This window comes from Pongo pygmaeus, chromosome 7, assembly GCF_028885625.2.
Source record: "Pongo pygmaeus isolate AG05252 chromosome 7, NHGRI_mPonPyg2-v2.0_pri, whole genome shotgun sequence".
In the NCBI taxonomy this organism is placed as follows: domain Eukaryota; kingdom Metazoa; phylum Chordata; class Mammalia; order Primates; family Hominidae; genus Pongo; species Pongo pygmaeus.
Window position 1 is genome coordinate 137,079,156 of NC_072380.2, and position 144,179 is coordinate 137,223,334.

At 39.4% G+C, this 144,179-nt stretch overlaps 1 protein-coding gene and 1 pseudogene across 1 annotated transcript; one reads left to right on the forward strand and one right to left on the reverse strand.

Annotated features, from left to right (window-relative positions):
- Nucleotides 1-34,178: 34,178 nt before the first annotated feature.
- On the forward strand, nt 34,179-34,669 carry LOC129042135 (transcription factor SOX-2-like; annotated as a pseudogene).
- Nucleotides 34,670-38,257: 3,588 nt separating this feature from the next.
- On the reverse strand, nt 38,258-110,758 carry TMEM65 (transmembrane protein 65). Its single transcript, XM_054498988.2, has 7 exons — nt 109,915-110,758; nt 64,040-64,084; nt 60,641-60,708; nt 56,592-56,646; nt 55,371-55,413; nt 53,326-53,431; nt 38,258-47,316 (listed from the first exon to the last, which is right to left on the reverse strand). Exons 1-7 carry the CDS (start codon nt 110,222-110,224, stop codon nt 47,215-47,217), a joined length of 729 nt encoding a protein of 242 aa, XP_054354963.1. The 5' UTR covers nt 110,225-110,758; the 3' UTR covers nt 38,258-47,214.
- Nucleotides 110,759-144,179: the final 33,421 nt, after the last annotated feature.

Genomic DNA, 144,179 nt, shown 5'->3' on the forward strand with positions numbered 1-144,179 from the left:
CCACAGCCCAGTGGTTACAGGCACAGGCCACGGAATAAGCCAGGCTAGATTCAATTCCTGGAGCCGACACCTACTTTCAGTTTGCCTTTGGGTCCTGGATTTCAATTAAGACCCACCTGAAAGGGTTGTACACATTGAGGAAGGCAATGTGTGCTGTATAAACTTCTAGCATAGTTCTAGCACTTAATAAATCAATGTAATAAACATTCATTACTATTGTTGTTTTTACACATATGAGAAGAACCAGATAGAAACAGGAAGATTACAACAAACTCAGTTTAAACATTCATCCCTGGCTAAACATGTCACCTCAATTTAACTCTCTACACCGCTAAAGATGGTGCATGTTGTATTCATATATTACCATGTGTGTGGACTCTGGAACTGGTGCTGCCTTAGAACCACAGCCCTCTGGGACCAGCAGCCTTGCAATTTCAATATGGACCCTGTGTCGTTCCTCCTCCCTTAGAGCACAAGCTTCTTTTCCCCTACTATACTTCTGGTGGTCTATGTTATAGGCTGAATTATATCTCCCCCAAATTCATATGCTCAAGCCCTAAACCCCAGTACCTCAAAATGTGATCATATTTGGAGATCGGGTCCTGAAAGAGGCTATTCAGTTAAAATGAGGCCATTATAGTGGGCCCTAATTCCATTTCACTGGTGTCCTTATAAGAAAAGAAAATCTGGACACAGAGAGATACCAGGGATGCATGTGCCCAGAGACCACGAGAGGATACAGGGAGACGCCGAGGAGAGACGCCTCAGTAGATAGCAAACCTGCCAACACTTTGACTTTGGTTTTCTAGTCTCCAGAACTATAAGAAAATTAAGTTCTGTTGTTTAAGCCACCCAGTCTGTGATATTCCATCATGGCACCCCCGATGACTAAGACAGTCTATTTATTTCTCCCAACATCCAGACTCATCTATGACATCAACTCACGAGTTGAGATCTAACATGCTGACTCATTTTCTGGTGGCTTTAGAGATTCCATTACCGGCCAGCTACACTTAAGGGACCATTCAACAGTGGTAGGGAGGGAAGAGCCACAGCTCTGGAGAGCACTCTTTTCTTCTGGTCCGTTATTTTCCCTGAAGAGACCCCTGACGCCTAAAGGTAAGGCAGGAACACTTTCTGCTTATTCCCATCCCAGCTTCTTCCCATGGCCAGGAGCCTTCCGCACCGCACCTTCATTTCCAGTCACTTCCCAGGAACTTGCCTCTCATGAATAGGCACCAAGCCTCCCACAAAAGGAATTCACAGTTTCCAGTCCCAGTTCCCACACTGAGCAAAGTGTTTCACATCAGAGGCACTGCGGGGGGCTCCACAATGTAGCTGTAACCTTCACATACAAACTCCTCATCATCACCCTCCTGGATGTGCACAAGTCTCCCATATACCAAACATTGCACTGAGCAACCCTGGGGGAAGGGGACAAGTGCACGGAGCACAATGTGAAGAGCACATGCTAGGGCTGTGCAGTGCACAATCTGCACAGCTGTACAAATTGGCCCTGGCAGAAACTATGTCTTGTACGATTCATTACCCTCCCGGCCTCATGCTGAGCAACTAAAATGCCCTTTATAAATATTATTGATTCACTGGCATTTCTAAGTGAAGTGTTTTCCTTCAAAGAGAAAAACAGTAAAAGTTAACAAGGAAAGAAAAAAACTCTGGTGAATATTAGATAAATACTGCAGCTCCTTGGATCAGATCATGTCCACTCTGGATGTTGGTAATTGCACAGTAGGGATAAAACGACCTAATTTATGCAGTCGTCTCTGGGAATGGAAGGGATTAGGTGCTACTTGAGATTTTGATGTTCCTCCTTTCTGTCCATGTACGAGCATCGCCTTATAATACTTATAATAACTTTGCCCCTTTCATTTTTTCCACTTAATGACATTGTTCTCCCCAGATTGCTGCTTTTCATTAGGAACCAATAAGTACCTACAGATTTATTGAGTTAGTAACAATGATTGTCTTGTTCCTTAGACCTTCCATAGATGAGCCAGTGCAAGATCATATTGCCAAGGTCGAGATCAGGAGGGTGTCAGAGGAAAGAACTTTCCTCGGTGCCTACAGGGCACGCACCACTTCCTAGGACTGATCTATAGGTCACGAGGCCTGTTTGTTAGAGGAGAGGAGTAGAACTGTCAACCAGCTGCACTCCAGCCTGGGTGACAGGGCAAGACTCTACCTCAAAATAAATAAATAAATAACAACACTAAACATCCATAGGGGTAAAAATGAGGTAAAATGGGGTAAAAAATGTCAACCAACCGTCTTTCCCTGTACACCAAATACCTAGACATCAAAATTACAACCAGAGCTTGCTTGATGACTGGGGATGCCAAGTTGGAGTGCTTGCAGGTGGATACATAACAGGATATACCAACCCAAGAATAGGGACAGTGGCAGCAGACATGCTGCAGGATGGAATTTGAAAGGCTCAGCCTGCTCCTGGCACTTCCAGGTTTTTTTTCTTCTGTTCCTCAGCCTGTCTCTCACTTTCGATTCATATACTCCTTCACTACACTGTAAAGTACAAGTGAATAGATTCCAAAGATTCTGCTTTGTCCCCTTGGGATTACTCCCAGTCGTGCCTGAGTACAAGTTCTTGTGGCCCCAAGCCCTCTAGAGCCTCATCCACAGATGATTGCTTGGTTTGCTCCTAACCTCCAGGTGTGGGTTTTCCCAACTTGATTCCCAAAGGGAAACTTTTCATCTGGGTTCCAGGGAAACATTAGGCTTGCCGCCCCAGTTCAGTGTCTCTTTCCTGCTTTTTTTTTGTTTTGGTTTGGTTTGGTTTTTGAGACCGAGTCTTGCTCTGTCGCCCAGGCTGGAGCACAGTGGCATGATCTCAGCTCATGGCAACCTCCGCCTTCCAGGTTCAAGTGATTCTCCTGCCTCAGCCTCCCGAGTAGCTGGGATTACAGGTGCCTGCCACCAGGCCTGGCTAATTTTTGTATTTTTAGTAAAGACAGGGTTTCACCATGTTGGCCAGGCTAGTCTTGAACTACTGACCTCAAGTAATCCACCCACTTTGGCCTCCCAAAGTGCTGAGATTACAGGCATGAGCCATTGCCTCTAGCCTTTTTCCTGCTTTTAAAGAGCTGGTGTGAAAGAGTGTGAGACAATGCCTGCTTGGCACAATTAGATGGTCTATAACGTTGGTTTCCTTTTCCAGGAGTAATAAAGCATGTTTAGTACCTCTGTGCTATGATCTAAACATCTGTGTCCCCGCTCAGAATTCAAACATTGAAACTTAGTCCCCAAGATGGTGCTATTAAGAGGTGAGGCCTTTGGGAGGTAATTAGGTCCTAAGAGCTCCACCCTTGTGAGTGGGATTAGTGCTCTTATTAAAGAGGCCTGGGGGAGCCTGCTCATCCCTTCCGCCATGTGAGGACACAGAAGGTGCCATCTGGGAGGAGTGAGCCCTTGCCAGACTCCGAATCTACTGGTGCCTTGATCTTGGACTTTCCAGCTGCCAAAAGTATGAGCAATCAAGTTCTGTTGTTTGTAAATTACCCAGTCTAAGGTATTTGTTACAGCAGCCTGAATGCATATCATATATATAGCATTATCAAAGGGAAAAGGGGACAGGTGCAGATGTCCCCAGGAGAGCTTTTGTTGAGTAATTGGAGGAATGCAAACCCCAACCCAATCTCAAATTCTAACTAAGAATCAAAGTGTGGCAACTGTGTGTGAGGGAGACCTGGAGCGGCAGCTGTGCCTTGGATGTGGATTCTCAGAGACAGCAGTGTTGACGCCTTGCTGGACTAATCCGTGACCACCCACTATGGCAGTGACAGTGATTTACTTTCCCAGCTAATGTGAACGCTCTGGTAAGATTGCATTCCAACAAAACCTCTAACTCAGAGCTGCAGAGATGCTCAAGAATCCAACAGAAAGTCCGCTTTGATATAAAGCATGTTCCAAGGCAGTTGGCTATCTTTGCCTCCTGTCCTGGAGAGCAATAACCAGGCCTTATGTTCACTATCCTGAGATGGAGGAGAGAATGTAAAACAAAATAGAATTGTTGGCTTTTACTTTTCTTTGTTTTCTTTTTCTGTGAGACAGAGTTTCACTCTGTTGCCCGGGCTGGAGTGCAATGGTGCGCAATCTTGGCTCACTGCAACCTCCACCTCCCAGGTTCAAGCGACTCTCCCGCCTCAGCCTCCTGAGTAGCTGGGATTACAAGTGTGCACCACCATGCCTGGCTAATTTTTTGTATTTTTAGTAGAGACAGGGTTTCACCATGTTGGCCAGGCTGGTTTTGAACTCCTGACCTCAGGTGATCCACCTGCCTCGACCTCCCAAAGTGCTGGGATTACAAGCGTGGGCCACCCTGCCTGGCCAGCTTTTACTTTTCAGTGAGAAACGAAATGTACAAGGCATTCCAAGGGAACATTTTACCCATATGCATCCAGGACCCAATGCAGAGGCCACCAGCCCCTCCTGTAGCCTCAGAACTGTGAGTCCATCTCTGTAAACAGGTAAGGCAGCTGGAGATGCACTGGTGCCACCCATTCCATCTGCAGCCCCCAAGCTTGAAAGTGGTTGGCATGGAAAAGGAATAACCCTTACCTTTAGGAACAAAGAGAGGTGGAGTCCAAGGACCTTTCCAATACTATCTGAGCTGTAAACACAAAGCTGTAAACAAAGCTATTTATGGAGCACCTCTTACGTGTTGACACTAGGCTGGCCACTGGGTATGTGTAATCTCATTTGATCTTCAGATAACACAGAGGGGTCAGTGGTATTATTATCCCCATTTTCCAGAGGGAAGACTGAGGCTAGCAGGGGTAAGCTGTTGATTCACCCAAGATCACTCAGCTAGGAAGTGGCTCGAGCAGGATTTGGACTCGGATCCATCTTACACTTCCCATTCGGGCTCTGCTGTCAGTGCCTGCAAGAAAGGGTCTGTGGCAGCACGGATTACATAAGGCTTCCAAAACTTCATAACCTCCCTGTGCTTGTTATTTTTGTCTCTCAGCTGTCTGTGTCCCCACTGTGACAAGTTGAGAATAAAAAATCTTCAAACAAGAGGAGTCCATCTGCTTGTCTTTAGAGGCAGCAAGAAAATAAATCTCTTGATCAGCAAGGCCACAGTGGGGAAAGGTAGCCTCTAAGGGGCGAGGGTCTAGAGCCTTTGGAAAGACAGCAAGAGAGAGCCCTGGAGTCAGGCCAGGAGGAACTGTACCCCTCAATGGTAGGGACTCAATGGTAGAAAGACGTGTACTAAAAGACATAAAGAAATATTCATGTAGAGCAAAGAGGATCAAAGGTACACTGAGAATTGAGGGGCCCTGGTCATTTCGTGGAAATTAGTATAACACATATGCAAAACATTGTTTATTTTCTTCTGTGTTTTTTAAGAGACAGGGTATCGCTCTGTTGCCCAAGCTGTAGTGCAGTGGCACAATCACAGCTGACGACAGACTTGACCCCCCAGGCTCAAGCGATCCTCCCACCTCAGCCTCCAGAGTAGCTTAGACTACAGGCATGTGCTACCAGACCTGGCTAATTTTTAAATTTTTTTGTAGAGATGGGGGTCTCACTATATTCCCCAGGATGGTCTCCAACTCCTGGACTCAAGCAATCTTCCCACCTCAGCTTCCAAAAGTGCTGGGACTACAGGCATGAGCCACCATGCCCGGCCATATTGTTCATTTTGAAGTAAGTTACATTCTTTGGATTTGACAATATTTGGGGTTTTTTTTTGTTTTTTTTTGTTTTTGAGATGGAGTCTCCCTTTATCACTCAGGCTGGAGTGCAGTGGTGCAATATCAGCTCACTGCAACCTCTGCCTCCCAGGTTCAAGCAATTCTCCTGCCTCAGCCTCCCAAGTAGCTGGATTACAGATGCACACCACCACGCCTGGCAATTTTTGTATTTTTGGTAGAGACAGGGTTTCACCTGGTTGGCCAGGCTGATCTCGAACTCCTGACCTCAGGTGATCCGCCCCCCTCCGCCTCCCAAAGTGCTGGGATGACAGGCGTGAGCCACCGCGCCCGACCTCTGTTTGTTGTTGTTGTTGTTGTTGTTGTTTGTTTGTTTTTTTAAGTCCCCATGGTTGTTTTGATCCTGGTCACACCTGGTCTGAGCCTGGGCCAAGGGAAACAACACTCAGGCTACTCCTGGTTCTTTGAGTGCTCATCTCCCTCCCCATCTGGTCTCACTTTAATTGATATGATGCCATTAAAAGTAACGGCAAAGACCGCAATGACTTTCGCACCTGCCTAATAATAATACATCTATCCCTTGGGATATTTAGTTCCCAGCCAAGCCCCCAGGTAAATCCTGGCATGTTGAGGACCTGATGCTATCAATGGATTTCCACTGATGCTTTAACGGTCCCCCTCCATGCTGCCCCTCAACTGGGCCTATTAGTCAGGGACAGTCAGCACCTGGACTCCAGCACGGTGCATCTGTCAAGAGGCTTGGGGTGGTGGGGGCTTTCTTACACAGGCCTAGCCCAGGCTTCAGCCCCATTCACCAAATCCTGGCCAAGACTGTGAAATTTCTCTGGGTCCTTTTCTTCTGAGCAGCCCTGTCTCAGTGTGGCCTGCTCCCAGAACTCTTTCTCCTGACTTCTGATTTCACCAAGAGGACATGGACTCAGAAGAACGAAGAGAGAAATGCAAAGACACAGGAACAGCAACCAAGCCCTTCTTCTCCAGGCAATCATCTCACTTCAACTGGCATAGACCCCTTAGGAGTGTGGACACTGTCTGAAAGTATCTGGAGAGACCAAGTTTCAGCAGCCACTAAGCTGTCAAGGCTCTTTAAAAATCTGATTCCTGGCCAGGCACGGGGACGCACGCCTGTCATCCCAGTACTTTGGGAGGCTGTGGTGGGCAGATCACTCGAGGCCAGGAGCTCTAGATCAGCCTGGCCAACATGACGAAACCCTGTCTCTACTAAAAATACGAAAATTAGCTGGACGTGGTAGTGTGCATCTGTAATCCCAGCTACTCGGGAGGCTGAAGCAGGAGAATCGCTTGAACCCAGAAGGCGGAGGTTGCAGTAAGCCGATATTGCACCATTGCACTCCAGCCCGGGCAACAGAGTGAGATTCTGTGTCAAAAAAAAAAAAAAAAAAAATCTGATTCCACTGTTCTGAGTGTGAGGCTGTCCAAGGCTCCACTGTTTTTCCTCTGTGCTCTGAGCCCAGACTGAAATCTGTAGGGAGAGGCAACGTGTGGGATGGAAAGAAAATGAGCTTTGAGGTCTAATAGGAATGGGGCTGAATCCCACTCCTGTGACTTAGGAGCTATGACTTTCCCTGCAGGGCTCTGCCATGATTAAAGGAAATAATCTGTATACATGTGCCAGTGCACACAGTAGCTGCTCAATATAGGAAAGTGGTTTGTTTCGATTCATGTGATTGTGAATCTTGAACATACCTGTGCTTGCACCTTGTCACAGTTGCTTCGTCACTGGGTGACATCCAATCCATCCTTTCAGTCCTAGGTTTACTGATACCTCCTCCAGGAAGCAGCGCCTGATTTCCAAGCCAAATAAGCCATCACACATGGAAATATAACCACGTCATTGCCCCATGCAGAATTACTTGGTGATTCTCCATTGCCTAGAGAACAAAACTGATGTCTCCTAAACAAGAACAACAAGGCTCTTTCTGATTTAACAATTGCCCCCAGTTCTTCCCCAAACCCCGCCCTCATTTAATATTCCAGCCATATGCATCTATGGTGGCTGCCTGAATACAGCCATCTCCTGCATACTTCCCTAATGCTAAGGGCCGTGCCATCAAACTTAGGAGGTTGGATCAACTTGCACTTGAATTTCTGGAACACGAGCATGCAAAATGCAGAAACTGGCTATACCCTGGTGACAGGGCAAAAGGCATCCCTCCCATGGGTGGATCAGAAATCAAGGGCTCTGCCGCTGCTCTTTGAGGGTAGTGGGTAATTACGAGTGTGGTCCTTGGACAGAATCAAACCTAGCCAGTAAGACAAACTCTTACTTGTCACTTACCAGCAATGTAATCTTGGCTGGGTCTCTGAACTCCCATTTCTCTATCTGGGGGAGGGAAATGGTAAGAACACCCCTAAATTGTTAGAGGAAGGAATGTCTGGCATATAGCAGGTGCTCAATAAATGTCCACTCTTATTAGAATTTCTGGAAGAAGCAGGCAATGGTTCCCTGAAATACCACTGGACTGTCACAAGCATTTCAGTTGGGTTTCATGCACTGTCTGAAGAGATTGATCCAAGCACCTTGGATACATCTGTAGCTCAACATTAAAAGGCCAAGGTTATGTCTTCCACTCCCATCCTTCCCCTCCGGAGCCCCCTCAGTGGAAATGACAGAGTCAGGTAAGACACCTTCCTAGAGCAAAGCATTTCTGCACTCGGGGAACATGTTCAAGAATTCAGCCTCTGCCTCTTCAGGCCTTATATGATGTATGGATTACAGTATAAAAAGATCAAATATCTGGAGGCACAGGACTTGGATTCTAATCTTGGATCCTAATTCTGGCCCTGTTGGCTACCAGCCGTGGGATCTTGCCTAAGTCACCTACCCTCTGTAAGCCTCAAATTCCTCATCTGTAATATGGGGGACCTACCTCACAAATCAGATGATGAGAGGGAGAATGTTTGGGGGTATAGCCATACTATACAGTATGGCTCAGGCCTAAGGTTCTTGAATTTTCTTCTTTTTCCTCTTGGCCTATTTTACTACAGGTTAAGAATCTCTTATCTGGCCAGGTGCAGTGGCTCACACCTGTAATCCTAGCACCTTGGGAAGTCAAGGTGGGTGGATCACTTGAGATCTCAAGTTTGAGATCAGCCTGGGCAACATGGTGGAAACCTGTTCTACAAAAAATACAAAAATTAGCCGGGTGTGGTGGCGCACACCTGTAGTCCCAGCTGCTTGGGAGGCTGAGGTGGGAGGATCACTTAAGCCCAGGAGGCGGAGGTTGCTGTGAGCCGAGATGGCGCCACTGTAATCCAGCCTGGGTGATAGAGCCAGACCTTGTCTCAAAAACCAAAACAACAACAACAACAAAAACCCTCTTATCTACAATTCCAAAAGGCAAAAGCATCTGAGAAACAATATTTTTTGTAATTCATCTGGCTGCAAAACTTGTACTGAATTGATGAGTCCATTTATAGACTTTATCCCACTTGTGATGAATATTCATAAGTTTTACTGCAGAAATAATAACGTGTTTGACTTGAGAGTGTTGTCTCAGTTACCTCTGGGGGTGTCAAATACTGCATGAGATATTCTGAATTATGAAACTCATCTGGCCCCATGAGTTTTGCTTAACAAGTTATGGACTTATATTCTAGGAGTATATCCTAATCTATATTCAATCATGTATCACCTGCATGATTTTGTCATATCCTTCTAACACCCGTATTAATACTTGCTTCATACATTTTAGTTAAGCCCATTTTTATTTACTTTTCCAAATGAACCTTGTTTAAATGCAGTGAAAATACCTAATTATTAATAAAAATGTTTGTCTACATGACATTTCAAAGCATCCTGCTTATCACAGTGAAATCCACCCCACACTTTAAGCAACAGTCATCTCAAACTAGCACAACGGGTTAGCTCTTAAATAGTTGGAATGCAAGCAATAAGGGTGACATCTGTGAGGTGGACTCTTCTTTGAGGTTTTCAGTTATAAATATTCAGCAGTACAATTCCACCAAATGCTGGTTGCATTCCTGCTGTGAACACAACACTGCTTAACCACATAAGCTATGATGTTTTGTTGGAAAACCACAAAGAGCCAGTAAAGATGGCAGATGGAGCTCTACTCAGAACAGCTTACCTATGATAAGTTCTTTCACAGACTTTCATGTCCATTTCCCTTGTTCACCAACAGGAGAGGTAGTATTAGAAGAATTTAAAACAAAAAACCAGGCCCACACGAATTGAGAGCTTGACCCAAGATCTCACAAGTTCCAGGCAGAGCTGAGAGTCCTGGAATTCAGGTCCCTGCTGATGACCTGGACATGCCTCTGCTACATAAAGCCACAGTCTTCCCTGCTCAGGGCACTGCTGACGCCACTTTCTGCCCTGGTTTATACGTTAATATTCACAAAAGCTGCTGGGAGCCTGGACTTTCATAAAACCAGCCTGCTCTCAGACTAAAATACCCCCCTGTGGCCTAGTTACGATCCTTTCCTGTTCTCCATTAAAAAGCTCCGCAGTGGCTGAAGAGTTCTCACAAGGCTTTTAGAGGTTTAGCAAATCTTCAAAATGGACCAAGAAGAATTGGTAACTGTCTTAGCATTTTCCACAAAGTTAGAGAAATAGCAGTTAGTGGAAACAGGGCAAGGCCCAGATAATCTGTTCCAAGGCCACATATGACATCATAATTTAGCCTTTTGGTCATCAAAAATTTCCCAATGATCCGAACAAGTAAAGGAAAATCACAGGCCTCTCCCCCAACCCGCCTGTATTAGTCCATTCTCACGATCGAGACTGGGTAACTTACAAAGGAAAGATGTTCAATTGATTCACAGTTCCGCATGTCTGGGGAAGCCTCAGGAAACTTACAGTCATGGCGGAAGAGGAAGTAAATATGTCCTTCTTCACATGACAGCAGGAAAATAACGCAGAGCGAAGGTGGTGGGGCAGGGGCACTGGGCAGGGAATGCCCCTTATACAAACCATCAGCTCTTGTGAGAACTCGCTCACTATCACGAGAACAGGATGGCAAAATGGGGGAAACTGCCCCATGATTCAGTTATCTCCACCTGGTCCCTCCTAGGACATGTGGGGATTATGGAAACTACAATTCAAGATGAGATTTGGGAGGGGACACAGACAAACCAAATCACCACCCTCCCTTTTTACCAGAATTAATTATTAATGTTTTCAGCTTTCCTTTTGCCCCATGTGTGAGGTCATAAAAAAAATTATGCTGGGGGCCAGGAATTGTGGGTCTTAAGTTCTGCCCTGATCCCACCTAGCGGTGGGCCCAGGCAGGCTCTAAGGAGCTGGCCCACGGTGTGGGACGGAATTCCGGTGCTGAGGGAAACAGACATATCTTTTTATCCTACCTCATCTTGCCCTTTGGACAATTTGTTTTAAATTTATCTGAGCCCCACCTTTCTTACTAAAACCTATCTCAAAGGCGTTGATAAGGATTAAAGAACAAAATGATGTAAAACACCGATCCCAGCCACAGCACAAAGCAAGAGGTAAATAAATAGTAGCTGGTGTTGCTACTGCCAATTCAGATAGTTTGGGCCTTCGGACCAGGTTATATGAATATATGTAAAGAACAGCTCTTGACTTCAGTGATTATGGATTTATCACCCAGAACAGAATGACTGGGGAAACACCATGCAGCTGACAGACAAGCTCATCACAATTTAATTTCCAAATACATAAATTTTTCTAGCTTTGAAGGGTTATTCAAAGGGTGCGTTGAGAAAATATCAACCAGCATAATTTTAAATATGGCTGGTTCTTGACTAGTGGTGGAAAAGGAAGTCAGGAAAAATGGGATAAGGAAGTCAGGAAAAATAATTGATGAATAATTATTATTTTAGCCTGCACCTTCAACTTCCAGGTCAGAACTTTAAAAGTATGTTTACCTGATTTGAGTTTCACCCAGTTATCTTCCCTGGTTTTTCCTTTACTGTAGGGAAATAGCTCAGGTTAGGCAGCCAGAGAGAGGCAAGAGAAGACAGGAGGTCCTGAGGCCCATATTTTGTAAGATAGAGTTGCCTGACCAATTATTGTATTACAGTGATCTAGGTGCCTGTTAAAAATGCAGATCTCCCAGCCCCAAATGAATGAGGCTATCTGGGGCTGGGGGTTGAAAACATGCTGCTTTTTTTTTTTTTTTTTTTTTTTTTTTTGAGACAGAGCCTTGCTCTGTCGCCCAGGCTGGACTGCAATGGCACAATCTCAGCTCACTGCAACCTCCACCTCCCAGGTTCAAGCCATTCTCCTGCCTCAGCCTCCCAAGTAGCTGGGGTTACAGGTGCCCACCACCATGCCTGGCTAATTTTTGTATTTTTGGTAGAGACAGAATTTCACCTGGTTGGCCAGGCTGATCTCGAACTCCTGACCTCAGGTGATCCGCCCCCCTCCGCCTCCCAAAGTGCTGGGATGACAGGCGTGAGTCCCCACACCCGGCTAAAAATATGCATTTTTAATAGGCACCCTTGATACAACCAAAACTTTGAAAACCACTGATGTTAGGCCACATTATAAGCATGTAAAAAATGCCACGTATACATATCATCTCAGCAGGATTTCTTCCTGTCTCTAGTAGAAACTTATGGTCAAGGAGGAGTAAAGGACAAGCAAACAAACCATCCTAATAATTGTACAGCCAAAGAATACAGGTGAAAACAAAGTACAGTGGTGTCCCAAGGCGGGGGTGATTAGCCTGCTTGAGGGCACAGAGGGACAGTTGTCAGAAGGATTTTCCCCAAGTGGAAGCTTCACCTCATTTTCCAAGTGGGTCAAGCGGGTGAAGTTTAGTAGTTAATGGATGGACGGGGAAACGGAACACAAGCAGGAAGAATAACATGAACAAAGCAGAGAGGCTCATTTGAGGAGCTGCATTGGTTCTTTATGTGGCTGGAAGGCAGGGAGTGAGGTTTGGAGGAATAGCGGAAACATTTCTTCTCAGCTGTGCAAAATTACAAATCATACTTTTCTTCCTCAAAGAAGGAAAGCAATCTCAGGTTTCTGGCATGAAAAAGCATAAACAAATCTCTAGGCTCTACTCTGACTTGATGGTTTTTTCCTTTTCCTGATTTTAAAACTCACTTGCATCCCACACCAAACCCAAGTAGATGCTAAATATAGTCGGCTCTTTGAGCCTGTTCCATTTACTCTGCCGAGTCAGTCTTTTCAATCGTGATTTATGCTCAAATTGTGGTTGAGTTAATTTAGTCAATTAACTTCAGTGAAACCAAAGGTTTATTTTCCATAAAGATTTTTCTTCTTATGCTTTTGAGATATTGTTATAATGATTTTTGTTATATGCTTATGGATCAACTATTTTAATTGGGTCCATTTCACTTATCTATTGCTATGTAACAAACCATCCCAACATTTAATGGCTTAAAACAACAACCTTTGTATTTGCTCACAACTGGGCTTAGTTGGATAAGGTTTCTGCTGATCTTGGTGATGATCACTAATTGGCTAAATTCAGTGTGAGTTGGCTGGGGGCTGGGCTCCGCCGAGATGCTGAGATGGCAGGGTTTTTCTAAGGCCTTTTTATATAGCCCCTCTAGCAAGGTAATTAGACTTTTTATATGGCAGATCACAGTATCCACAAGCACCAAAGCAGAAGCTGCCAGTACTTCTTAAGGCTCAGAACTGGCACAGTGTCACTTCTGCTGCATTTAATGAGTTAAAGCAAGTCATAATCCCAGACCAGATTCATGGGAAGGGGATTACACAAGGGTATGAATACTAAGAGGCATAGCTCATTGGGGCCACCAATAAAACAAACTGCAACAGTTTGCTCTCTGGTTTCCAAAGGCTCACAGCCCTCCCACGTGCAAAATACTCTCAACTCTCTCCCAAGACCCCTAAGAGTCTTACCCTATTATAGCAGCAATCTCAGGCTCAAGGTTCAAGATCTTGTCATCTAAACCAAGTCCAGGTGTAGATGAGACTCCTCGGGTATATTTCTTCTAGATCTGAAGACAAATTGTTTTGCCCTATATACCGCTGAGACCAGCATAAAATAATTACAACAGACTCTCATCTAAATAAAGGAAAATGGAAGGAATGCAGGACTTGCCAGTCCACAGCAATTCTGAAGTCCAGACAGGCATATGTCACCAATTCCCCCTGCTCCAGGGACAGTTATGTTCCTAGGGAGTGGTTCTTCATGGTTCCTTACTCTGCTTTCTGACTATCTCTTCTTTTCCCATAAGGGATGGCCAGTGTCTGTGGGTGAATAGCTTTCTCATCCTGTTTCCTGCTTTTAGAAAGAGTCCAGAGGCCTCTATTCAAGTTGAGCTGTTTCCTTTCTTTCCTTTTCTTTAAAATTTATTTTACTTTGAGTTCTGGGATACATGTGCAGAACGTGCAGATTTGTTACACAGGTATACATGTTCCATGGTGGTTTGCTGCAACTATCAACCTGTCATCTAGGTTTTAAGCCCTGCATGCATTAGCTATTTGTCCTAATGCTCTCCTTCCCCTTGCCCCTCACCCCCGATAGGCCCCGGTGTGTGATGTTCCCCCCCCGTGTCCATGTGTTCTCATCGTTCAACTCCCACTTATGAGTGAGAACATGCGGTGTTTGGTTTTCTGTTCCTGTGTTAGTTTGCTGAGAATGATGGCTTCCATTCCTGCAATGGACATGAATTCATTCTTTTTTATGGCTACAGAGCTGTTTCTTTTAGTACAACTCTGTTTCTGCTAATATAGTTATCTTCAAAACTATGTAGGATTCCTATAAGTCTTATTAGGTTTCATTCCATTAGATAAGAGCTATACTCACAAATCTCTTTGTGACAGTCCTCTTTATACTTTGGGTCAGAGTACTAGGAGAAGATCTCCTTTAGATTCTTAGAAACACTTTTATCTAGCACTGAGGTTCTAGGAGGTTCTACTGCTGATCTTTCTGGGATCTTAACAAAGGGTCTTATAGCCACACTTGTGACTTGATCTTTTTTCTTTTTTTTTTTTTTGAGATGGAGTCTCGCTCTGTCACCTAGGCTGGAATGCAGTGGCATGATATCGGCTCACTGCAACCTCTGCCTCCCAGGTTCAAGCAATTCTCTGCCTCAGCCTCCTGAGTAGCTGTGACTACAGGCACCCGCCACCAAGCCCAGCTAATTTTTTTGTATTTTTAGTAGAGATGGGGTTTCACCATCTTGGTCAGGTTGGTCTTGAACTCCTTACCTCATGATCCACCCATCTCGGTCTCCCAAAATGCTGGGATTACCAGCATTTTGGTGTGAGCCACCACGCCCGGCCTGTGACTTGATCTTGACCCACATGTTCCATTTTACTGGTAGCACTTTAGATTTGATCTTTTCCCCAAAGCCATTTGGGAACCTTTTGCAGACTGGAAAAGCTGCAATGGGAGAGAGTTTTATTTTCCAACTCAGTAAGTCCTGGGTTGGAAAGTTTTCCTGTGTTGACACTTTTATTTTTTATCCTTCTCTCTCTATTTGTGCCTTATCAGGCACAGCTAAAAGAAGACAGCACTTTCAACGTTCTGTCTGGAAATAGTCTCTTAGTCAGATCCCCAAGTTCTTTAGACACATTTGCTATCTTTTATAGTCAACATGTTGCCAAACTTTCAACCACTACATGACACAGATTGTCTTTTCTCCAGACTCTAATACCAACTGCTCACTGCCCTTCCAGCCTTCACTAAGTCTCCTGGAGCCTCCTCCAGCTTCTACTCACCACCCAGGCCAAAAGCCATGGCCACTAGCTTTGTGTTCTTGTTACAGAAGAAACCACATCCGAGTGCTAACTTCTATTTGGTTAGCTATTGCTGCATAACAAACCGCCCCCAAATTTAGTGGCTTAAAATGACAATCATTCCGTTTTCTCACAGTTCTGGAATCTGGTTTGGGGCTCAACTGAGCAGTTCTTCTGCTGGTCTTTACAGTGGTCACTCTTGTGGCTGCATTTAGCTACAGGAAAGCTGGGCCTGGGGTCAGCTATTGTTTTCAGCCAATTTGATCTCTCCCTCCTCCCTTACCCTCCTCTCTCTCCTCTCTCCTCTCTCATTCCATGTAATCTCAGGGCTTCTCCTCATGTGGATTTGCCAAGGGATCTCTTCAGTGGCAACCAAACTTCTTACATGGCAGCTTAAGCTTCCCAAGAGTACAAAAGAAGAGGCCATTAGGCTTTCGTAAGACTGAGCCCTGCAATGAGCACAGTACCACTTCTGCCACGATCTAAAGAAAATCATCCTCGGCACAGATTCAAAAAGAAGGAACTACACAAGGGAGCCCCCAAACTCAGAACTTGCCCTAGAAGGTCCTGCATGTGTGGTTATTAAAATACTAAAATGAGCCAGGTGCGGTGACTCACACCTGTAATCCCAGCACTTTGGGAGGCCAAGTCGGGCAGACCACCTGAGGTCAGGAGTTCGAGACCAACCTGGGCAACGTGATGAAACCCAGTCTCTACTAAAAATACAAAAATTAGCCTGGCATGGTGGTGGGTGCCTGAAATCCCAGCTACTCTGGAGGCTGAGGCAGAAGAATCGCCTGAACCTGAGAGGCAGAGGCTGCAGTGAGCCGAGATCATGCCACTGCACTCCAGCCTGGGTGACCAAGCAAGACTCCATCTCAAAATAATAATAATAATAATAAAATACAAAATCAAATAAAACTATAATGTTTAAGGCTCCACATTTACATTTTGTATCCCGTACCTATGTCTGCATCCCAACAAAACTATTTTAAATCATTCATAAATTATTTTTGAAAGGGGTGAATATCTTTACTCCTGGACCTAGATGTCACTGTTTTCTACCCTTATCTGTAGAAGGGGGCAGTTTCCACTCAGCTACTTCAGCGGGTGGATTGTGAAACTAAAACGAGATCCTTTGCATGAAGATGCTTTGTGAACTAAGATACATGTTGAGCATCATCAAGATCACAGTCCCTCCTGGTCTGCGGAGGTCCCAGGAGTACTGAAAGTGGCCTGACTGCTCTACACACTCAGAACTTCCCATGGGATTGAGCAATGGAAATGACCATTCAAATTTCATTGCCAGCTTGTAACAGAGTAATTTACTAATGGACAGAGTCAAAATTTTATAAGTTCTCTCTCTGTGTGTGTGTGTGTGTGTGTGTGTGTGTGTGTGTGTGTGGTGTATACTTTTCTTTCTTATAACATCTCCTTCTTTCTGACTTTTCCATCTTTCCTTTTCTATTATCCAGTCTTTCCTTGGAGCTCCGACTGCAAGAGTCCCATTTTTCCAGATTCGTCTCAGCCTCGTATCTTTCACCTGCAGCACCACTTCTGCAGCATCTGGGTGCTATCAATTTTGATATACATTGTTTTTTCTTCAGCTTCAGTATAATTTTGAAAAATCTACTGAAAAAAAGAACTCTAGAGGGCAGAGAAAAATGGGCTATTCTTATTTACAGTGAAATCCATCACCGGAACTGCTGTCTGGGGTTAATAAAAAGACCTTTGGAAGACAAGGCATTTAACTATTCCCACAGCAACAAGGGAATCAGGCATTTCTGTGTGACCCAATAGATGTTTATGGAAGTACCAACTCCCAGGCAAAGAACATAAAATTTAGAGACCAAAGACCTCGGTGTTAAAGAACCATCTCTGTCATTCATTGTGATCTTGAAGTTCTCAGAATTCAAGCTCCCTGCCTAGGAAATGGGAGAGATACCTGTGTCTTCAAGGTTGTCGTGATGGTCAAATGGGATAATCTGTCAAATGGGATAATCTGTATGAAATTTCTTTGTCAATCAGAGACCTCTGGATGAATTATGATCACTGTTTCTGAACAGATGCTGAGGGTTAGGGGTGACAGTACCAGAGGTGAAGGGTCAAGCAGGGCACACACACAGCAGGCCCTTCTGGAACATCGACAGGAAGGGGAGAAATTCAGAGACAAGACCCATCGCAGGTATGTGAGCCCTGTTGCCCATTGCATTCAAACAGCATGGAAGAATCTAGCAGGGCAAAACGTCAAGTATTGGAAGAGAAACCTCAGTCTTTTGGCTGTAGGGCTTTAAAAAAAAAAAGTTGCACGATTAAGAGAGTACAAGCTGCTCCCATGGTGTGATCAAGGGCTGGGGTCCAAACCCATGGTCCCAGCAATATGTTGTGGCAGAACCTTGGCCTCCATTTTTGGGTCATCACCTCAGCACTTAGCAGTTGGCAAAATCAAAAGGCTGGGGTCAAGCTTTGGGGGCTGCAGCTGCATAACAACGTAGAACCTCCATATGCAGCCCAGGTCTATGGTCTACTAACTCAGTATTTTAGGTTGGGTGAGCATCAATCCAACCAAACCGCCACTTCAGAATTCTACCATAAGTTGGGTTGATTTTCTTAAACTCACAGCAGTAGCTGGTTTCTGTGGAGTGTTTCAGGGGCCAGCCTGTGAGGAACCAGACTTGGATAACTTAGCCCTTACTTTTCAGTGGGGTAATAAAGAATACTACTTTTTCCCATTTGAGTTCTGAACTTTTGAGAAAATAAATAAGCCAGAGTGTTGAAGATAAAAATAACAGCCTTACAGCTGATAAAGGTAGGGGTGGAAATATGGCTGAGGTATGCCGCAACGATGGGCTTCCTAATTTTGCACCCCAGAACTAGGCCAAGCTACCAAATGGCAGGAATCTTTTGTAAAGCATAGGTCTCCCTCTGCAAGAACAAAATATTTCCTAATACAATTATGAATGGCCAATTTCTCTGTAGGGAGGCTGATTACAAAGGAGACCTAGCCAGTGCCAAGTTTCCCACCTCACCCCACAACCCAACCATCATAAATAAAATGTGGTAGATATAGATGACCCAGGGTAAGGGAGGAGTCAGAGGGATGGGGAGGAGTCAGGCCAGGGGTTGAGAGAGGCTAACGCTACAGTCGACAGCCTATCAGAAAAAGGTGCCGGGATATCAAGTATCTCCTCTTAACCTATTCTGAGCAAGCCAGCGGACTTTAGTCAGTCCTGTTTCACATGAGAAAGAGCTGTGTCTGAAGTTTTCCATCAAATGAAAGCCCCCATTTTTTACCCTATGGATGTTTAGTGTTATTGTAATGTATGAATGTATGTATGTATTTATTTATTTATTTTGAGGTAGAGTCTCACTCTGTCACCTGGGCTGGAGTGCAGTGGCGCGATCTCAGCTCACTGCAACCTCCACCTCCTGGGTTCAAATGATTCTCCTGATTCAGCCTCCCAAGGGACCACAGGTGTGTGCCTGACTAGTTTTTTGTATTTTCAGTAGAGACTGGTTTTTGCCATGCTGGCCAGGCTGGTCTTGAACTACTGGACTTAAGTGATTCTCCTGCCTCAACCTCTCAAAGTGCTGGAATTACAGGTGTGAGCCATGCGCCCGGCCTGTTTAGTGTTATTGTAATTTAAGATAACAGCTGTCCCAATGACAAAGCCACTTCCCATGCAAAGTTTCATTCAATCTTAAAGCGAATCTGAGATCATAATAATGTGTAGTACTCATTTTTCATATGAGCTAAATGACTTGCCTAGGATCTCACAAGACCTAAGACTTAGATTTAAATATTATTTCAATAATCCCATAGGAGTTTCATAACACTTTATCAGCTTCTCATAACACAAGAAATATTAAGAGGATCCAAATCATTGCATTTCAGTATATTCATTTTAGGAGTAGCAGTGGCACAAATAACTTCAAAATTTGTGTTTTAGCTGGGCGTGGTGGCTTACACCTGTAATCCCACCACTTTGGGAGGTTGAGGTGGGAGGATCGCTTGGGGCCAAGAGTTTGAGGCCAGCCTGGGCAACATAGTGAGACTTCATCACTACAAAAAAAAAAAAAAAAAAAAGCTACGCACAGTGGTACATCCCTGTAGTACCAACTACTGGAGAGGCTGAGGCAGGACGATAGCTTGAGCCCAGGAATTTGAGGTTGCAGTGAGCCCTGATCGCACTTAACTTTCATCAGAAATGTGTCTGACAGACTGAAAATTCAATACTTAAAATAATTAAGTGACACAATAAATGCCGAAAGAGAAAGTGGAATGTTTTCACTTTCCCACTATTTTTCAGGTCAAAACATGCTACAGGTTCCAATTTTTTTTTCGAATATTTTACAACCAATTGAAGGGAGGAGAAAGACTCTTAAAAACTGGTGTCTTTTTTTTTTTTTTTTTTTTTTTTCTGAGATGGAGTCTCACTCAGTGACCCAGGCTAGAGTGCAGTGGCATGATTTCAGCTCACTGCAACTTCTGCATCCTGGGTTCAAGTGATTCTCCTGCCTCAGCCTCCGGAGTAGCTGGCATTACAGGCACGCACCACCACACCCAGCTAATTTTTGTATTTTTAGTAGTGACGGTGTTTCACCATGTTGGCCAGGCTGGTCTTGAACCTCCTGACCTCAAGTGATCCACCTGCCTCGGACTCCCAAAGTGCTGGGATTACAGGTGTGAGCCACCGTGCCTGGCCCCAAAAAAACTTGTATTTTTACTACAATAATTTACTGAGCATCTTCTACATGTCAAGGATTTTACCAGGCACTAAACACATAGAATTTCAATCCTTATAACCCTATAACAGAGGTCACCATTTTATAAATTTTATTGTCCCCATTTTATAAACAGGGGCACTTGAAGAGTTCAGAGAAGTTAATTATCTTGTGTAAGTTCCACGCCCCCAGGAATTGATTAACCTGGACTTGTTTGATTCCAAATGACAAATACTATTAACATAGCTATGGAAAAGCAAAAGCCTTCAGCTGTGAAATTGCTGTATATTAATATCTTCCTATGTGACTGGTGGTTAGGCTTATCAGCAGCAACCATTCCCCTCAGAGACTCAAGGCACAAAAAGAACCCTGAAGATGGGTGAATAGTTTAAATCTATTCATTTATCTTTAATGAGTTTACAACTCTCTCATCAAGACTTCAGAAGTTCAAAATTGATAATGATCCTAATTTTTAAAACCACATAGAAAGAGGAATAATCTATAGTATGGTATTATGATAAATACCAAAGACACAACAAATGAATTAGAAATAGCCTTTGCAATGGAAAACAAAAAAAGGCAGGGGTTGCAATCCTAGTCTCTGATAAAACAGACTTTAAACCAACAAAGATCAACAGAGACAAAGAAGGCCATTACATAATGGTAAAGGGATTAATTCAACAAGAAGAGCTAACTATCCTAAATATATATGCACCCAATACAGGAGCACCCAGATTCATAAAGCAAGTCCTGAGTGACCTACAAAGAGACTTAGACTCCCACACATTAATAATGGGAGACTTTAACACCCCACTGTCAACATTAGACAGATCAACGAGACAGAAAGTCAACAAGGACACCCAGGAATTGAACTCAGCTCTGCACCAAGCGGACCTAATAGACATCTACAGAACTCTCCACCCCAAATCAACAGAATATACATTTTTTTCAGCACCACACCACACCTATTCCAAAATTGACCATATACTTGGAAGTAAAGCTCTCCTCAATAAATGTAAAAGAACAGAAATTATAACAAACTATCTCTCAGATCACAGTGCAATCAAGCTAGAACTCAGGATTAAGAATCTCACTCAAAACCGCTCAACTACATGGAAACTGAACAACCTGCTCCTGAATGACTACTGGGTACATAACGAAATGAAGGCAGAAATAAAGATGTTCTTTGAAACCAACGAGAACCAAGACACAACATACCAGAATCTCTGGGATGCATTCAAAGCAGTGTGTAGAGGGAAATTTATAGCACTAAATGCCCACAAGAGAAAGCAGGAAAGATCCAAAATTGACATCCTAACATCACAATTAAAAGAACTAGAAAAGCAAGAGCAAACACATTCAAAAGCTAGCAGAAGGCAAGAAATAACTAAAATCAGAGCAGAACTGAAGGAAATAGAGACACAAAAAACCCTTCAAAAAATAAATGAATCCAGGAGCTGGTTTTTTGAAAGGGTCAACAAAATTGATAGACCGCTAGCAAGATTAATAAAGAAAAAAAGAGAGAAGAATCAAATAGATGCAATAAAAAATGATAAAGGGGATATCACCACCGATCCCACAGAAATACAAACTACCATCAGAGAATATTACAAACACCTCTACGCAAATAAACTAGAAAATCTAGAAGAAATGAATAAATTCCTCAACACATACACCCTCCCAAGACTAAACCAGGAAGAAGTTGAATCTCTGAATAGACCAATAACAGGAGCTGAAATTGTGGCAATAATCAATAGCTTACCAACCAAAAAAAGTCCAGGACCAGATGGGTTCACAGCCGAATTCTACCAGAGGTACAAGGAGGAGCTGGTACCATTCCTTCTGAAACTATTCCAATCAATAGAAAAAGAGGGAATCCTCCCTAACTCATTTTATGAGGCCAGCATCATCCTGATACCAAAGCCGGGCAGAGACACAACCAAAAAAGAGAATTTTAGACCAATATCCTTGATGAACATTGATGCAAAAATCCTCAATAAAATACTGGCAAACCGAATCCAGCAGCACATCAAAAAGCTTATCCACCATGATCAAGTGGGCTTCATCCCTGGGATGCAAGGCTGGTTCAATATACGCAAATCAATAAATGTAATCCAGCATATAAACAGAACCAAAGACAAAAACCACATGATTATCTCAATAGATGCAGAAAAGGCCTTTGACAAAATTCAACAACACTTCATGCTAAAAACTCTCAATAAATTAGGTATTGATGGAACGTATCTCAAAATAATAAGAGCTATTTATGACAAACCCACAGCCAATAACATACTGAATGGGCAAAAACTGGAAGCATTCCCTTTGAAAACTGGCACAAGACAGGGATGCCCTCTCTCACCACTTCTATTCAACATAGTGTTGGAAGTTCTGGCCAGGGCAATTAGGCAGGAGAAGGAAATCAAGGGTATTCAATTAGGAAAAGAGGAAGTCAAATTGTCCCTGTTTGCAGATGACATGACAGTATATCTAGAAAACCCCATTGTCTCAGCCCAAAATCTCCTTAAGCTGATAAGCAACTTCAGCAAAGTCTCAGGATACAAAATCAATGTACAAAAATCACAGGCATTCTTATACATCAATAACAGACAAACAGAGAGCCAAATCATGAGTGAACTCCCATTCAGAATTGCTTCAAAGAGAATAAAATACCTAGGAATCCAACTTACAAGGGATGTGAAGGACCTCTTCAAGGAGAACTACAAACCACTGCTCAAGGAAATAAAAGAGGATACAAACAAATGGAAGAACATTCCATGCTCATGGGTAGGAAGAATCAATATCATGAAAATGACCATCCTTCCCAAGGTAATTTACAGATTCAATGCCATCCCCATCAAGCTACCAATGACTTTCTTCACAGAATTGGAACAAACTACTTTAAAGTTCATATGGAACCAAAAAAGAGCCCGCATCGCCAAGTCAATCCTAAGCCAAAAGAACAAAGCTGGAGGCATCACACTACCTGACTTCAAACTATACTACAAGGCTACAGTAACCAAAACAGCATGGTACTGGTACCAAAACAGAGATATAGATCAATGGAACAGAACAGAGCTGTCAGAAATAATACCACATATCTACAACTATCTGATCTTTGACAAACCTGACAAAAACAAGAAATGGGGAAATGATTCCCTATTTAATAAATGGTGCTGGGAAAACTGGCTAGCCATATGTAGAAAGCTGAAACTGGATGCCTTCCTTACACCTTATACAAAAATCAATTCAAGATGGATTAAAGACTTAAATGTTAGACCTAAAACCATAAAAACCCTAGAAGAAAACCTAGGCGTTACCATTCAGGACATAGGCATGGGCAAGGACTTCATGTCTAAAACACCAAAAGCAATGGCAACAAAAGCCAAAATTGACAAATGGGATCTCATTAAACTAAAGAGCTTCTGCACAGCAAAGGAAACTACCATCAGAGTGAACAGGCAACCTACAAAATGGGAGAAAATTTTTGCAACCTACTCATCTGACAAAGGGCTAATATCCAGAATCTACAATGAACACCAACAAATTTACAAGAAAAAAACAAACAACCCCATCAACAAGTGGGCGAAGGACATGAACAGACACTTCTCAAAAGAAGACATTTATGCAGCCAAAAAACACATGAAAAAATGCTCACCATCACTGGCCATCAGAGAAATGCAAATCAAAACCACAATGAGATACCATCTCACACCAGTTAGAATGGCAATCATTAAAAAGTCAGGAAACAACAGGTGCTGGAGAGGATGTGGAGAAATAGGAACACTTTTACACTGTTGGTGGGACTGTAAACTAGTTCAACCCTTGTGGAAGTCAGTGTGGCGATTCCTCAGGGATCTAGAACTAGAAATTCCATTCGACCCAGCCATCCCATTACTGGGTATATACCCAAAGGACTATAAATCATGCTGCTATAAAGACACATGCACACGTATGTTTATTGCAGCATTATTCACAATAGCAAAGACTTGGAACCAACCCAAATGTCCAACAATGATAGACTGGATTAAGAAAATGTGGCACATATACACCATGGAATACTATGCAGCCATAAAAAATGATGAGTTCATGTCCTTTGTAGGGACATGGATGAAACTGGAAATCATCATTCTCAGTAAACTATCGCAAGAACAAAAAACCAAACACCGCATATTCTCACTCATAGGTGGGAATTGAACAATGAGAACACATGGACACAGGAAGGGGAACATCACACTTCGGGGACTGTTGTGGGGTGGGGGGAGGGGGGAGGGATAGCATTGGGAGATATACCTAATGCTAGATGACGAGTTGGTGGGTGCAGCGCACCAGCATGGCACATGTATACATATGTAACTTACCTGCACATTGCTCACATGTAACATAAAACCTAAAGTATAATAATAATAATAATAATAATAAGTAAATAAATAAATAAATAAATAAAAGAAATAGCCTTTGCATTTTAGGAGCTCAATGTTGAGGCATGGCACCCCTGAGGTAACACAGAGTATTCATGGTATCCACAGGAAGCCATGAAATCATGGAGAATTTCATTCACTAATTTAAACCAAACTGATGTCTTGCCCTCTAAGATTGCTACGTTTCAACTTGTACTTTTCCTGAACTGGAATAATTCAATGTTTTTATTTTAAAAGGTTGCATTTACATTAAGTCTTACTGCAGAGTAAAGATTAACTAATATGAATACTAGCAAAGTGATTTATTGCCCAATATGTTGAATTATGTAAAAACAAAAAAGTATAACATAATGCATTACTAGAACTTGGCAGCAACACTGTGAACTATGTGGGTCACTCAGAATCCCAGAATCCTGGAGCTTGCAGAGTACCCAAAAGACGGCAAATGTGGCCAGGTGGTGGCTCACGCCTGTAATCCCAGCACTTTGGGAGGCTGAGGCAGACGGATCACTTGAGGTGAGGAGTTCGAGACCAGCCTGGCCAACATGGTGAAACCCTGTCTCTACTAAAAATACAAAAAATTAGCAGGCATGGTGGTGGGTGCCTGTAATCCCATCTACTGGGGAGGCTGAGGCAGGAGAATCGCTTGAACCCAGGAGGCGGAGGTTGCAGTGATCGCGCCACTGCACTCCAGCTTGGGTGACAAGAGCGAGACCCTGTTCCAAAAAATAAATAAATAAATAAAATAAAAAATAAATAGACTACAAATCTCTCTGATACCATAAGAGCCTCAAGAGAAGGAACTGGATCTCATGATTCTGTTGACTCACCTTCCTCATAATTTGGTTCATTGTTGGACACCAAATACATCACGGGAAAAGTACATGCAGAAAATACTTATTTTGAATTGCATTTTGAATTTCTAACTTTTGCAGAGAGAAAGACAAAGGCTGAATCTCAGTCAGTTAAACTATTTATTAGCTGTCTAAGTGGGAAGAATATTGCAGGAAGATATAATTACAAAACCTGATGTAGCCAGGATTCAGCTTAGAGCTTTCAGCCTGTTTATAAAATATGCCAAATATCAGATGGCAGGCAAAGGGTAATGTGTTAATAGCAGATAGGCAAAACACTGGCTGAAATTTCAGGAGAAAAGACTAAACAGAACAGCTTTACAACATAGTTTGTCTCTTGGAATCTAACTGCTTAGAAAGGCCTAGAAATAAATAAGGAGAGTTTATTTTAGGCATCTTCAGCATTGTCCTTCTAAAATATTTTATTTCATACACTGGGAAATATAAATACTAAAAGCATGGTACCAACCACCAGAATGTTTACTCTGTGAATTTAAAATGCCTAAATTATCCACCCCTCTCTTCAACTGCCTAACATAATACCACCCCAGAGTTGCAAAATTTGAAGGGGAAAAAAAAGCCTAAAATTTGGAATCAAAAGAGCTGTATTTAAATAAAGCTCTAGCTACTTAAGCAGCTACTCAATTCTTCCTATCTGTTGCCTTTACCTATTTGGCTATAAAAATGTTATTATTAAGATATTCTGGGCCGGGCATGGTGGCTCACGCCTGTAATCCCAGCACTTTGGGAGGCAGAGGTGGGCAAATCACTTGAGGTCAGGAGTTCAAGACCAGCCTGGCCAACATGTTGAAACCCCATCTCTACTAAAAATACAAAAGTAGCTGGGCATGCTGGTGTGTGCCTGTAATCCCAGCTACTTGGGAGGCTGAGGCAGGAGAATCTCTTGAACCCGGGAGGCGGAGGTTGCAGTGAGCCAAGATTGTGCCACTGCACTCCAGCCTGGGCAACAGAGTGAGACTCCATCTCAAAAAAATAAAAGATATTCTGATGGCTCATCAATATTTGCCCTTTGCTTTTGCCTGCTTTGGAGATCATGATTTTAAATTATTTGGAATATATCTTTTCTCTCCTACCTCTACAATGACGCATCTTCAACCCTGGTTTTTTTTTTTTTTTTTTGCCCTTACCTTTTACTTATCTTGTCATCCAGGAAAAATTCAACACTTATTACATAGTGTGCAACGTCTGTGATCTTTGCAAAGGGAAATACAAAGGTAAATGAGATCTAATTTCTGCCTTCAAGGAACTTATGATTTCATAGAAGGGATACAGGTACCAAAAATGCCCATAAGGCATAACCTGGAAGGGCAAATCATTATAATAATGATCTCTGTGTCCATGTCCCTTTGCAATATGGCATAGTCATTTCTCACATCAGAAAGGTGGCATCAATTTCTCCATCCCCTTGAATTTGGGCTATTTTTTAAAACTTGTTTTGATAAAGGGTCAAAGGTGGCAGGAGTGACAGTGCAATATCTAGGACCCAGGCAACCCACGAGACCTCATGGCTTCTGCATTTATTCATTAGGTACCCGATTGCCACATGAAGATTCAGTTAAGTACACAATACAGTGTCGTTAACTATATGCACGATGTTGTACAGTAGGTCTCTAGGATTTATTCACCTTGCATAAGTGAAACTGTGTACCCTTAGATCAACATCTCTCTGATTCTCCCTCCCCCAAACCTTGGTAATCACCATTCAAGTCTCTGCTTCTGCTTCCATGAGTTTGATTATTTTAGATTCCTAAGTGGAATAATTTAGTAGTTGTTCTTCCGTGTTTGACTTTTATTTTCCCCCCTTTGGAGACAGAGTCTCACTCTGTTGCCCAGGCTGGAGTGCAGTGGTGCAATCTCGGCTCACCGCAACCTCTGCTTCCCGGGTTCAAGCAATTCTCCTGCCTCAGCCTCTCAAGTAACTGGGATTTCAGGCACCCGCCACCACGCCCAGCTAATTTTTTGTATTTTTAGTAAAGGCGGGGCTTCACCATGTTGGCCAGGCTGGTCTCGAACTCCTGACCTCAAGTGATCCTGCCTTGGCCTCCCAAAGTGCTGGGATTATGGGCATGAGCCACCGCACTTGGCCTGGCTTATTTCATTTAGCATGTCTTCCACATTCATCCATGACGTAGCAAATGGCAGGATTCTCATCTGGCTTAAAGCTAAATAGCATTTCATTGTATGTACATTTTCTTTATCCATTCATCTGGACATTTAGGTTCTTTCCATGTCTTTGCTATTGTGAATAATGGGGCAATGAACACGGGAATCGGGAATACAGACATCTCTTTGAAATCCTGATTTCAATTTTTTGGGGCATATACCCAGAAGCAGGTTTGTTGGATGATTTGGTAATTCTATTTTTAATCTTTTGAGGAACGACCATACTGTTTTCCGTAGTGGCTATACCAATTTACAGTCCCACCAATAGTATACAAGGTGTGATGGTTAATACTGTCACCTTGATTGGGTTGAAGGATGCAAAGTATTGTTTCTGGGTGTATCTGGTTGTTGCTGGGTGTTGCCAGAACAGATTAACATTTGAGTCAGTGGACTGGGAAAGGAAGACCAACCCTCAGGAAGACCCACCCACAATGTGAGTGGGCACCATCCAATTGGCTGCCAGCGCAGCTAGAAAAAGCAGGCAGAAGAGGTGGAACAAGCTGGCCTACTGAGTTTTCCAGTCTTCATCTCTCTCCCATGCTGGATGCTTCCTGCCCCTAAACATCAGACTCCAAGTTCCTCAGCCTTTGGATTCTTCGACTTACAATAGTGGTTTGCCAGGGCCTCTTGGGCTTTCGGTCACAGACTGGAGCCTGCACTGTCAGCTTCCCTACTTTTGAGGTTTTGGGACCCAGACTGAGCCACTGCTGGCTTCCTTGGTCCTCAACTTGCAAAATGGCCTATCGTGGGACTTCACCTTGTGATCATGTGAGTCAATTCTCCTTAATAAACTTCCTTTCATATATACATATATCCTATAAGTTTTGCCCCTATAGAGGACCCTAATACATGAGTCCCCTAAGAGGTGATGGTTAATTTTAGGGCACTGCATATAGTGATGGTTTCACAGGTGTATACTTATCTTCCAATGCATCAAGATGTATACATTGAATATATATAGCTTTTTTTGTCTGACAGTCATATCTCACTAAAAAAGTAAATAAATGGATGTGGCTGTATTCCAATAAAACTTTATTTATGGACACTGAAAAAATATATTCAGTTAGACTACAAAATGATGAAAGACCATGTAGTAAGAGTCGCTGCCTTCAAGCCATTTATGCCAAAGCCATCTTAAACCCTCCAGCTTCCGCCAACTCACCAGCTGGCTGCAGCCACCTGAGTGAGCTCAGGCTAGACCAGCAGAGAAACTGCCCAGCCAACCCACAGAAATGTGAGAAATAGCAAATTACTGTTTTCAGCCACTAAGTTTTGGGATAATGGATAACTGAGACATCTGATAAGTACTATAATCAAAGTGAAAAGTGATTTGGGGATAAAGAAGAGTTAGAAATTATTTCCTACCCAGAAGATGTGTGGTGATGGTAGTAAAGAAAGTGTTATAGCAGTAATGATTTTTAATGTTTTTCCTCTTTTTTTTCTTTTTTAGGGGTATTTTAATATAGTTTAATTGCAAAAATTTAAACTGCTAAAATTTGGCAAGTTCTGGCATATGTAAACACCTGTGAACCCATTATCACAATCAAGATAATAAATGCGGGGAGGCCAGACACAGTGGCTCACGCCTGTAATCCTAGCACTTTGGGAGGCCAAGGCAGGTGGATTGGCTGAGCTCAGGAGTTCGAGATCAGCCTGGGCAACACAGTGAAACCTTGTCTCTACTAAAATACAAAAAATTAGCCAGGCATGGCGGCGCACGCCTGTAGTCCCAGCTACTCGGGAGGCTGAGGCAGGAGAATTGCTAGAACCCAGGAAGTGGAGGTTGCAGTGAGCCGAGATCAGACCACTGTACTCCAGCCTGGGCAACAGAGCAAGACTCCGTCTCAAAAAAAAAAAAAGATAATAAATGCATTCCTCACCCCCAAGACTTCCCTTATGGCCCCTTTATAATCCCTGCCTTTATGCCCTCCTTGCCCTTTCACCATCCTGAGACAACCGGATATGTTTTCTGTCACTATAGACTAGTTTGCATTTTCTAGAATTTTATATACATGGAACCATACAATGTCCACTCTTTCTTTTTGTCTGGCTTCTGTCAGCAGAATTAGTTTTAGATCCATCCAAGTCGTTGTGTGTATCAACAGTTTATTTCTATTGCTAACTTGTATTATGTTGTATAGATAGACCATGATTTGTTTATCCATATTCCTGTTGATGGACATTTAGGTTTTGTAGTCTATTAGGGGGAAATAAAGTTGCTATGAACTTTAGTGCACAAGTCTTCGTGTGGACATATACATTCATTTCATTTCAAGGTATTATGAAATATACCTTGCATAAATAACTTGAAGTGGAATGGCTCAGTCATAAGTGTATATTTAACTTTTTGTGAAACTGGTAACCTGTTTTCCAAAGTGGTTGTACCATTTTACATCCCCTACCAGCAGTATATGTTCCAGTTGTCCCAAATCTTTGTCAATTCTTGGTATCAGTTTTTTCAATTTTAGCTATTCAGTTTTAGCCATTCTAGTGGGTATGGTTTTAATTCATATTTTCATGACTATTTATGTTGAGCATATTTTCATATGCTAATTTGCCATTCATATATCTTCTTTTTTGAAGTGACTTTTCAAATCTTCTGTATACTTTTTATATTATTACATTTATTATTATAATTATTTGTTATTATTATTGGAGTTTAATATATTCTAGGTAGAAGTCCCTTCTTGGATATATGTTTTCCAACTATTTTTCCCATTTTGTAGTTTATATTTTCATTTTCGTAACAGTATCTTTGGAAAGGCAAACATTTTTTATTTTGATGATGTCCATTTTATTTTTCTTTAATAATTCTTGCTTTTTGTGTCCAGTTTAAGAAACATGTGCCAAGCCAAGGTCACTGAGATTTTCTCCTACGTTTTCTTCAAGAAATTTTATACTTTACCTCTTATATTTAGGACTATGATTTATCTTGAAGTACTTTTTGAATACTGGTGTGAAATAAGGATTGAAGTTCATTTGTTTTTTGTTGTTGTTCTTTGTTTTCATTATTTATTTGTTTATATGGATATCCATTTGCTCCAGCACCATTTATTGTTAAGATTATCATTTTCCCATTGAATTGCCCTGGCACCTTTGTTGAAAATCAATTCTGTAGGTCTATTTCTGGACAAATTTTGTTCCATTTGTCTCTGTTTACCCTTCTTTATACTGTGATTAATGTAGCTTTTTAACAGATCTTCAAATCAGATAGTGTAAATCCTCCATTTAGCTCTTTTTTCAGTATTGTTTTGGCTATTCTAGGTTCTTTGCATTTTCATATAAATTTGGTAATTTCTTTTAAAAGCCTGCTAGGATTTCAACTGAAATCATATTGAATATATATAGTTGAATTTGAGAATAAATTATATCTTAACAATGTTTAATCGTCTAATATATAAATACAATATATCTCTCTATTTAGATTTTATTTATCCCAGCAGTGTTTACTAGTTTTCAGCGAAAAGGTCTCACGTCTTTTGGCACGTTATCCTTAAATATTTATTATTTTTTACATTATTTTTAAATTGCAATTTCTGATTGCTCACTGCTTCTATATAAAAATACAATTGATTTTGGTAAATTGATCTTATATTCTGCCACCTTCAGAAACATGTATTGGCACTGGTAGCTTTTTGGTAGATTAATTAGGATTTTCTACATAGATAATTGTGTCATCTGCAAATTAAGACATCTCTTCCTTTCTAATCTGGATATTACTCATTTATTTATTTAGCCTTATTACACTGGCTAGAAGTGGTAAGAGCATACACCCTTGCCTTGTTTCTGATCTTAGACAGAAAGCATTTCAGTCTTTCACTTTAAGTATGATGCTTGCTGTAAGTTTTCACAGATGCACTTTATTAGGATGTGAACGTTTGTTTCTAGTTCTAGTTTGCTGGAAGTTTCTATCATGTATGGATGCTTGATTATTGTGTTACATTTTGTCAATTTTTTTTTGCATCTGTTGAGTTGATCATATGGAGGAATGGAGTCCTTAAACACCAATGGTCTTCCCTCCTTCCCCTGCCCTTAAGAGTTCTGTCCTTGGCCCTGCTCTCTTGTGCTTTACAAATGAGAAGACTTATATATTACAATAGCTTCAACTAACAGCTGTGTATAAATGACTTCCAAGCATACATGTTTCATCCCAGATTCTCAGCTGAAATTGAGACCAATAATCTCAGCTTCTAACTGTATTTTGTCCAGCAAGTTATCCTCCATATATCTCTAGAGAGATAAATAGGGGTGACATAATAATCAAACGGCTATTCTCTTCAATTAACTCACATTGAATTCAATGTTCATCAACTTGAATTTATACCGTTTGTGTGCCATTTAAGGTCTTTTAAATGTAAAATCAGAAAAATATCTGAAATCAGAGAGCTTTTTAAAAAAATACTAAAATCAAAACTTTATAATGCAGGATGTCTCAATATTGGTACTAATGACATTTGGGGAAAGATAATTCTTTGTTACAGAGGGCCATCCTGTTATAGACGTTAACTAGCATCCCTAGTCTTGACTCACTAGATGCCAGTAGTATCCTCACTGACCCCAATCTATGACAGTCAAAAATGTCTCCAGATATTGCCAAAGGTCCCGTGGGGAGGGGACACAATCATCTTGAGGTTGGAAACTACTGATGTAGTAAATCGCTCTAGATCAATGCTCCCACAAAAATCAACTAAAAGAGCCAAATTAAAAAACAAACAAACCAAAAACAAAATGGGCCCAGTGGCTCACAGCTGTCATCTCAGCACTTTGGGAGGCTGAGGCAGGAGGATCTTTTTCGCTCAGGAATTCAAGACCAGCCTAGGCAACACAGAGAGACCTCATCTCTACTAAAAATCAAAAGAATTAGCCGGGCATGGTGCTGGGATTACAGGCGTGAGCCACTGCACCCAGCCCCATTTCACCTTCATTTTTGCAGGGTATTTTTTGCTGGGTATGAATTTCTAGATCAGCAGTTACTTTCTGTAAGCACTTCAAAAGTATTATTCTAGTCTTTTTGGTTTCCATTGTTTCTGTGGGAGATGGCTGTCTTTAAGATGTTTTCTGTCTTTACTTTTTAGTTGGTTTACTTTGATGTGCCGAAGTGTGATTCTATTTTTCTTTGTCTTGCTTTAGTTTTCTGAGCTTGGTCAAAATGTTACTTTGGCCCCATTCTATTCCAAGACTCCAATTATCTTTCTAAAGGCTTTTCATTGTGTTTACATGCCTCCAATACATGCTTCAGTATGTATTTTTTTCTACTGACCTGTCTTGTAGTTCATTAATCTTTTGTTACACAAATCCACTATTACATCCACCTACTGTGTTCTCAACTCCAGACACGGTATTCAGTTCTAGAATATCCATTTGATTTTTATAGATTACTTTTCTGATCAAAGTCTTTGCCTATTATCTTATCCATAATTGTCTCAAACATATTAGTCATAGTTATCTTAGAGTTCTTGCCAGTGAACCCCAATATGTGAATCGTCTGTGGCTTGGTTTCTCGTGTCACTTTTTTTTCTCTTAGTTTTTGGTCATGTGATCCATGTGGTTTTGGCATTTCTTGTAATTTTCCACTGATTTCCAGATGTTTTAATGTTACTGGCTTTGGGTGATGTCCTTCTTCAGTGAGGTTCAAACTGTCTTCTGCTAGAACTTAATCCAACCAAGAATCATGATAAATCAAGGCAGAGTTACAAATCTTGGCATAAGGCTCATTCTACTTTTGATGTGCCCCTAGCCTCAGAGTTTTCTAATGGTCACCTAGGATATTCTCCAGATCCCCTCCTTCTGGCAAGTCCTGATTTTTAATCTTTGTTTTATGAAGCTTTCTGCCTACTTTTGTTTTCTCTCCTAAACAGCACCACAGCTTTGCAAATTTTCTGAGTGGAAATTGCCCATGTTTGAGGCTGTTCCATATCTCTACCAAAAGCTCTCTTGGTTGCTGTCCCCTGGAAGCAAGCTTTAAAAAAATACAAAATCAAAATTACCAGCCTCTGGTCTGCAACCAGAATGGACAAGTGCCCCCAAACTAAAAGCAGCCACAGGTCAGCTCACCTCAGAAATGTTCACTCCTCTTTAGAGGCCTGCTTGAGCAGATTTCTACTGCCTTCAAATAGATGAGTCCCGTATTTAATCCCGCTTTTCTGCTGGGGGATAGTGGTGGTGGATTTGATAACTGCTAGGAACTAGTGAGAGTTTTGTTGCCCATTCTTTCCCTTTCTGAATTGAAATGGTTACTACACTCTGGGTACGTAGGGGAAGATACTCTTTTCATTTATAGAGTATAGCAAGGAGCTAATTTAAGACCTTATAGAGAGTATGGCACATTTCGAAGTAAATGCAGTCACTTTGAGCCCACTCTCTTGTGGATGGGTATCTTCCACACTGGGAAAAAAAAATGAGGCATGAATACTTGGTATTCAAAGTGGTGGATTGTCATAGAGAGTCAGTTGTCCCCCAAGATGTCCTTCCCTTCTTCCAGTTTTTGGTATACAATTGGACATACAGAATGAAGACATTTAAAGTTTCTCTTTCAGCTCAGTATGATTATGTGATATAGGTCTGATGGACAAGATGTGTCATGTGGCAACTTATAAGTTGGCTCAACGGGGTCGGGGTGGGCGCCGGTCTGGGTGTGCGCGTGAACCAGCGCATGGACAGTTACAAGCACATGAACGGCTGGAGCAATGGCAGCTACAGCATGATGCGGGACCAGCTGGGCTACGCACAGCACCCGGGCCTCCACGCGAACGGTGCCGCGCAGATGTAGCCCATACACCGCTACGATGTGAGCGCCCTGCAGCACAACTCCGTGACCAGCTCGCAGACCTGCAAGAACTGCTCGCCCACCTACAGCACACCCTACTCCAGCCCTGCTGTGGTTACCTCTTCCTCCCACTCCAGGGCGCCCTGCCAGGCCAGGGACCTCCGGGACGTGATCAGCACGTACCTTACCGGCGCCGAGGTGCCGGAACACGCCGCCCCAGCCAACTTCACATGTCCCAGCCCTACAGGAGCAGCCCGGTGCCCGGCACGGCCATTAACGACACACTGCCCCTCTCGCACATGTGAGGGCCGGACAGCGAACTGGAGGGGGAAGAAATTTTCGAAGAAAAACGAAGGAAATAGGAGCGGTGCAAAAGAGGAGAGTAGGAAACAGCATGGAAAAAACCCAATACGCTCAAAATGGAAATATATATATATTTTAATATATAATATATATATTACATACTTATATATATTTAATATATAAATATATATTATTACATACTTATATATATTTAATATATAAATATATATTATTACATATTTATATATTTAATATATAAATATATATTATTACATATTTATATATCTAATATATAAATATATATTATTATATATTTATATATATTTAATATATAAATATATATTATTATATATTTATATATATTTAATATATAAATATATATTATAATTTATATATATTTAATATATAAATATATATTATAATTTATATATATTTAATATATAAATATATATTATATTTTATATATAAATATATATTTTATATATAAATATATAATATATATATTTTATATATAAATAATAATATATGTTATATTTTATATATAAAATATATTATTATTTTATATATAAATATATATTATTATTTTATATATATTTATATATAAATATATATTATTTTATATATTAATATATTATATATTATATATTTATATATAATATATTTTATATATTATATATAATATATAATTTTATATATATTTATATATAATTTTATATATATTTATATATAAATATATATAATTTTATATATATTTATATATAAATATATATAATTTTATATATATTTATATATAAATATATATAATTTTATATATATTTATATATATAATTTTAAATATATTTATATATAAATATATATATTTTTTATATATAATTATATATATAAATATATATTTTTATATATAAATATATATAATTTTATATATAAATATATATAATTTTATATATAAATATATATTATTTTATATATAAATATATATTTTATATATATATATATAAATATATATTTTATATATATTTATATATAAATATATATTTTATATATATTTATATATAAATATATATTTTATATATATTTATATATAATATATATTTTATATATTTATATAAAATATATATTATATATAATATATATTATATAATATATATTTTATATAATATATTTATATATAATATATTATATATAAATATATTATATATTATATATTTATAAATATATATATATATCTTTCTCTCTCTCCCCCATCACCCACAGCAAATGACAGCTGTCAAAGAGAACACCAATCCCATTCACACTCACGCAAAAACCGCGATGCCGACAAGAAAACTTCTATGAGAGAGATCCTGAACTTCCTTTTGGGGGACTATTTTTGTACAGAGAAAAACGGGGTGGGGAGGGCGGAGGAATCGATCTTGTGCAGATTTGGAGGAAAGAAAGCTACAAAAAACTTTTTAAAAGTTTTAGTGGTACGGTAGGAGCTTTGCAGGAAGTTTGCAAGTCTTTACCAATAATATTTAGAGCTAGTCTCCAGGCGATGAAAAAAGTTTTAATATTTGCAAGCAACTTTTGTACAGTATTTATCGAGATAAACATGGCAATCAAAATGTCTTCTGTTTACAAGCTGAGAATTTGCCAGTATTTTTCAAGGAGAAGCTTTTTGCTGCGTTTTGATGCTGCAGCTAAAATTTAGCACAATTGCAAACGTGGAAAGAAGAAAATTATTCAAATTTGGACAAAAAAATTGTACGAAAGGAAAAAACTAAAATAAGTACTGGCAAACCATCTCTGTGGTCTTGTTTAAAAGGGCAAAAGTGCAAAACTTACATCGTTGGTAATTTATAATAGCTTTTGTTCAATCCCAACTTTCCATTTTGTTCAGATTTAAAAAAATGAAGTTACTGTGTTCGAAATATATTCCTATGGTTTGTAATATTTCTGTAAATTTATTGTGGTATTTTAAGGTTTTCCCCCTTTGTTTTCCATAGTTGTATTTTAAAAGATTCGGCTCTGTAGTATTTGAATCAGTCTGCTGAGAATTCATGTATATATTTGAACTAATATCATCCTTATAACAGGTACATTTTCAACTTATGTCTTTACTCCATTATACACAGTTTGAGATAAATTTTTGAAATAGGAAAAACGTTGGCGCAAGGCCTTTTTATCTCTCTTTTTAGTTTCTTCCCCGCTGGGCAGAATGTAGATAAGATGGCTGGGACTGAAGCAGCCATTTTAGATCATGAAGTAATGTTGAGAATGAAAGCTGTACATGATGAAGCAGAAGGACAAAAAGCTGGACCTCTGACCACCACTTTCCAGAGCATAACCCTTATACCAGCCCTGAACAACATGCCACAGTAATTTTCCATAGGAGATTCATTTCTATCTTATTTCAGTGACTGTTATTTTGGGGTTTTGTTACTTGCAACTAAGCCTCATAAAATTAGGAAAGTTCAGGACAGCAGTTCTCAAAGTGTGTTGGTATGGTCTGCAGACTTCTGAAGTTTTTAGGGAGTTTGTGAAATCAAAACATTTTCAAAATATACTATGACATTATATGTCTTTTTAACTATGGTGACACATTCACCAATGGCGCAACAATGGTGGGTAAAAGCAGCAGCATCTTTGAAATGAAGCACTAGTAGTCATTGTATTCTTCATTGCCATGCACATGGAAGTCGGGGTTGGGGGAGGAGTGGTTTCCTTCAATGTCCTTAATAAAGCAGTAAAACTTACTTATTTTAAATCTTTACTCTTAAGTCTTTTAAATTTTCTGTATGAAAAAATGAGAACTGTACGTGAAGCACTTCTGAGGATACCAAAATATGATGGTTGTCTTGAGGAAAAGCACTTGGGAGGTTAAGTTGTGAGTCTCGAGGCAATTCAGATATGGGTATTTGACAGACATTTCCTCAAACATGAACAAAGTGAACTGTCACTTCAAGAAAAACTAACAGTATTTGTTGCTAATGATAAATTTTAAGCTTTCAAGTGAAAATTATTTTGGAAAATGTGTATCTGCCATCTGAACCTGATGGCCTCTCAGTATTTAAGAGGCTTTTTAAAATGAGATTGCTGGTCATATTAAACATGATTTTTAAACATTTTATATGGCAAAATATTAACATTTGGAAGATCTGCATAACTCAGTGAATCAATAGTTTCCATGTGCCAAATGCATGATTTCACAAAATTATTCATGGGAAAAAGTTTCACTCAAACTGCAAGGTAGACCACTGGAGTCTAATGAAATGCAATGCAAAATCTCATTTATATGGCTTCAGATTCTACGTTGCAAATAACCTTTTAGATACTACCCCTTGTTCAGTATTGGTACAGTGTCCAAGAATAAATCTACAGCCTAGGCTATTAAAATATTCCTCCCTTTTACAACTTAATACCTGCATGAGGATGAATTTCTTCATTTACCTCAAACAAAACAACATATCAAACAGACTGAATGGAGAAACAGGTCTGATAATCCAGCTGTCTTCTATTAAGCCAGACATTGAAAAGATCTGCAAAATGTGTATTAACAATGCTGCTCTTCTCACTAAATTATTTTTGAAAAATAATTATCATAAAATATGTTGTCAGCATGAAATTGGTTTATTTTTAAATAGATTAGTAAATATATTTTTAAAATTTGTCAGTTTTCATTTCTGATATAGTCAATATAAACCTTCACAAACAAAAGTTACTTGGGAAAAAAAACAGAACTACCATCTGATCCAGCAATCCCACCAATGGGTATATACCCAAAGGAAAAGAAATCATTATATCAAAAAGAGACCTAAACTTTTATGTCTATTGGAGCACTATTCACAATGGCAAAGACAGGGAATTGACATAAGTGACCATCAACTGAAGCTGGATAAAGAAAATGTAGTGTGTGTGTGTGTGTGTGTGTGTGTGTGTGTGTGTGTGTGTGTGTGTGTGTCATCATTTATATATATATAATACATATTTATATATATATATGACAGTATTCAGCCATAAAAGATAATAAAATCATACCTTTTGCAGCAATGTGAATGGAGCTGGAGGTCATTATCTTAAGTGAAACATCTCAGAAACAGAAAGTCAAATACCATATGTCCTCGCTTGTAAGTGGGAGCTAAATAAGGTGTGTAGATGGACATAGAGTGTGGAATGATGGACACTGGAGACTTGGAAGGGTGGGATGGTGGGAGGCAGGCATATAAGGGATGAGAAATTACTTAATGAGTACAATGTAGACTAATCAGGTAATGGTTACATTAAAAGCCCAGGCTTCACCACTATGCAATATACTCATGTAACAAACTGCACTTGTACCCCTTAAGTTTATACAAACTTTTTTAAAAGCAAGAAAAACAAAACGCCCTTTGGGGACATCAACATTTTTCTAGAGCATTAAGTTATTGAGTGTTAAGTTCTTAAATGTTAAGATCTTAAGGCCAAAACGTTTAAAATAATTGATTTATGATATCGAAAGAATTTGAAGTATAACCACAAAACTGTTCTGTTTATAAAATATGAGAATAGTAAAAGTTATATTAAGCCCAGCGTTAGGTAAGCAATGTCATGTTAAGAAGAGAGGGGGCAGACACATTCTAAAAACTGTACATCAATATACTTAATATTAATCCTCAGGGCAAAAGGTTAGAGAACAGATTCAGCAGAAAGTAAAATAACCATTAGCTCCATTAACCCAACACAAGTTTATTTACTAAGTCAAGTCAAACTGAGGAGTATTTGTTTCTTTGGTAGTTGGTAGACAGAGAATGTATATACATATTGTATTTCCCATTAAGCATTTCATCATGTTACAAAACAATGGCCTAGAGAACTATCATTGAAGATTTACCAAATCTGCCTGAAGCAAAGTGTGATAAACTGCAGAAATGGTGCAGAATGACACTGGAAGTCATAGAGTTGATTCTCAAACACGGGTTTGAACTGCATAGGTCCGCTTATATGCATTTTTTTGACAAATATATTGAAAAATTTTTTGGAAATTTGCAACAATTTAAAAAACTTGCAGATGCACCATGTAGCTTAGAAATATTGAAAAACTAAGAAAAAGGTGTGTCATCAATTCATATATGTAGACACTAGTCTATTTTATCATTTACTACCATAAATATATACAAATCTATTATAAAAAGTTGAAATTGGCCGGGCGCAGTGGCTCACGCCTGTAATCCCAACACTTCGGGAGGCCGAGGCAGGTGATCACCTGAGGTCAGGAGTTTGAGAGCAGCCTGGCCAACATGGTGAAACCCTGCTTCTCCTAAAAATACAAAAATTAGCTGGGCATGGGGATGCATGCCTGTAATCCCAACTACTTGGGAGGCTGAGGCAGTAGAATCACTTGAACCCAGAAGACAGAGGTTGCAGTGAGCCGGGATGGTGCCACTGCACTCCAGCCTGGGTGACAGAGCGAGACTCCATCTCGAAAAAAAAAAAAAAAAAGTTAAAATTTATCAAAACTTATGCATACACAGACTATACATTGGAGCCATTGGCAGTTGAGACAAACATAAAGATGCAGTACTAAATTACAACTGGATAAGATTAACTATAGTACATACTGCACTACTACCATAATTTCAGAGCTACCTCCTGTTGCTATTGCTGTGAGCTCAAGTGCTGTATTCACTTAAAATGCCACATGATGTTTATCATCTCCACATGGGCAGTTCATCTCTCCAGTAAATCTTGTATCATAGTAAAAAGTGATCTCTCGTGTTCTCAGTTATTTTTCATCATGTTTAGTACAACCATAAACCTTGCAATAATACCAGGGAACCCATACGAAGTCCCACTAGTGATGCTGGAAGTGCTCCCAAGGAGCAAAGTCATGACATTACAAGAAAAAGTTAAATTGCTTGATGTGTACTGGTCTGCAGCTGTAGTTGCCCATCCTTCAAGATAAATGAATCCAACATAAAGACCACTGTTAAAAAAAATTAAGAAAATTTATGAAGCCATTACTGCATCTATACCAGCAAACCTTACACTTTTTGTGATATACCTTTTTATCTCGTATTAAAAATGCAGCTTTTATGTGGGTGCAGTATTGCTACAAGAAAGACATACCTACAGGCTCTAATATGATTGGAGAAAAGGCGGTCATTATATGACAATTTAAAGCAAAAGGCAGGTGAAGGATCTAAATCTAGAGAATTTAATGCTAGCAAAGGATGGCTTGATAATATTAGAAAGAAGTTTGGCTTTAAAAATCTTAAGGTAACAGAAGAGGCCGCTCCTGATAACCAAGAGGCAGCAAATGAGTTCCCAGATGCCATTAAGAAAATCATTGAGGAGAAAGGATATCTACCAAAACAGGTTCTTAAGGCAGACAGAAGTGCCCTATTATGGAAAAATAATAATAATATGCCACAAAGAACATTTATTAGTAAAGAAGAGAAGTGAGCACCAGGATTTAAGGCAGAAAGGGACAGGCTAATGCTATAGGTTTTTGCAAATGCTGTTGGGTTTACGATCAAGACTGCACTTATCTATAAAGCTGTTAACTCCCAAGTCTTGAAGGGAAAAGATAAACACCAGCTGCCAGCCTTCTGGCAGTATAACAAGAAGGCCTGGACAACATGAACCCTTTTTCTGGATTGGCTCCATTGCTGTTTTGTCTTTGAAGTCAGGAAGTACCTTGCTAGTAAAGGACTGCCTTTTAAAGTTGTTTTGATACTGGACAATGCCCCTGGCCACCCACCCAGAACTCCATGAGTTCAATACTAAAGGCATCGAAGTGATCTATTTGCCCCCAAACACAATGTCTCTAATTTAGTTTCTAGATCAGGGAGTCAAAAGGACCTATAGGCTCATTACACACAGTACTCTATGCAAAGAACCATCAGTGCCATGCAAGAGAACTCTAACAAAGAGAACATCATCAAAGTCTGGAAGGATTCCACCACTGATGATGCCATTGATGCTACAGAAGTCATGAAAGCCATCAAGCCCAAAACAATAAATTCCTGCTGAGGGAAACAACCAGATGTTGTGTGTGGCTTCACAGAATTTACAACAGAGCCAGTCAAGAAAATCGTGAAAGAGGTTGTAGATATGTCAAATTAAATAAATAAATAAATAAATAAATAAATGATGGAGGGTAAAAAGTTTCAAGATCTGAATCCTGGAGTGAATCAAAAGCTTAGCTTCTGGAGATGAGTGCCTCTGAATCAGTGCCACAGAATGAGGAGGAAGACATTTGCCAGAAAACAAATCAACATTAGACAATCTGGTAGAAGTGTTCTGATTATTCAAGACTGATTTTACAACATGAACCCTTCTATCACAGAGGCACTGAAACTAAAGCAAATGGTGGAAGAAGGATTAATACCATATATAGAAATATTTTGAGAAATGAAAAAAAGCAAAACATCAGACCGAAGTTACAATGCATTTTCATAATTACACGTAGTGTGCCTGCCTTTCCTACTTCCCCTTGCACCTCTACTACCACTAAGAGCAAGATCAATCCTTCCTCTTCCTCCTCCACCTCAGCCTACTCAACGTGAAGACAAGGAGGATGAAGACTTTCATCATGATCCACTTCCACTTAATGAATAGTAAATGTATTTTCTCTTCCTGATGATTTTAATAACATTTTTCTTCTACCTTTATTTTAATACAACATATGATACATATACAAAATATGTGTTAATCTACTGTTTATGTTATCAGAAAGGCTTCCAGCCAATAGTAGGCTATAAGTAAAGTTTGGAGAGAGTAAACAGTTGTATTCAGATTTTCAACAGCACAGGGGGTTGGTGTCCCTAATCCCTGCATTGTTCAAGAGTCAACTGTAAATGATTTGCTGATGGGAGTATCTACAGACTTTTTTGAATTCTAGGGTTGCTTCCCCACGCTTCTGTGCCATTTTCACCTACTGCTGTCCGTAAACATGCAAGGAGTAAGTATTAATCTTAATATTTAACTGTTACTCTTTAGGTTTAATCCAGATATTAGTAATATGAAACAAAAAGAAAACACTTTACAATGAATTCCAAAGTGGAACATATTTCATGTATCTGAGATTTTCTTAACACCAACTTTCTAGCACCTAGCATGATACTTTCTCTTCACAGAATATCTGTACTGTTTGTGCCTTCGCTTCTTTCAGGTCTTCACTGACCATCTTCACTTATGACCACTGGTACTTTCTATCCTCTTTATCTTGTTTAATTTATCTCTATAGAACTTACCACCATCTGACATAAACAATATTTAAGTCTATATTTGCAGGTGGATGCAGGGGCTCACGCCTGTAATCCCAGCACTTTGGGAGACTGAGACAGGCGGATCACCTGAGGTCAGGAGTCTGAGGCCAGCCTGGCCAACATGATGAAATCCCGTTTCTACTAAAAATACAACCAGCATGGCACATGTATATATATGTAACTAACCTGCACATTGTGCACATGTACCCTAAAACTTAAAGTATAATAATAATAAAATAAAATAAAATAAAATAAAATAAAATAAAAATTAGGCTCGGTGGCACGTGCCTGTAATCCCAGCTACTCAGGAGGTCAGGAGTCTGAGGCCAGCCTGGCCAACATGGTGAAACCCCGTTTCTACTAAAAATACAAAAAAATTAGGCTCGGTGGCACGTGCCTGTAATCCCAGCTACTCAGGAGGCTGAGGCAGGAGAATCACTTGAACCCAGGAAGCAGAGGTTGCAATAAGCCAAGATCACGCCACTGCACTCCAGCCTGGGCGACATCAAGACTCCATCTCAAAAAAAAAAAAAGTACATTTGCTTTTCTGTGTTCTCTTCCCCTATTACTACTCACCCCAAAAGAATAAGCTTCATGAGGGTACAGATGTTCTGGTTGTTCACTCAGTGCCTTGAACATCCTAGCACATAGTATGTAATAAAGAACACAAGATTTCTTAAATGAATCTTGGATTGTAAGCACAATATTCTTAAATTATAGATAAGAAAATGACTCCATGAATCCGGGGGTAAAAAAGGAACCTAGGCAGAGAGCAGACATTGCAAAGCCCATGCAACTGATGTCCCTACTGCCTAGCAGTTAAGAAGACAGGCTTCATACTTGGACAAAATAGGATTCCAGTCCACTTATTCGTAGTGGCAAACTAACCTCTTCATGCCTCAATTTAGCTATGAGAAAATAGAGATGATAATGATAATAGCCCCAACTTAATGTTGTCATTAAGGTGATTAAATGCAATAATGTGTGTAAATTACTAGCACATAAAGGAACAAAGAAGTGTTTAATAAAAGGGGACTATTATTATTACTACTACTATCATCATCATCATCTCAGTCAGGATCCAAAGCCAATTTTTTAGTATTTCCCAAATAATTTATGGTAAGATAGGCTAACTAGTTTCTAAGTCCAGACAACTGAGAAAAAAAGCAGATTAGAGAGATAAAAGGTGCCAGAAGCAAGATCAGAAAAAGAAATGAAAACTATAAAATCTAGATTCTCAAGGTACTGCATTACCACACAATAATAATATACATAAAGATAATGCTTAGCCACTAAGAAAAAGGTTATATTATATTTGATATACTGTCTTAAGATGGCGAGAAAATATAATTCTAAAATTAGAAAGATTTACTTCAAAATGGCTCATACAAACTTTTGGTATAAAAGATAAACTTCCCTTACCTTCAAAATTTATGATCTAGAGAAAAAGAATAAAGTAAATGAGACTATTACATAAACAGCTTGGATATCTCTGCTGTAAATACCCATCAGTGTGACTTAGGTGAGTCTATCTAAAGCTTTTCTATGGGCTCACTCTTCACTCATACACTGATGTTGTATCTCAGGTACAGATTCCAGGGAGGTGGTAAATTTTTCCGTTCAGTATCTCAGTGACATTGCTGCCACCTTGTAACAAATCCATATTCATTAATCCTGTTTGCTTTAGTAACAGAATATACCAAGGCCCTCTGAGATTAGTAAGAAATCAAATTTCAAAATCAAAACCACATTCCAAATTTCTTAAAAGATACTTTTTTTGTTCAATTCCTTTGTAAAAACATTGGTCACCATTTAACATACATGGCAACAAAATGCACCCAATTTACATGCATCAACAAGTTAATAAATCATAATACATGGACAACACAAATTTCAAACAAACAGTACTAAAGTAGCTCATGTTGCATTTAACTATGGTTCTTGTGCTCCTAATAGAGAAGTAGCTAATATGAGAAATAAACGGTTCCTGTTTCAACCTGAATTAAAGTTATTTGTGGCAAGTAACATGAAACAATGATCATATGAAGTCATTATCTTAAAAAGAACCATTCTTCAGAAATCACTTTGTGCAAAGCACCATACTAGTGTAGACTATGATCTTAAACATATACCTCCAGTTAAAGACAAATGGTCTCCATTTTTTGAAAATTACCTGAATGATTCAAATTTTTATTATGCCCATAAATTAAAATTATCTTTCAAATGTGAAGGTTATATATTTTGACACCTTAAATAATTCTGGAGATGTTCAGTTAAACCAGTAATTCCCTGGGACTGGATTACTTTCAAGAGCAAGAAGAAAAAACAATAATCAAAAGCCCTTTCTAAAGTCACAGGCAAGGTTTCTGATACGGGATTTAATTAATAAGAAGTTAAGCACCACAATAAAATACATTTTTAGAAAACAGAATGGACTGCCATCAATACACAAGTTAGGGACAAAAGAAAGCACTTACACTTTACCCCACCCTTGCCCCCGAAAAAATTTAAGCATTCTAATCCTATCAATCAGAAATTTTACAAAGGATTTTTTGTGTGGTTATCTGTGTGTGGTTATTATATGGAAGATACAAACCGAAATTCTATTTAAGATCTCAAGTTCTGGAATCATGATTTGATTCAGTAAGAATGTCACATTATTTGTGCATGTTATATATTTATTTTTAGATTATATGCTATATTTTTATGCTTTCTCCCCTCAAAGTCTATGATTAAAGGATGGCACTTATTCATTCTGAAGTGCATGAGAGAATTTATGACAAATTGCCTTGTGAAAAAATATCTACTCTGAAGAGTTCAAAGTAATTATGTATAAATAAAACCTTAAAATAAATTGCTGTAAATCCTCTGCATCTATTTAGCAACACAAATAATTTCAACAGCCAAAATATTATTTTAATTTTAAGTTTCTCTCCTCCATGATGTATTTAATTACGCTGTTACAAGTAAGAGTAATTTTTTAGCATGTGTAACAGACCACATGCTAAAAAATTTAAGGGTTCAGAAAACTAAAATTTATAATTCTTATGTGGTTATACTTAAGTCAGATGTACAAGACTAGAAATAAGTAACTTCAACCTAAAATATGCTTTAAATACCACAAAAGAAGAAAAAAGAAAAACAAAGGGAAAAAGGATTTCTCATGTAATTTTTGAGTAGACTATGTAGCAAAAAAGCAAAATATTAAATATCTAGTTTTCACTTCAAAAGAAATTATTCATAAATAAAATTCACTAAATAAGATATAATGAGATTAGGAGTATGAATATGGGGTATTCAGACTTATTCCATTCAGATGAGAAGACATCTTTGGAGGGAAAAAAAAAAAAACCTTACCAAATAATATAAATTGTATCTCATTAACCTTTCAAACATCAGTTCAACTTCATCATTTATACCATAAACCTTCTTGACAGTTCCTATTTTCTACCTTTTTTTAAAAAAAGCTTTAGTCTCTTAATTTCCAAGCATCATGTTAAATCCCTTAGTTCAATCTAATTCCACAATCCCCATTTTAAAGACTCTAAAATAATCATTTGCTTCCCCTCAAAAGTCAGAATCCACCATGTAATTATTCAAAACTGGGAAACTAAAAGGTTAAAAAAAATCAACTAAAAATTGTACGCTTGTTAGTATACATGGCTTCATGTAGCAGGGAGACCACATAATTGCTCTTTCTGATTAACCCTCTGGCCCTTAAAATAGTAAAGTCAGAAAATTAAAATAATATATACTTAAAATACTTAAAATCTGTATCTATATCCATTTTCAATAGATGTGAGAGTTAAGAAAATGACTGAAATTATATGATTATAAATGTTTACTGCATAACAGTACAAAATTGATGTTCCCAAAAACAGGGTAAAAAAATCTTTAACTGACATTAAACATCTTAAGTAATTTGGAAAAATCCCAAGGTTGAAATGTAACTATCAGGGAACAACGAAAAATGCTTTCATGCATGTACACACGTTAAGTAACAAATAAGCAAACCCCAAGTCAATACAGTACATCAATGACACTTAAATAACATTATGAATATAAAAAGAAAGGATAAAATGTTGACTGCTATTGATGAAAAAGCATTTCAACAATTTACACAAAGTGATACTAAACAGCTTTTTTAAAAAGATGTCCTAACAAGATCAAGCCACAATAAGTTAGTGTTTTCCATAATACATGCTAAATTATTTGATCCCATATCTATACTGTTACTGTTTAATTCCTAAATGTTGTGACAGCATATTTAATTACTGAGGTACATTAGTTTACATCTTTTTATAGGTCTTCTAAGAGGATTAACTTTTCGTTTCCAGTTTTTCATCTTCTTCACCTCCTCCAAAGAAAATTAAAGGAAACATTCCTAGAATGCAGCCAATAGTCACCCCAACAGCTTTGCCCTAAGGAAACAAAAGAGAACATTTTTAAAGTTACTTTATCTCTGATAACAAGAAGGCAGGAAAAAAATCTCACCAGCTCTTCTCAATATATTTGGATTTGCTACCCTTCATATATATTCCTCTTCAATATTTATCCCTGTGTATACCTAATTATATGTAGATATAATCATTATGTAAACATAGCTTTGTTTTCTTCCTCAATCCGTACCCCTGCATAGCCACACATTTTCTCACAAACTCTTTTCCAAACTGCTACATAAACTTAAAGACTTCTAAGTTCAACTGAATTGACGGGTCTAGATTCTACTTAAATCTCTCTTTACCACAATAGCCACTGCTACTTCTTCAGCATTATAAGTGAAATAACAATAAGCATTTCCATACATAGTTCTCCCCCAATGATTTGTTTAAAAATCAAACAGTATTAATATTTGTGCATCTTCATGAAGCATTCATCCTTGACAAAGCTGCACATACTTACATACCAATTTCAGTAAACATAAATGTAGACATACATGCCAATTATCCTGCAACCTCACCTACATTATAAAAATTTTATTTCATTTTTATTTATTTGTTTTAGAGACAGGGTCTCCCTTTGTCACCTAGGCTGGAATGCAGTGGCATGATCACAGCCCACTGCAGCCTTGGCTCAAGCCATCTTCCTGGTCTCTTCCCGAACTCTTTGGCTCAAGCGAGCCTCCTGACTCAGCCTCCCCAGTAACTAGAACTACAGACACATGCCACTATGCCTAGATAATTTTGTTACTTTTATTATTATTTTTTTTTTGTAGAGCCAGGGTCTCCCTATGTTGCCCAGGCTGATCTTGAACTCCTGGCTTCAAGAAATCCTCCCACCTTGGCCTCCCAAATGAGATTACAGGCTGGGAGCCACCACACCCAGATCATTATAAAAATTTAAAATTGTTATTTTTGTAAATGGTTTTCAAAATTTGCATTCCTATGATGACTATCAAGTTTATATACTTTTCAATTAAGTTTCATTTCTTCATACAAATATTTGATGAGAAGCTACTATGTGTCAAACTCTGTACTGGCTGTACCATGGAGATGTACTAATCTCATGCAGTCTGTCTCTCTCCTCCAGGAACTTCTAGTTAGGTACACGGGGAAAGACAAAATAAGTTCTATCAAACATTACAGATACTATGATAGCTACATAATCTTTAGTCTTGAATGAAAGGTTTTCTCTTATACATTGTCTATTTAGCTATCACATCCTACAGTTTTTCTTTTTTCTTTGTTCTTTTTTTTTTTTTTGAGACGGAATCTTGCTCTGTGGTCCAGGCTGGAGTGCAGTGGCGCGATCTCGGCTCACTGCAGGCTCCGCCCCCTGGGTTCATGCCATTCTCCTGCCTCAGCCTCCTGAGTAGCTGAGACCACAGGTGCCCGCCACCACGCCCGGCTAATTTTTTGTATTTTTAGTAGAGACGGGGTTTCACTGTAGCAGCCAGGATGGTCTCGATCTTCTGACCTCGTGATCCACCCACCTCGGCCTCCCAATGGAATTACAGACGTGAGCCACCATGCCCAGCCCACATCCTACAGTTTTTCTAACAAATTTAATAGTAGACATTAATATTTTGACAATAGCTTGCATAAAAATTTTTCAACTCTGTTATTTTGAGGGTTTTGGTGGTGGTAGTGGTATTAGCAGTATGACCAATGCTTGATATTAATAGTCAAAACTGTTATTTTTGTTATGCCAAAACTTTAAAAGGTATCACTCATGCAGAGTTTTAACAAGCAGAAATTTTCTTCATTCCACATGCTGATAAAGTTAATCCTAGCTTCTTGTTTTTTGACTTTAACATATTTACTCATTTGAATATATGCATAGAGAAATCATTATATTCTATTTCAGACTCCTGACTTTCCCATATACGGAAAATAACCATTGCCAATAGGCCCCACTTTCACTTCCCACCCATTCTGTTAAATTCCTCTTACAACCAAGGCTTTCCTCGCCCCTCACTTTAGGAATACCAGTCAGTGATTTCTGACCCAATTATCTCAAGAGATATAATGTCAATAGGGTGGAGAGGAGGAAAGAAAGTGATATACTTTTCTTACTCCCTCATCCAGGACCTAAAACAAATTTTTCCATTGTGAAAACATTTATTTATACATTATTATTATGTCTTACAATACTCTAGGCCCCATAGTTAACTACACTGGGGCTAATCGTAGAACTTGAGTCCCATCTGTAATACTGTTTTATAAGAAAATATTTTTGGAACTTCAAACAACCAAATTACAAGTGAGGTTTTAAAATACACCTATGTCAACTGGAACCTGCATGTGTATCTGTATTTATTCTATCACGGGTAAATTTCAGAGTTAGCTTTTGTCATGAGTAGATGGCTGATCACTAACTTCAAATACTTCAGGCTGTATAGAATCAAAATGTTATGTTACAGAGTAGAAGATTTGATTCTAAAAACAAGCAGAGTCAACAACTAAGGAACAGAATCACTGTTGCCATAAACCAGTGAGGGGTTTATCACAACACACACGCAGACCCACACACACTCAATATATTAATACTAGTTTAGTAATTTGATGCTTTTGTCATAGAGAAGAGAAAATGAACCTGCTTTTAATACAGAAAGAAAACAATTATTATCCCCCAGGAAAATAAACTTCTGATCCCAACTTTAATGCTAAAATTTTTAAGACAAATTGCTAGAATGTTAGAATATCCTTATTCCCTCAAAACTCCAGCTGGTATCAGGGGCTAGTCTCACTTTACTTACAAATTGTTAAGATATGGACACATGTAAACTAAAAGGAAAAGCCCAAAATTAACATTCTACTTTCTTAAAAGACTTTTCAACCTTTATAAAGTAAAAATTACAACAAGCAAATAGGTCCTCATTTTGTTTCTCCACACTCTTGCTACATTTTGATTGAAAACCAAACACTTCCCTGGTATAGTTGTGATCCTTCTACTACTCATATTTTAAAGGGTAGTAATTATTGCAGATTTAAAGTGATTTAAAGTGATTAGTGATGAATTTAACTCTATATTACCTATGTGTATGTTTTTGTACTCTGTATGAATATTTTGCAGGTAAAAATTCTGTTTACTTCCAAAACATTTAGTATCTTCATTAAAATAAATTCCATCTAACTTAATATTAATTTTATATTTTATTCTTCTTCGCCTCCTGTTAAGTGTTTCAATTCATTGTCATTTGATTTTTCTTCTTCCATCAGTCCATAGAAATTGCTCAGAAATGATTATCAATGAGCAACTACATACCAAATCCAAAAACAAAAAACAAAAAAAAAATTTTCAGAAATTTCACTTGATTTCTTTATATCAAGAGGAATTGATTATCATTCATTACTTCTTAAAACTTCTTCCTTGAAAGCTCCCATAAGACTATGAGCTCTTAGGTATTTTCTAGGGTTCTTTAATTCTGCACATTTTCTCTGGAACAACAGTTCTCAAATTTTAATGTACAGCAGAATTAAAACACAAATTGCTGGGTTCTGTCTCCAGAATTTTTCATTTTGTGAATCTTGTAGCAGGCACATTTTAAGGTGGCCTCCATGATACCTTCCTTCTGGTATTTAAGTCTTTGCATAATCTCCTCCCCTTGAGCATAGGTAGGATGCTCTAACGTGCTCTGAGTAATAGGAAAGGTGATGGGGTGTTACTCCTGTGATTATATTACATTACATAAGGCTCCATCTTGCCATCCTGCCAGCAGACTCGTTCTCTTTCTCCCTTGCTGGCTCTGAAGATGCAGGCTGCCATGTTGTGGGAGGGTCTACTGAGAGGGCCACATGGCAAAGAACTGCAGGTGACCCGTAGATCGGGGTGTCCAATCTTTTGGCTTCCCTGGGCCACGTTGGAAGAAGAAGAATTTTCTTGGGCCACACAGAAAATACACTAACACTAACAATAGCTGATAAGCTTAAAAAAAAAAATCACAGAAAAAATCTCATAATGTTTTAAGAAAGTTTACCAATTTGTGGTAAACTTTTGGATTACCAAAAGCAGGTTGCACAAGCTTGCTCTAGATGGAGGGAGGCCTCCAGGACATGAGACTGCAACAGCAAGCCAGAGGTTAGATCCCTCACAGCCACAAAAAAATTAATTTTGCCAAAGACCTGGGTGAGCCTGGAAGTGGATTCATCACCAGTTGAGCTTCTAGACAGGAACCAAGTCCTAGCTGGACATGATTGCAGCCTTCCAGAGGACTCATTTAAGCTATTCCTGATCTGACCCACAGAAAATGAGAGATAACAAATATATGTTGTTTTAAGCTGCTGAATTTGCATGTTTTTTGTTTTTGAGATGGAGTCTCACTCTGTTGCCCAGGCTGGAGTACAATGGCTTGATCTCGACTCACTGCAACCTCTGCCTCCCAAGTTCAAGCAATTCTCCTGCCTCCGCCTCCTGAGTAAGCTGGGATTACAGGCGCCTCTCACCACGCCCAGCTAATTTTTCTATTTTCAATAGAGACAGGGTTTCACCATGTTGATCAGACTGGTCTCAAACTCCCGACCTCAGGTGATCCACCCGCCTCGGCCTCCCAAAGTGCTGGGATTACAAGCATGAGCCACCCCATCCAGCTGCAATAATTTACACAATAATAGATAGGTCTAAGATGAAGACTGAGTGTTTGCATTTCTAAGAAGTTACCAGGTAATGTTGATACTGCTGATGCTGGCACCACATTTTGAGAACCACTCTCCCATGAAATCTCATCTTCTCCCATGGTTTGAACAATCACCTACCTTTTCAGTGAGGCCTACAGTGATTCTCCTATTGAATATTGCAGTCTGCTTCCATCCTAGCACTCCTAGCCTCTTCCACCTCGCTCTGTTTTCCCTTTTTATTCTCATAACACATAAACTTCTAATATGCTAAATATTTTTATTTATCAGATTGTTTATTATCTGTCTCCCCACTGCTTGAATGTAAGATCTATCAGAAACAAGATCTTACTCTGTTAACCAATGTATTCAAAACTCCTGTATCTCTACTTGGCATATAATATGTAAACAATAAGTATTTGTTGAATGAATGAGTGACAATACCCATTATCACTAACTCTGACCTATCTAACTCTTTTTACCCCAAATGCCTACTAGATGTCACCACTCAAATGTCCTACTAGTATCTCAAATTCAATGCGTCCAAAATAGAACTCATTATCTTCCCTTACAAGCTTATTCCTCCTCCTTTTTTTCTTGATTTTATTGATGGCATCATGATCCATCCAGTTTCCTTCTTATTTAAAACTCCCCTGGCTCTCCATCACTTAGGTAAGAGGCTCAAGCTCCTTAGCATTCACATACAATACCTTTCCTGTCTGATCCCTGCTTACTTCTTCAATGTTGTCTTCTGCTGCTGCTTATACCTACAGCTACTATATATTATATTCCTAAAATCGGTTCCTGTATTTATCCAAATATACCCTTTTTTTATCATCCTCTTCTAATTGCTAGTCAGTATGCTTGGAATTCCTCTTATTCATCTAGTAAATGTCTCATCAATAATTCAAAAATCGGCTTAGATCTAATAATCACCAAGAAATCTCCCCACCAAAAGAAGTTACTCCCCACAGTGTTAATTCCCTTACCTGTATCATAGTTATATCTTGTACATAATTCATTACTGCATATGTCATACTAAATTATAATTTGTTTATATGTTTGGTTTTCCACCTAAACAAGTTCCTCAAGGATAACCACAGTTTATTATTCGTTTTATGTTCTTTAGACCCCAACCTATAAGAGAGACTCCCTAATACTAAGTGCATTGCAAAATATTTTTTAAAAATTAAGTATACCTACAAAAAATAAGGAGTTAACACAAATTACTGTTCTGAAAACTGCCAAGGTCTGGACAATTTTTGTTAAAAACTCCATTCAAACCAATTTTAGTTTCAAATTTCTCAAGGGCCTGAACTATACAGAATCTTGCTCTGGCTACCCAATTCATTATCATAAACCATGTAAATTACTTACCAAATGTGTACTAAGACGTGTTTGCCACATGTCAACTTGCTTTGGTGTGAGATCAGGAATTGACAGGCCTAACCTGGATGCCAATGCTTCAACGTAGCCTGCAAGTCTTTGAAGAAACAAGACAATATGATATATAGGTTATGTTTCAATAAAGCCTTTACAAAAGCAAACAAAACAAAACAAAACAAAGACATGAGGACAAAATATAGGTTTTTAAAAAGACATGCAAATGTCCTCATATAGTAAACTAATTACTACAAGGAGAAACAAGATAATTTTACATTTGCACTTGTACTCTAGAAATGACATAAACATTCTTTACAACTTTTAATTTTTATTGCATATAAATATATTGTTTTAAAATATTTTCTTATTAACATATTTAACACAAAGGAAAATTAATGACTTAGAGCAATTATTCTCTATTATTATTTTTAAAAACAATTCAAGGTATATAACAATTTGTACAGATAATTAGAATTTCTGCAATTATTCCAAACTCAAAGCAAAGCACTTTAACACATGATACAAATTAGTAACTTATCAGACGGCAAAAGTTTCCAAAATTCCTCAGATTGGTAAACTAACAAAAACACCCTAGAACTTTCAAAACACCCTAGAACTTTCAGGCCAATCTCAAGTATTTTATCAATTCTAAATTGCCATCATTTATTGGATACCCTTACTTTATGAACTGTAAGAAAGAAAAAAAATTGCTAATTAAACTGTGTATACTACCTACAGTAAGATGGATCCTGATATCAGATATGTTAAAATGCATCTGAGAATGCATAAAATGTGGTATTTGTTATTGAATGATACCCCCCAAAAAAGAGAAGAGAAATAGTTTTTAAATACAAAGACATCCAGAAAAATCTTCATCTCTAAACAAAAATAATTGTTTTATGATGCAATATATCGCTAAATGGCTTTAAAATCTCTTAGATCATTTGGTTCTATTAAATATATCAGAAAGCTATACAATGACTGTAATATTCTCATTATTTACTTTAATGTTGGAAACTGGGAATAGAATGTTTAAGAAATGATATCATGATACATTTATGCCAGCAATTCGAATACAAAATTCTTGCCATGGTCCTAAAACAAAGAAACTTTGTTTTTAACTGTGGCTTTGGCCCCAAACTCCAGTGCAGAAGTCTAATATAGAAGGTTAAGGTTAGATCACTTATAAAGCTGCTTTGCCTAGATTATAGGGCTAAGTAAACTTCTAAGAAAAAATTCAAATCTGAAATTGTAACACTCAAATGAGTCAAGGAAAGAAGAGACAAAATCAAAGACAGAGCAAGAGAGAGCATATTTATCATAATAATGTCCACTTAGTCTAATTTATACTCCCCCAGCCTTCCCCAAGCTCAGGAAGCAGCTCAGGCCATTTGCTACTTGGAACAAGAATGTAAAGAGAGAGAGAAAGCTGGCCTTTTCTAAATAGATGTCCTTAGTTTGTTTCATTATTCCTGCCACATAAAGTAAAGAGAGCAAAAAACAGCCAAACCCATATATGTTTTGGCCATTATTTCCTTTGAAAGTTCCCCCCTCTAGAAAACATGTCTAGTCAGTATCCTCAAATTTGAGCCATATCCCTTCTCTTTAGGTTTTGTGGGAGTAGGGTGAGGTGGAATAATGAGAGAGGTTCTTGCTTTTAATCCTGTTTTACCCTTGGAGATGTCTATAAAATACATATAAATACTTCAGTAAACACAAATTCCATTTTGCTTACATTATGGTAAATTTAGAATAAACTTTTGCATACATCAGAACCACTCATGAAAATTACTAAACACAACTGCCAGGGCTCCCTCTCCAGAGATACTAATAATGTATAACTGGGATATCACCCAGGCATCTATATTTGATGGATACCAAAGATTTAGTACTATTAGTTTATAAAAAGTAAATTCGAAATTTTAATTCTAGAAAACAAAGAAAAATAAAATATCCTTTTGTTAGGCTTCTCAAAGAAGAGTGGGGAACAGAAAGACAGCAAGTACAGAATATACAAATGAATAAGTGAATGAACCTACCCAAGTCCAGCTAGATCTGACACAAGATTTCCCAAAGCAGCAGCTAAAAATTTGAAAAATAAACAAATAATTGTTACATAAAAGAATAATACTTATAATATATCACTACGTAATCAATAAAGCACTGATCTTGGAAGAGTTCTCACATTTCTCAAACTACAGCAACTATATCCAAAGTAACTCATTGGACAGCTCTTACTCTCAAGGTTTTGAAATAGAACACAATTTTGAAATTATACTATTCTACCTCCATTAAGTAGTAGGTTTTTTTCTGTTATCAGCCAATTTCCATTTTGGTTTCAATATTAATTGTACAATATTTTGTAGTATCTTTCATATAATATTTAAAGGAATTGGTAAAGTTACATGTACAGCTATGAAATTCAAGAAAGTCAAGGAGGAAAAAAATGTTTCTTTCATTAACTCATTTACCTAATGCTTTCTAAAATAAATATAACATAGAACTCTCCCCAAATTTTACATCCATGAAGAATAGAGTGGTAAATGGGACAGAGAAGACAGATGTTTAATCCTGTATTTCCTTCTTTGATTTTTCTACCCAACTCAAGAAAAAAAAATTCTACCCAACTCAAAAATAAATAAATAAAAAACAAATAATAGGCTGGGTGTGGTGGCTCACACCTGTAATCCCAGCACTTTGGGAGGCCGAGGCACGTGGATCACGAGGTCAGGCATTCAAGACCATCCTGGCCAACATGGTGAAACCCTGTCTCTACTAAAAATACAAAAATTAGCCATACATGACGGCAGGTGCCTGTAGTCCCAGCTACTCATGAGGCTGAGACAGGAGAATCACTTGAACCTGGAGGTGGAGGCTGCAGTGAGCTGAGATCGCACCACTGTACTGCAGCCTGGGTGACAGAGTGAAACTCCGTCTCTAAATAAATAAATAAATAAATAAAAGAGACCAAGGGTATAAATGTTTAGGGGTAACACTGAATTGCCAGAAAATCTTGTCTTAATGAAATCAATATAGCAGAGTATTGTTATCCAATAACTAATAATATAAAGTACCTAAAATTTTCAGAAAAAGTGCTACATATACAAAACTAAGAATCAGAAGAATAGGATGAAGAAAATTAACAGATATCTCAATGAGTAAACTCATTCAAATAAATTACCCCCTTCTAAACCTAATCTACTGAAATGTTTTATAAATGTACAGACAATGAAATAATAACATTTACTATTGTTAAATACCTGCCATAGTTGAAATTCCCAAAATAATTCCAATAGACATTTCAATATGGGTTCCCTGAAATATGATAAAAAATTAAAAATTAAAGCTGAAGTGACTATAAAAGAATAGCAAAGCATTAATAAAAACAGATATAATAGTTAAATCAACATGTTAGTGCTGCAAAATTACATACATCATATATGCACATATAATGTAATTCATTAAATTATTAAATATATGCATTCATACAGAAATAACATCAATAACATTTTATGCATTCAAATTAGGCTTATAAAAATAAAATTAGCAACACATGTAGAAATACAGTTCATCATTAAAAATCTAGAATTTCTATTTTTCTACCACAGAGAAAAATGCTTTAAAGCTCTCTGAAAACAAGACCAACTCACACTGATTTTAAATTCTGAACTATACATCTATACTATTGTTATTTACTCTATCAAAAGATTAAAAGGAGACTAAACCAGTTTCTAGGGAAATTGGGATTTATAAAATTATCCTTACAACACTTAGCTCTTTAACCATTAAGTAGTGAAACTATACATTCAATTTATAAGCAGCAACGGCATTTAGTACAATAGATCCACACTCAAAACAAAGCCCCATCGTATTCACTGAATTTAATGACAGAGTTTAAGACTTTCTACATGTATATCATCATTCCTCTGAAGAAAAGAGGGGCTCACATTTTACTTTCATTTTAAAGAGGAGGAACTGAAGTGAAGACGATTAAACTATTCTAACAGAATAAAGAAGAAATCCTAGGATCTATTGTGCTAATTCAATTCTAATCCCTGAGCAATGCTGCCATTAGAAGACTTAATTTTCAAGAGTTCTCTTGAATAATGATGCTTGAACATTTCTAAAAAATGTTTCAAATCTCAATGATATTTGTGGAGGGAAAAAATGCCCTATATTTTTATGTAGAAATAATGCATTACTCATCAATTATTTACAAAACTGAAAAGGTTTTCCTCAAGTTTCTTTCCCCTAGAGCTTTTGACTGCATCATTTTAAGATATAATTATTGCTGAATATGGACCCAACAGCCTGATGCATTAAAGTTCAAAAGTCCTTTGTCCTGATGCACAAAGTTCAAATGACAAGGTTGTAAATATACCCCAAGAAACAGATTTCTGAAGAAGAAATAAGAAGGAAGAAAAGAAAAGGTAAAAACAGGCAGAGAAAAGGAATAAAGATATGTATCATCATATCTGAATGCAAAAAAACTGGAGCACCAATATAGAAGAGAGGCACCTGATAACAACAGTCTAACAAATATGGCATCTTTAACAGCAATGAATCGCTGCCAGTGGCCAAAGAAGAATCTCTTTGCAATACATACATTCAAAAAATAGTTAAGGGCTTAATCATTTGGTTGAATGTAACACAGCTGAAGGTCCTTCTAACAGCAGGAAAAGCCCCATATAAGGTCAAAGATGGTTTGGGGGCAATGGACTATCCACTTCTTTACTGTGTCCCATAGTTACATCAAATTTTGTGTTAATAGGTGAGGTAGAAATTATAAATAAACCGAATACTAATAGTTGTCTTAAAGTTATACCTGGTTCATTATCCTTAATACAATTAATCTACTCTAGAATTCTAATAAATTCTATCCAGTTAAATTGTAAGTAACCCAAAACTAACCCTAAAATATAAGTTATAAAAAGCAATCCAATATAAAAATATTTTTTAAACTATGAAACAAAAGGCTTAATATGAACACCAACCAATATAAGGGCCAAATCTATTACAAGAGGTTACACACCTCTTTGTTTTTGTTTGAATTTGTTTTTACGACTACAACTAGGGTGGGAAAGTACACCTAACAGGAAGGAGGAAAACATCAAATGTCTATGGTACAAAAAAAAAGAAGAATCAACTATCTCCTCAACTTACTATCTTAAAACAGTCATAGCTGTCCCACAATGAGAGGGGTTGATTAGTATTTTTTTAATTAAAAGATGAAAAACACTCTTAAGATAATAATCACTTATTTCCCCTTTCATAGATTCTACAGTTACATTATTTATATGTTTTAGTCTCAGCATTCTATATTACAAAGCCTCACTGCAAAATTTTATTGTCTCTGAATTAGTTTGCAACTATCACAGGATAATATTTTTGCCACACCTACTACTCTTAACCAGGTACTGAAGTCAGTGGCTTAAACATTTATTTCAGTATTATTTAAATAAAAACTGATTTTCTGTGTTCTGGATGTGCTGGGGAAAAAAATAAGAAAAAATAAACAAAATGGTTCATAAACCCCTGAAACTGGATTTCAATAGAAACAGAATAACAAGTATTACTAATTTGGAGTCAGCCATCTCAGGCCTGGAAAAATAGTGCACTCTTAGTTATACTAATAATGAGGCACAGACCTGGGGAACACCAAATAGTGAACTACAAATTACTACAATAATTTAACTGTAGAATGTGGGTGTTTGGTTTGGTAGTTGATCCCCATCAATCTGGACATAAGGCTAGACTATATAGCAAACAAAACCATTCTTGAATAAACCATGTTTACATAAATTTTATAATCTATACAATGTAAATTACTTTTAAAATTCCTACTTTGAAACCAAATCTTCTATTTATGTCCATTTGTAGTGCACATGATCTCCAAAACACCAAAAAGAAAACCTGCATCTCTCATATATATTTTCCTCACATTCAACAATCCTAAGGTAATTCCACTTTTTCAGTAGTCTCCTACACTTTAGCTATCATTTACAAAATGTTTTTAAAAGTTAGAGTCAGTGAAGCTGCCAACAAACTCTCTAAGTCCTAACTGAGAAAAGTTCCTAGTTGTGAAGCACTTTGATTTTCTCAAACGAGTTTAAATAAAGACCCCACCTGGGAACTCATAAACTGGTATTCAAAGTATATGATATTTTTTTCTCCTCCCACTAAATGTACTGAAGATCTATTACCTTCAGTCTAATGCTAACATCTGAAAAGAATGATTTCACATAAGGTATTCTAAAAATATGTATTGAAAGTTGATAATTGCCATAATAACTGGACTGTGATCAATCTATTTTACTTGGACAAAATAAGAGAAGTGAACAGTTTTTTGACTGATTATGGCATTTTCATAATATGTATATAAGAATAAAACTGGCCAATTTATATATCTGTGAATGTGAGAAACTTATTCAACTATTTAGAACCACACTGCCTTCTCAGAAACTACTAAAATCTGAGTTGGCTAGATTATTTAAACAATTAATGTAAAGCAAATCTAATTGTAATGAAAATCCCATTATGATAAATTCATAAGCTGTAGCTAACACTTGGTATGTTCTTGAAAACGGACAGAGCACTGGGCAGTTTTTGAACACTTGCATTTTAATCATGGATCTACTTCTGACTTTAGAATATGAACCTAATATTGGTATCCATTAACAGCCCTTATATAGTAGTAAGAAAGGTAAGTCAGCCATCTCTGAGCTTAAACAGGTTTAAGGAGCACCCTTACATTAAAATACCACAACAAAGGGGAATTTTTTTAATACTACAATGGAAGAAGGCAAAAGGGAGATACAGTCACTTAATTGAATTGAAACTTTAAACAATGGCTAGACTGAAGGCTAGACTATGTATCAAAACATGCTTTAAAACATTTTCACATTGGAAAATTGAACAAGGAACTAAATCAAATAATTACCTACATATGTGATAATTGCCAACACCATTAAAGAACATCAGAACATTTTACATATTATTTTTCTTTATTAAGAATGTTGAAATTAGAATAGGACAATATAGGCCTTTAATGTTCTGTCTAAATGCTCTACCAAAAGTCTACCAAAAGTCTATCTGTCTAAATGCTTCACCTAAAGTCTTAATGATTAATAAATATTAAATATAGCTTAATTAAAATTGAGCTATAGTCTAATTAATACGAGATATAGTAAAAAAAATCCTTGTTCATTATGATATTAAAATTTTATAATCACAATAGAAAAATTATTAGGAAAATGTAGCCACATTAATTTACGAACTCAAAATAGAAGCAGTGAGAGAAAGAACTTACAGCAACAATCATAATTGCATTATCCAAAAAGCCAAACCCTATGAAAGGTATCGCATTGTGGATGAATACTGAAAAACATCAAAAACAGAAAAATATATTTTAAGATTTCTATAACTTAGAATGACAAAAACAGATGATATGATCAAAGTATCCTAAACAGACTTGATAATCTCTAGAATTTCATTCTCATTTTCCAGAGCCAACAGATGCTGCTACTGCTGTAAGGAGGAACTATATTGGGAAAAAACAAAACAAACCAGAAAAAATATAAAACATGTAAAAATAACTGTGTTAGACTTTTGTGTTTTCTTACTGGTAACACACACACACACACACACACACACAAATATATACATACAATTAACAGAACAAATTAGTAAACATGTATGAGTACCACGTTTTACCTGATTGCTACTGACATCAATCTCTTTTTCTATTATGACTAAAGTCTGATACTATAAAATCGATTTCTGTATTAGAAATAATGAAAATGTCCTAAATCAAATGTCAGAAAAGCTATTTGGGTGCTTTTACTCACTAACTAATTTTTTTAAAGAAATGTTAGAAAAAGGTGATTATCTCATCTATATTACCTCATCTATGTGCAGTCTTTTCCCCCCCTTAAAATTCATCAATATTCCCAAATGCTATTGCAAACTATAAACAATCAATGTTTGATTTAAATCAAACTATCACTTCACCTCTTGCTACCAAAAACACACCTTACTTCATCTATTGGGTATATAAATTCAATGATCTGAGATATTAGAAGTGTAACTAGGTCACGCCTGTAATCCTACCACTTTGGGAGGCTGCGGTGGGTGGATCACGAGGTCAAGAGATCGAGACCATCCTGGCCAATATGGTGAAACCCTGTCACTACCAAAAATACAAAAATTAGCTGGGTGTGGTGGCACGTGCCTGTAGTCCCAGCTACTTGGGAGGCTGAGGCAGGAGAATCACTTGAACCCAGGCAGCAGAGGTTGCAGTGAGCCGAGATTGCACCACTGCACTCCAGCCTGGCAACAGAGCAAGACTTCATCTTTAAAAAAAAAAAAAAAAAAAAAATTGTTAACTAGGAAGAACTAATACCTACATATTTTTTATAAATTTATTCTCATTTCTTTCATATTTACATCTTCAGCAGAATATCGAGGGCATGGTAGATGCTCAAAAAATATTATTTCATTAAGTTGAAGACCACTAACCTGGAAAGGAAGAGAATTCCAGATTGAGAGAATTGAAGGCAGACTGTGAAACAGATTAAAAGCTGGGAATAGGTAAAAGACTTTATTCTAATTAATCTATAAAATTGGCAAGGTATAGTGAACATCCGTTCAACTGAGGACTTTTCTCAACAAACATTAAAATGCTGAGTTTTATACTACGTCCAAAAAAAATAATCCCTTAAACCAACTGGTTATATGTGTTTATTAATTTTTAGAGTCTTTTTTTCTTTTAATGCAGTTATCTCCACAGAAAGTATAACTGAAATATAATCCAGAAGTTATAAAAATTCGATATTACTGTATTGAGCTCTGCACCTAGCAGGGAAGGCTAATAAGCACTCAAAAAAAAGCACTTCTACCCACAACCACTATAAATGACTAAGACCACACGACAATACTATATACAGTATAAGAATACTATTATATTCAATATTATTATAGCTATACAATATTACATAAACCAGTACATAATAGGTATAAAATAGGTCATTTAAAATTTCTTCTTGTTTTTAAGTAAAAATGTCCAAGATCAAGGACAACATTTTTAATTACAAAGAATATTATTTATTAAACGTGGTAAAAATCAAGTAGAACATTAATAAAATGGGATTTTTTTTTTCAATTAAAGAGTCTAGCCTTAGTTTTTTAACTTATTGCCTAAATCTGGTTATTTACTGAACACTCAAAATTTTATAAAAAGCAGCTTCCAGAACCAATACATATTACAAATTTAACAGGTTAGAAGAGTATAATGAAATTCTAAAAATTCACTAAATATAACATTTACAGTGAAGAGAAAGCTACTTAAGTACAGAAAATAATGATGAAACTGGTTAGGATTAATTAGCATTTTGGGATTCATTTAATAGCATCTCTAAAATTGGCCAGTTACAAATATCTTAAAATTAGGTGATAAGGCCATTAAGTTAAGATTACACTAATTGCTATCTTAGTAAAAACTTGGTCAGTAAAACCAAGGCACTCTGTTATAACAATCACTTTGAACTATAAGAGGTATGTTTTTAGTGTTTATACCTATATAAATATGTCCTAAAAATTATAATTTATTTTAACTAAAAGGAAAAAATATAGTTTTTCAAAAAGTTAAATAAACATGTACAGAGCACTCCACTGGGCACCTGAGATACAAAGATAAATAAGACTTGGTTCCCAGCCCTAAAGAGGTTTAGGTATGATAACACAGCCATAACAGTAAATTTCAATATCACCTACAAAAAATGATAATAGTATACAGTATTACGAACTATAGATTGTATGAATCTAAGGTGGGAGAATCACAAACTACTTGGGAACAGAAGTCTTAAATAATTCTTAAATTGTTTTGGTATTTGAGGAAAGTTACTAATCTTTAATATAAATTACATTCTACCTGTCAGAGAAAAAATAACTGGCTTTTTAAAAAAATTACATAAATTTGCTCTCTAGTATGTAATGATCTACTAATTTGTGGCTTCTTCAATTTACTCTCAGAAACACTATTCTATAACTTGCCAGTTGTTAGCAAATCACATTTCATATTTAGCTTTAATTTGCAACCTACTCTAATTCACTATACTGTTAAATAATTCACTTCTTCCATCTTTATAATAACATCCCAACTTGTTTTACATTATTTTGGTATATTCTTGAATATTTATTTATTCTTGAATATTTATTCCTATCATAATAGAGAAAAGAAAGAACACTAGCAGCATTGTAATAAGGTCCTTCTTCACGTAGTTTTAAATAAACTTTATTTTTTTCATTCTTACAGTCAGCCAGAAGCATTTTCTCTACCAGAGAACAGTTGTATCTAGCCTTGGGCCTAGAAATTCTAGTTCTGCATTTACCCAACTTAAATTCAAACTAAAGTAAATACATCCTTTTTCCTGGAAATTAAGAAAACTTCTATAATAAAAATAATTCTATTTCTAAATGGCAACAATATTTTAATAATATTAGACATTTTTAACAATATTAGATATTTTACAATATTGTGTTACATCCTTAGCCAAGTTTATAAACTTTGTGCTTCATATAATGAGCAGGATAATCCACTCTATCTGGAGAGATTTAATTTGCTGACTCTTCTGTGCTATCAATAAATGATACAGTTATTTCAAGGTCAAAAGATAGATAAACATATATTCAACAATTATAGAACCATTACCATATCTCAGCTGTCCTGGGGTGGGTGGTGGAGCTTCCAATTTTTCTAAAGGGGAGAAAAAGGATGTGGGGCAAGAATTAGTTACTATAGCATGATATTTTTTATTACAATGAAGAAAATACCAGAGGATTTACAACGTGGGAGAATATCAGAGTTTATTCATAAATTATCTTTAGGTTAATGGACCAAACTTGTCCATACAGAAAATATTAATCAGTATGGATTAAATCAGAAGGCCAGCAAATGAAACTGAGCTTAGTTACAAGCCTAACATGGACTCTAGCCCTGGAAGTTCATTTGTTTTTTGTTTTCAGATTTCTTTAAAGTCCTTGCATCTAGATAATGAGTCTGTTTGCATTAATTACACTAGAAAAACACTTTAGAAATAAAGGTACTCTTCTTTAGGACGGCAACCCTAGATGACTTAAGAAATACACAAACAAGCATCATTGATAGTGGAAAACACGAATATTCAAATAGATCTACATATCTTTAAAATGAAGAAAATATTTTTAAAGCAATGTATGAAAACAATGACTTCACTGAATTGTATTTTGTTCCTTAATCTCTGTTGATATAACTGAATATTTTAACTTTTATAATATATTAATAGTATTATATAATATTGATATATATTTATTAATATATAATATATATTATATTAATATATAATATAACTGAATATTTTAACTTTTGGAACCTATACACTGGATAATAGGGTATTCTACACATTAAAACAACTTTTAAAAGTAGGGTGTTGTTCAGAATCACAAGTAACAAAGTTTTCCCAAGTATAAGCCAGAGAGTATCTTTACGTGTCAACATTATATCTAAAAATTAATAATTATTACAGGCAGCAGCCTACCTAGTCTTATAACAATAACCATCTCACCATTTGTCTAAGAGTAAACTAAGGTAAAAAGGTAGAAAATTCTACCTTCTTTATGATCAACCAACTGGACAGAATTAATTGTTATCATACAGAGAAGAACCCATACAGTGGATCACTCTAAAGATTTAGTACAACCAGATTATCCAAAGAAACACATTACAAACTAGATGTACATCTTCAAAAATATTTATTTATATTTTATGACAACAAAAGAACTAAGGAATTTAGTATAAAAAAGTAAAACTCAACGAAATCTCCATTGATAACCTACATAAAAGGAAATACGGTCCACATTAGTGACTGGTATTTTCCAAGTTCCATAATGGCTTTACAGTAAGAAATACACTAAAACCTCGAGTTTAATTAACTTTCATATTATTTAGAAAGTTCTAAGAAAGCAAACTTAAACTTTATTTTTCCTTTTTTAGAAGAATTAAGAAATGAAGATACATATACTAATCTTATAGAATTTCACATCTGATTAAAATATATTCTTCTTTTTTGATTAGCATGATTAACTCAAAATCTCCTTTGAAAGCATCCAAGTGGTTTGCCAAATTTCTAACTAAGAATACAGGATACTGCTATACTCCAAAGAATTTTCTGGTGAAGTAAACATGCAAAAGTGGTTATTTACATACCAGAACTATTTGTTAGTTGCATTAGTCTCATCATCACTACACTTCTGACACTGTGAGAAGTCCTTGTCAGTTGACTGGAACAAATACCTAAAAATTCAACAAGCAGGACCTCCCCAGTAGAATGAGAGTATATGGAGTCCTTGCTTTTACTTCTTCAAATTCCCAACTCATTGAGTAACACATTAAAAATATTCTACAACAGCGAAGAAGAAAAGATAAGGGCTAGGCAAGTAAAAAACGTGTAGTAATAAAGAAAAAAATCAAATAATGTAATCAATATTCCTAATCTTTCTTTCCTACTACACATAAAAAATTAAAAACTAGAGGTAATAAAAAATGTTAAGAGAAAGCAATATAAAATAAAGGAGATACAGCAGGGAGGAAAACTACTGGCACAGAGGTGAAAGTAAAATCAAAACACAGATTCTGCCTCCTGCTTCACAAAGAACCTGCAGAGTACAAGAGGAATCATGAAAAGAACATTTCCTAAAAGTGACAATCTTATTAGGAAGTATCCATTAAATTATTTTATTTTATTATTTTTTTTTGAGATGGAGTCTCGCTCTGTCTCTCCCAGGCTGAAGTGCAGTGGTGCGATCTCGGTTCACTGCAGCCTCCACCTCCCAGATTTAAGTAATTCTACTGTTTCAGCCTCCCTACAGGTATGTGCCACCACACCTGGCTAATTTTGTATTTTTAGTAGAGATGAGGTTTCACCATGTTGGCCAGGCTGGTCTCAAACTGACCTCAGGTGATCCACCCACCTCGGCCTCCCAAAGTGCTAGGATTACAGGCGTGAGCCACCATGCCCAGCCCAATTTTTTTTTAAATCAGAAATTATTCTTTCTTATGTTAACTGAATCAAAACAAAACATACATCAGAAGTAAAAAAAAAAAATTACCTATAAAATACACAACGGAACTTGTAAATCAGCCTAAGGTTTCAGTCATCTGTATAGGTTTTAAAATGTAATTACTGCCAGTATAACATCCCTGAAAATAGTCACAATACATCCCAGAAGGTTTATTTCCATATATATATTTTATGAATCAATTTCAGAATTTCCTTTTGACATACAATAAACTATCTACACTTACATTGGAAACGTATTCTGCTCCAATGTTTTATTAAGTGAACTATGGAGTTAAAACAGTTCTTTCCATCTGTGTGTGTGTGTGTGTGTCTGTGTCTGTGTGTATTATATACATCATACTCTTTTCCTTTTCTGGATATTTTAAAACAATAAAATAACTATTAAGCTTGTACTTCACCATACCACATTTGCCACATTACTTTCCATAATGGCTGAGTAACCTCTTATCAGAGGAATTCTCCTGCAAGGAACAACTACAAACTACAAACAAAAATACAACAAATTAACTACCTGAAAGCACTGGAAAATTATCGAAACCGGGTTGATCTAGAGGGGAATCAACACAGAAAAAGAAATGACACTAAGTGAGTTAGTTACCTGTTTGTTGCAGCTTTCAGCCTGTGGGCAGGCTCCAGTCACAACATGCAGAGCAACTAAAGCTCTGATGAAAATTCCTCAGTCTATCTGTCTGAAGAACCAGAGGATGAGGTGCCAGGTAACCAAACAACTAGAAAGTGAGGGAGGAATCCTGGAAAGGATAGAGTCAGAAAGGAAGAGTCCTAAATTCTGTGCATACATTCAGTTCAAGTCTACAGCTGACTTGTGGAAAGACACATGTGCAGGGAAAACTCCAAAAACACCGACTAAGGGCAAAATAAGTAAAGATTTGAGGGCAGCCCACAAGAGTTTGCAGTTTGAACCTAACCATTAAATGCCTGCTAAGACAAACAAAAATCAATGCTTTTCAGATGAACAAGACAGAATCCAGAGTCTCTACAATGTAGTAATTACAGGAATAACTAGAATACATACAAAATTACTTCACAAACAAGGAAAAAGGAAAATGTGACCCATTTTCAGAAGACAATAGAGACCAATCCCAAAGTCACTCACATGTTAGAATTAGCAGACAAAAACTTTAAATGAGCAATTAAAATTGTATCCAAAGATGTAAATAAAAATATGCTTAAATGAATAAGACAGGATATCTCATCAGAGAAACAGAAGAAAATATCGAAAAAAGAACCAATAAGAAGTTCTAGAACTGAAAGATACATTATCCGAAATTATAAAATTAACTAGGGCCGGGCACGGTGGCTCACACCTGTAATCCCAGCATTTTGGGAGGCCAAGGTGGGTGGATCACAAGGTCAGGAGTTTGAGACCAGCCTGACCAACATGGTGAAACCCCATCTGTACTAAAAATACAAAAATTAGCCAGGCATGGTGGGGGGTACCTGTCATCCCAGCTACTCAGGAGGCTAAGGCAGGAGAATTGCTTGAACCCAGGAGGTGGAGGTTGCAGTGAGTCACGATCACACCACTGCACTCCAGCCTGGGCGACAGAGCAAGACTCTGTCTCAAAAAAAAAAAAAAAGAAAATTAAAAATTAAAAAAAAAATTAACTGGATAGGCTTACAAGCAGAATGAAGGTGAGAGAAGAGTTAGTGAAAATGATGTCAGATCAATAAAAATTATTCAGTCTGAACAACAGAGACTAAAAGGATTGAAAAAATAATAAACCTGAGTCTCAGGGACTGATGGCTAAATAGTAAAAGGGCTAATATATGCTAATATATGTATGATTGTAATTAAAAGGCAAGTAGAAAAACTAGGAACAAAAACTCTTTGAATAAATAATGGCTACAAATTTCCCAAATTTAGTGCAAGACAAAAATTTCAAAAGATTCAAGAAGTTCAGTGAACTTCTAGTGGAATAAACATGAAGGAAAATTATCATAAAGGAAAAAATCTTGAAAGCAGTCAGAACTAAATACATATTAAACACAAAAAAAATGACTTAAGTATGCAGAAAGAAAATGGGCGTCAGTCCACTATTCTACATCCAAAAATGTATCCTTTAAGAATGAAGGCAAAATGTATTTCAGATAACTGAAGCTATAAGAATGTGTTAACAGTCAACCTGCAATACAGAAAGTGCAAGAGAAATTCTTTAGTCTGAAGGGAAATAGCAGTTGAAAAGTAAATTCTTGAGGAAGGAATAAAGAGCATCAGAAATGGTAAATGTCTGGGTAAATATAAAAGATTACTTTTTCCTAGTGATTTAATTTAAATAAATATGACTGTCTAATGCAAAAATTATAACACTGTCTTATAGTGTTTATAAAATATGTAGATGAATACATATGACATCATAACATTAAAGATGAACGGGGCAGTAAATGGACTGATTAGGTAATTTAGTTGCAACATTTCTATGATGAAAATAAAATGGTCCAATATTAGCTATAAGAGGCTGCAAAAAGTTAAGAATACATGCTGTAATCCCTAGAGTAACTACACATACAGACGAAATACAAAGAGAACATAGTTAAGAACCTAATAAATAACTTGAAGGAGAATTTGAAGGAATGTTCAATTAAGCAAAAAGAATGCAGGAAAGGAAAACAGAAACAAAAAACAGAGGGTCAAACAGAAAACAAATAGCAAAATAGTAAACTTATATCCAACCATATCAATAATTACATTCAATTTTAATGGACTAAACACTTCAATTAAAATGCAGAGACTATATAAACGAACAAAAAAAGTAAGACCCAACTATTTGATATCCCAAGGATTACAGTTTAATAGGTTGAAAGTAAATGGATGGCAAAAAATATGCTACACAAACAGTAGGCTTATAAAGGCTGGAGCGGCTATATTTATATCAGATGAGGTAGACTTAAAGACAAAGAATATTACCAAAAATAAACCAGGGACATTTCAAAATGACAAAAGGGTCAATGCATCAGGAGGCATAACAACTGCATGTTTATGCCTAATAACAGAATTTCATAATGCATGATGCTGAATCTAACAGAATTAACAAATACTTCCATAATCATACTTGGAGATATAAAAGCCTTTTTCTTAGTAATTGACAGAAAACTAGGCAAAAATATCAGTGAGATATAAACTTGAACACTACCAACTATGTTGATCTAATTGATATTTATACAAAATGACACCCAACAACTGTAGAATACATATTCTTTTCAAGTGCAGATGGCACATTCCTCAAAATAGAACATACGCTGATCCACAAACGTGTTAGTAACTTTGATTAAAATCATAAATATGTTCTCTGACTATAATGGAATCAATAAGATACATGAAAAAACAAATTTGGAAATTAAACATCTTCTAAATACACGGACCAAAGAGGAAATCAAAAAGGAAATTAGAAAATATTTCAAACTCAGTAACAATGAAAATGCAATATATCAAAATTTGTAGAATGTGGCTAAATGAATGCTTGGGGGGAAATTTACAGTTTGAAATACTTACATTAAAAAGCAGAAAGGTCTAAAATAAATAAACTACAGTTCTATCTTAAGAAGCTACAGAGCAAAGTAAACATAAACTAAGTAATAGAAAGAAGCAATGAAACAGAAAGCAAACAATAAAGAGTCAAAATTGGTTCTTTGAAAAGATCAATAAAATTGATTAAGCAAACAAAAATCTGACTAGCTCTAACAAAATTGATTTGTTACCAAAAAACTTTATACGTAAACACACACACACACACACACACACACACACACACCCCCCTTCCAAACCTAGATGGTTTCATTGATGAATTTTGTTAAAACATTTAAAGAAAAAAACATCAATCCTACAAACTCAAAAGCTCTTCCAAAAAACAGATGAGGAAATACTTTTCAACTCATTTAATGAGGACAGAACAACATTAAAAACAAAGCCTAACCAAGAAATTTACAAAGAAGAGAAAACCAGATGACTATTCCTCATGAACACAGAACAAAAAGCCTTAATGGCATAATAAATATTCTGCTTTCCTAAGTATAAGAGTTTATTCATAATGGCGGCAAAAATAACCAACATCCAAACTTCCTTACATGTCCTCTTTCTTAGACATTTTCCAATGAAGGAAACATTGCTCTTAATAGGATTCCATGTGTAGAAATACATAGGATAGAAAAATTATATACAAGAATCCATGAGATAATATTTACATATAAATTTCTTTCCTTTAGATTTCACATTTTAAAGTCTTTGCTAAAGGGTAAATAAGATAAGACAGTTACTATAAACTGCTGATTTATGTTGTAGTAAGTCAAATGAAAATTTTTGAAATAAGACTCTCCAGTCTGCTCATGAGGAAGTAGAGTTTTAAGAAGTCAATAAAGCTTTAGGAACACTTTTACACTGTTGGTGGGACTGTAAACTAGTTCAACCATTGTGGAAGTCAGTGTGGCGATTCCTCAGGGATCTAGAACTAGAAATACCATTTGACCCAGCCATCCCATTACTAGGTATATACCCAAAGGACTATAAATCATGCTGCTATAAAGACACATGCACACATATGTTTATTGTGGCACTATTCACAATAGCAAAGACTTGGAACCAACCCAAATGTCCAACAATGATAGACTGGATTAAGAAAGTGTGGCACATATACACCATGGAATACTATGCAGCCATAAAAAATGATGAGTTCATGTCCTTTGTAGGGACATGGATGAAATTGGAAATCATCGTTCTCAGTAAACTATCGCAAGGACAAAAAACCAAACACTGCATGTTCTCACTCATAGGTGGGAATTGAACAATGAGAACACATGGACACAGGAAGGGGAACATCACACTCTGGGGACTGTTGTGGGGTCGGGGGATGGGGGAGGGATAGCATTAGGAGATATACCTAATGCTAAATGACGAGTTAATGGGTGCAGCACACCAGCATGGCACATGTATACATATGTAACTAACCTGCACATTGTGCACATGTACCCTAAAACTTAAAGTATAATAATAATAAAATAAAATAAAAAGAAGTCAACAAAGCCTTTTCCTTTGACTCCGCTTTTTAGTCAAAACTGATTGTTATAATAGGGGTTTGACTGCAAATATTTTACATTAAACAAGCCATTTTTATATAAAAGTATTACATACTTATACTCATAGTTGCATATGTTAAAAGGATGAGGATATTGAGTTTGTTTTTTATTAAAAGGAATTTTGAGGTAAAAATTAGAAAATAACATCTAAAATACTAAATTTATTTGGTTTATTTTTCATTATAAAGGTTATATAATTATAGAAAGTTAATAAGATTCAGAAAAGCGAAAAGAAACTTAAAAGCATCCACAGTTTATCAGAAATAAATGTTTTGACGTATTGTCCTTCAATCTTTTTCCTATAAAGAAACATACACAAAACTGTATTCTGCCTTTTCCACAAAGCATTAAATAATGAATATTTCCCACATCTTTAAATTTTTTAAGAAAATAATTTTATTTGTGAGAATTTATTTCATAATATAGTCATTTCATTAATAGCCTATTATTAGATATGTTATTTTTCATACTTTCAAATAACATTAACTTGTACCTAAATTATTTTGCACTCCTCTGAAAATTCCTTAGAATAGATTCCTATAAGTGGCATTACTGAACCAAAGAGAGCGAGAAAGAGCAACAGCAAGAGAGAATATATGTAAGGGTGTTTTTTTTTTTATTTCTGCAAAATTCATCGCAGAAAAAGTATGTCAAGTTACCCCCATCTCACTGCATTTTTATTTTTTTAATGTTACACTCACATTTTCATGTTTTCAGAATGCAGGCAAAATGTCATTAAGACAAAATCCTTAAAAGAAAGTTCCAAGCAATGATTTCAAACTTATTTTAATTGACAACAAGATTCCAATACATAAAACAGAACAAGTCTGAATGTCCACTATAAGATTTAACCTGTATATCTCCTCTTTATTATACTTCCCTTTAAAAATAACTTCTTTATAAAAAACCTTCAGTCCAATATTAACAAAAGCATCTAAAATACTTTTTAGGATAAACTACGCCTGATATATTTCTTTTTTAAATAAGTTATGCTACTGTTAAATTAAATTTGGCCTAAAGCTGCCTGAGTACATAGTGAACTGTAAGCTGATAAAGTATGTAAACCAACTGCAACCCACCTTAAGAATATATTCTTGGCTAGGCCCGGTGGCTCACGCCTGTAATCCCAGCACTTTGGGAGGCCAAGGTGAGTGGATCACAAGGTCAGGAGTTCCAGATCAGCCTGGCCAATATGGCGAAACCCCATCTCTACTAAAAATACAAAAAATTAGCTGGGCGTGGTGGCAGGCGCCTGTAGTCCCAGCTACTCAGGAGGCTGCAGCAGGTGAATCACTTGAACCTCGGAGGCAGAGCTTGCATCAGTGAGCCAAGATCGCACCACTGTACTCCAGCCTGGGCGACAGAGCAAGACTCTGTCTCAAAAAAAAAAAAAAATATATAATATATATATATATATATATATATATTCTTGCAACAAGTAGCTGAATCTTGTCCAATCATAGCAGCTGAGGTTTCAGCCAATTACAGGCTGCAAACTGCTCACACATGTCCAAACAAGGCAGACACAAGCTATAAGCAAAAAAGCTATTTCTGTATATAATTTCATTTTTCTATCTATAAATACAGTCTGCCCACATTGCTGGATGAAGCTCTCTGAACCTTTTAAGGATCAGAGTGCTGCCCAATTCATGAGTTATTTCTTTGCCCAAATAAACTTTGTTATATTTAATCTGTCTAATGTTTTTCTTTTAGCAATTCGGCATCAAAAGTGAGATCTGAAGTATACCTCCAGGAGCACCAAGTGTCCAAGCAAAGGGCCAGAGCCCATTGTGCACATTGATCCCTCTGATTTGAGCAGCATGAATTTGAGTTTTGAGCTCGCTGACTTTATTTGGGCATTTTTTACTAGATGGGGTTCAGGATTGGATTAGATTGGATCCAGTTGGAGGACTCAGGTAGGTACCTTTTCAAAGTGGTTTCCCCTAAATCTGAAGAGTCTGGGACTCCACCTTCTGGGACACTGGCTAACTTTATAGAGAAAAATTACAGGCCCAGAACCTGTGTATTTTTGGAAAAAAAAAAGTCCTTAATCTTACTAAGGACAACTTAGAATTACAGTGGCCACCATAGGGAAGTTTTAACCTAGATTAAATTGCTCACTTGTGAGGTGTATCAGAAAAGAAAGGATCCCAATGCCACAAAAGCAATGGGATGCATTCTTTAACTGGCAAGCAGAGGCATTTAAAAGATAAATCAAAGACAGCCTCTTTAAAAGCTTCTTTACAGAAGGCAAGTAAAGACATCTTAAAGTCTTTTTCACAAATATCATTCAAAAGTTGTAGCTATCTGGGCAGGAAATATTATTCCACTGGCCAGAAAAACAATTTGGATCCAGGTATTCTTTAATAAATTCATGAGTGTTGTATTACTGTATGTGGAACATGGCTAAAAGTTTTAAATGAAAGGTGTAAGATCTGTTTCTGTTTATATGTTTATGTATGTCTGCATCTATGATGTATATCTATATATGTGTGATGTTTTCTATTTCCTTATGATATTGCCAAATTAAAGTGTATAAGAATGCTATCTAATTGACTTAAAGAAAAATAAGCACTTAGATAAATGAAGTATTTACTCAGAAAAAATAAGAAATGACCCAAATGATTTTTGAAGCTCACATGACTTGGGTAATCTTTGGCAAATAAGAATATTATTGGTTTGATTAAAACAAACATATCTTCACAGTTGTTAACATTAAAATTAACACAGATACACGACTTTTCCTACCTAGGTTTACCGGTGAAATAAACTTATGTTATCTCTACATTACAAAATTCATCAGCAAGAAAAGTAATTTAAGATGATGACTAGCTGTTTGATGTCCCATCTTGCTAAGCAATCCAAGCATAATTATTAAAAACGAGTGAGTTAAATAGAGGTAAAAGTCCCATGTGAATGATGTCTTCCCTATACCAGAAAGTTTTAACATTCTTATCATCAAGAATGGAAATTTAAGGCTGAGAAAAATGTGCACAAACAATAGGCCTAGCCAAAAATCCAAAGAAGATAGATAACATTTTGCTTCTTCTACAGTTTATTACAGAGACTAAAGATACTTGGGGCCATTAGTAAACATGTTCTGTGCCACACTGACAAACTGTGCTATAAGAAAGTACATGCTTCCAGATATTATGATTCATAGATTTGCAAATCTTCACATGGCTTGCGTGACAAATAGTTCACAATTACTTGCTTCCTAATGTCCTTTGGAAATTAAGGTCATTAAGAGTTCAGAATTCTAATTTATATATATACTAAAATTACTAGAAATAAGAGAAATAAATTCATATAAAGTATAAAAGAAAAGTAATACATGATTTTGGTAAGCAAAAGCTATAAAGTATGTGGCTGTTTTGTTTCATTAAGGGAAAATGTAATTTTTGTTTGAAAGCAGAATGACTGGTCATCCCAAGATGAGAACAGGAAAAGTATAAAACAAAATCTAAATGCAGAAGAAAGTTGTAGGTTTGCAAAGGACGAATCTTGTAAAAAGAATTTTATGTGTGACAAAGCCAGCTAAGATTAGAAGGGAATTATTTGTAAGTTTTTCTAAAAACTGAACATTAATATCAAAAGTATACTAATACAAAATTAGAATTTGGTTCCCTGTATTAAAACAGTAAGAATTTCTTGGACTACTGGTCTACTTTTAATAGGAAATTGTGAAAAGTTTTTCTTTACCTTTTAGGTAACTGATCTAGGAAACAGATTATATGTTTTACCAAAGTAATTTCTTGTGGTCCATGTTGCTTTTCTTGGGTGTTTGACCACTTAAGAAAACAAAATCTTCTCTATTAAAATTTAGAGCTAAGGTTTCTCTATAATTATGTAGCTTTCTGTATTTACCTTTGAAGTCCTGTAATTTTCACTTTTGTTAAAGGAATGACTACTGTTCACAGTGACCTGTAACCCTATTTTAATCACGCATTTTAAACATTTGATATTTTTGACACATTTCCCAAAATTAGATTCTTAATAAAGTGTTTTTCTTAACCTTAACTTTGATTTTCCAGTCAAGCCCTTGAAACATCTCATATATAAGCATTCAAAAGAATGCTTCTCCTTATATAAAAAGACAGATATTAAACTAACTGGGCTTATTTGACATATTAAATAATATAAGAAGTATTGCCAAATAAGTTGAGTTTCATTTGTGTGGATGTGTTTCAGAAACTGTATGAAATTCATAGCAATCTGATAGTTTTGGTATAATACAATCAGTCATCATTCTAGTTATTATATTCATATGTTGTATGCAACAGAAATAATCAAATTTCCCTGTCAACTGTATCATCACTGTAATGAACTCTCATCAAATATTTAATCATGGCCATTTTAAGTTTTGTCATTCATATTTGGTTAATTATTTACTCTTGTACTTTCCTGAGCAACTATAAGCCTAAAGGGTTATGTCTTCAAGGAGATTCATGTAAAGAATTCTGAGAAGTACAAGTTTCTGATAACTTTAAGATCATACCATTGGACTGAGTCCAAGAACTCTAAGGAAGAAACTCATTGGTTCATAAAACTGCTAACCCAACATAAAGCAGAATAAGAATTAATTAAATACTAAGGAAATGCCTTGGCAGATTTTCACAGTAGGTCAGCCAGTACTGAAATTGTTAAGATATGCAATTTGAACGAACTCTATGAGATTAATCCAAGTCAAATTATCTATGATAACCTATATAATAAACAAGTGCTATGCACCTGAATTAGAGAAATAAAATTGTTATATAAAAGGATATAAATCCAATGTTAAGCATGGGCTCATGGAAAGCCTGGACAGCTGCCTGGTCATTCCTGACTCCCAAAAACTTCCATTATTAAAAGCTCTGCACTCCATGACTCATCATAGAAGAGATAAAACAATCCAAATTACAGGGAAAAATTGTTTGAGTGACTGTTATAAGATTGCTAAAGTGGTTTATAACTAATGTTTGGTTTGGCAAACCCATAATTCTGGTAAGATATAATAAAAAACCTCAGGTAATACACTTCTAGCACCTAATGAATCATTTGACCACTTACAGATGAATTTCATTCAATTACCACATTTAACATAGGTTTTATGATTATATAGAAGCTTTCTGATTGTACAAAAGGCCGATGCTATAAGAGCAACTAAAAGGTTATTAGAAAATATGTTTCCTTTATAGGGTATTTCTGGAGAAATCTCCAGTGATAAAGGTACTCATTTCAATGGACAAATTGTAAAACAATTAAATAAGGTATTACAAACACAATGGCATTAAACAAAGCTAACTGAATTGACTTGATGGCCTCGGTCAAAGGTATTACCAATTGATGGCAATCAGATCCACTCCACTAGAAAACACAGATTGATCCCTTATATAACAGTTACTGGAAGGCCTATGTCCCTGATAATAGAACCTCATGTATCTACCACTCTTATAAACTCTGACATGATTCAGTATTGAGAGGTTTAAATGCAAGATGCCAAAGTATATTATCATCAGGTAAAAGAAGCCCTTCATGACCCACCAACTGATGACAATCAGACCTTTCACTATCTAGAACCAGGAGTTTAGGTCTTTTGAAAAAGACACCATAGAACGACTGCCCTTGAATTCTGTTGGAAGAAACAATACCAACATGTTCTCTGCAGTAAAATTTCAGGACCTCGAGTCTTTGATCCACATCTCTTAACTCAAGAGGGCCTCTCTAGACTCTTGAGACTGTATACCAATCAGAGACCTCAAGGTAAGGCTGACCAGGAAAGCTTTTTATTTTACCCAGAAGCAGATGGCATCCTGGATGTGAACAGCTTTCCCAAGATTACAGATCAAGACTTCTCTGTCACTACGAAACCTGTGCCTCTTTTCCTCTTTTGTTCCTGTGTTCCTTTTCTGTTAATATATGGCAAGATAATGTGATAATTAAGATTTCATAACCAACAGCTTCTGCAATTGAATGTTAGATATGTCATGTTACTAACAGTAGGCAAAATCTATAGTGAGGGTTTTGCAGTTAAATTACGCCAGAAATTGTATAAGAAAAGCAAAGGAAGACGATTTGACAGTTTATAGGCAAGTGTGTAACCCTAATTCCTTGTCAGTAGCCTCCAACCTTGCAATGATTCCAATAATGGAGCCTTAGACAAATATTGCTAGTGCTTCTCTAATAGTGGCCTCCAATGTACAAAGCATTTCATAAGGAACGGCCTGTTGTGCACCTCCAAGATACATTTTTATCTGTGGAGGATTTTATGATCAACCATATATGTGGGTAACTCTATGTATCAATAAGTGGAAAATAAGGAACCAATGTGGTTTAGGGATTCTAATGGTATCACTGTCACTCCATAACCAACTGGAAAATGAACATTGGTCTATACCTCTTAATTTGCACTATAAAATAAAGGGGAATTTGCCAGCAGGTGCAAATCCCTCTAAACAGGCATTTTTATTTTTATTTTTTCTGGTAAAATACTCCTTCCCTGGCTTGGCATAAATGTAAATGAGATTATGATTAGAAATTTGTCTCAAACATTAGCTACTACAACTGACTCTACTGCAAAGGCTATAGCTGCCCAGCAAACTTCTTCAAATTCTCTTGCAAAAATTGTTTCAGACAGCATCATTCCTTTGGACTCTGCTGTCTGAACAAAGAAGACTGCATGCAATAGCTAACACCTCCTGCTGCACTTGCATAAATACATCTGGTATGATAGCAACTCAGTTGCCAGAAATCAGTAAGTAAGCTACTTTGTTAAAACAAGTAGATTCTTCTTTTGGCTCATTTTTGATATATTTGATTTTGATTGGTTCAACTGACAGGAGCTCCTATTAAGAAGTATACTTCAGTCTCTTAGTATTATCCTCCTGATAGCCATGATAACAGTCTCCCTGGTGCACCACATCCTCTCAAGAGTATTAAGTGCTCATGTATAGCCATCCAGTATACATCAAATGGCTTCGGTATGGTTAGAATAATAAAAACATGAAGAGAACATAAATGTTCAGCTTACCTGACATTAACAATTGTGAATTCCATAGAGACCAAACAAGTCTGTTATGATGGTGAGTGACAAAGAATGGTGTCAATGCCCAAAATTTTGGTCAATCTGTCAAAACTGAGAGACTGATCAAAAGGGGGAAATTGTTAAATTAAATTTGGCCTAGAGCTGCCTCCATATGTAGCAAACTGCAATCTAATTTCGTATGTAAACAAACTGCAACCTACCTCAAGAGTATATTCTTGTAACAAGTAGCTGAGCTTTGGCCAATCATAGGAGCTGACCTTTCAGCCAATGACAGGCTGCAAACTGCTCAGACATGTCCAAATAAGGAAAACACCAACTTGTAAACAAAAGGCTGTTTCTGTATAGCACTTCCATCTGTCTATAAATACTGCCTGCCCATGTGTTGGTGGGAGGAACTCTCTAAACCTGTGCTGGTTTGTCACCAGTAACAGTTCAGAGAGCTGCCCAACACATGAGTTGTCTCTTTGTTCAAATGAACTCTGCTAACTTTAATTTTTCTAAAGATTATCTTTTAACACTACTAAGAGATACATCCTAAATTGAAAATCAATAGACTTTAGTAAAAGAAATGTACAACACCTATAGTTTCTACATTTTAGCCTCCATCATAAAATTACAAAACATGTTTATAACAATGGTGATGCTGGAACACAGAAACAGGGCTAACGGCATACAGAATGAGCTCTGTTATTTAATAGAAACTATAATTTGTCATTTTCATGTTGAATGTTCCATTAAATTTAACATTACTGTATTAATCCATTCTTACACTGCTATAAAGATACTACCTGCGACTGAGTAATTTATAAAGAAAGGAGGTTTATTTTTTATTTATTTATTTATTTATTTATTTTGAGATGGAGTCTTGCTCTCCCAGGCTGGAGTGCAATGGTGCAATGGTGCAATCTTGGCTCACTGCAACCTCTTGCAGTGAATTCTTCCGCCTCAGCCTCCTGAGTAGCTGGGATTACAGGTGCATGCCACCACACCTAGCTAATTTTTGTATATTTTTTAGCAGAGACAGGGTTTCACCATGTTGGTCAGGCTGGTCTGGAACTCCTGACCTGGTGATCCGCCCGCCTCCACCTCCCATAGTGCTGGGATTACAGGCATGAGCCACCATGCCCTGCCAAGAAAGGAGGTTTAATTGACTCGCAGTTCCAAATGGCCAGGAAGCCTTCAGGAAACTTACAATCATGGCAGAGGGTGAAGGGAAAGCAAGGCATATCTTACATGGCAGCAAGAGAGACAGAGCATGCAGGGAAAACTGCCACTTTTAAAACCATCAGATCTCGTGAGAACTTCCTCACTATCATGAGAACACCATGGGGGAAACCACCCCCATGATCCAATCACTTCCTACAAGGTCCCTCCCTCAACACGTGGGGATTACAATTTGAGATGAGATTTGGGTGGGGACACAGAGCGAAACTATAGCACACACTTTACAAGGTGTGTAAATCCATACTTGAAATAAAAGAAAATCTGAAAAACAAAGAGTCTTATTTCCTAGTCTATTTTTTTATTATGCTTTCATGGAAATAATGACTCAACGTGATATTTCAGCCTATTATCATGGATGTAAAACGCAATATAAAAATCACAAATGAAGGTAAAAAGCCAAATTATTTATAATAAACAATAAGAAAAGTACCAAAGCAGCTTCACCCTGAGATGACAGAAAAGGAACAGCTTAATGCATATACTATTCCTTTATTACAAATAACTCAGTATTCTTTAAGTGCCTAATTATGCAGTTTCTGACCTTTGACCACCTAATATTTATTCCAAACTCACCCTAATATCTTTCCCACAAAAGTGCAGGAAGTAGACATGACAACACAAATCACAGTCTGGCCTAATTAGAAGATTTATGAAAATAATAGATATTAAACTAGTGAGTTTCAGTAACAATTTGGGGACCAAGCGTTTCAGTTACCCATAATTCTCAACATTATGAATAACTGCTTAGTCCTTTAATAGAACCAAAAGTTCAAATGGGTAAGGTAAAATTTACAATAAATATACAACATATTAAAGAATACAAACTTAAAATGCAAACCATGTTGTAAGTAAAATAATTTAAGCAAATCAAATGCCAAAAAGTCTAACATGCACCAAAAGCAGTTTATAAAGCAACACAGCAGTGTTTTTTTTTAAAAGAAACAAATTAATATGGCCAAGTTATATACTTACAAAACCTGACATTCAAAATTGAAAAATGAATGTTAAGCTTTCTAAAGTTAAGCTCTTTAGAAATAGCAGAGTTTAACTTTTAATTTAGTAGATTTTAATTAACCTGTCTTTTTAAATAGAAATTTTAATTGTAAAAGGACTTTTTAATTAAAAAGGCATTTGAGTGTAATCTTGTAATTTTATTTAGCATTTAAAAGTAATTACTGCAACATATACATTATGTAGAAAATAAATTTCTACTTATATCTTATAAAAACTAACATTGTAATGGAAATTGGAGACTTAGAATGGAAGAGGCAAGAGAAAGGCAAGGGACAAAAAATTACCTATTGGGTACAATGTACACTATTCAGGTGATGGGTACACCAAAAGCCCAGACCTCACCGCTATACAATTCATCCAGGTAAACTACAAACTACTTGTACCCCTAAAACTATTGACTTTTTAATTAAATAAATAAGTAAATAAAAGAACTAAAACTGTCACGTTGTTAACCTTCCAGGGAACTTACCATGCGACCTGGGACTTCACTGCAATCTGTTACCTAGAAGCAACTAATGAATTCCAGACTGGTTGAGGCCAGTGGTATAACAGCTGAGGACAGGAGTTGGCCAGAAGCAATCACGAAGAAAACTATAGTATTCAATTAATCATCACCTTTATCAACCATATTAATGTACCATCCCTATTAACTATTTAACTCTGACTTAAGTAATAGTAAATACTAGAGGTACAATAATTTTTCTTTTTTTTTTTTTGAGGCGGAGTTTTGCTCTTGCTGCCCAGGCTGGAATGCAATGGTGTGATCTCGGCTCACAGCAACCTCTGCCTCCCAGGTTTAAGCAATTCTCCTGCCTCAGCCTCCCGAGTAGCTGGGATTACAGGCAGTAGCCGGGATTACAGGCGTGCGCCGCCGTACCTGGCTAATTTTGTATTTTTTGTAGAGATGGGGTTTCTCCATGTTGGTCAGGCTGGTCTCAAACTCCTGACCTTAGGTGATCCACCCACCTCAGCCTCCCAAAGTGCTGGGATTACAGGCGTTAGCCACCATGCCTGGCCAATAATTTATTTTTCTTATTGCATTTCATGGTAGTTTTTTTTTTTTAAGGATAATCAGATATACTACTGATCTGTAGTTTTACACATATAACTTGTGTACTTCAACAACTATATATACTTCTAAACACAGAAATTCTATTCCTTCCCTTCTTTTATGCCTATGGAAGATAAAGAAAATAATTACTATATACAATGATATTCCTTTCTTAAAGGCTAAGATATTAAAACAATAGTACAACTTAAAAAAATCTTGTTGCTTTTACTTATTAGATATAGGGATGGTACTATACAATTTTTAGTTTAAAAAATCATATAGCTATGGATAATACTGTAGAGAAAAAGCCTAAGGCAAGCTAGAATAAAATAATTTATCTTGGAACATCATAAATGGTAGATCTGTGAGTAGGACTACACAGATTCGCAAAAGATATTCATTTTAAAATAAAATTGTTTTGTATCTAGGAAGCAGCAGAGGTTTTTCGGTGTATGATATATTACCTTCTTCCCTTTCAATCATGCCCCAAATAAGAATTCTTTCACAGAATGTTGAAGCTGAAAGAATTCTTAGAGACTATTTGCCAGTAGTTCTCAATATGAAGTGGTCCCTCCCCACTAGAAGAGGTTTGGATATGCAGGGTCGTCTGGGATATGATAATGACTGGGAAATGCTACCACCAGCATTAAGGATTCTAAACTTCCTACAATGCACAACAGAGTACTTCATAACAAAGAATTATCCAGCCCAAATACCAGAAGCACACTCACTGTGAAATACTGACTTCATTCTCCACTTTGAAGATGTAGCCACTTAGGCCCACAGATGTTAAGTGACTTACTCAAAGACACACAGCTAGGTCCAGAACTCAGATTCTCATTTTCCCATTCTACTTCTCATTCAGTTAATAAATTCTCAATAGAAAAACATGGAAGAACCAAGAATCAATTGTATGTGCATATATAAAACATTGTCAAAACACTGGTTATTCATTAGTATTTGAAATTGAAATAAAACTGCAATTAGCTAAAATACTAATATCCTTTTCAAATTGCTTTTTTTCCCCTCTCATAAAATGTAATTCCCCTTCAGATACATTTTTTTTTTAATTGAAGTTAAAATAAAGAGGAGAGAATCAAATGATACATCATAGTTACCAAATAAAATGTTTTTTCAATGGAGGTATTAGGTGGTTTCTGCTGGATGGTTTCAGAACAACTGGAAACTATTACATGGTTCCAAAACAACTGGATACCCTATAGCCTAAGGCTAATCCACTGCTAACACTGAAGAAATGTATTAGAGTGAAAAACAGCACTGAAATAAAAACCCAAAAGACCTAACACAAATACCTACTCTGATATATAATTAGTCACTAAATCTTCAGCAGGTTACAAGCCCTCTGGGTCTTAGTTTTATGTTACAAAAAATGAGTTCAGGTCTTCATGATCCTTTCAAGAGACGTACCACCTAAACATTCATAAAGAAGCATGCTACTCTAAGTAGGGATATAACCAAACACTGAGTCTCAAAAGGCAAGAGCACTGACAGGCAAGTCCTACTATCAGTTATCGTTCAGCAGCTCCTGATCTCCTAGTGATATTGTGTGCCACTATCTATAAGAATAAGTATCTTATCCTTAATAGAATAAAATTTGAATTTTATTTGAATAAATTTGAATAAGTATCAAATAAGTATTTGAGGGCTAATTAAAATATCTTCAGAATATTTCAAAATTAACACTTTATTCTTCAAAATACATTTGCATTAAATGTTTAACTTCTACATGCAAACTAAGATTTAAAATTTTTAATATTGGAGCTGGCAAAGTAAGAGTATACTGGGGTATTTTTGCAGACAATGTACTAATACATCTGTGTGTGTGTGTGTGTGTGTGTGTGTGTGTAAACACACTATGCCCCTATATTTCTCTAAAGTTCTCACAGCTTAGTTTTTGCTGTTTTTTGCCTGACATTATACATACAGTCTGAGTTTTATTTAACTCTTATCCCTATAAAATTTCAACTGGTCCATAAAATATTTCAGACTCCCTTTCATACACTGTTATACTTCTTAGGTGAAGTATCTAAATCAAATAGTAATCAGAAATAAATGAAACAGGGACAGAGAGATATTTGTTTTAATCTTTCTCTCTCTCTCACCACTCCCTCTTTCATAACATACCCCTACACTCTCTCTCTCTTTCCCTCTTTCTCTCTCTCACACACACACACACACACACACACACTTCTACCATCACCGTAGCATGTAACCTGAGTTAGATATCAAGCTGAATGGTGGATGAATCTAAAAAGCTTTCATGAATGACCTTAGTATGAACTTACTTAAGGCTGTCGAACTATTCAAAAATATATTTTTAAAATACTGAACATTTCTTGAAGTTTAGTTATTGTACTTAAATATAGTCTCTCTTTGCAATATTCTGAAGGTTTCACTGTGTGTAGCCCTTTTTACCTACTCATTTGTCCTAAAGAAATTCATAGACTTTACTGCTTCTTATGTTTCACTTGCTATGGTTATTTCAACAATTTTTAAATATTCTATTTAAATATAATTAAATATGAATATTTTGCCTTTTCTTAAAGTTATAAAATTTAATCCTTCAGTTAGTTGAGCAGTTATTGTTCCATCATACAGACAGTCAAAAACGCTAACGCAAAAACAGAAAAATTAGGCATTCTATTTCAAACAAGCAAGAAGTTCCATCAAACAGATGCTTCACTACTTGCAATCAACACTGTAAGACTGTACTATACCAAAACTATCAGGGGTGTCTGCTGAGGATACTTCCTTTGCACGCTTCACAATGGCAATCTCAGGTTTGGGATATCTGCATGCTAGAAGATATTTTAAAATCAAAATATATTCACACAACAAAATAAATAATATATATATAAACTTTAAAATATATATAAAACTTGGAAGTGCCACATGCTAGTATACAGGCAGTCTTTGCTTTGCACAGTAATGTGGGGTCATAGAACCGATAATGTAAACTTCAACTGTGCAAAGCAGTCTTAGTAACCGATGGGAAAAGTTGTAATCATTCTGTGACCTTTCAAATTTTTTTGTCAAAACATGAAAAACTCTCTTATTGACAGGTATAAATGTAAAGGACAATTTTGAAAATAGTAAAACTAATGTTTATTTAGTATACTTTAAAACATTAGAAACGCTGATAAAGTGTGTTGTTTCTTTGGAAAAAACTTATCAGAAGTAGGTTTAACAGTGCTAGTCTTCTCATATAACTTCTCATCATATAACTTACAATATGCAGCGAGCATCTTTCCATACCTTGATAAATTGTCACACACTTTTCTAAATCTGCATTAGTTTATAACATTTTATCCTTTACATTTTCAACGTCATGAAATATCTCCAAGAGTTCCTTTAATGTGAACTTTTTGCCAGGGTCAGTTCCCCTGAAACGGCTTCATCTTTTCACCACAACCTCCTCACTTTTTTCATTTATATCCATAAGTTCACCCTCCCTAACCTCCTCTGGATGTATATCTGGAGTCTCTTAAATAGCAGCAGTTCAATAGCAGTGTCAATATTCCCACAGTCAGCTATTTCTTCTATACTCCATTTACACTTCCTGGAATTTCACTTCAGCATTTTCACTTTTTGTTTCTTGGCTGCACTTTTATTTTTTTTGATCCATTTCCTTTTGATTATCCATTTTTGTAAAACATCACGTTATCACTGGGAGACAAGGAGGAAACACACCTACATGCTTTGCTGTCTCTGTGTGAACTGAATGACAGATATATAACAACCAATCACCAACAGACTATTAAAAAAAGCAATGTGATTGGTTATGATCATGATGTACATATGTTTTTACAGAGTGATTTATGGACTGAGGAGCTAGCAGCAAAGTTTGTACTTTATACAATTACTGAAAGTTATTATACTGTTCTAAATGAAATTTGAACTGAGTTGTTGGGAACTGGTGTTAGTTAACTAAAACATGGTTACTGAGATTCATGCATATAGAAATTATATAAAGCAGGGATTACCTATAATAATGAAAAATGAATTATTAATGAAATTTGCATAAATCCAGAGAAATAATAGGGCATTAAAATTTAATACACATTTATTTATTTCTGCCTACACAAATTAGTGTAAAATCAAAGGAACAAGATTCTCTTTCTTAGAAGTCAAATGTTTTCCACTTAAATTCCTTGAATTTACTATCATTTAACTATCAAAGAGTAGCTAATCTATAATAAAGCAGAGTTCAATGATTAAATTTTGTATTTAAAAACAAAAAACCTTCATCATATTTCAACTAGTAGGGGTTTTTTTTTGTATCTTCCTTTGCATTTATCACTTTAAAAAAACTCCTTAAAAGTTATTAAAGGGAAAAAAAATTACAGAAAATAGCCCCTGATCGCAAAGTGTGACATGGAGTCAGTGGGATATACAAACAGACTTGAGATGATTAGAGAACAAAAAAATACAGTGTAAGTCAGCTGGGCGCAGTGGCTCACACCTGTAATCCCAGCACTTTGGGAGGCCGAGGTGGGCGGATGGCCTGAAGTCAGGAGTTTGACACCAGCCTGGCCAACATGGTGAAACCCAGCCTCTACTAAAAAAATACAAAACTTAGCCAGGCATGGTAGCAGGTGCCTGCAGTCCCAGCTACTCGGGAGGCTGAGGCAAGAGAATTGCTTGAACCTGGGAGGCAGAGGTTGCAGTGAGCCGAGACCTCGCCACTGCACTCCAGCCGGGGCAACAAGAGCAAGACTTCATCTCAAAAAAAAATAATTAAAATATAAAATAAAATAAAAATACAGTGTAAGTTTCCAGAAAGGAGAAATTATTTCCCTAAGAAGTGGGAGACAGACTCTAAGAAGAGGTAGGATTTAGCCTTAAAGTATTGCAGGATTTCAGTAAGTGAGGGGAGGTGGGATTTCTCTTCCCTTTCCCATAAAGTTCTGTCCAAAAGCCCTGAGGAAGAAATGAGTGAGGCAGGCATCTGTGTAGGAGGCAGGGGAAGCCACAGTAGCCTAGAACAGGGTTTTAGAGCTCAAGCAGTGTGAGGTGTATCCACACAGGGAGGTCGGTCTGGTGTAAGGTGTCAGAACCCAGTTGGGCCGGGTGCAGTGGCTCATGCCTATAATTCCAGCATTTTAAGAGGCCAAGGCGGGCAGATCACTTGAGGTCAGGAGTTTGAGACCGGCCTGGTCAACATGGCGAAACGCCGTCTCTACTAAAAATACAAAAATTAGCCAGGCATGGTAGTGCATGCCTGTAATCCCAGCTACTAGGGAGGATGAGGCAGGAAAGTTGCTTGAACCCAGGAGGCAGAGGTTGCAGTGAGCCGAGATCGCGCCACTGCACTCCAGCCTAGGCGACAGAGGGAGACTCTGTCTCAAAAAAAAAAACAAAAACAAAAAAAAGAGCCCAGTTGGTTGAGACAGGCTTCCACATGGTAAGGGGAAGGAATTGTGGCTCAGGGTGTCAGTGTCCAAGTTGGCATGAGGAGGGCATCTGTATAGGAATATGTGAGCAGTAGTGGTGATGAGATTTTGGTGACAGACAGGAGCAGTGGTGAAAAATAAATAAATATATTAAAAATAATAGAAGCTAGGAATTTCTCCATCAGAGAATGGAGTTAGAAATACAGAAAGTGAGAAAACTAGAACATGCCCTGTGGTATTAACTTAGTATTGAAGAAATTTTAATGAATCTTTATAATACATAGAGACATACAGAACTATGAATAATATAGCTTTTATATATAAATACATATATTAATTTATTTACTAGCTCTGTCCACTCTTAGGGCAACATCCTAATAGCTATGAGCACACCTAACGCCCAGATCTTGGTTTCTAAATACCATTCTACACTGAAAAAAAAAAAAGAGTTTCTTGTATAAATGGCTGATTCTTTTTTTTTTGATGGATCAAACTGATTTATTTAGTTCCTTTTTCCTTTTTTGAATTTATTTGTTCTATTTCTATCACTTAATTTTAATCCAAGTGTCATAATGGAGTAAGGGAAGAAGACTAGCATCTTCTGCCCATGAAAATATCTTTCTTTATTTCCCTATCTATAAAATGGGAATATAAGGAATACGTCATTTTTTTTTTTTTTTTTTTTTTTGAGACGGAGTCTTGCCCTGTTGCTCAGGCTGGAGTGCAGTGGCACAATCTCGGCTCACTGCAACCTCCACCTCCTGAGTTCAAGTGATTCTCCTGCCTCAGCCTCCCGAGTAACTGGGACCACAGGCATGCGCCACCACACCCAGCTAATTTTTGTATTTTTAGTAGAGATGGGGCTTCACCGTGTTGGTCAGGCTGGTCTCGAACTCCTGACCTCAGGTAATCTGCCTGCCTCGGCCTCCCAAAATGCTGGGATTACAGTTGTGAGGCATTGCGCCTGGCCGATGTCATGATTTTTTTTTTTTTTTTTTTTTTTTTTTTTTTTTAATTTATGAAGTATTTATTGATCGTTCTTGGGTGTTTCTCGGAGAGGGGGATATGGGAGGGTCATAGGATAATAGTGGAGAGAAGGTCAGGAGATAAACACATGAACAAAGGTCTCTGGTTTTCCTAGGCAGAGGTCCCTGCGGCCTTCTGCAGTGTTTGTGCCCCTGGGTACTTGAGATTAGGGAGTGGTGATGACTCTTAAAGGGCATGCTGCCTTCAAGCATCTGTTTAACAAAGCACATCTTGCACCGCCCTTAATCCATTTAACCCTAAGTTGACACAGCATATGTTTCAGAGAGCATGGGGCTGGGGGAAAGGCCATAGATCAACAGCACCCCAAGGCAGAAGAATTTCTCCTAGTCAGAACAAAATGGAGTCTCCTATGCCCACCCCATTCTACACAGACACAGCAACAATCTGATCTCTCCTTCCTTTCCCCACACTTCCTCCCCTTCTCTTCAACAAAACCGCCATCGTCCTCATGGCCCGCTCCCGATGGTCGCTGTCTCTTTGGAGCTGTTGGGTACACCTCCCAGACAGGGCAGCCGGGCAGAGGCGCTCCTCACGTCCCAGACAGGGCGGCCGGGCAGAGGCGCTCCTCGCTTCCCAGACGGGGCCGCCCGGGCAGAGGCGCTCCTCTCCTCCCAGACGGGGCGGCCGGGCAGAGGCTCTCCTCACATCCCAGACGATGGGCGGCCGGGTAGAGGCGCTCCTCACATCCCAGACGGGGCGGCCGGGCAGAGGCGCTCCTCACTTCCCCGACGGGGCCGCCCGGGCAGAGGCGCTCCTCGCTTCCCAGAAGGGGCCGCCCGGGCAGAGGCGCTCCTCGCTTCCCAGACGGGGCTGCCCAGGCAGAGGTGCTCCTCACTTCCCAGACGGGGCCGCCCGGGCAGAGGCGCTCCTCACTTCCTCCCAGACCGGGTGGCAGCCGGGCAGAGGTGCTCCTCACCTCCCAGACGGGGCGGCCGGGCAGAGGCGCTCCTCACCTCCCAGAAGGGGCGGCCGGGCAGAGGCGCTCCTCACTTCCCAGACGGTGTGGCGGCTGGGCAGAGGCGCTCCTCCCTTCCCAGATGGGGCAGCCAGGCAGAGGCGCTCCCCACTTCCTCCCAGACGGGGTGGCGGCCAGGCAGAGGCGCTCCTCACTTCCCAGAGGGGGCGGCCGGGCAGAGGTGCTCCTCACTTCCTCCCAGACGGGGTGGCAGCCAGGCAGAGGCACTCCTCACCTCCCAGACGGGGCAGCCGGGCAGAGGTGTTCCTCATCTCTCAGACGGGGCGGCCGGGCAGAGGTGCTTCTCATCTCCCAGACGGGGCGGCCGGGCAGAGGTGCTCCTCATCTCCCAGACGGGGCAGCCGGGCAGAGGTGCTCCACACTTCCTCCCAGACGGGGTGACGGCCGGGCAGAGGCACTCCTCACCTCCCAGACGGGGCGGCCGGGCAGAGGCGCTCCTCACCTCCCAGACGGAGTGGTCAGGCAGAGGCGCTCCTCACTTCCCATATGGGGTGGCGGCCGGGCAGAGGCGCTCCTCACTTCCCAGATGGGGCAGCCGGGCAGAGGTGCTCCTCACTTCCTCCCAGATGGGGTGGCGGCCAGGCAGAGGCACTCCTCACCTCCCAGACGGGGCGGCCGGGCAGAGGTGCTCCTCACTTCCTCCCAGACGGGGCAGCCGGGCAGAGGTGCTCCTCACTTCCTCCCAGACGGGGTGGCAGCCGGACAGAGGCACTCCTCACCTCCCAGACGGGGCGGCCGGGCAGAGGCGCTCCTCACTTCCCATACGGGGTGGCAGCCGGGCAGAGGCGCTCCTCACTTCCTCCCAGACGGGGTGGCAGCCAGGCAGAGGCGCTCCTCACTTCCCAGATGGGGTGGCCGGGCAGAGGCGCTCCTCACTACCCAGACGGGGTGGCCAGGCAGAGGCACTCCTCACCTCCCAGACGGGGCGGCCGGGCAGAGGCGCTCCTCGCTTCCCATACGGGGTGGCAGCCGGGCAGAGGCGCTCCTCACTTCCCAGATGGGGCAGCCGGGCAGAGGCGCTCCTCACTTCCCAGATGGGGCAGCCGGGCAGAGGCGCTCCTCACTTCCTCCCAGACGGGGTGGCGGCCAGGCAGAGGCGCTCCTCACTTCCCAGACGGGGCGGCCGGGCAGAGGTGCTCCTCACTTCCTCCCAGACGGGGTGGCGGCCGGGCAGAGGTGCTCCTCACCTCCCAGACGGGGCGGCCGGGCAGAGGCGCTCCTCCCTTCCCAGACGGAGTGGCCAGGCAGAGGCGCTCCTCACCTCCCAGAGTGGGCGGCCGGGCAGAGGCGCTCCTCACTTCCCAGAGTGGGCGGCCGGGCAGAGGCGCTCCTCACTTCCCAGAGTGGGCGGCCGGGCAGAGGCACTCATCACTTCCCATAGGGGGTGGCAGCCGGGCAGAGGCGCTCCTCACTTCCCAGATGGGGCAGCTGGGCAGAGGTGCTCCTCACTTCCTCCCAGACGGGGTGGTGGCCAGGCAGAGGCGCTCCTCACCTCCCAGGCGGGGCGGCCGGGCAGAGGCGCTCCTCACCTCCCAGGCGGGGCGGCCGGGCAGAGGCGCTCCTCACCTCCCAGAAGGGGTGGCTGGGCAGAGGCGCTCCTCACTTCCCACATGGGGTGGCAGCCGGGCAGAGGCGCTCCTCACTTCCCAGACGGGGTGGCGGCCAGGCAGAGGCGCTCCTCACTTCCCAGATGGGGCAACCGGGCAGAGGCGCTCCTCACTTCCTCCCAGACGGGGTGGAGGCCAGGCAGAGGCGCTCCTCACTTCCCAGACGGGGCGGCCGGGCAGAGGCGCTCCTCACTTCCTCCCAGACGGGGTGGCGGCCGGGCAGAGGCGCTCCTCACCTCCCAGACGGGGCGGCCGGGCAGAGGTGCTCCTCATCTCCCAGACGGGGCAGCCGGGCAGAGGCGCTCCTCACTTCCTCCCAGACGGGGTGGCGGCCGGGCAGAGGCGCTCCTCACCTCCCAGACGGGGCGGCCGGGCAGAGGTGCTCCTCATCTCCCAGACGGGGCAGCCGGGCAGAGGCGCTCCTCACTTCCTCCCAGACGGGGTGGCAGCCGGGCAGAGGCGCTCCTCACCTCCCAGACGATGGGCGGCCGGGCAGAGGCGCTCCTCACTTCCCAGATAGGGCGGCCGGGCAGAGGGGCTCCTCATATCCCAGACGATGGGCGGCCAGGCAGAGATGCTCCTCACTTCCTAGACGGGGTGGCGGCGGGGCAGAGGCTGTAATCTTAGCACTTTAAGAGGCCAAGGCAGGAGGCTGGTAGGTGGAGGTTGCAGCGAGCCGAGATCACACCACTGCACTCCAGCCTGAGCACCATTGAGCGTTGAGTTAGCGAGACTCCGTCTGCAATCCCAGCACCTCGGGAGGCTGAGGCGGGCAGATCACTAGAGGCCAGGAGCTGGAGACCAGCCCGGTCAACACGGCGAAACCCCGTCTCCACCAAAAATACAAAAACCATTCAGGCGTGGCGGCGCGCGCCTGCAATCCCAGGCACCCGGCAGGCCGAGGCAGGAGAATCACAGGAGCCCGAGGCAGGGAGGTTGCAGCGAGCCGAGATCACGGCAGTACAGTCCAGCTTCGATAACAGAGGGAGACCGAAAAAAGGGGAGGGGGAGGGGGAGGGGGAGGGGGAGGGGGAGGGGGAGGGGGAGGGGGAGGGGGAGGGGGAGGGAGAGGGGGAGGGGGAGGGGGAGGGGGAGGGGGAGGGGGAGGGGAGAGCATAAATGGCTGATTCTAAGGCTAGGGCAGGAAAAGTGCAAAATGAGTCTGGAACATCTTATGGAGTATTCAAGCCAGGAATTATTCAAAGAGTAATGAAGACACGTCAAAAAGACACAGAAACCAGCTTGAAGGGGTTCCTACTGGCCAAATACAGGGTAGCTGGAAGATCAAAAATGATAGTAATGAATTATAATCTACTGAATAGAATATATTGATACAAATTGTTAAACTGAATGATGAGGAATGGGATATTTCATAGACTCAAAGTATCACTTCACGAAAGACTTATAAATTATAAAAAGGAAAATAGTAACTTCAGAGTGCATAAGTCAGATAGATACCACGTTAGTCAAATGTCCAAAGTTAACATCACCAAGGACAAACTGAAATCATGGGCCAAACGATAGGATGAAAAAGAATATAACATCCATCCTGTGATACTCCTGCCAAAGATGCATAACTGAAATATATTCATGAGGAAAGAGAGAAACCCAAATTGGTTTCTCTCAAAGACGTGCTACAAAAAACCCAAAGACATGCTACAAAAAAACTGGTCTGTAATCCCCAGAAGTGTCAAGATCAATGCAATTCAAGGGGAAGACTAAGGAACTGTTCCAGATGGATGGAAATTAAAAATAGGTAACAACTAAATGCAATGCACAATTCTGATCTGAATCTTTTTGCTCTAAAGAATTACTGAGATAATTGGTGGAATTTGAATGACATCAGAGTATTAGATGGTAGTAAAGTACCCATGTTATATTGTGGCTATCCAGGGCAATGCTCTTGTTTATAGGAAATTCATACCACAGTACTCCCGTTGCAGTGGACAATGTGGTACATAATCTGATCCTTAGCTGCCAGAAGTCCTGATAAGAGACAGCCCTCAACAATCAGTCATCTTGGGGGACCGACTCAGCTGAAGAATGCTGCCTCACTCAGGGATCTGCACCCTGCCCAGGGCACTCCACACCTAATAGCTTGTTTTCACAGAGGCAGAGGCCCAACCTTCTTGCCCAACTCGAGACAACACAAAAGTGTCATCCCATCTCCAAAACTCCCTAAGGTGTCAGCTGAGGCTTCCACTGAAACTATATTACACCTTCACTTCTACCTCTGCCGAAGCCTGCTTCTTTCCCTTCCCTTCCCAAGGTGAGGATTTCAACAGCACACTACTCAATCAACTACTTGCATGTTAATCTTTGTCTCAGAAACCGCTTGCCAAGGAACTCAATCTGTGAGAGGAATGATAGGGCATCATATCAGAAACTTATTACCCAATGATTTAGGAGAGAAGAAAAAAAGTTTGTTGTGCCATACTTGAAACTCTTCTGTAAATTTAAGACTGTTTCAAAATGTAAAAAGGAATAAAAAAATTAGGTGGGAAAAACACACGTGAACAACATGAAGAAAAACAGAAAAGAAAAAAGTATGATGGAGTTCAATAAAGAAATTAGACTAACCAATGGACAGTGTATTCCAGGTATAATGGGAAGTAAAAGAAGATAGGCAAAAAGAATACATCTCTTACACGGCATTTATTTCTCAAATGTGATTGTTGCATAGCTACAAAATTAGGGTTAACAATTCACCTTTTTTCAAATTGTCATTAAGAAGTCCCTTTGAGCAGAAAAAAAAAAAAAAATTCTAGGATGTTTTTTAAACCAGTAGATCTTTCTCATGCACATAAAATTCAGCCAGTTCACAAAATGTACCACATCTTATATTATCATTATCATGTTTGCCTGTTTCCTTTCACAATTCAAGCATGCCTGAAGCTATTATCTACATGTCTTCAACTCTTTCCTATCTTAAAAACAAAAATACTTTCTGTAACCTTGCTATTCAAAATATGGTCCCTGGACCTGTGGCACTGAAATCCCTGGGAATGTGTTAGAAATGCAGAATCTCAGGCCCCACTTCAAACCTAATGAAACACAATTTGCATTTCAATAAGATTCCCAGATGATGTATGCAAATTAAACTTTGGGAAGCAGGGGTCTAGTTTTCACTGTGTGATATAACATAGGGGCTTCATTCCACCTTTATAATGAAACACAGTCAAATTCAATTCAAATTGATGGCTTATTTCTAAACCATAAGAGAACTGAAGTCACAGAGCAATCAACTGGAGCTAAATCAAAAGAGGGGCAGGCACCTGCAAGGACAGACAGGATGTTAGTACTCGCTTACTTAGGATAACTGCAACTGGACACCATAAGAAGGGTACAGCTAAATAGTAGGCAAACAGGTGAAGGCAGAGTGGGAGATTTTGAGGCAGTATGAAGCTACTAGGGTATGCATAAATTGGGGGAGTTCACACCTTCTTGCAGGTTCTGTTGCCAGAAATCCCACCAGATACACGAAAAAGATAAGAAACCCCTAAGAAAGCGCCCATTGTAATCGAAACCTGAAGGAGGAGAATAGCAGTATTGTAGGAAGAACATGAAACTCTACCTGGATCCTTCTCCCAATCTCTATGAGTCAATCCTTAATCTGAGCGGTGAACCAATTAAACCTTTTTTTAATAAATTACCCAGTCTCAGGTATTTCTTTATAACAGCATAAGAACGGCCTAATACATACCTATTTTACCCATCTCTTCCCTCCCTTCTTAAATAAGGCTATATAAGTATGTGGGCCCCATTAGGATAGCTGGTAATCACTCTGTGATTTTCCCCCATGCATGCTAATAAATTTGTAGGCCATTTCTCTTATTAATCTGCATTCTGTCAGTGAATCTTCAGAGGGCAAAGGAGTTTTCCTTTTGTTTCTACACCGGTAACATATACTTCAAGTAAATTCACATTTCTGACTTACGAGTAAAGAGATGATCTCAGATAAAATCAAGCTATTGCCCAACATCTCCCTTCCATATCCAAAGTTTCCTTCAGAAAGTTGAATCCTTCCTTACTGATACTCCCTTCTCAGCCAACTAAAATCTGGCTTCTCCTCACATAGCTATCATTAAAACTGCTCTGACAAAGACATCAATCTCTTTCACGTTATTAAATCTAATGGACCCCACACACACCTCAGCCCCAATATTCCTCTTACTTGACCTATCTAAAGCATCAGATCACTCTTTCTTTTTTTATTTTTATTTTATTTTTTTAAGACAGCGTCTCATTCCGTCACCCAGGCTGGAGTGTAGTGGCATGATCTTGGCTCACTGCAACCTCTGCTTCCCAGGCTATAGTGTTCTTCCCACCTCAACCTCCCAAGTAGCTGGGACCATAGGCATGCACCATCACACCCAGCTAATTTTTGTATTTTTAGTAGAGACGGGGTTTTACCATGTTGTCCGGGCTGGTCTCAAACTCCCGAACTCAAACAATCCTCCCAACTCGTCCTCCCAAAGTGATGGGATTACAGGTGTGAGCCACCATTCCTGGTCTTATTCCCTCTTCCTTGAAATGCCTCTTCTACTCTTAGCTTCTAGGATATGATTATTATTTTTTTTCCTGTCTCTCTGGACATTACTCCTCTCTCTCTTTCTAGTTCTTGTTCTTCTTCCTGTTCTCTTCCAATAAACACTGGTGTTCTTCAGCATTCTCTCCTGGGATCTTCTCCTATCACTCTATTTATACTGCCTAGCCCTAGTTACTACCTACATGGGTAGAATTCCCAAACTTGACTCTTACTCTGGAGCTCCAGAGTTGATATATACAATTAATTACTGAACATCTTTATATAGTTAATCTCACAATACCCAGTAAAGCTGAAAATGAACTCAAAGTCTGGAGAGCTTTCCTATGGGTTAAATGTTAGATTTTGTTTTAAAAAATCATTCGAGTTAGGAATTCTCTAAAACAAATATAAAAAATCTTCCAAAATCTAAAGGAAAACTAACGGTTAGAGATTTATGAGTTGCAAATCCTAAATACTAGCTTTCTCATTTTTCCAAACTTTTCACACTATATATTAACTTTTTTGCACATTGATTCCCCTTATTTTCAAAGTAACAACACCATATTTGCTTTTGTATTGAATGGTGCATATTATGCAAACACACAGGAGATACAGGAGACTAAGATATGTTACCAGCACATCCAGTTAGTTTAAAAATTAAACTTTTATCGACCATGAGGTGTTATTTTCCCCATGTGTTTAAAATCCTGGGTATAAGTATCCAGAGAGGGGCAGTAAGTAGGAAGAGAGGTTTGGAGTCAGACAAACCTTTTATTTATTTATTTTTTTTTTTACTTTTTTATCTTTTTTTTTTTTTTTTTTTTTTTGAGACAGAGTTTCACCCTTGTTGCCTAGGCTGGAGTGCAATGGCATGATCTCAGCTCACTGCAACCTCCGCCTCCTGGGTTCAAATGATTCTCCTGCCTCAGCCTCCTGAGTGGCTTGGATTACAGGCACCTGTCACCATGCCCAGCTAGTTTTTGTATTTTTAGTAGAGACAGGGTTTTGCCATGTTAGCCAGGCTGATCTCGAACTCCTGACTTCAGGTGATCCATCCACCTTGGCCTCCCAAAATGCTGGGATTACAGGCATGAGCCACTGTGCCCGGCCAAAGCTGTTATTGACTCTACTCTGACACACTGGTTGAAGGATTTGGGGCAAGCTAATCTTAGCATCAGTATATTAATCTATAAAATAGAGATAATACCTTCTCCCTCTAAGAGAAGTAAACAAAATAATCACATAAAAACTCAGCTCATTATGTCTGGCACACAACAAGTATTCAATAACTGGTAAGTAATGGTAGTGAACATGGTGCTGTTAAATTAAGTTTAGCCTAATGCTGCCTCCTTACATATTTTAAGCCTGAAGGTTTCTCCATATATAATGAACTATAACCCAAGCAGATATGTAAACAGGTCATAATCTACTCTTGTAACAAATAGCCAAGTCTCAGCCAATCACAGCAGCCATACTTCAATGCATTCATAGGTAGCAAACTGTTCAAACCATGTTCAAATAAGGCATATGCCAAGGTGCAACCAATCTGCCTGCTTCTGCACCTCACTTCCATTTTCCATAAGTCACTTTCCTTTTTCCATCCATAAATCCTCTGACCATGCAACAACACCAGAGTGGCTCTGAATCCATTCTGGTTCGGGGCTGCCCAACTCATAAATCATTCTTTGCTCAAATAAACTCTGTTAAATTTGTCTCAAGTTTTCCCTTAACAGATGGTGTCAGAAGTGGGATCCAAAGTCGAGCTCCCAGCAACCCCCAGAAACAAGTGACCAAGTGAGGTACCCACAGGATCCATTGTGTCTACTGCTCTCTCACAGCAAATGGGGATTATGCGTAAGTTCTCTCTAGGATTCCAAAGCTCCATGGATGTATGTTTTGAGCTATCTGAGTTTGAGCAATTTTTTTATCTGAACTGAATTTGGAAGTTGTGACAGAAACTGGACTGGGTCCAGGACAGAATTGGATCTAATCATTAACTGGCCTGGATCCAGTTAGAGGCCTCAGACATCTGACTGGGTCAGACAGAAACTGGTAGTAAATGGCAATACTGCTGGGGATGCAAGCTTTGGCTTTTGGAAATTCAGAGGAATTTTTGTGTTCTACCCCATTTGTTTCTTTTTCTTTCACCCTTACGTAGGGAAAAATCACTGGTTAAATTGATCAAGGCAATCCAAGAGCCAAAGCCAAATAGATGAGATCCTTAATTTCTGAAGAACTGAGTACTCCACCTTCTGGCTATGCCTACCTATACATGTATAAATATTAAGCCCTGGAAGCAGCAAACACTTAAAGAGATAGCAAAATCTTACTAAAAGTAATTCAGTAAATTTGAAAGTGATGAATCCTCAATTAGTCTCATCCAAGGATGCCTACTGATGTGCAGAAGTTTCTGAAAAAGATTTCAACATTTTTATTGCCTCTTTTTAAAGACTATAAGATCATGCCTGTAATGCCAGCATATTGGGAGACCATGGCGGGCAGATCCCTTGAAGCCAGGAATTCAAGACCAGCCTGGCCAACATGGTGAACCCTCATCTATACTAAAAATATAAAAATTAGCTAGGCATGGTAGTACACGCCTGTGATCCCAGCTACTCGAAAGGCTAAAGCACAAGGGAGGCTTGAACCTGGGAGGCAGAAGCTGCAGCGAGCTGAGATCACACCACTGCACTATAGTCTGGACAACAGAGCAAGACTCTGTTTCAAAAAAAAAAAGGAAAAAGACTATAAAAGGCAAATAAAAAGCTTAAACAACTAACTGATAACGAAAATTAAATCTGCTAACCTTTTGGCTTAGTTATTATACCACACTAAAGGCTAAAAGAAAGCTATCCTAGATAGTGTTTATAAAAGTTAGGACCTCAGGTAAAGTAGCCTTGCTTCTTTTTCAGAGCTATCATATTGAGTCTAGGCACAGAGAATGCTTTCTTTGCCCTTTTCCTTAACGGCCTTCACCCTAAACTCAATAATTTCAGCTAGGAAACAGTAGCTAAGTTGAAAAGACTGCCTATTCAACTAAATAAGTCTTCAAGACATACCTTTCTGGCATTTAGCTATTTTGAAACTCTTCTGAAAAAGAAATTTACATCTATAAAAAAAAAAAAATCTCAGCCAGGCGCAGTGGCTCACTCCTGTAATCCCAGCACTTTGGGAGGCCGAAGCAGGCAGATCACGAGGTCAGGAGATCAAGACCATCCCGGCTAACATGGTGAAACTCAGTCTCTACTAAAAATACAAAAAATTAGTCGGGCATGGTGGAGCGCGCCTGTAGCCCCAGCTACTCAGGATACTGAGGCAGGAGAGTCGCTTGAACCCAGGAGGCAGAGGTTGCAGTGAGCCTAGATCTCACCACTGCACTCCAGCCTAGATGACAGAGGGAGACTCTGTCTCAAAAAAAAAAAAAAAAAAAAAAAATCTCCATTTGTAAGGGTGTCTGCCTCTGTGCACCAGGAAGAGAGGGAGAACTGAGTCACTAGAAACTCTTACCATTGGTTTGAATTTACAAAACAAATCTAACCTTTGTTTAAGGTACTTTTCCTGGCTCTCTTACCTTAGCTGGGCCTTTACCAACAACCTTCTTCCTTGGTTTGGGCAAATGATTATACAATTAATTACTTAGGCCTGAAATTTCAGCTCTGTGCTTTGGAGATATAAATTTTCTACCTTGTTTCATCTAACAGCCATCCCTTTGAAAATGCAAATTTAGGGTTGCCCAGCTAACAATTGCTTAGGGCAATGAAACAGATAATTGGAAGACTGGTAGTAGAATGGGGAAAAAAATTATTTAAAAGCCAGCAAATGAAAATTATTTATGAAAGCTGTAAGATCTGCTTCTGTGTGTCTATGTGTTAATATCTGATAAATAAAACTAGTTTTTAAATTGTTAGGAAAATTAAATAGGACTGGCTTCTGAACTGTCAGTTATATATAATTCATTTATATGGCACAGAAAGGCTAAATATACTTAGATCTGTTAATAAACAAAAAAATTGAGAAAACATCTTTCTAAAAAAATGCAAAATGGTTTTCATTTACAAATACTGATATAAAACAGTTCAAGACTACTTCACAGGTTTTTGCTAGACATTAAGGCTACTAAGAGTTAAAACTGTAGGCCGGGCACAGCGGCTCACACCTGTAGTCCCAGCACTTTGGGAGGCCGAGGCGGGTAGATCACTCAAGGTCAGGAGTTCAAGATCAGCCTGGCCAACATGGCGAGACCCTGTCTCTACTAAAAATACAAAAAATAAGCTGGGTGTGGTGGTGGGTGCCTGTAATCCCAGCTACTCCGGAGGCTGAGGCAGGAGAATGGCTTGAACCAGGGAGGCAGAGGTTGCGGTGAGCCAAGATCGCGCCATTGCACTCCAGCCTAGGCAACAAGAGTGAAACTCCGTCTCAAAAAAAAAAAAAAAATCCTGTAGTTAATATATATAATTAAAACTACTAGATATAAGAGGAAACAAGTCTGTATATACAGTGTTTTAAAAAAGCAAGATTTTGGGCCAGGCACGGTGGCTCACACCTGTGATCCCAGCACTTTGGGAGCAGAGGCGGGCGAATCACTTGAGGTCAGGAGTTCGAGACCAGTCTGGCCAACAAGGTGAAACCCTGTCTCTATTTAAAAAATACAAAAATTAGCTGGGCATGGTGGCATGCACCTGTAATCCCAGCTACTCGGGAGGCTGAGGCAGGAGAATTGCTTGAACCCAGGAGGCAGAGGTTGCAGTGAGCAGAGATCATGCCACTGCACTGCAGCCTGGGCAACACAGCAAGACTCCATCTCAAAAAAATAAAAAATAAATAAAAAATTTTAAAAAAGCAAGATTTTTTTTTGTGGGTTTTCTGGGGGGCTTTTTGAGATGGAGTTTCGCTCTTATAGCCCAGGCTGGAGTGCAACGACAGGATCTCGGCTCACTGCAACCTCTGCCTCCTGGGTTCAAGCACCTCTCCTGCCTCAGCTTCCCAAGCAGCTAGGATCACAGGCACCCACCACCACGCTCAGCTAATTTTCTGTACTTTTAGTAGATTTGGGGTTTCACCATGTTGGCCAGGCTGGTCTCAAACTCCTGACCTCAGGTGATCCACCCGCCTCCGCCTCCCAAAGTGCTGGGATTACAGGCATGAGCCACCGTGCCAGGCCAAGATATGTTTTTGATAAGGAAAGTTGTAAAAAGCATGAAAATGTGTTATTTGCTGAGAAAAAATAATTTCATCTATCTAGTTTAGAAGATATTTAAAGGTTGTTTCAAAATGAAGGAATTTTTTAGAAGATACAGATAAAACTAAATTAATATAGCAAGTTGGAAAAAGAAAGAGAATAGAAAAAATTGGCTGGGCGCAGTGGCTCATGCCTGTAATCCCAGCACTTTGGGAGGCAGAGACAGGTGGTTCACTTGAGGTCAGGAGTTCAAGACAAGCCTGGCCAACATAGCGAAACCCCATCTCTACTAAAAATAGAAAAATCAGCCAGGCATGGTGGTGTATGCCTGTAGTACCAGCTACTCAGGAGGCTTAGTCATGAGAATCGCTTGAGCCCAGGAGGCGGAGATTGCAGTGAGCCAAGATCATGCTATTGCACTCCAGCCTTGGTGATAGAGCAAGACTCTTGTCTCAAAAAAAAAAAAAAAAATAGAAAAAATGCTAAGAGATTATAAAAGGTTTATGAAAATCCAATTTGTTTATCAGCTTTTATTAAAATTAGCTGTAGTTTTAGTATTGGTAATATACTAATACAAAAGTAAAATTTGGTTTTCTCTTTTGAACAAGAATTTTGTGTAGTATTAAGAAGAGAGAGTAAATACGTTTGTTTACCTTTTAAGTAAACTGCAAAAAAAGAGGGGAGAGGAGAGACAGATTCCATCTCATGCTATCTTTATTAGGATTTCTGATTGTGTGGAAAAGAGTCAATCCTCTATCGAAGAATAAATGGTTTTGCTTTTAAAAACCTTCTAATTACCACTTTGGCTAAAGGTATGACAATTATTTTACAGTGATCTTTGATCCTATTTTGATTAAGTGCTTTAAATCTTTGACAAATTTGATGCACTTCCAAAATCGAATTTCAAATTCAAAGTTAAGTCTTTTGACCTCAAACTAACTTTGGGACATTACACGGAGGGTCCTTGTAGCATCCAAAAGAGAGATAATAAACAAGCTTATCTGGTAAGTTAAATTACATGGGAAGCATTGTCAAATAGGAAATGATGTTTAACCTTCTTTGAGTTATAGTTTATGGATATGTTACTAATATATAGTCCAAAATTGTATAAGCCTCCTAAAATTCTGGTGTGTCTTGGTATGTTATCAGTCCTAATTATGGTGATTATTTTAAATTAATTATTGTAGGCCACAGAAATAACCAAACTTTCTTGTCAATTGTGTCTTTAACCATGACCATTTTAAGTCATTTCCACAGTTAACTGCTTAATTCTGATGCATTTTCAACCAAGCAGCCTGTTCATTAATCCCCTACAACTGAATCTCCATAATACCTGATGTAGTCATCCATGTAAAACAAGAAGTATCAACAACTGCACAGATTCTTCCCCATTTAGCCAGTAGGTAATCTAGAGCAATTCTATTATCTAGTACAACTTTAGTAACAGAATGTAAAGGATTTTATTGTGCAACCATAACCTTTACAGTAGAATCTACTATAAAACCTATTATGAGGGATATTATCAAAAGAAAGATCTTTAGTACAAGAGCTAGCGTCAAAAATCAATAATAATGTGATACATGCAACCAGTTAGCTGAAAACACAAAAGAGAACAGTGATCCTTGAAATGTCTATCAAGATTAAACCCTGCTGAAAAGCAAAGGGAGGAAGTAAAAAGACAGGAAAAAGAAGAAAATTAAACACAATGGAAGAGTGACAATTGGCAGAAGTAAAAGCAGACTTTAGAAACAATAATAGGATGTGACGAAGCAGACCTCCTTACACAGCAGGAAAGAGTTTACCATAACTACAAGGAATGAATGAGAATAGAGTAGAAAAGTCTGAGAGCACTAAGGAGGAGGGAGGGGCAGACTAAGCCCAACACATTTCACTACCACTATGACAGAGTCTAAAAAGCATGCCAACCGAAACAGCAGTGTTCTGGAGGCATTTGGTGTAATGACTAGCGCGTCTACAAATAGAAGTAACCTCAAAGAAACTTACTGTATTAAAATATAGTATATAAGGACTCTGACATCTGGTAGAAGCTAAATTATACTCATTATATTTTTACTAAGGCAGATAAAAAATGCAATATGTTCAAATATTTTATCATCAAAAGCAATCAAAGTAAGTGTCTCAGAGCTTAGGAGAAATGATTTTGTTACCTATAGTCTTTTATCTACAAGAACCTCTTTCTTACTCTTACCTCGTATTGTCTGTCTGAGGTAATTTTAATATATAACTACCTGCTTTTATGTGTTTTCCTTTACTTAAAGCAGACATAAACCTGTGAGTCTAAGACAAGGCTAGAGTCCTGTAAAGCTACATACATACTAACTAATTCAGATGACTTGGGCAAGATGCTAATAAAATCCACACTCAAGGATTTAGTCCCTATTTGTTCAAGTTATTTTATACCCAAACACACCAAAGGAAACCAGACAAGAGTGTGGTTATGCAAACTCATCACTATTTTTAGAAAAATGAAAACAATCTCCACTAACAATGGCAAAATATCACATCATCTCAAACTTTCAAGATCGTGATCTGTAGTTCCACCTGACCCTCTGGATGACCCTATAAATTGCTGACTTTATATTACTTCAATTTTCCTATCCACGAATTTGTTCAAAAAAATTTGTCACAAATAAAAAATAGGCAATAAATGACTATTAAGGTGAAAAACAGCAAATTAATTACTGATAAATTAAACTATACATATAAGTGTTTGACTTAACCTGGAAGCCATATTTCCCAAATGTGTAATATTTAGAATTTAGTCAAGAATTTAGAAGTGAAGAGACAACACAATCAAGGAAAACAATTATCTAAAAGTTTATTTAATAGAGAGGTGAAGAGTCTGATAGATAAGGAATCACCTTTTTGTCCTCCTTTTAATTTCCCTTCCCTTGAATCTGAACTGGTTTTAGTGACTTGCTTGACCATTACATGCAGCAGAAATAATGTTCTGGAACTTCAAAAGCTAGGTCATAACAAGTCTGTGGTAGGATGAATAATGGCCCCCAAAGATATCCCACATTCTAATTCCCTAACCTGTATATATGTTACATTATATGGCAAAAAGAATTTTGCAAGTATAATTAAATTAAGGATTTTGAGAGAGTGAGATTATCCTGGATTATCCAGGTAAAACCTAAATATAATCAGGAGGGTTCTTATAATAGGGAGGCAGAAAGGTCAATGAGGGAGCAGAGATTTTAGTGATGTGTCCAGGAACCAAGAAATCCCAAAAGATGAAAGAAGCAAACAACACATTCTGCCCTGGACTCTCTAGAAGGACAGAGCCTTGCTGACACTTTGATTTTAGTCCTTTAAGACTTATTTTGGACTTTGGACTTTGAGAACTCTAAGAGAATATGTTGTTTTATGCCACTGTATTTGTGGTGTTACAGCAGCAATAGAAAACTAATACAGGCCAGGCGTGGTGGTTCACGCCTGTAATCTCAGCACTTTGGGAGGCCAAGGCAGGAGGATTGCCTGAGGTCAGGAGTTCAAGACTGGCCTAGCCAACCTGGCAAAGCCCCATCTCTACTAAAAATACAAAAATTAGCCAAGCGTGGTGGCGTGCCTGTAGTCCCAGCTACTCAGGGAGGCTGAAGCAGGAGAATCGCTTGAACCCGGGAGGCAGAGGTTGCAGTGAGCCAAGATCATACCACTGCACTCCAGACTGAGTGACAGCACGAGACTCCGTCTCAAAAAAGAGAAAGAACACTAATACAAAGTCTTACAGCTTCTACCCAGCCCCCTTGGAACATTTGCTCTGGGAGCCCTGACCTAAGTATTACAACCATGTTAACATTGTCATGCTAGTGAGGCCACATCCATCTCCTTGGGCCAACAGTTCCAGTTGAGGCCAGCCCTCCAGCCATCCACCAAAGTGCCAGACACATAAATAAACTGATGTTGAACCTTCTGACCAGACCATCAGCCAGCCAAAGTTTATGTAATGACCTCCATAGATACCATAAGAAACAGCATCCAGCTGAGCCCTGCCTATACCCTTTTTTTTTCAATTTTATTTTTTTATTTCCTATGAACTCTCTACCTGCAACTGCCTATATTCTTGATCCACAAAATAATGAGCTATAATAGAAGGGTTGTTATTTGAAGTCACACGTAACTCTGGACATGTTGTAAGTAAGTGATGATTAAACACTGTTAAATAGTATATATGCCTTTCATCATGGAAAAAAAAAAAAAACTTTACTTGATTACTTGATTATCTGTCTTCTACTGGCAGTAATCCCTAGTAATAAGACCATTCCAACATACCCCGTAACTCTAAAGCACTCAGAATTAAGCTTGCTGAAATATACTACTGTAATTAGGTTCTTTCCATATTGGTAAAATAACTGATTGTAGCAAAGCTTCATTTAACTGAGCCTAACTCAACTTACAGAAGCCCACGGCTCATCAGAGATCTCTCACTCCTCTTGCCTCAATTCATACTTCTTATCCACGTCCTTGTTCTTCCCCTCTTGCCGGGCCTAGGTGGGGCTATACTTCCCTTATTCCTTTTTACTGTCTCAACAAAGGCACTGAAATATCTTTATTCATGTATCTTAATTTGGAGTATAAAATGTTTTTCTTGCCCTTTTTCTTATTGGACAAAAGCAAACTATTCCCAATCCATTCCAGAGGCTCATAGCTTAAAATAATTTATATTTAGGCTAGGCACGGTGCTCACAACTGTAATCCCGGCACTTTGGAGGGCTAAACTGGGTGGATTACCTGAGGTCAGGAGTTTGAGACGAACCTGGCCAACATGGTGAAACCCCACCTCTACTAAAAATACAAAACTTAGCCAGTCACAGTGGTGCATGTCTGTAATCCCAGCTTCTCGGGAGGCTGAGGCAGGAGAATCACTTGAACCCGGGAGACGGAGTTGCACTGAGCCGAGATCACACCACTGCACTCCATCCTGGGCAACAGAGTGAGACTCTGTCTCAAAAAATAAAAAAAATTTAAGAAAAGAATTTCTATTTTCTCACATAATCCTGAGCAATGGGCTGAAAAAAAAATAAGGATAATCTTGTTAAAAGTCCAAGATCTCTAGTGAACAGGGATTCCATAAGAAAGCCTAATTTATTTTTAAGTGTTCTAGATACTCAATTTAGTATAAGCTCTTTATCTTCCAGTCTCTCATTTTGTTAAAGTCCTCTTATGCTATATGGCAAGTTCTCAAAACAAAGCTCTTCACCCTACCTTAAACAATCACAAAAAATGGGGGACTACAAGATTAAAGTTTAGAATTATTTGGTTAATGTATACAGATGTAGATAAATGGTAAAAAATGTCAAAAGCACACAATTACCACTCATATAGAGGAACCAAAAAAATGCAAGCTAATTAAGATCTAACATTGATAGAAAAACTGCTCTGTTCACCTCAATACATCTTTTATTTGCTATATGTAAAAAGAATTTCATTTTTTAAATATCTTAAGTAAACATATTATAACAAAAATATTCCCTAAGAGGCTCCCTTTTTCAAAACATCTCTCATTATACCTCTCCGATAGCCAGTTCTTGTCTCTCTGTGTAAACTCTCTGATGAGCATTAATTACACCACCTTAAATAACGTGGAAGCCAACCTCAAAGATACACCTCCGATGATTCCCACTCCCTTGTATTCACACCTTGTGTAGTACTCTCCCACAATGTGTCAGGACAAAAGAGATAGACTGTCACTTCGAAGACTGCGTTATAAAAGTCTGTGGCTTATAGTATACATATTATAACAAAAATATTCCCTAAGAGGCTCATTTTTCAAAACATATCTTTCATTGTACCTCTCCAATAGCCAGTTCTTGTCTCTCTGTGTAACTCTCTGATGAGCATTAATTACACCACCTTAAATAAGTGTGGAAGCCAGTCTCAAAGATGTACCCCCGATGATTCCCACTCCCTTGTATTCACACCTTGTGTAGTACTCTCCCACAATGTGTCAGGACAAAAGAGATGGACTGTTACCACTAAGACTGTGTTATAAAAGTCTGTGGCTTCCAGCTTAGGTGCCCACAGGTGATGTCTTGCAAACACACTAGCTCTCTCTTGCTCTCTCGCTCTCTCATCACTTGCTCTAGAGGAAACCCACTGCCATGTCATGAGAATACTCAGGCAGCCCTATGCAGGACCACATGGGAGGGAATTGAGACATCCAGCCAACAGCCATGTGAGTGAGACTTCTTGGAAATGGATCCTCCAGCCCCAGTTAAGACTTCAGATGATGCCACCCCAGCTGAGAGCTTGATTTCAACTTCTTAAGATCCTGGGCCAGAAATACTCAACTAAGATGCTATAGCATTCCTGAGCCTCAGAAATTATGAGTTAATACATGCTTGTTTTAAGCCACTGTGTTTTAGGATAATTTGTTATACCGCAATGGATAACTAATACAATGAGCACTGTCTATGTTTCAATACCAACTTGCTATCTTTTAAAAGCTTTTAAAAATAATTATAAATGGAAATATTAATTACAAAAATTGGGAAGAAAATTTGTTTTAAAAATTTTGGCTAACATTGAAAGGCCACTGTAATAATGTCAGCTTGCCAGTACTACTTGTAAAAACATGAATAATGCTCTATCAGCAGAATATGGTCTGTTTCTGGAAGAAGAGAGATCAGGCTGAGCAGGTAAATTGAAGGTGCAACCTCAACTTTTTTTTTAAATTGGGAAAGAAATTGGTTTGTAATTTTAAAAATCACAATATTCTATTTAACTATGATAAGATATCCCACAAGGTCTGCCTTATCTATTACGAACTGATTCCAAAGCTTTATCTCATCACAGATTATATCACATGCCTACTGATAAACATATAAGAAAGATAAGGGCAAATGTGCCAAATTTCAACAGCAGATTCCACTGCCATATCAAAGCATGGATGATATTTTTTCAGTAACGTCTCCATACCAAATCCAAAACACTTCATTAGTTTATACAAGCACCCTTTCCAAAAACACATAAGATTGCCTATGGCAAGAAATAGCCCTTTTAATAGAATTAATTTTGTTAGAAAGTACACTTAGTACACACACACAATACATTGGTTGAGTACTTGAAAACATTATTCAAAAAACAACAATAAAAGAAAACATGGGAGTTTTTCATTTATCTGGCTGGAAAAAAAATGTTGATTTCAGCAATGGAATGAGCTGTATGCATTCCCAACATAATAAAATCCCTTTTACCTTAGTGATTAATGAATAAGGTAATTTCCTAAGTGATTATTCTAGTTATCTCCATAACTATATGTATTGATACTGAAAACAGTAAGTGAACACCAAGACTATACTAACAAAGCAGCAGCATCTGTGTCATTTGATTCATAGGACAATCATTTTGTCATCAACATCAGCAAAAATAGCTGATTTAAACTTTGATGTTCTTTAGCATATGAAGAGGAGAGATAAGCATCTGACTAACCATTGTTTAAATATCCTTGACTGTTTCTCCTGAGCAAAGAAGACAATTTAAATTACTAATTTCTCTCTCATATTAGTAACATAACTAAGTTTAATTGATGCTAATGATCTCCATTGACTAAAGTGTTTGGTCCTTTTCAGAATATTTAAAACCACGTTAAATTAAAAAATATTATCTTTATTAGGAAATGTAGCATTGCTACTGTAATACCGCCGGCATGTAAAAAATAATAATGTATGAGAAAAAAATTATTCAGTCACCTTGCAGGACATGCTTTTCAAGAACTGCCGTAAAACTATATTCATAGGGCCCTCCAATATTGTAATTTGTTGACAGTGCAGAATTTCCAAGAAATTACTTGGAAAAGGTAAAATGTGTGTTCAAATAGTCTTGTCAGTGCAGAAAGATGACTGACTATATTATTTTTCCAAGGAGCATATTTTCAGAATTGACTATTTTTAAACTGCATACTGAGTGCACACATAGATTACAAATGTGCTAGTGTTTCATTATGATTTCATATAACATCATGATTACATATTGAATAACGGAATTGATCGGATGTTACATTTTCCTGTAAAAGCACTGTGGGTAAACAATGTCTGGAATCAATCATCCACTATAAATTGGTCCACAATTTCCTGAACTGAGGGGGAAAAAATCTGATTAAAAGCCACAACTAAAACAAGTTTCTGAAGTAGTACAGATAACGTCCTGCTTACGTGAGGTAGATAATTCTTTCCTCCATTCCTGCACATCAGCTAAAGATATACTTTCAAGTCTGGCAAATCAAATGGCATGATCCGAATCAATGTGCTCTACACTTTGGAATCTATGAGATGTTTATGTACCTACCAAGTTTAGAGGGGAGAGTAAACTTTTTTAAAACTTTCGAACACATCAGAATGTAATACAAACTGAAGCAATGTGTTTTGTTTACATAACTGTATTTAAGTGGCAGAAATATTTTAAGACATCCATTTTAGTCATTTGTTCCTTTCATCCCTTTTATTCTCTGAACTTTTAGCTTTTTCACCTAGACTCAAATTCTGACCTACCCCATTCTGGACTTCTTTTAGAAATATCCTATTTTAACATGCTAGTTTAAAAATCGTTTTGCTTTCATCGTTCCAAATTACTTTTGAGCATCAGTCTGACTTTTACTACAGAGCCACAGATTTCCAAAAAATATACCTCCTTATTTATTTCATTCTTTCAACCTCTGGGAAAAACCAAAACTGGAGTTTAACTTTCCATTCCTGGGGAAAATGTTTTCTTTGGCTGCTGAAATTAACGCAACCAGATGTGTGTGGAAACAAGCAGCTATGAGCATCCCTGACTTTTGAAGCTACACCCCTTCTTTTGGCTACCCACCCATACGTCTTCATTTGATAACCGTTCAAAAAGTTTCTTCCTGCCAGGCGGGTTTGTAGCACTTTCTCGGAGCAGGCACAGCATGCCACCTGCACGGGTGCACGCTCGCAAGAAAGCAGCAAGGGCTAAGGGACAGGAGGGCTGGGGAGGGGAGGCACGGGGCAAATCAAAACACAATCCCAACAGCGTTAACTTGCATTTTAGGCCGAAGCTCCGGATTCTGAGGCTAGGGAGGAAGCAGCCAGGCGCTGGCCTCGGCTGCCTGGCACGACCCGCGCCCGTCCTACCTACCTGGGGGAAACTCGGGCGGCGGAAAGTCTCCCCGCCCCCAGCCGTCCCAGGCCTGGGGCCAGACAGGCGAGGGGGGCGGAAAGGGGGCGGCGGCGGGGGTCCAAGATCCAGGGCCACAGAGGGCTCCCGGTGGGCTGGCGAGAAGAGGAGGGCGTCGGGGCCCCCGGGCTCGCCTCCCACCTGCCCCTCTTACCTTGGGCAATGGCAATGGACTCGAAGCGGTGCAGCTCTTTGAGCAGGCAGCTCCTTTCCGTGGAGTGCAGGCTGTAGATGAAGTCGCGCGCGCCCTGCGCCGTGTTCAGCGCCTCCATGGGCTCCTTCTTGGGGTGCGTGCCCAGCCGCCTGGGGCCGCCCGGCAAGCCGCCGGGGGGCGCGAGCGCCAGCAGCCCCCGCCCGCAGCAGCACCAGGACGGCGGGCGGGGCGCGGCGGCGGCGGCGGCGGCCGGGCCCGGCCTCAGGCTGCGCGCGGTCCGGCTCCTCAGCAGCGGCAGCAGCCGAGACATGGCGAGCTGAGGAGCTGGGACCCCTGCGGCCGTCCGGGAGGACGGTTTCTGGCGCGGCTGAGGCGAGAAAGAGCTGGGCTCAGCTCGACCCCGCCCCGAGGTCCTCCTGCCAGGCAGCCGAGGCGCCGGGCACCATGCACTCCGCGGGCCCGCGCGGCTCTCGCCTCCTGTTCCGTCCCCCTTCCCTTCCAAAAGGCCCGCGGCGGCTCCCGCCCCTCCGATGGGAAAAACTTTCTCTGAGACGGCCGGGCCCGGACAGCGCCCGGAGAGGGCGGGCGGTCGATGCGGGCGGGCGCCTCCTGGCTGAGGTGGAGCGGCGCGGGCGGGCGGGGCGGGCTAGTGTGTGTCTCTGTTAGTCTGATCTTCCAGAGGATGAGTCAGCCACGCACCGCCCTCCTCCAGCGCCGCCCTCCTCTCCCGCCGGCTTTCTCACCTTCTAGCCTCCCCACGTCCCCACTCTGTAGGGTTCCCGAACCCTCAAAGCACCCGCGCTCCCGGGCCGCAGAAGCCGTCGCTACCCCTAGCGGCAGCAGAAGGGGGAATGGGGCGGGGCGAAAGGCGAAGGGTGGGGGGGGGAGGTGAGCGGGGCTGCGCAGGCGCAGTCTGCAGGCTCTCGGGCCGCCCGCCCGCCTAGGGGAGGAGCGCGCACACGCGTCCCCTCCCGCGCTGGTGCGTGAAGGTGGAAGGAGGTAGGGTGCGCCACCCTGTGCTGGCGTTAAATCTACAGGTCGGAATAGGGAAAATAGGGAAAAAGAGCTCTGGACCCCTCGCCCGCCAGGGTAGTACAGCTGCCACCCGGCCCCCAACCTGGGGCCAAGCCCACATCTGGAGCTCGTTCTGAAAGGTGCCCCGGTGTGCGGCCCTGCTCTGGACAGGCGGAGAGCTGCGCTGCCACCCCAGCCCCGACAGGATCACGGCGCTCTGCTCCGGAACGAAGCGCCCCAGCTGCGCCCTTCGCCAAGTCAGCGCCCACCGCCGCTTCGGCCGAGCAGGCTGGCTCTAATGCACTCGCTCTGGGCGCCCCAAAGAGAAAGCGAAGCCAGTTCCACCCATGCCCAAGGAGGGTCTGAGACTGAGTCCTTGACACGAGAACAGTCCTCCCCGTTCAGATTCCAGCAGCTGGCATGCAAGTTGTTAATGCTAGAGGCAGAGGCAAGAATGTCATAGACCTTTCCTAGTGGTTGCTTGTGATTTTTTTGTCTCTGTACTAAAGCAGGAAGAATAATTTGATTGTCCACGATTTCCCCTAGGTCCAGGTCCTAGGCATCTTTCAAGTCCCAGGTGAAAGGTCTCCTACTTCATTAAGCTGTCCCTAATCTCTTCTAAGGGAGATCTCTGCTTTATCTGAACCTGTCTAATGACGCTTAGGCACCCTTAGAGAATAAATCCACTTAATAAATCTGCTCGAGCGTAATCAAGATCTAAATCCCATCCTTATCATAAACAGTGCTGCACTCAGCCCGGAAACTTGTATGTAGTAAATGTGCTACGTGTAAGTAGAATATTAAACTGAATAATGGAGGATTGTTACCACTAAAGCCTCCTACTTCTCTAACTCTGGTTCTCAAAGTGTGTCCCTGAGCTTCTTAGACATGAGAAATAGTGGACCCCACTTCACACCTGAATCAGAACGTAGGCATTGGACCCAGTCATGTGGGTTTTAACAAGCCCTCCAGTAATAACACACACGAAAGCTTGAGAAACACTGATGTCTCTGAAACATGGAAAGCAATCGCTTCTTTTTTAAATTCCAAGGCGATGCCTCTATGATGTAATAACAACAATTAAGAATGCTCTCTGTGGAAATGAAAGCTTTTTGAGTGCAGAAAGTGTATCTTCCTTGTCTTTGAAACCTCCTTCATTCCCTAGTGTGCACTGGAATCCTCTGCAGAGTTATTTCAGTCCCAGGCTCATAGGAGTACCCCCCATCCCCCCACAATTTCCCTACCCCCAAGATACTCTGATTCACTGGGGTGGGGCCTGGTAAGTGAGGTTTGAAAAAAGTTCTTCAGTAAGAACTCATTCCCAACCACCTCCAGAATAGTAGTTTAGTGTGTAGACTCCAGAGACAGACTGCAGAAAGTTTGATCCCTGGATCAACCATCTCCTGACTATGTGTTAGTATTAGATTGTTACAGTAGTGATCCCCAATGAACTACACCTTCTATTATCCGCTCCGTTGTGTAGTCCACCTCTACATTGACTGTGGGCTTGGCTATTTGACTTGTTTTGGTCAATAAATAGGAGGACATCATAAACGTGATATGATACATGTTTGCTCATTGGGGGTTGCTGTAATACTTTTGCTATATTACTATAGAATGTTTAATTCTATTATAAAACAAGAGAAACTGAAATGTAGAAGCAAGTCACTTATGAGAAAGGTTACACATAGAATGAATGGATATGGGTTGAACATAGATAAAAAGGATGGAACAAATTAAAATGCTGCTTTAGATAGAGGCAGAAAGACAAAGTGGACTTTTAAGTATTAATAAGGTACACATCATACTATCTTCAGATTGACAGCCGTGTCATCCCTAAATTGCACACCTGCTGGTAACACCCATTGTAACGCTATTATGGCCTCATGTAATCTCTTCCCAAGAAAAGCAGATAAACCCCTAGCTACGAAGCCAGCTAATGCCAGCCACCATTATAACCAGACACACTTGCCCCTCAGCTGTGTGACAGAACAGACATATGTTGAGCCCAGGCCCCTTCAGTCTGTTGAGTCACCTTACGTACTCTCCAGTCTGGTCCTTGTAGCCACACTATGTGCTGAGAAGACTGCATGGTGGAGAGGGATAAGACATGAGAACATTGCATAAAACAGAATTTAGGTGCTATGGTTCTTCAGCCTATCCTAAGCTTATTAATCTACCCTATCTCTTTCCCCTTGCTTCTCACTCTGTTTTCTGTTGGTTGGTAAACTCTTCTGGTTATTACTGCTGCTCTTTGGGTAGACACATTATGCCAAAACTTAGTAGTTTAAGTAGCCAATTTATTTTGCTCTTAATTTTGAGGCTCAGAAATTTGGGAAGAACTTACTTGGACAGTTATTTTATTGGAGTCGTTTATGTAGTATCAATCAGATTTCAACACAACTGCTGTCATTTGAAAGTTCAGCTGGGCTGAATAGCTAAGATGACTCACTCACATGGCTGGCTGGTAGCTCAAATGGGGCTGAGAACCAGAGCAGTTTCACACAGCCACTCCAGCATGGTGATCTTCTCACCAGGCAGCTGGCTTTCCCCAGAGTCAATGTCTGAAAAGAAGCAGGCTTGTGGCCTTTTCTGACCTATCCTTGGAAGTCACACAGTATCACTTCCACTGTATTCTACTGGCTACAAGCCAACCCCTAGGGACAGCCCATATTCAAGGGAAAGGGATATAAACCCCACATCTTAATAGGAGTAATGCCAAAACATTTGAGGATACGTTTTAGAACCACCAGATAATGTGATTTAAGCTTCTTAATTTGGCCTATATGCCTATCTGTTTCGTGACCTGTAGGTGTATACATGGAGGCTGCCATTGCATCAAGGTAATTTTCCACATGGAAAAATTGCCTCGAAGACATTTACCTTTTGGAATCCAGCTGCTGCATAAAGAAGTCTGATGTATCCTGCTGGAAAGACCAAATGGAGGAGCAGGCCGTAGCCAACAGCCCCAGCTAACTGCCAAACATGCATGACAGCATCTTGGACCATCCAGGCTCAATTGAGCCCCAGATGACAGCATTGGGGTTGAAAGCACTAGCTCTAGACCCAGACTGCCTGGATTTGAGTCCTTATACTGTCATTTATTAGCTGTGTAACCTTGAGCTGATCAACCTTTCCGTGGTTGCCCATCTGTTTAATGGGAATAAGAACATGTTTAGTTTGCTCACCTGTTAAATATAGATAAGGGCATCTGCTTTGTAATGTTATAGTGAAACCAAATAATACATGTAAAGCATTTCAAACAGCACCTGATAGATGACAAGCATACAATAAATGCTAGCTATTATTATCTAAATGCCCATGGACCTCTCAAATCTCTAGGATTATGTCTTTGGACCCTCATTTGAGAAATGCACACCTAGCTATCTGTCATTTAATACATGGATGTGTATTAACTGGATCCCCTAACCACTTCCTTCTCTGAACACCTGAATACCCTAAATATGAATGGATGAAGGAGCTAGGGAGGGAGATAATTTGGGGATCGTTTATGGGGCTGTGGAGCAGGTCTAGATGCAGGTGGCAAAGGGGAGTTTCCGAGGAAATATGGTGGTGCTGAAGAGGAAATGCTAGCAGGCTGGAGGGGCTACAGAAATGGAAGACAGAAGGAAGGAAAGCCCAGAAGGCAAACTTGGCCTCAGTTCAGCCCAGCCTGTTCTTCGCTTTTAAAGAGGACAACTGTCATACCTCGGTTAACAATCACAGTTTCCTCCTCATGAAAAATTGCTGCTGAATCATCAGTCCATGGTAAGCTGCATCATATAAATACGCTCCAGAGTTCCTGGCTTCCCTGTTGCTGGCAGGGCACACAGCTGTTTGCTGCCTGCCATTGATGAAACTTTATACACCCAGCTATTCTGCTTTAAAATTCTTGAAATTGTTGCTTTACCTAGTGGACCCTTTAATCATTTCTTCTGCCCATATTTTTGCAATTTCCTCATTGCACTTCTCATCCATCAAGCTCCTGCCTTAGTATTCTGACCCCTGGAAGGCCTCTGCCCCATCATGGTGGTGGTGAATAAATTGTTTCTTCACAATGGAAACCACAAAGTCTTATTAGAACAATTAAAGAAGACTTAAATAAGTGGAGAGAAATACCAATTCAAGATTGAAAAACTCAGTAGTATAAGATGTCAATTCTCCCTAAATGCATTTGTCAGGGTGCTCCAGAGAAACACAACCAATAGGATATAGAAATATATACAGAAAGAAATTAATTATGAGGAATTGGTTGGTATGGTTATGGAGGCTGAGAAGTTTCATTATCTGCTACCTGCAAGCTGAAGGCCCAGGAAAACTGGTGGTATAATTTAGTCCAAGTCTGATAGCCTGAGAACCAGGGGGTCAGAAGTGTAAGTCCCAGTCCAAGTCTGAAGGCCTGAGAACCAGGAGCACCAATGTCCAAGAGCTGGAGGAGACAGATGCCTCAGCTCAGACAGAGGTAGTATTTTTACCCTTCTTCTGCCTTTTTGTTCTATTTCAGCCTTCTGTATATTAGATGATGCCCACTCACATTGGTGAATGTGATCTTCTTTACTCAGTCTACCAGTTCAGATGCTGATCTCCTCCAGAAATACCCTCGCCAACATACCCAGAAATAATATTTTACCAGTTAACCTGGGCATCCCTTGGCCCAGTCAAGTTGACACATAAAATTAATCATCACACCAAATTAATCTATAAATTCAGTGTGATCCCAATCAAAATCCCAGCTGGGTTTGTGTGTCTATATGTGTGTGTATGGAAATTGTCAAACTGATATGAAAATTCACATTGAAATACAAATAGATATAGCATACCAGAAAGAGGATTCATCCCCTGAGCTTGAATCCTAACTCTAACACCTACTAGCTGTATCAATTGGGACATGTTGCTTATCAATCTAAGCCTTTGTTTTTTTGGGTTTTTTTTGGTTTTTGTTTTGTTTTGATTTTTATGAAAATCTACCTCACAGAATCATAAGGGTAAAATGAGACAATGTATGTTTAAAAAAAGAAAGACACAGTACCTAACATGTAGTAGATGTTCAACAAATGATAGGTAGTACTAGTGTAAAAACTAGTGTTAGCAGTAGACCATATATCTAGAAGTGTCAGAGACTAATTCAACTTTAAAGCTAAAAGAAAGAGAACACAACTAGGATCTCTGTTTTCTCAGCTTTCCTTCACTCAACAACCCCTTACATTCTAGCTGTCCAGGTTTCAAAGGAAGAAGTTTGGATACATAAATTTGGGAGTCATCAGCATCCAGGTATCATTTAAAGCTATAAGCTGATCAGGTTGCCATTGGGGTAAAGATAGAGATGAGCAGAGAGTCTGGTCCTGACCCTGGGACTCATCATCAATGAGAACTTGTAAGAGGCACATGAGGCAACAAGGTAGGAGGAAAACTGGAGACTCGTGAGGTGTATGGCCTGAAACTATGTTCACCTAATGTAAGACTGGTCATTTTTGTTGTTGGAAACTTCGATGATTTTTGTAACCTTCTCCTTTGCATTTGTCTCTCTTGCTTGAATTGTTTATGATAAGTATACACAATTTAAACAGAAACAAAGAAAGTAACTATCAAATTATTTTGGTCTAAAATACCTGAGAAATCCTAAATAAATCTCAAACAGACAATCTCCTCTTTTGAGTCCTTTGTACTCCTCTACACCATTCATTCAATAAGGCTTTTCATCATCACCACTGGGGCACTTCATTTCCAAAGATTTAATCTAGGCTGGGTGTGGTGGCTCACGCCTGTAATCCCAACACTTTGGAAGGCTGAGGCGAGTGGATCAATTAAGGTCAGGAGTCTGAGACCAGCCTGACCAACATGGTGAAACCTCCCTACTAAAAATACAAAAATTAGCTGGGCATGGTGGCAGATGCCTGTGATCCCAGCTACTTGGGAGGCTGAGGCAGGAGAATTGCTTGAACCCAGGAGGCAAAGGTTGCAGTGAGCCAAGATCATGCAACTGCACTCCAGCCTGGGCAACAGAGTGAGACTCCGTCACAAAAAAAAAAAAAAAAAAAAAAAGATTTAATCTACCTGCTAAAAAATGCCAAGCACAGGGCAAGACATAGTATTTCATGAAAACAGGATGAAAAATATAAGAAAGGGGCTGTCACTTGGAAACTCAGAACTTCTGTGCTTAATTTCATACTCCATGAGGCTCATGTTTATCTGCCTATAATATCACATTTATATGCAACACCTACAATAATGCACCTATATGCAACAAGTCTTTATCCCACACCCAACATAAAAAGTGCATATGTGCACAAATACACAGAGAGAGAGAGACACACATACACATACATACACATGCACATGCAGGCACAAACACACAAACAACTACCTGACTCTTCGAGGCAGTATTTTGTAACTTCTTCCCCTTCCATGCTGTCCTTTGCCTTTGAGGTTGGGGAAGGGTTTTGATTAAAGTAAATATAAGCAAGGCTGTAAAATGCCCTCTCTTCAAACTTTAAAGTCAAATTCTTAGTGAGGTTTTGAAATATTTAGATGTGGCAATAACTATTTTTTTAATTTTTAATTTTCGTGGGTACATAGCAGGTGTATGTATTTATGGGGTACATGAGATGTTTTGAAACAGGCATGCCATGCATAATAATCGCATCATGGAAAATGGGGTATGAATCCCTTCAAGCATTTATCCTTTGTGTTATAAATGATCTAATTATACTCTTATTTATTTTAAAATGTACAATTAAATTATTATTGACTATAGTCACCCTGTTTTATTATCAAATATTACGTCTTATTCATTCTTTCGAACTACTTTTTTGTACCCATTAACCATCACTGCCTCCCCTACACACACCCACACTACCCTTCCTAGCCTCTGGTAACCACCCTTCTACTCTCTATGTCCTTGATTTCAATTGTTTGATTTTTAGATTCCATAAATAAGTGAGAACATGCAATGATTGTCTTTTTGTGCCTGGTTAATCTCACATTATGTTAATAACATAAAGACCTCCAGTTCCATTATTGCAAATGACATGATTTCATTCTTTTTTATGGCTGAATAGTACTCCATTCTGTATAAGTACCACATTTTCTTTACCCATTCATCTCTTGATGGACACTTAGGTTGCTTCCAGATCTTGGCTATTGTGAATAGTGCTGCAATAAACATGGGAGAACAGATATCTCTTCAATATACTGATTTCATTTCTTTTGGTTATATACCCAGCAGTGGGATTGCTAGATCATATGGTAGCTCTATTTTTAGTTTCTCGAGGAACCTCTAAACTTTTCTTCATAGTGGTTGTACTAATTTCCATTCCCACCAACAGTGTACAAGTGTTCCCTTTTCTCCATATTCTTGCAAGCACTTGTTATTGCCTGTCTTTTGGATATAAGCCATTTTAACTGGAATGAGATGATATCTCATTGTACTTTTGATTTGCAATTCTCTGATGATCAATGATGTTGAACCTTTTCATATGCCTGTTTGCCATTTGTAGGTCTCCTTTTGAGAAATGTTGCAAGAACTATTTTTGAAAAATGGCTCCATCTTTTGAGCCCAGGAGAAAGGTCAGTGTTTGAAAGACGTTCACTGTTCCTGTTTGTGTTGAAGGGAAAATAAGGTGTCAATACAGATATGCTGAACACCTTTTCCAAGATACTTATCAAATCATCTTCTAAAACATATCTCAATTCAACACATTGACACCCACTCTGTACTGGCTATCACGCTAGGTACTAGGAGCATACAAATAGAAAGATACTTTATTTAAAACCAAATTTTCTGTTTAAGGTCTAATATTTTAAATGTTATGAATTACTGCTATTCAATAGTGTCCAATTCTCAGGGTCCAAGGGAACCATTCTTCCTTGAACCCTTGAAGTTAGAGGTGATCTTGTGGCTTGCTTTGGACAATGAATAGAGACCTGACATATTTCACTTCTGAATGTCTGGGCTCAACTATGCAGCTCTCTCATCTCCTACCATGGTGAGATTCACAACATGTGCCGAAATTGATGTTCCATGAAATTGATGAGACCTGGAATAGAGAGCCAATATAGGACAGCTTCCCTGGGGATTTTCCTCAACCCACGGCAGACTTTTCATGACAGAGAAATAAACTCTTGTGTATTATCAGTGTGATTTTGGGATTGCTTCTTACTGAATCAAAACCTCACGTATGCCCAGGGTGGTGGCTCAAGCCTGTAATCCCAGCACTTTGGGAGGCCAAGGCAGGTGGATCACCTAAGGTCAGCAGTTTGAGACCAGCCTGGCCAACATGGTGAAACCCTGTTTCTACTAAAAATGCAAAAAAATTAAAAATACCAAAAAAAAAAACCCAAAAAAAAACCCTCACATATGAGGCCGGGTACGGTGGCTCATGCCTGTAATCCTAGCATTTTTGGAGGCCGAGGAGGGTGGATTGCCTGAGCCCAGGAGTTCGAGACCAGCCTGGGCAATGTGGTGAAACCCTGTCTCTACTAAAAATACAAAAAAATTAGCCCGGCATAATGGTACACATCTGTAATCACAGCTACTTGGGAGGCTGAGGTATGAGAATTGCTTGAACCCAAGAGGCAGAGGTTGCAGTGAGCCGAGATCGTGCCACTGCACTACAGCCTGGGTGACAGAGCAAGACTCCATCTGAAAAACAAAACAAAACTTCACATATGTGATACAGCTCTTCCTTGGCTCTGTTTGTTGTTTTTATGAAGTTGAATGCCTTCCTTTATTCCTGCTATTTCCTTTACCTAAAGGGAGGACCTATTTTGGCACTAAGATGTTTGTTTGACCTGATTAGGATATAGGGAGACAGGGTCCTGTTTTCCTCTATCTGGTTTCTGAGTTTTATCTGAGTCTGGAGCCACAGACATAGATTTTAGAGTCAACATTATTAAGGAAGTTATTAAATCCAAGCAAGTGGATGTTATTATCTATGGCAAATGTGTCAATGAAAACATAAAGGGACTTAGGGCAGAGACCTGGGGAGCAACAACATTTAAGGGATACACAGTGGAAGAAGAAAGAACCAAGGAAAGAAATGAGATGACACCTCAAGAGAAAAAAAATTCTGTAGCCACAGAAGCCAAAGGATAATAACATTTCTAGAATGAGTAGTCTAGAGTTACAAAGGCAGCAGCAAAATCAAGTAAATTGAGGACAGAAAGTGCTCATTAGAAATGGTGGATTGAACACATATAATTATGACCATGCTGTTGGAAAATCACACTAAAAGGAATATAAATGGTTTTTATCATTATTACTATACTTTAAGTTCTAGGGTACATGTGCACAACGTGCAGGTTTGTTACATATGTATACACGTGCCATGTTGATGTGCTGCACCCATTAACTCATCATTTATTTCTGCTAATGCTATCCCTCCCCCCTCCCCCCACCCCACGACAGGCCCTGGTGTGTGATGTTCCCCTCCCTGTGTCCAAGTGTTCTCATTGTTCAATTCCCACCTATTAAGTGAGAACAGGCGGTGTTTGGTTTTCTGTCCTTGCGATAGTTTGCTCAGAATGATGGTTTCCAGCTTCATCCATGTCCCTACAAAGGACATGAATTCATCCTTTTTTATGGCTGCATAGTATTCCATGGTGTATATATGCCATATTTTCTTAATCCAGTCTGTCATTGATGGACATTTGGATTGGTTCCAAGTCTTCGCTATTGTGAATAGTGCTGCGATAAACGTATGTGTGCATGTGTCTTTATAGTAGCATGATTTATAATCCTTTGGGTATATACCCAGTAATGGGATGGCTGGATCAAATGGTATTTCTAGTTCTAGATCCTGGAGGAATCACCACACTGTCTTCCACAATGGTTGAACTAGTTTACACTCACACCAACAATGTAAAAGCATTCCTATTTCTCCACATCCTCTCCAGCACCTGTTGTTTCCTGACTTTTTAATGATCACCATTCTAACTGGTGTGAGATGGTATCTCATTGTGGTTTTGATTTACATTTCTCTGATGACCAGTGATGATGAGCATTTTTTCATGTGTCTGTTGGCTGCATAAATGTCTTCTTTTGAGAAGTGTCTGTTCATATCCTTCGCCCACTTGTTGATGGGGTTGTTTGATTTTTTCTTGTAAATTTGTTTAAGTTCTTTGTAGATTCTGGATATTAGCCCTTTGTCAGATGAGTAGATTGCAAAAATTTTCTCCCATTCTGTAGGTTGCCTGTTCACTCTGATGGTAGTTTCTTTTGCTGTGCAGAAGCTCTTTAGTTTAATTAGATCCCATTTGTCAATTTTGGCTTTTGTTGCCATTGCTTTTGGTGTTTTAGACATGAAGTCCTTGCCCATGCCTATGTTCTGAATGGTATTGCATAGGTTTTCTTCTAGGGTTTTTATGGTTTTAGGTCTAACATTTAAGTCTTTAATCCATCTTGAATTAATTTTTGTATAAGGTGTAAGGAAGGGATCCAGTTTCAGCTTTCTACATATGGCTAGCCAGTTTTCCCAGCACCATTTATTAAATAGGGAATCATTTCCCCATTTCTTGTTTTTATCAGGTTTGTCAAAGATCAGATGGTTGTAGACGTGTGGTGTTATTTCTGAGGTCTCTGTTCTGTTCCATTGGTCTATATCTCTGTTTTGGTACCAGTACCATGCTGTTTTGGTTACTGTAGCCTTGCAGTATAGTTTGAAGTCAGGTAGCGTGATGCCTCCAGCTTTGTTCTTTTGGCTTAAGATTGTCTTGGCAATGCGGGCTCTTTTTTGGTTCCATATGAACTTTAAAGTAGTTTTTTCCAATTCTGTGAAGAAAGTCATTGGTAGCTTGATGGGGATGGCATTGAATCTATAAATTACCTTGGGCAGTATGGCCATTTTCACAATATTCATTCTTCCTATCCATGAGCATGGGATGTTCTTCCATTTGTTTGTGTCCTCTTTTATTTCATTGAGCAGTGGTTTGTAGTTCTCCTTGAAGAGGTCCTTCACATCCCTTGTAAGTTGGATTCCTAGATATTTTATTCTATTTGTAGCAATTGTGAGTGGGAGCTCACTCATGATTTGGCTCTCTGTTTGTCTGATATTGGTGTATAGGAATGCTTGTGATTTTTGCACATTGATTTTGTATCTGAGATTTTGCTGAAGTTGCTTATCAGCTTAAGGAGATTTTGGGCTGAGGCGATGGGGTTTTCTAAATATACAATCATGTCATCTGCAAACAGGGACAATTTGACTTCCTGTTTTCCTAATTGAATACCGTTTATTTCTTTCTCTTGTCTGATTGTCCTGGACAGAAATTCCAACACTATGTTGCATAGGAGTGGTGAGAGAAGGCATCCCTGTCTTGTGCCAGTTTTCAAAGGGAATGCTTCCAGTTTTTGCCCGTAAGTGGGTTTTTTAAAGACATAGCCTCACAAGCCCAGGGTTAATGAGAGAAGAAATGACAGTAACACATTAACATAAGATGGAAAGCAGATGAAAGAGTGGTCATTAACCTACTGGACCAGAGAATGGTGAAAATTAAGCTGGAATGGAACAACTTAGAAGAAGGTTAATTCAAGCAAAGCCTCAAAACACTGCAGGAATTGGAGGCACCAGGTACCTCTGAAAGTAGAGACACAATTAACCTAAAAACAAAAGAACTATGTTGGGCATGATGACAAGTGCCTGTAGTCCCCAACTGCTTAGGAAACTGAAGAGAGAGGATCACTTGAGCACAGGAATTTGTGAGGTTGAGCCCAGCCTGGTAAACACACTAGAGACTAGTTTCTCAAAAAAAAAAAAAAAAAACTAGTTGAAGACATCTAAAAGGAACAGTTGTAAGCCCAGATCCCTCCCTCACCCATGCCTCTTCCTCACATCCTGGAAGTCTAGATGTTTACTAGTAGAGAGACACTGGGCTTAGTGTACCAAGACATCTTGGAGAAAGGAGGCATACCAAAAACAAGGAGATAAGGCCACACTCCCTCATGGATCCCTTGTCACTTTCTGGTCTGCTTCAAGAACACTGGTAGCATGGTAGCCATGCTTTTAAAGGACTCCTTTCTGAGCACCCAGTAAGAGTTCAGCCAGACCATCTTACGATGAAGCCCACCAATTAACCAGCCCTGACAATCATAGGGTGTCCAAATAGCTTTTGACTGTCTCAGTGTTTTTGTTTTTATTTTGAGATGGAGTTTCATTCTTACCACCCAGGCTAGAGTGCAATGGCGCGATCTCAGCTCACTGCAACCTCCGCCTCCCAGGTTCAAGCGATTCTCCTGCCTCAGCCTCCAAAGTAACTGGGATTACAGGCCACTACACCCAGCAAATTTTTGTATTTCTAGTAAAGACTGGGTTTCGCCATGTCAGCCAGGCTGGTCTCAAACTCCTGACCTCAGGTGATCTGCCTGCCTCAGCCTCCCAAAGTTCTGGGATTACAGGCAAAAGCCACTGCGCCTGGCCGACTGTCACAGTCTTGAATACAAAATATGAGCCAAAAGCCTAAAATCATTAAGCAATTGAAGAAAGCCTTAAAAATGGAAAGACAGAACCAAAATAGCCAATATTGTTTTGAAAAAAGAAATCCTGAGGACACAGGGAGCAAAATAAAACTTTTGAAAATGTATAACATGGAATAACATTTAACATTTAAATAAGCCTGAATGTTAATCTTTGCAAAATAAGAAGAGAAACTGAATCTGTTGAAAATCAGGAATCTCTAAAAAAAGGAACATCCAGAAAATGAAAAAGATTTTTTGAAAATTAGAAATATGAGGCTGGGTGTGGTGGCTCACTCCTATAATCCCAGCACTCTGGGAGGCTGAGGCGGGTGGCTCACCTGAGGCCAAGAGTTCAAAACCAGCCTGGTCAATATGGCGAAACCCTGTCTCTACTAAAAGTACAAAAATTACGCAGGCGTGGTGGCACAGGCCTGTAATCCCAGCTACTCAGGAGGCTGAGGCAGAAGAATTGTTTGAAACCAGGAGATAGAGGTTTCAGTGAACCAAGATCGTGCCACTGCACTCCAGCCTGGGTGACAGAGCAAGACTCTATCTCAAGAAAAAAAAAAAAAAAAAAAAAAAAAAAAAATATATATATATATATATATATATATATGAGAGTTTGGCTAGGTATGGTAGCTCCTCCTGTAATCCCATCAACTTGGAAGGTCGAATCAAGAGGATCGCTTGAGCCCAGGAGTTTGAGACCAGACTGAGCAACATAGGGAGACCCTGTCTCTTAAAAAAATAAAAAAAGCAATTAGCCAGGACTGGTGGTGGGCACCTGTGGTCCCAGCTACTTGGGAGGCTGAGGTGGGAGGACCACTTGGGCCATGGAGGTAGAGGCTACAGTAAGTCGTGATTGCTCTACTGCACTCCAGCCTGGGTGACAGAGCGAGACCCTCTCTCAAAAATGAAATTAAATAAATAAATAAAAATATGACAGTCAAAATAAAAAGATGTAGAAAAATGATTAAGATAACATTGAGAAAAAATGCTTTAAAGTAGATAATAGATAATATAAAGCATAGAAAATAGAAAATAAATGACAAAATCAGAGAATTAGGTCAGGAAGCACAAGATAGTTAAGGAAGATATAACAGTTTTGAAAATGTAAGGGAGAAAATTGTCAAAGAAATGTTTGAAGGAAAGTTCCCCAAAGTGGAGGTCATTTGTTCTTGTTGTGCAGTGTACAGGCCTATGTAAACCTAACCCTAAAGTCCAAAGAAGGTGAGAGGCCAAAGAAAGAGGCTGACAAACCCAGTTTCTTACGAAGAAATCATTTAATAGAGACTTACAAACAGAAGCCATGTCTGTGTCTCAGGCAACTGCAAGATGAGATGGTGGATCCCCATACCATTAACCCCAAGACCCAGGGCTTTTGTACCCTAGGGGAGAGGTTGTTCAGAAGGGATGTTTAGAACAATTGAAGTATGATAACATCAAGATTGTTTGACCTCGGGGCAGGATTTATAATAAGTACCTGCTCTTACACAAGGAACAATAGATAAATTGGAAATCTTAGATGCTTTCTTGGAATAGGGGTTAATTAGAGGCCAACATGATGGATTAACTTCCAAGATGGAGTTCCTTTAGCCTCCACAGTTCCCAGATTGAGAAGGTCTGCTATGGACTCAGAAAACTGGATGAAAAAAAAAAACCCACTCTAAGTCATGTCATCATGACATTTCAGATTACTAGGGACAAAGAGAAGATACTAAGTGTCTAGCAGCAAAGTCAATGGTGGAAGGCAGATAACTATCAAGGAAACTTCAAGTAAAAAGGATCCCCTTTTAGAATGGTTTCGGACATCTCAACAGCAATGCTAGAAGCCAGAACACAATGGAACTTATTTCCAATCTAGAATTCTATACCCAGCAATCTAGTGTGAGAGCTGATTACAACTTTTTCGCATGTCAGAGACTCAAAATATTTATATCTCATGCTTCATATCAGGAAGAACCTGGAAGATGTGCTCTATCAAATTGAAGGAATAAACCAAGAGATCCAGGAAATGAGATCTAAGACAGTAGTGAGGAAAAAAGAATGGGTGACATAGGGAAATTATAGGGCGACAGGCCTAGGAAGCAACCAGTATATGTGAGACCAAGGCAAGGGAAAGTTTTGGGAGGTGTGCCTCTAACAAACAGATGGACTTAATCAGTTTATCTGATATGTTTGAAAATATTGAATGGAGAGTTACACTCTATGGGAGTTTGGAGATGAATTAGTAACAGGTTCCTAGAAAACTTGCCAAACAAAAACTGAGGCAATTTTTAACTCTACTAATAAAAATTCCATTAAAGAAGAAATACAATACATTAAAAGGTGACAGGTAAGCAGTATTTACAGTACCATAATAACACAGAATGTTGATTTAACCTAAAATTATGATATATCTAAACTGAGCAGACTGGGGAGAGGAAGTATTAGCCTGCTCAGTCTGCTATAATAAAATACCACAGTCTTGGTGGCTTAAGCAACAGAAAGTTATTTACCCGAGTTCTGGAGGCTGTAATGGCCAAGATCAAGGTGCTGTCAAGGTAGGTTTTATTCTGACACCTCTTCTCTTAGCTTACAGACAGCCATCATCTCTCCATGTACTCAAATGGCCTCTTTTTTTTGTGCATGTAAACAGGGGGAAGTGGTAAGGAGCAAGCAAGTTCTCTGTTATCTCTTCTTTTTGCTCTAGCAAATAACTTAATCTTTAATGGCATATTCCATAAACAACCCCAAAACTATATGGATTAAAATACAGCATTACTTGGTATCACACTACAACGCAAACACCATACCTTGTAAGTTACAATTGATAGTAAGATGGTTTCTAAATTAAGTGATAGGAAACTATGAAAAAAATGTCATGCAAGAATTTATCAAATATCCAAAGTCACTTTACTTTTTTATATCTTCTGGAGTTCTTTTTCCAGTGAGCTTGTGGGTTCTGTGAGTATAGATCATGATTTACACTTCTATAAACACTATCGGGCCTATCTTTTTAAAACATTATATGTATTTATTTTTTCCTTTCGATAGCTTTTGGCACATGTGGTTATTGGTTACATGGATAAATGGTATAGTGGTGAAGTAAGGGCTTTTAGTTTGCCTGCCACCTGCATAGTATACATTGCGCCCCATAAATTTTTTTTTATTCCTCAACCTCCTCCCATGCTCCCCACTTCTGAGTCTCCAATGTCCATTATGCGTCTCTGTATGCCTTTGTGTATCTGTAGCATAGCTCCCACTTATAAATGAGAACATACAGTATTTGACTTTCCATTCTTGAATTACTTCACTTAAAATAATGGCCTCCAGCTCTATCCAAGTTGCTGCAAAAGACATTATTTCATTCTTTTACATGGCATATATATATGTATACCACATTTTCTTTATCCACTCATCATCACTTAATGGGTACTTAGGCTGATTCCATACCTTTGCAAATGTGAATTGTGCTTTGATAAACATATACATGCAAGTGACTTTTATATATGATGACTTCTTTTCCTTTGGGTAGATAACCAGTAGGGGGATTGTTGAATCAAATGGTAGCTCTACTTTTAGTTATTTAAGAAATCTCTGCCCAGGCATGGTGGCTCATGCCTGTGATCTCAGCACTTTGGGAGGCCGAGGCGGGTGGATCACGAGGTCAGGAGATCGAGACCATCCTGGCTAATACAGTGAAACTCCATCTCTACTAAAAATACAAAAAATTAGCCGGGCGTGGTGGCGGGCTCCTGTAGTCCCAGCTACCCGGGAAGCTGAGGCAGGAGAATGGCGTGAACCTGGGAGGCAGAGCTTGCAGTGAGCCGAGATCACGCCACTGCACCCAGCCTGGGTGACAGAGTGAGACTCTGTCTCAAAAAAAAAAAAAAAAAAAAAAATTTCCAGTGCTTCTATTTGTACTTAAAAGAAACTTAGACTTCCTATGCTGATTATACAATCAGCGTAATCTAGCCCCTGCTTACTTCACCACCTGATCTCAACCTCTGCCTCTCTCTGTTTTTATAACATGCCAGGCATGTTGCTGCATCAGAATGGAGCATGTGTTATTCCCACTACCTGGGTTATTCTGAGCCCAGATCTTTGCATCACTGGCTCCTCTTCATCATTCCAATTCAGCACAGATGTTACCTCCTGAGAGAGGCCTTTCCCAAACTCTCAATCCCAAGTAGTCTTGGACCTTGTCTGACTGTCCAATACCCCACTGCACCCACAGTACCTAGCCTAGTGCTTGGCACCAAAGTAGATTCTCAATAAATATTTACCGATTTCGGCCCTAGAATCAAGTACATCTGTTCTCTTTGCATCTTTTTTTGCATAATCAAGATAGGTGGCTCCCCAAATATGGAAAGATTTTTGGAAAGATGAAAAGTAGAAGTCACATTAGCTTCCCCGCCCCCACAAAAAAAATCTTGTTATAGCGGCATCAGCTTTAAGAATAATCACTAAAGTGAATGGATTGGGGCCAGCGATTACATCACATAAAAGTCATGGTATTCCAAAAATTAGCCGAGCATGCTGGTGCATGGCTATAATCCTAGCTACTTGGGAGGCTGAGACAGGACAATCACTTGAACCCAGAAGGCAGAGTTTGCAGTGAGTCAAGATTGCACCACTGCACTCCAGCCTAGGTAACAGAGCAAGACTCTGTCTCAAAAATAAATAAATAAATAAATAAATAAATAAATAAATAAATAAAGTCATAACACTCACCAGGTATTCAAAATACATGAGTATCTCAATAGATGCAGAAAAGGTCTTTGACAAAATTCAACAGCCCTTCCTGCTAAAAACTCTAAAATGCTAAATACATTAGGAATTGATGGGACGTATCTCAAAATAATAAGATCTATTTATGAAAAATCCACAGCCAATATCATACTGAATGGGCAAAAACTGGAAGCATTCCCTTTGAAAAAAGGCACAAGACAGGGATGCCCTCTCTCACCACTCCTATTCAACATAGTGTTGGAAGTTCTGGCCAGGGCAATCAGGCAGGAGAAAGAAATAAAGGGTATTCAATTAGGAAAAGAGGAAGTCAAATTGTCCTTGTTTGCAGATGACATGATTGTATATCTAGAAAACTCTATTGTCTCAGCCCAAAATCTCCTTAAGCTGATAAGCAACTTCAGCAAAGTCTCAGGATACAAAATCAATGTGCAAAAATCACAGGCATTCTTATACACCAATAACAGACAAACAGAGAGCCAAATCATGAGTGAACTCCCATTCACAATTGCTTCAAAGAGAATAAAATATCTAGGAATCCAACCTAAAAGGGATATGAAGGACCTCTTCAAGGAGAACTACAAACCACTGCTCAATGAAATAAAAGAGGATACAAACAAATGGAAGAATATTCCATGCTCGTGGATAGGAAGAATCAATATTGTGAAAATGACCATACTAACCAAGGTAATTTATAGATTCAATGCCATCCCCATCAAGCTACCAATGACTTTCTTCACAGAATTGGAACAAACTACTTTAAAGTTCATATGGAACCAAAAAAGAGCCTGCATTGCCAAGTCAATCCTAAGCCAAAAGAACAAAACTGGAGGCATCACGCTACCTGACTTCAAACTATACTGCAAGGCTACAGGAACCAAAACAGCATGGTACTGGTACCAAAACAGAGACATAAACCAATGGAACAGAACAGAGCCCTCAGAAATAATACCACACATTTACAACCATCTGATCTTTGACAAACCTGAAAAAAACAAGAAATGGGGAAAGGATTCCCTATTTAACAAATGGTAGGCCAGGTGCGGTGGCTCACACCTGTAATCCCAGCACTTTGGGAGGCCAAGGTGGGCAGATCACGGGGTCAGGAGATCGAGACCATCCTGGCTAACATGGTGAAACCCCGTCTCTACTAAACATGCAAAAAATTAGCTGGGCATTGTGGCGGGCACCTGTAGTCCCAGTTACTCGGGAGGCTGAGGCAGGAGAATGGTGTGAACCTGGGAGGCGGAGCTTGTAGTGAGCCAAGATCTCACCACTGCACTCCAGCCTGGGTGACAGAGCGAGACTCCATCTCAAAAAAAAAACAAATGGTGCTGGGAAAACTGGCTAGCCATATGTAGAAAGCTGAAACTGGATCCCTTCCTTACACCTTATACAAAAATTAATTCAAGATGGATTAAAGACTTAAATGTTAGACCTAAAACCATAAAAACCCTAGAAGAAAACCTAGGCAATGCCATTCAGGACATAGGCATGGGCAAAGACTTCATGTCTAAAACACCAAAAGCAATGGCAACAAAAGCCAAAATTGACAAATGGGATCTCATTAAACTAAACAGTTTCTGCACAGCAAAAGAAACTACCATCAGAGTGAACAGGCACCCTACAGAATAGGAGAAAATTTTTGCAATCTACTCATCTGACAAAGGGCTAATATCCAGAATCTACAAAGAACTTAAACAAATTTACAAGAAAAAATCAAACAACCCCATCAACAAGTGGGCGAAGGATATGAACAGACACTTCTCAAAAGAAGACATTTATGCAGCCAACAGACACATGAGAAAATGCTCATCATCACTGGTCATCAGAGAAATGCAAATTAAAACCACAGTGAGATACTATCTCACACCAGTTAGAATGGTGATCATTAAAAAGTCAGGAAACAACAGGTGCTGGAGAGGATGTGGAGAAATAGGAACACTTTTACACTGTTGGTGGGACTGTAAACTAGTTCAACCATTGTGGAAGTCAGTGTGGCAATTCCTCAGGGATCTAGAACTAGAAATACCATTTGACCCAGCCATCCCATTACTGGGTATATACCCAAAGGATTATAAGTCATGCTGCTATAAAGACACATGCACACATATGTTTATTGCAGCACTATTCACAATAGCGAAGACTTGGAACCAACCCAAATGTCCATCAATGATAGACTGGATTAAGGAAATGTGGCACATATACACCATGGAATACTATGCAGCCATAAAAAATAATGAGTTCATGTCCTTTGTAGGGACATGGATGAAGCTGGAAACCATCATTCTCAGCAAACTATCGCAGGGACAAAAAAACCAAACACCACATGTTCTCACTCATAGGTGGGAATTGAACAATGAGAACACTTGGACACAGGAAGGGGAACATCACACACTGGGGCCCATTGTGGGGTGGGGGTGGGGGGAGGGATAGCGTTAGGAGATATACCTAATGTAAATGACGAGTTAATAGGTGCAGCACACCAACATGGCATATGTATAATATGTAACAAACCTTCACGTTGTGCACATGTACCCTAGAACTTAAAGTATAATAAGAAAAAAAATACCAACCTTCATCAATAAGCAGGAAAAGACTTAGATAGGTGCTATTTATTTACATTCTAATACATTTTACAGTCATTAAACACAACTGTCTTTGTACTTCTCTGCATTTTATTTTATGGATTTAAACTTGTGCAGCCCTTCCATTTACTAGCACGATGAGCCAGAGCAAATTACTTCCCCTCTGTTTCCTCATGGATGAAATGAAGATTAAAAATGTGCATCACAAAGTTGTTACGAGAATTCACTGAGATGATTTTCATAATGAACCATAGAGCACCAGGCTCATAGTAGGTACCCAACAAGATATTCTTTCCATTGCCTATCTCCCAAAACTCTTATGATTATGGAGTTCTTAATGAATTTCAGGATAATAATTGGTGTATGACATTATGACATTTTCCAGACCTGTGTAGTGTTATTAAATCTTAATTGTAGCTACTGCTAAAAATATCCAAGACCAGTTGCTTAATCTGACTTTGACCTTGACATATTTAAATACTGACAGGGTGTTTGGAAGCCTAGTTTCAGTTTTGACTAGTGTTTTCTGAATAGCTTTGGGTAAATAATTTATTGTTTCTATCTATAACAATGTTCCCTTGCCTTTTCATAACCTTTAGTACATAAGTTTGAATGTAATTTATAAAATTGAGATGTTATTAATAAGAATAAAGAGATAAGGTGTTTTCTCAGAAAGCATGCATAATTAATATTATTGCCTTAATGATTAAATTGTACTTAATGAACCATATTCTGCCAGAGTCTGAAGTAGTCCCTTGTTAATTAGAATAACCTTTGAAATCATTACCTTTGGGTGTCTATTTGATATCAGCAAGGCGTGACATATTAAGTAGCCAGGCTATCCAGGCTCCAAAGATCAGTGCATTATAAATCACCAAGTACTTATGAAATGCCTACTTTTCTATAAATTCCTTGAGAGCAGAAGCCATATATTTTTCATCCCCTACCATTTATGGATCACCTGAGATATATTAAATTTAGTGGCTTCTCTTCAAGGATTTATAAGGAAGATATGAAAATTACAAATGGGTTTTTTTTTTTACAATGGTTTCCTTTTTCTTAACATAGTTTTCTATAGAAATGTATGCATATGTGTATTTCTATACAAATGCATAATTTTTACAGAAGTAACTATATAAATGAAAATGGTAATAAAAATATATTTGTAATATGTAACATATTACTCTATATATATATATATTTTTTTTTTTTTTTTTTTGAGACAGAGTCTTACTCTATCACCCAGGCTGGAACGTAGTGGCACAATCTTGGCTCATTGAAACCTCCACCTCCTGGGTTCAAGCGATTCTGCTGCCTCGGCCTCCTGAGTAGCTGGGACTACAGGCATGCACCACCATGCCCAGCTAATTTTTGTATTTTTAGTAGAGATGGGGTTTTACCATGTTGCCCAGGCTGGTCTCGAACTCCTGACCTCAAGTGATCCACCTGCCTTGGCCTCCCAAAGTGCTGGATTACAGGCATGAGCCATCACACCTGGCCAATATACACTTATTAAGTATATGATATAGTAAATATGCAATGCATTATGTTTCTAAGCTAGTCCATAAACTTGAAGTGATCCCAAAATAAATAAAGCAACCAAAATGCTACTTCCTTTTGAACATAATTACAATATTTAAATTTGTTGACTTATTTTTTTAAGAGACAGGGTCTAGCTGTGTTGCCCAGGCTGGAGTGCAGTGGCATGAACATGGCTCACAGCAACCTCAACCTCCTGGGCTCAAGCGATCCTCGTGTATTGGCTCCCTAGGTGCTGGGAGCTAGGTGTTAGCCACCATACCAGGCCCATATATTTTAATGTATAACAAGATGCCTAAGGATCATCACTAGGCCAGGTTTCCCTCCAAAGTGAATCTTTGATTCACAACCACTATGTAAATCCCCAAACAGGATGGTGAGACTGAATTGGGGGAAAAGAGAGAGACAGAAAGCATAGGGAGTTGCCATGAGTCACACTCCAGTGGCAGAAAAGGGACCAGGAGACTTTTGGTGTGTATTTCTCTGGCTCCCAGGAAATAACATTGGTAACAGGCTCTGCCAAAGTCAGTGCTGATGATTTATAAGGTGTCTATCTCTTGTACATCAGGTATTTATGACCCAGAGTCTATGGGATGTGTAGTGGATTCATCCACCAGACAGAAAGAAGTTCTGGAGTTCAAGAGTGACTGCCTGAAATTTTAGGCAAAGTCCAGATTGTATATCCATTACTCTGCAGAGGGTCATTCCAAAGCATTCTGTGACTCAAGTTAAGAGCCCAAAAGAAAGGGTTTCATTTGCCCCCCATAATTACTTGGTGATGGGGACAGTGTGAGGATCATTACCTCAGGATCCTCCCCCAATCAGGGCCTGTGGGTAACAATTAGTGGCCCCACACAGTTCATCAACCAGCTGCTCAGGTAAGCGGGAGCCAAAGTGCATAGGAGCCATGAGCAGGACTGCTGTCTGGGGAGGGAAAGTGGGAGAGAATGGCAAACAAGCTGGAGGGAATTCCTCATGGTAACATTGTGAGAGGGAGTAGAAGAAGAAAGGGGAGCACAAATGGAATTGAAGGTGTGATGTCGTGATATAGTAAGAAATACATATTTGTTCTCTGCCCCGAGTCCCTGACACAGAGCTCCTACAACCCTTGTAATTTGCTGAGCAATAGAGGTGCTAGCTGCATCTTTTGTTCTAATATATTGTTTTTGACTGTGGTTCCTGACACTGAACTCCTAAATACTTTTGAGTTTCTTGGGTGATTGGAGCGTCTTCTGTTCTGATGAGGTGGCTCTTGGTGGGCCCCTGGATGGGGCTGCTTACAAGAAAGACCAAGCCATAATTAGAGTCTTGGAGCTTTCAGGCTGGGCATAGTGGCTCATGCTTGTAATCCCAGCACTTTGGGAGGCCGAGGTAGGCGGATCACATGAGGTCAGGAGTTTGAGACCAGCCTGGCCAACATAGTGAAAACCCGTCTCTATAAAAATATAAAAATTAGGCCTGGCGCGGTGGCTCACGCCTGTAATCCCAGCACTTTGGGAGGCCGAGACAGGTGGATCATGAGGTCAAGAGATGGAGACCATCCTGGCCAACATAGTGAAACCTCCTGTCTACTAAAAATACAAAAATTAGCTGGGCATGGTGGTGCACTCCTGTAGTCCCAGCTACTCGGGAGGCTGAGGCAGGAGAATCGCTTGAACCCAGGAGGTGGAGGTTGCAGTGAGCCAAGATCACAGCACTGCCCTGGCAACAGAGCGAGACTCCATCTCAAAAAAAAAAAAAAAAATTAGCCAGCGTGGTGGTGTGCGCCTATAATCCCAGCTACTAGGGAGGCTGAGGCAGGAGAATTGCTTGAACCTGAGAGGCTGAGGTTGCAATGAGCTGAGATTGTGCCACTGCACTCCAGCCTGGGTGACAGAGCGAGACTCCCATCTCAAAAAAAACTAAAAAAAGGCCGGGCACGGTGGCTCACGCCTATAATCCCAGCACTTTGGGAGGCCAAGTCGGGCGGATTGCCTGAGCTCAGGAGTTCACGATCAGCCTGGGCAACACGGTGAAACCCCATCTCTACTAAAATACAAAAAATTAGCTGGGCATGGTGGCGTGCACCTGTAGTCCCAGCTAGTTGGGAGGCTGAGGCAGGAGAATTGCTTGAATCCAGAAGGTGGAGGTTGCAGATGGCGCCACTGCACTCTAGCCTGGGCGACAGAGCAAGACTCCATCTAAAAAAAAAAAAAAAATTTTGGGATAAATGCATAAAACTATAAGTTGACTAAAGTTAAGTGCTATTTTATAGATCTTGCCATATCTTACAGTATTTATCTCAATGTACAATTAGGAGCTCAATAAGCTTGTATATTATGTTCATGGCAGCCACTATGAGGAGAAAAATAAAATTTAAAAATGATATATTACGGTTATAATAAGCAATAATAATTATATTCATTATTATAATTCATAAATATAATGTGTTATATTGTATATTATAATATTTATAATAAACAATAATACATTAAAATCAAATTCATTGCTTTGCATCATTAATTAATGGTTAATTGATTGATGCACAAAAAAATGGGGCAATTTTTTTTGAAGCAAAGATGCAGTCAAATGAACGTGTAGATAAATACTGCAAGCAGTGGATTAAAATTCAGGGAGCTGGCTGTGCACGATGGCTCACGTCTGTAATCCCAGCATTTTGGGAGGCCAAGGTGGGAGGATCACCTGAGGTCAGGAGTTTGAGACCAGCCTGACCAACATGGTGAAACCCCGTCTCTACTAAAAATACAAAATTTAGTCAAGTGTGGTGGCTTATGCCTGTAATCCCAGCTACTTGGGAGGCTGAGGTGGGAGAATCACCTGAACTTGGGAACCAGAGGTTGCAGTGAGCTGAGATCATGTCACTGCACTCTAGCCTGGGCAACAGAGCGAGACCGTCTCAAAAAAAAAAAAAAAAAAAAAAATCAGGGAGTTCAAACTCCTGTGTGACGGGGAAGATGATTTGCACGAAGGCACATCCACATAAAAAGTGGTACATTCAAGAATACACTCAGCATTCTTGATTCCAAGAATTAAGATTTTCCACTACTCTATGCTGCTGTGTTGGAGAGTAGTGAGAAGTAAGGCTGGACAGGTGGAGCCTGAGGGGGTTTGGGCCTTGAGAATCCAAGCTAAGGTACCTGAGTAGAGAAGCATCACAGAAGAGGCACTAGCCAATGGAGGAAAGCTATCACGGGTTTACACAATGAGGAAAGAATTGATTTCTGGGCCAGGCACGGTGGCTAATGCCTATAATCCTAGCACTTTGGGAGGCCGAGGCAGGCAGATCACCTGAGGCCAGGAGTTCGAGACCAGGCTGGCCAACACAGTGAAACCCCTTCTCTACTAAAAAAAAATACAAATATTAGCCAGGCATGGTGGTGCATGCCTGTAATCCCAGCTACTCAGGAGGCTGAGGCAGGAGAGTTGCTTGAACCCACCACTGCACTCCAGCCTGGGTGACAGAGCGAGACCCCGTCTCAAAAAAAAAGAATTGATTCCATTCTATAATCAGTAAACATCTAATGGTTTGACAAGTATTTGGCATCAGAAAGAGAAATTTGGCATTTGGTAATTTATAATAAACACTAAAGATAAATAGGAAATATGACAATGTGGCCTGGATATGATAGCACACACCTGTGCCTAATGGATGATGGGTGTCTGCCAACATTCATAAGCTTCAAAGATGCATCCCAGCCACAGACATAAAGCACTGATATATAGGATGTCCTTGGGTACACAGGGCAGTTTCCTATGCTAGGGACAAATCTTGCTCTAATTTCTCAGCAATGTTTTGTACTTTTCAGTGTAGAGGTCTTATACATCCTCCATGAGATATATCCCATAGTATTTTGTGTTTCTGATGCAGTTATAAATTATTTTAAGATTTTCATTCCATTTAAGTTTCTTTATCTTTCCCTTTTTAAAATATAATTCTTTTAAGTATTTACATATGTTGAACATCACATTAGATAACACATAAATTTTTTTAACCATCAAATATGAAACTCTCAGTTTTAAAGACTTTCTTAAAACTTGAACAGTGTTGCTGCTGTAAAGAAAGAGGGGAAAAAATATTTTCATAGACACAGTTGAAAATATGAATCCCCTTATTATGACCATAATTTTTTGTTAGGACATGGAACCAGAAGATTTTGTATCAGAATATAGTTGATTTTATACTAGCAATCAGTGATAAGACGTATGATTCAGAATAGCTAGCTGTACTCTTGTCTGATAGTTTTTTATTCCAGGTACAAAGCAAAATTTAATATACCAAATTTAATTTTGCCACTGGTAACCATTATAAAATTGAAGACAGTTCTTCAAGAATATTTTGGTTTTCAAACAAAGCCATACTAAAGGATGCAAAAACATTCTTAAACATCCAAAAGGTAATTAATAACATTATAATATAATTTAAATACTATAAAAAATAACACAAAGTTAAAGCACCAGACTGCCTACTTATTTCAAAAAGTTATTAAAAAGAAAGACGTGTGTGGCAGACATTAATTGACTACTAAAAATCCGTTCTTCCCTGCTTTCTTATTAATACAGTTTGTTTGTTGGTTGGTTGGTTGGTTTTGAGACAGAGTCTCGCTCTATCGCCCAGGCTGCAATGCAGTGGCATGATCTCGACTCACTGCCACCTCCGACTCCTGGATTCAAGCGATTCTCCTGACTCAGCCTCCGGAGCAGCTGGGACTAAAGGTGTGTGCAACCATCCGGCTATTTTTTATATTTTTGGTAGAGACGGGGTTTCGCTATGTTGGCCAGACTGGTCTCGAACTCCTGACCTCAAGTGATCCGCCTGCCTCGGCCTCCCAAAGTGCTGGGATTACAGCCGTGAGCCACCGCGCCAGCATATACAGTTCTGATTAGTGTGGATGTCGATGTCCCCTCTTAAAGAGTACCTCCCCAGACTCCCTTGCTATTGGTGACCAGTAACCCACCTCTGGCCAATGAGAAACAAGTGTAATTCAGTGGGTGGAACTCCTAAGGAAGTATATTAAAGATGGCCGACTCAGCACCAGGCCTTTTGACTTTCTCCCTTACTCCTCTCCCTGTTTCCTTCCCAGAATGTAGCTCAATGCTTAGAGATGGAGCAGCCCTTTTGACACCATGAGAATAAAAATATATAAGAAAGCCAGAAGGATCTCTGGTCTCAGATGGCAGCATGAAGCTGCCATTACTACCCTAGTTTACCTACTTGCGTACCTGTTTATATGAGGGGGAAAAATAAAAACTAAAACTTTTTGGTTAATCAACTATGTCGGGGAAGGTCCTCGCCATCAGGGTTTCTGATTCATTGGGTTGGAGGTAGGACCCAGGAACTTACATCTTTCACATGAGCCCCAAATGATTCCCATGCCAGTAATGCAAGGATTATCCTACAGAAACTCTCCTTTGGTTGGTGTGAATTGGAAGTTTAATGTTAACTGGGGAGTCAAGAGGATTATGAACTTGGGTGGGAGGGTAGCAAGTCAAATGATAAATTGCCAGTGGCATACAAAAGTTTACAAATGACCGCTTAGGCTTGATGCTATGATTTACTAACATTTTCCTTGAATTTTCTAAATTATGCTATGTCACAGAGAAATGAATGCTGATGGTAAAACTGTAAATCATTTGCAGCAGCAGATTAAGTCCTTCAATCCTGGTTTAACTTTATTATGAAATCCCATTGAATGAAACAAGCGTGTTTTCTTCCTGAGGACAGTTGCTCTATAAAATATTATCTTGGGTGAACTATACCAAGAAATATAAGATCTATTTGATTCACAGAAGTGCAGTTCAAGCAGTTCTGTTTCTAAAAGACAATACTAAATATAATAAATGGATGCCACACCAGTTTAAATGGATAAATGGTTTTCATTGTCAACATCAATGCCAAAAAATTCAATTTGTTTCTTCCTGAGATTATGATCTTATTTAGACATTAACCCGTTTTATTAATTAATTTATTGACTCAGGATCTGGCTCTGTATCCCAGGCTGGAGTGCAGAGGTGCTATCATGGCTCACTGCAGCCTCAAGGTCCTGGGCTCAAAGGATCTTCCCACCTCAGCCTCTGGAGTACCTGGGGACTACACGTGTGCGCCCACTATGTCCAGCTAATTTTTTTTTAAAGATGGGGTCTCAGCCAGACGCGGTGGCTCACACCTGTAATTCCAGCACTTTGGGAGGCCAAGGCAGGCAGATCACTTGAGGTGACGAGACCGTCCTGACCAACAGGGTGAAATCTTTACTAAAAATACAAAAATTAGCTAGGCATGGTGGTACGTGCCTGTAATCCCAGCTACTCAGGAGGCTGAGGCAGGAGAATTGCTTGAACCGGGGAGTCAGAGGTTGCAGTGAGCTGAGATCACACCACTGCACTCTAGCCTGGTGACAGAGCAAGACTCCGTCTCAAAAAAAAAAAATATGGCATCTCACTATGTTGCCCAGGCTAGTCTCAAACTCATAGGCTCAAGCAATGTTCCCAAAGTGCTGAGATTACAGACATGAGCCACTGCACCTGGCCCCCAGTTTTATTTTTTAATCATGACAGCTGTAGCTTTGTCTAGCTGTGACAGCTCCCTTCTTAAAACAAAGCCAGCAACATACTGTTGTTACACAAAGATACACTTATGCTATTGTTCCTTTTCTTTATAAGATAGTAAGCTCCTTAATGATTTTTTTTTGAGATGGGTATCTCACTATGCTGCCCAGGTTGATCTCAAACTCCTGGGTTCAAGCAATCCTCCCCTCTCAGCCTCCCTAGTAGCTGAGATTACAGGTGTGCACCACCACACCCAGTACAGCTAATGCATTTAGAAGTAAACTTTATTGAGAAGCAGGGTTATAATTCTTACACTGAAAAGTTTTGTGAAGTGTGTATATAGCAGGTATAAAATTATTACAATGGAATTCTAACTTTTTTTGGTGGGGTGGGGTGGGTGGGTCTCACTCTGTTGCCCAGGCTGAAGTGCAGTGGCATGATCTCGGCTCACTGCAACCTTCGCCTCCTGGCTTCAAGCGATTCTCCTGCCTCAGCCTCCCGAGTAACTGGGACTACAGGTGCCTGCCACCACCCTGCCCAGCTAGTTTTTGTATTTTAGTAGAGATGGGGTTTCCCTATGTTGGCCAGGCTAGTCTCAAACTCCTGACCTCAGGTGATCTGCCCGCCTTGGCCTCCCAAAGTGCTGGGATTACAGGCATGAGCCACTGCGCCCGGTCAGAATTCTTTTTTATGCAAGAGTTAGGCACTTAAGTGTGCTCAGGTATAGACAGAAATTAACTTTATATGTGTCTTAAATTATCCATGCAGTGTAATACAAATAATAGTTGTCCCTGGTCTTCAAAGATATGAATCCTTAAATACAGAATCCATACTTTCACACTTTCAGAGCTAAAAAGGAACTGAGAAGAACTGACCGACAGGTTCAGACTGCCCGTATCTGCCAAGGGCAAGGCATTCAGAGGAAAAGAAGGAAGTCACGGCCCTGCAGCGGCTCAGTCTGTTGGGGATGACAGCTTGTAAACAAGTAATTATAGTGGCTGTATCACGGGCCCATAAAGGAGAAAGCTGTGCGTTTGAGCCAGGGAGAAGGGGAGGCAGCTGGGAAGATATCTGAGAGGAGGTACTGGCATGCGAGCCAGATTGTAAAGGATGGCAAAAATAAGTCTGTGTGTGCTGCTCAGACAGAGGAAGGGTGTGACATGGGGCAGGGATCATTTCCCAAGGCCAAAGCACAGGGTGTTTTCAAAGAGGGGCTAGATATCATGTCAGAGAGATTAAGCCCACAGCGCAAAACATCTCAAACACAATGCCGAGAAATTTTAACTTTATTCTGTAAATAATGGGCAGCCATTGAAGGATATTCAGCAGGAAAATGAATTGACCAGATACGCATGTTAGAAAATTTCCTCTGATTTTATTTGTTGTTTACAGTCCTTTTTGTATATCAGTCAGTATGAGAACCTTCGTAAGAAAATTGACCCCTTAACATAACCACTCTAATTTCTTTATATTTCCTCTGAAATTAGCACACAAAATAAGAACAACTTCCCATGTACCTCTATGTAGTGTTCTGATTATGACCCTTGGAGACTTCTCTCTGAAATTTTTTTTTTTAATCAAAGCAAGTCCAGGTGCGGTGGCCACCTGTAATCCCAGCACTTTGGGAGGCCAAGGCGGGCGGATCACTTGAGGTTAGGAGTTCAAGACCAGCCTGGCCAACATGGTGAAACCTCGTCTCTACTAAGAATACAAAAGTTAGCTGGGCGTGGTGGCGGGAGCCTGTAATCCCAGCTACTGGGGAGGCTGAGGCAGGAGAATCACCCCAGGAAGTGGAGGTTGCAGTGAGCAGAGATAGCGCCACTGCACTCCAGTCTGGGCGACAGAGTGAGACTTTGCCAAAAAAAAAAAAAAAAAAAAAAAAAAAAAAATCCATATAAAAAAGAATTTATTCTTTTAATCTTTTATAATTTTAATTTTTTTGATAGAGAGGGAGGCTAGCTATGTTACCTAGGCTGGTCTTGAACTTCTTGCCTCAAGCAATCCTTCTGCTTTAGCCTCCCAAAGTGCTGGGATTATAGGGGTGAGCTACCTCACCTGACCCCCAAAAAATAATTTAATAGAAACTGTGTATCCAGTTCTTTTCATTCATGTAGTTCCTAAGGCCAGTTTTTAAGTGGATCTGTATAGAGAAAATGTTACCATGAGAATCCAATGTGTGCTTTAAATGTAAATAACCACTAATGGAGAAAATAATGAAAAATAAGCTCAAATCTCTAGTAATTGTGCAATACTAGCAATTATATGACACTGATTTGATTGTTCTACACAAAGGAAATTTAGAATCAAACCCAGTTGTAAAGGAACCAATTCGTAGGATTGGAGTCCTGAATAACTATCCCATCTGTCCACAGGCCAGACAGAGGGGTAGCCTGTTTATCTATATTTATCATATACATATGTGTGCATTTATGGAATATAAAACCAAAAATAGAGATAATCTCTAAACTGAACATACTTTGAGACACAATCCAAAATTCAAATAGTAGGCTGAGTACAGTCGCTTACGTCTATAATCCCAGCACTTTGGGAGGCCGAGGCAGGCGGATCACCTGAGGTCAGGAGTTAAGACAAGCCTGACCAATATAGCAAAATCCCGTCTCTACTAAAAATACAAAAATTATCCAGGAATGGTGGCACGCATCTGTAATCCCAGCCACTCAGGAGGCTGAGGCAGGAGAATCACTCGAACCCAGGAGGTGGAGGTTGCAGAGAGCCAAGATCGTGCCACTGCACTCCAGCCTGGGCAACAAGAGCGAAACTCCGTCTCAAAAAAAAAAAAAAAAGATACTATGGCTACGTTCCTTCTGAAGGCTTCAGAGGAGAATCCATTTCTTTCCCCTTCATAGCTTCTAGAAACTTCCAGCATTCCTTGGTTCTTTCTTTGCCTCATTCCAGCCTCTTGCTTCTGTAGTCACACCTCCTACTACTCACTTTGTTCCTCCTGCCTTTCTCTCATAATAACCCTGTGATTACACTGGGCCCACACAAGTAATCAAGGCTAATCTCCCCATCTCAAAATCCTCAATTTAATAACAACTGCAAAGCCCCTTTCACTGTGTAAGACAACACATTCACAGCTCCGGGAGTTAGAACATGGACATCTTTGGAGAACCATTATTCAGCCTACCGTAAGGTCTAATGTTCCTGAAAATCTCCTGTGCTGCATGAACCTTATTTTGAAGGTTTGTGAACATCTGAACATCCCCAAGAGGCCAAGCCCACAGTGCTTCACTAGAAAGTCCTCCTGGACCGTCTCATTTCAGGCTAGCAAATCCTGACAGACTCTAAACAAATATTGTTATTCATATACTTTATTAGTATTCAGGAAAAAAGCAGTGGACACTAGAAAGGAGGATCGATTTATTCTTATTCCCTTTGTTTTATTTTCTTTTTTTGTTTTGTTTTGTTTTGTTTTGAGACAGATTCCCGCTCTGTTGCCCAAGCTGGAGTGCAGTGGCATGATCTTGGCTGACTGCAACCTCTGCCTCCTGGGTTCAAGCAATTCTCCTGTCTTAGCCTCCCAAATAGCTGGGACTACAGGTGCATGCCAGACACAGCTAATTGGTTTTTTTTGTTGTTTTGTTTTGTTTTTTGTATGTTTTTGTTTTTGTTTTTGTTTTAGTACAGACAGGGTTCCTCCGTGTTAGCCAGGATGGGCTCGATCTCCTGACCTCATGATCCACCCGCCTCAGCCTCCCAAAGTTCTGGGATTACAGGTGTGTGCCACCATGCCCAGCTTCCCTTTGAATTCTTTCCTGACATACAAGTCTGTGGCCTGCGTCTCTGAGCACAGGGTGGCTTTCCTGGAATCCTGGAGGAACAGAATTGGGGTATCCAATCTTGTCATCTGTTGATCAATATCTTCTCTGATTCCCTATCACCTTCTGGACTAAGCCCAAGGCCTGCATCGTCCTTCCGAAGCCTTTTGAGATCTGACCCATGTCTATCATCAATTCTCCCTGAGCACCCCCTAGTGGTACTTTAGGCACTAGCACCATCAAAGTCCTGTTGACGTCCAAACACCCATATTCTCTCGCACCCCCACTCCCCCACCCACCATGCTTATGGACACATTGTTCCCTCTGCCTAAATGACCATCTGGCAAATGAACCTTGTCTGTGAGCAAATGTTTCCTTTAATTTATCCTACCTCACTGCCTTAGTAAAACATGCCCTCAGATTATAGGTTCTCCTCTCTATCTGCTCTACAGCACCGGTGATTCTGTAATTATTCTAGTGAGGACCAGCTACATAATTTGTGGGGTCCAGTGCAAAATAAAAATGAGGGTCCCCCTCAGTTTTGGAGTCAATACCAAATCTGACTCCAAATCAGACTCCAAAACTGTGGGGTGTGACATAGAAGTGACTGAACGATTCCTGGGGAGCTGGGGTTGGGGGCACTTCAACCACCACACAGCACAGCTTCATCAAAATGCAGCTTGCAACTTCTCCCCCAGGTGCCTTCCCGCTGCTGCGGGCCTCTGCTCCTTCACTTCCAACATCTCTCAAAATAAAAATCCCTCCTCCCACTCTGAGCGATTCAGCTCTGCCTGCAGCTTGTACACGTCTCTCCCCCGGCAAAACAAGCGCTGGGCAGTTTAGCCAAATGGCACACCCTTGAGTCCGCTGCAGGTCCTTCATTCACCCCGTCACATACAGAGGGGTTCTGAGTAAAAACAAAACGTTCTGCTGCTCAAGCCGGTGTGGCAAACACTCAGCCAAGCCTCAAGATCCTTCCAGGGAGAGTGTAGGTAGACAGTGTCCTGCTGGGGGCGGTGGAGGGGGGGGGGCAGGGGCAGGGGTGTCCCAAGGGCTGGCCCGCCTGCTGTCTGCTCCTCCTGGCCCCTGGTCAGGCGGCAGCCAGAGTCCCTCTGGACCTGCATCCTCACCCCAGCAGAAGTCTTTTGTCCAGGAGGCAAAAAGCCAGAGATTCTGCAACAAGAATTCAAAGCAAACACAACAAAACAAAATTCATGGAAAGCAGATGACTGCTAAGATATGGCAGGGGGGCCTGGAGAGAGCCTCCGGCTTTGACCTGCTCGGGGATGGGCCGCCCTCTCCTCCGCCTGTTGCTCAGTTTCTGCCCCTGACGCTGGAGCTCACAGAGACGCCTTCCTTGTCCTGGTTCTCAACAGAGCTGTAGCTGACTCTGGCATTACCAAGCCTCCCCACATGCCCAGCCCCCTCACTCCAAAATCCTACTGGCTGTAACAGAGAATACCTTTGAACCAAGATTCTGTTTTAATCATCATTTACATTGTTTTCTTTCCGAAGGCCGCCTTGTATACCCTCCCTAACCCACAAACCTGTTAACATTGTCTTAAGGTGAAATGGCTGTAAAATCAGTATTTAGCTAATAAATTTATCTGTATTCCTCTTTCA

Excerpts from the sequence above, each read along its gene's own strand:
- TMEM65 (XM_054498988.2), bottom strand. The coding sequence starts at position 110,224 with ATGTCTCGGCTGCTGCCGCTGCTGAGGAGCCGGACCGCGCGCAGCCTG. Across the intron at positions 56,647-60,640 it reads ATGCAATTATGATTGTTGCT|GGAACCCATATTGAAATGTC; the intron begins GTAAGTTCTTTC and ends ATCATATTTCAG. Across the intron at positions 53,432-55,370 it reads TCAGATCTAGCTGGACTTGG|ACTTGCAGGCTACGTTGAAG; the intron begins GTAGGTTCATTC and ends GTTTCTTCAAAG.